The sequence below is a fragment of the Struthio camelus genome, chromosome 12, assembly GCF_040807025.1.
Source record: "Struthio camelus isolate bStrCam1 chromosome 12, bStrCam1.hap1, whole genome shotgun sequence".
In the NCBI taxonomy this organism is placed as follows: Eukaryota; Metazoa; Chordata; class Aves; order Struthioniformes; family Struthionidae; genus Struthio; species Struthio camelus.
The window spans coordinates 25,568,964-25,708,418 of NC_090953.1; the positions used below are offsets into that span (position 1 = coordinate 25,568,964).

At 53.5% G+C, this 139,455-nt stretch overlaps 2 protein-coding genes across 2 annotated transcripts; one reads left to right on the forward strand and one right to left on the reverse strand.

The window, feature by feature from the left end:
- Positions 1–3,197: 3,197 nt before the first annotated feature.
- ZNF609 (zinc finger protein 609) lies at positions 3,198–95,334 on the forward strand. Its single transcript, XM_068957957.1, has 10 exons — positions 3,198–3,320; positions 20,525–21,402; positions 70,082–70,307; positions 87,352–87,439; positions 88,038–90,390; positions 90,708–91,074; positions 91,474–91,649; positions 92,357–92,573; positions 92,924–93,002; positions 93,392–95,334. The coding sequence occupies exons 2-9, from the start codon at positions 20,656–20,658 to the stop codon at positions 92,995–92,997; spliced, it is 4,248 nt and encodes a 1,415-aa protein (XP_068814058.1). The 5' UTR covers positions 3,198–3,320; positions 20,525–20,655; the 3' UTR covers positions 92,998–93,002; positions 93,392–95,334.
- Positions 95,335–99,268: 3,934 nt separating this feature from the next.
- Positions 99,269–114,870, reverse strand: OAZ2 (ornithine decarboxylase antizyme 2). The gene is given in 6 exon segments (XM_068957976.1): positions 99,269–100,889; positions 102,743–102,828; positions 104,581–104,756; positions 110,933–111,013; positions 111,015–111,090; positions 114,749–114,870. Coding segments are annotated over 6 exon segments (573 nt in total). The 5' UTR covers positions 114,769–114,870; the 3' UTR covers positions 99,269–100,755.
- Between the last annotated feature and the right edge of the window lie 24,585 nt (positions 114,871–139,455).

Consider the following 139,455-nt stretch of genomic DNA (forward strand, 5'->3'; position numbering starts at 1 on the left):
TTGCACGTAATTTGCTTCTAGCTTGGTGAAACTGGCCCTTCTGCGGCAGCTGTACCGCTGGCGGGAGATATACTGCAGCCGTGCCTCACCCCGCTGGCCCGTAACGAATGTAGCCGAGCCGCTCGGACATCCTTGCGTTAGGCTGTCCTGCTGGTGCATAAAACTCCCTCCTGCCGCTATGGCACTTTCTGAGTTTGGGATTGCCATAGGTAATGTTGGCAGCTGGTGGGATACCCTGCTCCGGCACGGGCCGTGGGGCCTCGGGGGCAGCGTTCCCCGCCAGGCTGTCCGTCCTGCCCCAGGACAGCCGGTCCCCCGGGGTAGCTCTTTCCCAGGTTTCTGCGATACACAAACATTGAATCTGTGCCGGCGCAGGAACGATTCCTCGTTTTCAGCGTGCTACGGGTGCGTCAGCCATTAACGAATTCCTTCTCTTTATCTCCTTTGGCGTCGTGATCAACTCTAGCGCTGACATCTTGGCCACGTGTTAAATGAATGTTTATGAATTCGTTCTTCTCACCCCTCCTTTTCCTACTGCTTTAAAATCCCTCTGGTCCCTTCTCACCTGCACCTGCCCCCCAAGGCAAAGAAATGGAGCAACGGCCCCCAAAACTGCACCTTTTTACCGCATCCCACTTACATAGCCAGCGCGTTGAGTCTCGCATCTTCCTTGCTTGGTTGCCAAAAAGCCTCTCAAGAAACCCGAGCTCACCTCGTTCAGTAACCTTCTGCAGCCAGCTGTGAGTGTGCACGGGGCACCATCAGGAGTGTTCACCTGCGCTACTGCTGGCTGATTTATGAGATCCTGCTTGCGAAACCTGTTTACGGTACCACGGCGGAGAGATGGCACCGTCCTGGGCTCTAACCCCTTCTTCCTCTGCTCAGGCCAGGAGCATGGACAGGGCACGTGGCTTCATGGGGATCTTCTTTATGGTGTATCTGAATGTCTCACAGGTCAGGCTGTGCAGGCCAGGCCCTTGCACCTCTCCTTTGACCACTTGAATATTAAGCCTCAGTGTTTTGTGGCTTCCAAGCTGAGAACATGACAATGATGGAAAACTCTCCCTGTAGAAAGGGGAGGAAAAAAAAGAAAAGAAAGCAGACGTTGCATGAATGAGCATCCAAAGCACACCGCAGTCGTGCCAGCGCGTTGTCCTTAGTTCTGCCCTCCTGTCCACGTGTGGCCGGTTGCAGCTGGGGATTACGGTGGTGTCCCTAAGCGCTACCTCCACGCTGGTGATGTACAACCACACTATGGCATCTAGCTGACCGGAGAGCACTCCTAGCCATGGAGCAGTGCTCCTCAGGCCACCTAACATCGCTGGCTACATCTCCTATCTAAGCTAACACACATGCTAACTAACCCCTCGAGAGATACCCCTGGACTGAAACCACCTGAGGGGCAGGTCCTGGGCCAGGAATGTCCCTGTGTCTGCCTGATGGTTGCAGTCCTGTGATTGCAGTGCAAAGACAAAGTCCTTGGCCATGCCATGCTCTGGGCCTGTTTGCACGCGCGGCCTGGTCCCTCCGCGGCCGCGGGGGCTCCCAAGTCCCGGCCTTCCGTTCCTTGCAGGTTTGGGTGATGCTTTCCGAGCGCAGAGACCCAACCTTGCTCTGGGGTGAGGATTTACAGGGCTGATCTCCAACGAGATTGTTCTGCCCAATTATACCATAAATAAAACTTCTTAATCCCAACAGGAGAGCTAACCCACAGCAGCGCGTTATCTTCAGAGCAACTTTATACCCAGGCGAGATTTATTGTGTTTCAAGAGCATCAGACTTGCATAAATTAGGCACTGCGCGGCTTACCCTGTCTGAAGGTTTCTGTGCCTCCTGCCCTGCTGTTTGGGTGATTTCTGCAGTGACTCTCAGCGGGGAAATGCTGCTGCACTCGAAGCGGAGTCTCTTTATGGCTGTACGGTTCTATTGTTGTATTCTTTTGGGCAAGCAACATGGCATTTCGGGCTGAGACCCTCTCCTTGCAAAACGCCACCGGCCAAACACTCCAGTACACATCTCAAAACACTCAAAACGCGCATCCTGGGGAGCACGTGGGCCTCGGGCAGATCCTAACGGGGCTGTGCCACCGGGGCGATGGCCAGAGAGGAGGAGCGCGGATGCGAAGGAAGAGAGGCGGATTTGTGGTGGTCCACGCCAGGACCATGCGGCAGGGCTGGGACAGCCCCGCTAGCATGAGCCCAACTCTCCTCCAGGACGGCACGGCTGCTTAGCCTGAGCCTGGACCCAACAGCCCGAGCTGGCGCGGGATGTTCCAGGGGGACTGCTGGCCGCCTGGCGCCGGGCTCTGGGGATGGGAATGGAGGGTGGAGAGGACATGCCACCCCCTGAGGAGGAAGAGGGGACAACCAAAGGGCCAGGGCTTGGGAGCGTTTTCAGGAAGGAGTCACCCAGGAGCCCCGCTCCCTCGGGGCGGCCCCGGCCGGCTCCCTAGGGCAACCGATCCACTTTCCGGGCTTTGCCCCCCACCCCGGGCAGGTCCTGGCGGCGCGGCGCCGTTGCCGGTCCCCCGGCCGCTCCGGCTCCGGCTCCGGCGCCGCTCTCCGCGTTTTGCCGCCGCCGTCGCGCCCCGGGCTTTGGCGCGCGCCCCCTTTGTGCGGCCGCGCCGCGCCCCCCCCGCACCGCACCGGGGCCGCCGCCGCCGCCGGATCCGGCCCGGCCCGTCTCGGCCCAGCCCGCCGCGCCTTTGTCTGCCGGCCCCTCCCGTCCCCTCCCCTCAGGTCATTTCCTCCCCGGCCAGGACCCCTCCACGTGCATATTCATGGCGGGGCGGGCTGGGGCGGGGCGCCGGGGCCCCGCGGGCAGCACGTGGCGCGGCGCCCGGTACCCCCGGCCCGGCGGCGCGCCCCGACCCGCGCCCGGCAGCCGCCGTGCCGCACCGGGCTCCGAGCCCCCGCCATGCGCGCCGCGCCGGCCCCGGCCCCCGGCCTGCCGCCGCCCCGCGCCGCGCCGGGTTTTCCGCCCTGCTGGCGGAGGGCGGCGCGCTCCGGGTTTTGGGCGCGCTCCGCGCTCCGGGTTTTCCGGCGCGCCCAGCGGCGGCTCCGGCTCCGGCTCGGGCTCCGCGCTCCGGGTGCGCCGCGTCCCCGCGGAGGCGAGGCGAGGCGAGGCGAGCCCGGAGCGCGGCGGCCGCGTCCCCCGCGAGGCGCACCCCGGCGCGGCCTGCGCGGAGCGCGGCCCAGCGGCGCGGCGCGGCGGCATGGCGGCCCCGGCGCCCGGCCCCTAGCTGGCGGCGGAGGCGGCGCTGCGAGCCGCGCGGCTCCATGGAGGAGACTTAGGGCAGCCCGGGACGGGAGCGGAGCCGGGTGAGTCTGAGCCCGGGCCGGCCCCGCCGCCGCCGCCGCCCCCCGGGCACCCGCCGCCTCTCGGGGGAGCCGCCCCGGCGGCGGGGGCCGGCGCCTTGCCCGCCCTCCTGCGGGCGGGGGCGCCGCTCGGCCGCGGCCGCGGGGGCGGGGGGCCCCCGCCTGCCGGGACAGCCCTGCGGGGCGGCCGGGGCCGGCGTGCCCCGCGCCCTTCTGCGGCCGTTGGGGCCGGGGCGCCCCCTCGTGCACCCCGCTGTGCGACCGCAGGGCTTGGGGGCCCCTCCGAGCCCCCCCCCGGGGTTAGGGGCAGCCTCTCTGCGACTGCTGGGAGCCGGGGGCCCTCCAGGGAGCCCCCCCTGGGCTTAAGGGCACCCCCTGTGCCACTGCTGGGGTCATCAGGGGACATCTCTGGCGTTTGGGGGCCCCCCCGTGTGATTGTTGGGTGCTGGGGGCCTCTGTGAGCCGCCCCTGGGGTTGAGGGACACCCCTCTGTGTGTCTCTTGGGGGTTGGGGTCCCCCGTGGGACACCCTTGGGGCTTAGGGAGACCCCCTGCCCGACTGTTGACAGTTGGGGGCCCCCACGGGACAGCCCTGGGGCTTAGGGACGCCCCCTGTGCGGCTGCTGGGAGTTGGGGGCCCCCGTGGGACGCCCCCTGTGCGGCTGCTGGGAGTTGGGGGCCCCCGTGGGACGCCCCTGGGGTTTGGATTCTCCGCTGTGACTGTTGGTGTTTGGGGGGGTCTTCTCACTTCCACTGTGGCTGTGGAGCCTGGGGACCCTCTGTGGCAGTTGGGCCTGGGGATCCCCCATGTTCTCCCCTGGAGGCTGTGTAAAAGGGGGATCCCCGAGCGGCCGCAGCACGCGTGGCCGGGGGTGTGCGTGTGTGGGGGGCTCCTGCCACGTCTCTGTGTGGATGGAGGTTGTCGCCTGGCGCGTGGGAGGTCACGGTCCCCTCCCGGTGGGGGCGCGTGGGCTTTCGCAGCCCCCTGGCGTGGCTCCCCTGTGTTGGCGGGGGGTAGGGATCCCCCGCGTTTGAGGGCTCAGAGCCTGGCCCCCCGCGTGAGCAGACCTTGGGGCTGCCCCCCGTGCCGGCGGTGGCCAGGCAGGGTTCGGGAAGGAGGCGTTGAGGGTCAGCGTGAGGGACGGGGCGTCCAGCCAGAGCGTGCGGGGTGCCGCACGTGCCGAGATGGGGAAGGTATAGGGCCAAAACGCCTGAGCTAGCGCCCTTATGTCCTGTCCTGGGGAGGTGGCACGTTGCTGAGGTTTGGGGATGTGGTTACCCGAGCCTGGGAGTGTGCCGCTTGGTCAGGAGCTCCCGCGCTTGGCGAGCGAGTCCTTGCTCCAGCCCTGACTCTCAGGTCCTCCTGGATGCACTTCTGCGCCTCAGGCACGGGTCTGTTTGCCTTGCGCAGGCAGGCTGTAAAGGACTTGGGGAGCCGGAGGAGCGCCTGGTGGGCGGCAGTGCTACCGCGCCATGCCTTTCCTCTGTTTGCAGTGCAGGTCTGAGCACAGCTTTCTGAAGAGACTGATTTCCTTCTCCCCCTTTGGGCCTGCCGAGGAGGAAGAACATCTGACCTGGGCGTACATGTGACACAGGCGGCAGCCCAGAGCAGTTTCGGGTTCCCAGCGCTGGGCGTGCGGGGGGGGGTGGTGGTGGGAGGACGCAGCCCCTTTAGGGGATTTTCTCAGCACAAATCACAGAGGATTAAACTCTCGTAAGAACATCTACCCAAACACAAGTTGTCTCTGTTGAGGGGGGGAAAAAAAATCCTGTCTGTGAGTGCAGTTCCTTGTGGATGCTGGAGGCGCTGGTGCGCGGAGGTCAGAGTCCTAGGCGAGCACTTGAGCTCTCCTTAACTGCCCTTAATTAGGGGCACTTTGGAGTGGGCCTGTTGGGCCTCTGTTGTGACGGCGAGACTGTTGATGAAGCAGAAATAGCTATCCTTGGAGCCTGCTTGGGAGGATGTGTTAGGCTGCCAGGACGGCTCGTGGATGCGAAAGGGGCAGGGGAATGCCGCGGGAGCGCCGCCGAGCAGCCGGAAGGTGTGTTTGACTGCAGTTGTATCCCCCTTGCGCACAGGAGTGGGGCAGGGCCCCGGGGTAGCCTGGCCCCCGGCCAGGGGAAGTGTTGAGATTGGACTGTAACTCGTGCAAGGCTTATCTCGGCAGCTCCCTGCTCCCGAGTGTGGCTTCTTCTCAGTCCTCGGCTGCAACAGGAAAGGCGAGCCTCTCCGGATGACACTAGTTTGGGCTGAAGTAAGTAACAAAGTGGCTGTGCTGGTAACGCGTCCAATAAATGCTCTGGTTTTATCTGAGTGAAACGGAGGGGTGAGAACTGCTGCTCCGGAGATAAAGCGGCTCTCTCTCCAGCCCATTGTGTACACAGGGAAGGTCACAGGTTCAAGTCTTGTCTGTGCGACTTGGCTCTCTTCCATCTCCCAGCAGGCCCTTTTTTTTTTCTTCCCCCTATTCTGGGTGGACCCTTTCCATTGGATGAGGTGTTATACAGATAGATTTTTTTTCTTTTTTTCTCTTTTCTTTTTTTTCTTTTTTTTTCTTTTTTTGGTGACGCACAATGAAGAGCTCATGGGCCCGTTTTTCCCTCCAGAAGAATAAGGATGCTGATGTCGGGGCTGACTTTCATACTCCAGCACAGCCTGTCTTCGTTCATCATGCCTTGCGAGAAGGGTGGAAGCGATGCTTGTGCTCGCAGCCTCTCTCGTCTGGACATCCTCAGGAAAACCTATTTCCCTGCTTTGTGTGATGACTCTGGCATAGGATTATGCTGCACATTTCTAGCTCTTTGTTGGCAGTACGTAGCCACGCACAGCACTCAAAAAAAATCCAGTCAGCTTTTTTATTGATTAGCTTTTTGAACAGAATAATTTATAATTTATTATTTTGAAGCCATTTTGGTCCTGAAACAAAAATCTTTGTCCTTTTATACCCTCTGTAATCCACCAACAGTGTCTCTGCTCCCTACATATCTGTGGGGTAGAGCTTGCTGAAGAAGACATGTACAAAACTGGGAGTTTGGCTGTCTCTGTGGTGCAAAAGGACAAGTATGTAATGTTTTATCTAAACTGGCCTTGCCGTTCAGGACAAGGGCTCTGAGCCAGTTAGAGCCACCAGAGGACATTAATCATCAAGCAAGTTGTAATGATCTGTAATTGAGTATGGCCAGGACACTGGGATTGTTTCGAGTTGGGCTCTCAGACTTCATTTGCACTGAAGGGTTTGTGTGTTGTGTGAGTCACTGTTAGGCTGCTTGTTACTTAGAGAGGGTGCATGTGTGTGTGTACACGTAGGTGTCTCTTGTTAGTACAAGCGTTATCCTATTTCTGTGGCCTTTGTGCATGTTGAATACAGCGAGTATTCTTTTTTGCAGAGTATGTCTTGGAGGGAGAAGCCGTTGTGAGTAAGCGATATTCATCCATTTGTAGCCCTGTGCCTTGGCCTGGGTGGTAATTGCAAATAATTTCTCCTTCTCTGCAGTTGCGAGGTGGCTAGTCCCCTCGCACTAACTGCAGCCTGACTTGTAGGGTGCCTGTGTGCACAGCATATGCTTCTGGGTCAGAACTCTGCCATCTCTAAAGCTTTTTCTTTTAAATCATTAGTCTATCTAAAAATGTATCTTTTCATGAAGAAATGTCACGCGACGTGTAAAAGCAGTTGAGGGACTCTCATGCTGTGCTGGAGCTACCTAACAGCTTGTATATCTTTATTATGTATGAATAAGAAGGAAGGGCCAGAGTTCAGTCAGTCTTGTTTATTCTTTTTGAGAACTGGGCCAAGCTGAATTTAAATTTGCCCCTAGATTATACTTACAGTGCTTTTTAATTCTTTGCATTTGGCATAAACGATAGTTGTTTTAGAGAAAACCAAAAGCTGCCTCCTGTTTCTAGTGCTTCCATGTGGGCATCCCTACAAAAACAAATCGACGTCGATGAGTTGTATCTGTGTAATTGTGGACTGTGGCAAAGGTTGGAGAGCTGAGACTGGGACTGTGTTCCCAGAGCTCAGCCATGTAATAAAGGCAGCTGAAGATCAGAGTTGTGTGTCGTGTCTGACACTGATTTATCTGGCATTTCCTGGGTGTACGCTGCCTAAAAAGGGATCTTTCTTTGCTTGCTCATCAAGGAAACAGGAAGAGCTGGGCTGTATCATGTTGCTCTTGACCTTGGGCTTGGAGGGGCTTGAACCAGGACTCGTGTGAAGCGTTCAGGGCAAGGAAGTGCCTCTTTGTGTTCACACTGCGCCCAGGACACCAGGTCCCTAATTCAGATTAGGGCCTCTGGGTATTGATGCAATAGTAGTCACACATGTAATGCAATAAGCCTCTTAGTCCCCTTTATCCTAAGTATTATGTAAATAAGATGGTATTTATGGTTCCAGGTATGTTGTTTTAGGGATGTGTGACACACTGTGTACGCAGCTATGCCCTTTGAGTGTTGACACTGCTCCTTCTGGCTTGGTTACCTGGCTTTAAGCAGGGAGCTGCTTCAGGAAGGTTGTGGGCAGATGTTCACACAGAGCAGATCACATGCCTGCTCCTAACAAAAGGAGGTGAGGCCGCAGGTGACCTTGCCAGAGGCTGGTGACAGTTTAACCACACTTTGTTGCTTGTACACAGTGAACTGATAGGCAGGCACAAGCCTTGGATAGAGTGCAGGAGATGAGGCAGTTTCCCACAGAGGGTTCAAGGTGAGCTCTCCGTTATCTTTGCAGGTTTGTTGAAGAATATGGACAAATGTTTCCCTAACCTTTGGGTTGTTAGTCACGCGAGTCTGTTCCCAAACTTGCCCCGTGTCCCCACCTGCCGCTTTCCTCAACTGTTGTTTCCCCAGGGTGATAGTTGTGGAGGGGAATGAAGCTGATGGCTATTTGTGGAAAGGGTTTCTGATAGGTTTGCAGGCAGCGACCTCTTAAAAGCCCCCAGAGATGGCACGGGCTGTGTTAGACTGGAATTCTTCAGCGAGGTCTTTTTTTTTTTTTTTTCTGACACTATATGGGCACGAGTCAAACGTTTCGTGCGCTCTACGAATGTGAGGAGAGCTAGTTCCTTCTCAGCAGAGTTTGGCTGCTAATTCAGGAAAGTCATGTAGTTTGGGCTCCTCTTGTGCGGTGGCGCTAACCAGAGAGGATAATGACGCTGTTACATGGGGGTATGTAACTCTAGCAGGGTTTTGGGGATGTGGAAGGGATCCACATCCCTGAGCCAGGTTTATTTGGATGAGGAAATGATGCAGCTTGGTTTCCGGGCTCCGTTTGCTTGGGGCAGCAAACAGCTTTGTGCTGAAGTGTGCTGAGGGCCAAGTCCTGAGCTGCTGATTGCTGGATGGTGGGAGGAATGTTAGGCAAAAGGTCCCTCTGCACCGGTCCAGTTTCTCACGTTGAAGCAGCTGTTGCTGCTGGATGTTGAGGCCGGTCCTGGGCTGGATAATCCTTCTTTGACCCAACGAGGTTTTTCTGATAGTCTGAGAGTGCTGATGTGGGGGGCCAGGACTTGAGGAGCCAGGACACTCAAATGGAAAGAACTAGATGTTTGTGGAGTAATTCACAATTCTCCTTTTGCCTTGCCTCCTCAGAAAAGCTCAGGAGTGTCCCTGGTTCTTCCCAGCCCTTGCCTTTGTTGCTGATATGCTACCGGGGTTCCTCATTGCCTCACTCTTTGATTTGGGTTTGGAAGGGTGAGCTAGTTCAGGAGCTGATCTGATGGGGAGCCGTTCATTTTCTTTTGTGGGGTGGTATCCAGCTGGATCACTTGGCTGAACCAACTCAGCCTGTGGCTGTAGCTTTGACACAAGGAAAGGAGAAGGATGTGACAGGGACATGGCTTCTTTTGGTGGTGGCTGGCAATGGCATCAAAAAAATGCCCTTTTCTACTAAAAGGGATCCATAAAATGACTTCAGATAAAAGGGGGGTAAGTTTTTGCTTGGACAGACTTGCAGTAAAGGAAATAGGGGATGGTTGCCTGCCTGTGTGAAACTTGCTCTGTAACTTCAGTTGCTTGTTTCATTTATCTTTTTAAACATGCACCTTTCTTTAAAGGAAGTGCTTATTCCACTTCTGGCTTTTGGTGAAAGATCTGTTTTCTAGATGAAACCAAGACCCTGGTGCTCAGCTCAGCTGAGTGTCCTTCATGCGAAGAACGTTACTGACTTACCTGCTAAACATCAACTCAGATACCTGGTGTGAGATACCCTCCCCCTGCCCCATCCATAGACACACTCATGTATGTTATGGGCCTATATGTTATGTGTATACGTGCATGTAAATATGTACAAGGATATGAGTATATGTTTGTGGACGAGTAAAGGTTCTTTAAGGAGAATCTTGATGTTTTGTATTTAAACATTAAACGCTCAGCTTTTGCTTTTCATTTCCTTGTTTATGGAACAAGAAAAGAAACAAAAAGGACAGGAAAAATAATGTTGTCCTTTTATGCCACTCCTTCCCTGAGCACATTGTGGGCACAAAAAGGTTTTGCAGCATCACGGATTTTCCCTTCGAGCTGTTTCTGGGCCTTCTTGGCCTCTCTGTTCTGACAGCTGAAAGGATGATATCTTTGTAGTGTTGCATCGTGTGTGTCGTCTTGTCTCTTTGCACAGATCCAGTGAAGTATTGATAACAAAACAAGGCAATTTTAGAATGGTTTAATAAGTTTGATTAGCCCATTTTTTTGATCAGATCATTTCTGGCTTGAGCAGGTCCAAAGGTTTGGTTCCTAGTTAGTGCTGAGTTCTTTGTCCTTCTCTGACAGGAGAAGGGGCAGTTCAGAAGTCTGTTTTGCAACTTTTAAACGAGTGAAAATGAGGTGTTTAATCACTTAACTAATGTTAACCACTGTGAAGTCAATTGAAGAGGTAGAGCTGTGCTAATCTCCAGGAGAATTAGTGGTCCATCCCTAAAGATTTGCTAGCAGATGCTATGGTGAAGTTTCTTGTCCTGGAGACTGACTCCCGTGCGCCCCCCCCCCTCCCCCCCCCCAGCATCTAATAGGTACCTTCTGTAATGTTTGACATACTGCCACAAGTAATTAAAACTGAACTTCAACTAACAGAATAAGCCAAGTATACTTTGATGCGTTATTCTTGCTTTTTTTATTGTATTCCTTTATGTGCTGGCTAATTTGCAGAATTCTGTAATTTGCAATGGGTCATTAGTGTGAATTAGCAAGTTTCTGATGTATATCGTAGCTTTGCAAATGTGCTTTATTAATCTATGAAATACACCTATTTATTATCCCTTCCTAAAAAAAATGCTGAAGGACTTTCTTGGCCTGGTATTCCCTGTGCTGGGATTTATCCCTGTCTGTGCGTATGCCTTCCCTTCTCCTTCACTTTGCAGTGTGTTTGGCTTCTCCCAAAGTGTTTCCAGGCTGATGGCTTGACAGCAAGAGCGATTACAGCTGCAGGTAGTCTATATTCTTCTGCTGCAAATGAAGCTGCAGCTAGTGCTAGCCAAGGTGCCCTAATTGGTTATTGAATGAGGGGGAATTAAAGGCATTAGTAGGTGAAGTGGCAGGTCCTTCATTTTTGGAGCAGTGATGTTCTTCCTCTTCTAAAGCCTGGGAAGCAGCCAAGGCTGCCTGTTTGCTCTCCTCCTGTTGAAGAGGAGGGGAAAAAAAAAAGGAGGGGGGGGAAAGAGCTAGAAATTAGCTGCTCTGTTCTCCTCAGTTGTTAGGAGCAGCCTAGGAGCGAGCGCGCAGCAGTTTGTGTCCTCTCCGAATGGGTCACCGCCGAGGCAGCGTGGAGTGCTTCGTGCTGCACTTCCCTGGCCCTTACCCTGGCGTGTGCTGTGTGTGGCTCTTTCATGTTGAGATCAAGGCAGAACTGCAGCTGGAAGCTGTTGCTTTGGTGGTCAGAGCGCTCATTTTGATCACTCCAGTTATCTTCCTTGAGACAGTGAAGACAGAAATCAGGAGTTAACTTCTGTGCTGATTCCCCGCTGCCCGAGTGGTCTCCCAGCGTGCACCCAAGTGCTCTGCCTGCTGACATCTGCTAACGTAATTTGTAGTTTTCCTTTCCGGCTGTACCTGTTCCGAGAAGGATCCTGTTTGGAAACATGCTAATGGCTGTAGCTGTTACAGCCCCTGCTCAAATCCTCTTCCCTGGCTCTTCTGGGTGAGGATGGGGGAGGGTACGATTACCTTGAGCTGGCGGAGCTGCTGGATGCTTTGTTATTATGAAAGCGTGGCCTCCGGCTGTAATTTGGCGTCACACCTTATCTAGCATAACTGGGCTGCTGCTGAAAGGGTTAGTCCCTCTCCCAGCCCTGCGCTCCTTGATCGGCGCTGGCTCGCCCTGTGGCTCCGAGACTGCCAGATCCCACGCTGGTGAAAGGCACGTAGCGTTGGGGGGGTGGCCTGGAGCGAGGCCTGGGGTCTTTGTGAGGAGCCTTTATAACCTTCTGCGTCCCACAAAGGAAGGGTACGAAGCTGGTTCAGACATGCCCGGTCTGTTCCCACCAACGCCCGGCGGCTCAGGGCCAAGCTGCAGGTGCGTTTTTGCAACCCTGCTGGTCGCTGTTGGATGAACAGAGGAAAAGTGGGAGCTCCTTTTTTCTGGGCATACACAACCGCTGGAGTAAGCGCCATTCGGTGTCTTTGGTCTTGCCTAGCACTTCTGACTGATGTTTTGGGGACCCCCTCCTGATCACGTTTATCTTACTGCTGCTTTTTGTTTGTTCCTGGCTTTCTCAGGTTGTTGGCATTCTTCCATCCTGCATGGAGCGTTATCTGAAACTTGTAAGCCTTTTGGATTATTTTAAAATGTTCTCTGGCCTGGTCCTTCTTAAAGGCTGTGCGTTGCAACAGGCCACTGATTCGGATATCGTTAAGCCAGTTTAAGCCTCTAATAAATCAGTTCATCTCTGCACTGGGGTTGGCAAGGGTGTAACTAGACTGGTTTTTAAATCTGCATAGCTGCATTGGTTCCAGTTTCCTAATGGAGCCCAGCTCTCAGTGTGAGGGAGAATCAAACCCCAGATTTGTCCCATGTGTCCCTGTGGGAAATGTCACAAATCATAGCGCAGTGCCAGTCATATGAATTGACTCAAATGTCCTGTTTTGAGTGTTAGTGTTATTTTGGCAACAGCCAGCCGCGGTATGACTGGCTGGGCTCACCAAGAACGGGCTTTATGGGGATGTGCGGGTTTCTGTTGCTGCTACTGGTAGTCTCCCATGAGCAATAGCGCGCTGGCTTGTCTAGTTTAGACTCATCTGAAGCATTTCCGAGTTAATTCTGGCCAGTTATTGCTCACAGGGTTGCTTCTTTGCTTTTGCCACCGTGCGTGCGTGGCTGCCAACGGTTTGTGTGTCGCCATTTGACAGCCAAACCTGTGCGGTGATCCCTCTCCGTGGCTGCAGCGTTGGAAGGTGTGTGCTTGTTGCAGCGTGGGGGTAACACTGTGACACCTGCAGTGGTGCAGGTGTGTAGGGTAGCACATGAGGATCACAAGATAAGCAAGAGGATACAGGTCTTGGGTGCAGACAGCGCTGTAATTCTAGGCCCAGCAAGTGTGTAGTGTTGTCTTCCAGTGTGCAGACACAATGGCTTAGGGGGTAAAACCCTGCTCAGAGTTCCCAGTTTAGGTTAGATCTAAAAACTGAGCATGTAGGAAGGAAGTTAGCTTAGTCATTTTACATACTGAACACTTTTTTTTTTTTTTTTTTTTTTCCTCCCATGGCATATGGGTTTTTCTATTCTTCTTCCCCAGTGAAGCCAAATGTTAAGAGCGCTGGGCACCAGCTGATGTTTATGGAAGTGGATCGGAGCGCTGGGTTTGCTGGTGAAGCTCTTGGCTGTTTTCAGCTGTCAGAGATTTTGAAGTCAGTGAAGTCACACCTGCGGGAGGAAGTCTAGCCCATTGCTTCCGGACAGGCAGCCTATAGCCAGCCACTGTCTAGAGGAACAGTCCTCTGAGCCTTGCTGCCACCTGCTTGAGACCCATTGTGGTATCGTTAGGGGACTCCTAACCCTCCTCAGGAAGAGGAGTGATGGCTCGTTTCCTCTGCACACCAGAAGGCAGATGCCTGGGAAAGGGAAGTGCCTTGCATACGATGTTGCTATGAGAGTCATAAGATGTGCTGGCCCTGCTTTCGTGTGCGCTCTTTGTGCTCAGTTTACCTCTAGTCCGTACTGCTACTTCATCACACCGCTGTGACCTTCCCTTCCTGCGAGCGTGGGTCCTTCCTGGCTAGAGATCCTCTGTGAGAGCGCTGAGAATCTGAGGGTCGTCTGCTGTCCCTCATAGGAACAAAATGAGATCGCATTTGGTGGTGCCTGAGGGATGGAGACTTTGTGCGGGTCTGTAGGTATTGGTGCGCCTTCTGTGTTAGCCAAGTACCGTGCACTTGAGTGAAGTTCCACTCGCTGTTGGTTTTCATGAAATAGGAGGTTCTGGACGTCTCTGTGTATTGGCAGAGGAAATCGGGGTTGCATTTTATTCAGTACGTAGGAAGGTGGCGTAAAAAGTGCAAGGGTTGAGAGGCATCAAAATCAACTAACTGTAAATCTGAAGAATTATAAGCTCTCAAGGTACACAAACAAAAAATTGTGGCTCTGCTGATGATGCTTCAAAGACTGATGGGAAGATTAAAGAAAAGCTTGTTCCAGTTTTTGGTATTTCATGAAATAAAGGAGGGCCTAAAATTTGTACTCCTTTTTGTTTCCCCCCTTCTTGTGTGCCTCACATCGGTGACGTCGCTGCTGGTTGTGTTTGGCTTGTTCGGAGTTCAGGGAAGCATGTGCAAGTTTAGGGGGGGTCTGCAGCGGGTGGGTTTGCTCTCTTGAATCTCATTCAAAAGCACTGGGTTTTTTCAGCCATTGACTGAGTTTCTCTGAAATGTCTGTTTGGCATTGGAGTTAAGTAAGCGTCAACAGAAACAAACGCTGAGTTTCAGTTAATCACGCCAAGCTTTTTCTTCAAACACAGCCTGGTTCAGATCTAAGGCTCTGTGCCCTTATCTTGGATTTAATATTTTGCTGGACATCTTTGGTTGTAAGAGTCTAATTGAATGTTGCTGTAAAGGTCATGTTTTAAGGTTATGAGCAGACAGAGGTGGACGTGAGGGTGAATTCTGATCCTAACTGCATTTTTTGACTGATGATGAATGTTGTGCTGATACTTGTGCGTGTAAAAATGCTGGTTGGTACTAGGTGGGTGTTGTGACTTGATAGCTCCCCTGAGCTTTGCTCCAGGCAGGGCTGGGGTGCGCTGGCAAAATTGTCCAGCCATCCATACGCTAAAGAGATATTTGCTCGTTTCTCCCATCTTTCTCCATCTCCAGCCTCTTCCAGTGACCTCGTCTGTCCTGCTTCTGTAATGCCTGTATTTGAAAATTTCAGGCTTTTCTAAGGAATGCCAACAAATGACTCATGCCTTAAATGTTGCCCTGTGTCAGGTTCATTGCTAGTGTAAAGGGCCAGCCTATGGAAACTTTGAGTCCCGGCCTAAGTTTGTCTACTTGTAACCAAACAATCTGACTGCATTGCATGCTGGAAGATGTAGTCTTTGTGGGGTGCACCTCCATATTGAAAAAAAGAAGGGTGGCTCCATTTTATTCAAATTGGGTTGAGCCTGCTCGCCTCTGGCAGGGTGCCAGCGTGAGGCCGGATTAGCCCGGGAGCCCCCCGAAGCTTCCCCAGCGCCTTCTGCGAGCGACGAGGCAGCAGCGCTAGCTCCTCCATTCAAATCTTGGTTAATTCCCCATTTAACAGCTTGTTTTGAAGCCCTGCACTTGAGCTTGTTTTGCAACATCTCGGACTCCCACTGCGCGAGTGTGATTGAGGAACCCTGCCCCTGTTGGGTGGCAGTTCTGGAGGGTGTCGTGGCAAATCTCCTTTGTCTGCTACAGCTTGACTGATGTATGGGGGAGAGCAAACCCTCCTCCCCTGTGTGATTTCTTGAGCTGAAAGCAGCAAGTGAGTGAGGAAGCTCCTTTGTGCAGATTTCTCCGTCTCCTCTTGTGCATGCCAGCTGGCTCTCGTTCAACCTTTTTTTTTTTTCCCCCTCTCCTTTTTTCCCCCCCCACTAGAGAGAGGGGGTGGGGAGAAAGGGAACATCTTAAAAAGAGATCTACAGAAAAGACATGGGAGTTACTTAACAAAAATCCAACCCAAACAAGCCCAGCTGGGGGATTACAAACGTGGTGTTAGGAGCCGAGCAGAGAGCGAGCGCTGCAGCTCGGGAGAGGAAGGCGCGTCCCCTCCGAGTTTCTTTAGTCGTAAAAGGAAACAAAAAGGGATCTTGTGTGGAGGCAGCGTATGGGGAAAGCTGTAGGCTGGCTGCCAGCGATGGATGGCGAGAGAAAAGGCCTCGCAGCGCAGCGTCCCCTCCTGTTCCTACCGCGGCCTGTCTGCTGCAACGGCAGGGGCTTACTGGGGTAGCTGTGGTGGGCTGCGGGGCGTCATCTGGGGCCATGGTGCGGACCGAGCTTGTGCTTTTCTGACTGCGCTTTCCCCCAGCTGCTGATACCGCGTTTGCCTGCCCCACACATTTGTGGGGCTGCCTGGAAGCAGAGGGTGCTTTTGCAGTCACGGATTGGGCCCAGGCAGGGCAAGCAGTTAGCTGAAATACTCCGCTCCCTGCCTTTGCCCTCCTGGAGGACCTGCCTCGCACAGGAGATTTTTTCCGTCGTCTTGGCTGTTCCTTATTGCGGGCATTCCTGAAAGTTAATCAGGGTGAAAATTGCAGTCAGTCATGTCTGGAAGCCACCAGAGGCTGATCCTGGAGCGCCGCAGACTTGAGCACATGGGTATGAGACAGTCTTTCTACGTGTGGGCTGGTTGCATTGTTGCCAGGAGAGAAGCTTTCTCCTGCATCTTGCTGCCCTTGGGCGTTAAATCATTCCCTGATTTGGTTTCCTGGCCTCCGATTCCACTACAAAAAGTCAAAGCGATGCAGATTTCTTGGATTTGCTGAGGAGCATCCTGTGTATATTTTAGCACAAAGAGCTGGGGCTCATGCGGTTTCCTAGCTCTCTGCTTGGTGCTTTTTGAAGTGCTCCCTGGCTCTGTTTGAATAGCTTTCTCTAGGTGTGTTTGCAGTTGGCTGCTAGCTCCGAAAGTGAACTTTCAGGTTTGTCTCTAATATGCTGGCTCCTTCCCAGTGCGTAGATGTGGATTGTAGAGGTCTCGGCACCTAATGGAGCTGAATTATTCATGTCTGGTGCCGCATGTGCGCAGCATTCCCAAGCAGAAAGCTGTCTCCTTGTAGGATCTGAGCTCCAGGACTGCTCTTAAAATGCTTTGTTGGCAGGTCTCCAGGCCAACAAGTGAGCACATGCTTTTCATGTTGTGCAGGGATCAATCCTGCAATGGCAGGAGGTAAGGGGAAGGACAAAGTTTATAGCTGAATCAATCTCTTCACTCTATTTTGTGAGATACCGTGATTTGCGGTGGCATTACTCTCATGTTAGAAGAGCGCAGAGGATCTGAATAGCACCCAGCACCTGCAGTCCTTCAGGAATTGGAGGGTTGTGCAAAACGGATGGGGGGGAAGTGACCCCCTCCTGTCAGCTGCGGACTGTGGTAGCCAGAGATTCCTCTACGTGCTGCTCGCCCTGCGCAAAATGGGGATGGTGCTGCAGGTTGGGACCTGGGAGGTCTTGCTAGTGAGAGCATTGCCCTCCGGAGAGGGCTCTCATCCAGGGGCAGAGGTCGAGCATGTGAGGGTAGGTCTTTGGAGAACAGAAAGTGGGAATTAAGCCAGGAATTTGCAGCGGAGGGCTGGGGGGGAGTATTTGATGCTGAGCTGTGGGAAATGCTTTAGACCTATGTGCCCAGGATGACCCCAGAATTGCTTACGGGGTCATAGCCTTCTGCCCCAGGCTGGAAAGGGCTAATCTCTCACCTGGTCCCTCTTCCCATAGCAGCGGTGAGCAACACGTCCTGAGCTCCCTGCCGCTTGCCTCCTGCCTTGCTCTTAGCACCTCTCTGCCTTTCCTCCTCTCTTGCAAATGCAGCCTGTTCTTGTTTGTCCTGTTTGTGGTTCTCTTACTGTCTCCCTGCGTTAGCGGACCTCAGTCTCCCTTGACGTCTCCTCCGTAGGGTGAATGTAATTTCCTCTTGTTTTCTAAACCTTTGATTGCTCCAGTCTCTCCCATCTCTGGGGACCCAGTGGACTTCTGGGCTCCTTTTTTTTCTTTTGTTGTGGGAGGAATTGGCAAATGTTGATGGCTGCTGAGCCGTTTGCGTAGTTTCAGACCAAAGTCCTGCTCATCTACTCCCCTTATTTATTTATTTGTATATGTGTGTATGTATATATAGTGTGTGTGTGTGTATGTATCATATATATTTATGTACATAGACACTTCAAAAAAAAAAAAAAGAAAAAAGAGCTCCCCGATGTGAGCTGAGAGAAGGCCAAGCCCATGCTATCGGCAGTCACAGTGCAGGCGGAGGAGTTGCACAGTATGACTGATGCTGTTCCTGTTGCAATATAGCTATGTAGATTTTTATATAACATTCTTCAGACCATTAGGCCCTACCTTTACCTTCTTGTCCTTGTAATTTGAACCGGATGCGGCTCTTCATATGCTCCAGCCTTGGCAGGGAGAGTAGTCGTAGGCAGCTCCCCTACAGAGGGGAGCCTCATTGAGGTTGGGCTTCATCATCTTCCAGTAGTTCCTCTGTGTTGGCCGTACACAGCAAAACCATGCTACCGCGTCCTCTTTGCATGTGTCTTGCTAGGTCTGTTTTTAGCTTGCTGCAGCTGGATACCATGCCTCTGTCTTTGGGCTGATCCGTTCTCTGGGAGGGGACTATTACAGGCTAAAAATCTGGGCCATCCAACTCATTATCGGCTTTGCCCATCTGGACAAAGGAATCACTGAGGATCCGTGGCACAAAGGAAGCCCAGAGCGCTCTGGAGCTCCTGGCCGGGAGCTTGCCGCAGAAACACACGGCCGCTGGGGCAGTTTGCGTCGCGTCGGATGCAGCGCGTGGCCCTCGTTTCCCCGAGGAGCGGTGGGGAAAGTGGAACGAAGCGATCCTCGGGCACCTCTGTCCTTCCCCAGGCCTGCCCGTGCAGGGTGCAATCCGTCCACCTGATCTCGGGCTTTCTGCATTCGTTCCTTTAGCTGTTGGGAAAGGTCCCTCGAGGAAGGGGGCTCCGGAGAGGCAGGTAGATGGGAAGCAGCCGGTGGGATAGGGCTGGAAACACTGCCTGCTCTGTCTGCCTCAGGCTAGGAAGTGACCGCTCGAGGGAGCGGGTGCCCGGGCGAGAGGAACGTGCGGGGTGGCTTTGGGAAGCCGTTAGCGATTCCAGTGCACAGCGCGATCTCCTGATTCTGCACTTTCTCCGTCGCTGAAAAGAGAGGTCAGTGCTTTTCATTTCCAGCTTGCATGCTAGCCCCTGGCTCCTGGGGTTAAAAATCTCCGTAATGACCTGTCAGAGAGTGGATTATTAGCTGTACAGAGCTGGGGATGCTGTGGGGAGCAGATGGAAAATGGTCTGGCTGCTGCAGCCTGTCTGATGAAAGAATCCTTGGCATTTTTACAGTGTTTGCATCTCTGGAAACGCACCACGAAGCTGCTTTCCAGGCTCCTGCCTGCTGGGATTTGAAGAAATTTGTGTGTGTGTGTGTTTTTTTTTCTTTTCTTTTTTTTTCCCCCCCTTCCCCTTCTTTAAGCCACCTGTTTTTTGAAGTGTTGCTTGTAAATAGTAACAGGAATCATCAGGCCTTGAGCTCGGCAGGGTAGGGGAGGACAATGGTGCTTGAGAGGAGCTTCATCCAAATGGGTGGTCAAGGATTTCTTAAGAGAGCTGGAGAACGGGTGGCTGTGTGACTGGGGCTGAGTAGCTGGCCGGGTGGCTGCTGGGAAGAAGCTGTTTCATGTGTTAATTATGTCTCATAAATGTAATTGCCACTAGCTAATTTCCGTGAGTGACTTTGGCGCTTTTTCGGTTTGTGTGTGGGTTTCTTTTTTGTTTTCTTTATCCCGTGGCTGCCTCCAGGGAAGAGGCAGCGTACAATACATCTGAGAGCCTGCCCTGCTTTGTAGTGAGGGCGAGTGACCGGGAAGCCTAGAGAAGAAATTCTGGGCCGATTGGGGTCTGCTATGATGGGAGCAGGGTATGATCAGTCCCCCCCTCGTACCTACGATTCTGCCTGCTGTTTTAAGATCGGGTACCTGTGCAGTTTTGCTGCTGCCACTCATCCCGGCCTCGATTCCCCATCGTTTTAGCTTGCTGTTCATTCAGTTGTGTTGCAGCGGTTTAGTGCTGTGGCCAAATTGTCCTAAAGCGAGGGTCTGTGTTTTGTTCTTTCAGCGCAAGCCTGAGACGAGCGCTAGACTTGCGAGACTGGTGCCTTCCTCTCTGAATTGGCCTTCAGTGACTGCTCTGCCGCTTCCAAGTGCTGGTCATGTTGCAGACACTCTGAAGCTGGGATTTATTTCCCACCGAGGCACTAAACTTCCCTGGCAAGTGGCTCTAGTCCCTTCCAGCGAGGCTTACTAGGAGAGGAGGCCCCCCCCCCCCGCCCCAAGCCGCCCCTGGCTGTGGGTGGCATAAGCAGGAGAGGAATCAATCCTCCATCCCAGGGGCAGCGCTCAGGGAGCGCTCAATAATTCAGAGGGAAATGGCGAGCGGGGAATGTGTGAGTAATGTCTTGTTGGAGCTGAGAGCTGTGACCTGCCAGGGCCTGTATTGATTGAGGGACTCATGCCAGATGGCTTCTGCTGCAGGGACAGCCAAGGAGGTTGCTGAAGATCCCTGAGCTGGGATGCTGTGGGGACACAGGCACTTGGATTGCGAAGGCAGCAGGCTGAGCGAAGGCTGCAGTGCTGCCTTAGATGTAGAGGTCAGGCTGGGGTCTGGTGCAGGTTTTGGGAGATCTGGGGGTTTCATCCCGTCAGGGCAGTGGGATATTGCGCTTTGCTGAGAGCAGCAGGTCTCAGCATGTGCGAATTGACTTCAGTCTTGGAAATCTTGCAAGTTAATGTGATTGGTCCCTGTGGAGCAGGGGAAAAGTGGGAGCACAGTTTGAGGAAGGACCTGGCGCGTATCTGCCATGCAAGGACAACTGAATCTGGGTCCTCTCTTAGCGCGTGAGTGCAGGCCTCTTCTGCCTGCGTGTGTGTGTACTAACAAGGGCAGGTCAGCAGCAATGGTGGAAGCGCATTTGCCTCTCTAGAAAAGTTATCAGATGCGTCTGGGGCTGTTTGCGTGTAACACTCTTCTCTTTGCTCTCCCTTGCAGCAGCGATGCCGTCACCTGGGCAGATCCCGACCGCTGGAAGCCCGAGGACATAGGTGCAGCTGCTGCTGTGGACCCAAAGGGTGTGGAGGCAAGGAAGAGCCTTGAACCGTGAGGGGGCCGTTAACTCTAAGATGTCCTTGAGCAGCGGAGCTTCCGGAGGGAAAGGAATCGATGCGAACCCAGTTGAGACGTACGACAGTGGGGATGAATGGGACATTGGAGTAGGGAATCTCATCATTGACCTGGACGCTGATTTGGAGAAGGATCAGCAGAAATTGGAAATGTCGGGCTCCAAAGAGGTGGGGCTTCCAGCACCCAATGCGGTGGCTACCCTGCCTGATAACATCAAGTTTGTGAGCCCAGTGCCAGGCCCACAGGGCAAGGAGGGCAAGTCCAAGTCGAAAAGGAGCAAGAGTGGCAAGGACAGTGGCAAGCCAACCCCGGGGACCTCCTTGTTCACTCCCAGCGAGGGAGCGGGTGGCAAGAAGGAGGCTCAAGGACGCTCTGGGGACAGCGCGAACTCTGGTGGCTTGGTGCCTGCCGTCACCCCGAAGGGCTCGGAGAAATCGGCCAAGGCATCTCGCAGTGTGGCTGGCTCCAAGAAAGAGAAGGAGGGCAGTTCATCGAAAAGCAAGAAGGAAAGGAGTGAGGGTGCGGGGGCTCCATCGGAGAAGGAGCCCAATGTACTGCAGCCCCTCGCCCTGGCTGTGAGGGTGGGACAGTATGATGGGGGCCAGGGGACAGAGCCTGCTGCTGCCGAGCAGCTTGGGAGTATAGCTATTGACACAGGAGCTGCACTCAACCCCTTGGGAGTTAAGTCGGAACTGGAGGATGGGGAAAGTGAGTGCCGGCAGCTGAAAAAGGTCAAATCAGAGAAGGTAAGCGAGATGGCTGGGTTGTTGGCGGGTGGAGGCAGAGTGTTGCCACTTGGCTCTGGCAGCTGCTCCAGCTCCCTGCTTTGGGACGTGCTGCTCTGCACGGCAAGAGAGTGGGATGTTACGCTGGGATGGCATGTCTTTGGAAGTGGGAGGCAGTTTGCAGCACCCTTGGGTGCTAACAGTAATTTATGTGGCGGGTTCTTTCTGATGCTGACATGAAGATGACTTGGTAGTGCAACGTGCTGGGGTCTGGAAGTGGTGATGGGAAGGCTCTGTGTAAGCAGAGCGTGGCTTCTGGGAGACCCATACCAGCCAATTGAATTGTGTCATTGTTCTTCTAGGTACAATCCTATCGTAACCTAGCAGATACGGTTTCTTCAGTCCCTCGCTTCATGGCTGCTGAGTTGTGAGGGTTCAAGTGTTAGGAATCTCTGGCAGGAATGGAGCGTACCTGCAGAGCACCTGAAGCGATACCCAAGCCCGCTGGGAGCCACGGCACATGATAGTTTTGCATGGCACCCTTAGGAGGAAGGCAAAGTGGCACTGAGGGCTCTCAGGAGAGGCAGCGGAGGAAGGGGACCTGTATGTTGAGATGGTGAAAAGCTCTGAGCAGAGGGCTGGTGGCCTGGGCTCTGCTGCAGTTGTGCTGTGCGGGGTCTGTGCCTCTCCGATTTCTGCTGCCCTGCAGGAAGAGTCCAGGCTAGCAGTGAAGACAAGGTGCTGGCCCCAGGTAGACAGGGACCTGTTTCTGTGTTATCTCTAGCTCCTGGCAGAACAGGGCAAAGCAGGTCTCTGATTCATTGGCTACCACGCTCTGCTTCACGTTGGCCTCATCTTTTGCATCAGTGATCCCTGTAGCTCCCAGGGGAATTTATTTTTCTATAGTTGCATCCTTTGCAGAGAAGGAGACCTTAATGTGTTAGTAAATGTGGGATCTGCGTGGATGTACAAGCAAGTACAAGGTGCAGGGATGACAGAAGGTACTGCCTTGCTTCTTGGTCTGCTGTTGGTACGTGGGCTTTGTCCCACTTATACTGACAATCGGCCTTGGGCTATGGAGTTGCTGTGGGTGTTCTTGTGTTGCTCCTCTGTGAACTTAAGAGCAACGTGAGGCAGTGCTGATGGCTCGTGGTGAGCCTGTACTGCAGTTGGACAGGAGCGGCTTACAAATGCCCTCCTCTCCCCCAGGTCGCTGGGGGTGTGAAAAGTCTGGCCGCTCCCGCCGGTGGAGCGTGACTGGTCCTGCAGCCAGTTGTCTTAGCGCTGGACGGCAGATGAGGGTAAATGGCTGTCTTTCTCAGGAGCAGGTTGAGTGTTCCTGCACTGGGTGACTGTGGAGCAGAGCAGTGGAGCAGTTTCTTTCTGTGGCTGCTGGAGTGGCAGCTTGGTTGACTTCTCTCTCGTAATTGCAGTGGCTGACGTGAGTTTTTGCTAGTGAGTGTGGATGAGGGAACCCACAGTGCGCCTGAATCTGTTCAGACGTGGCTAGAGAAGCTCCTCCAACCCCCATGTTCCCCTTGCTGCCCTATGCCTTGGTGTGCATGTGTGGTGTTGCTGATGTGGGCCCGTGAATCTGAAGTGTCCAAGTGGTAACTATGTGCCCGTGGATCAGGGAAGAAGGGTGCATGGAGCAGGCTTGGCTTTCTATCTGGGTGTGTGGAAGTTGATGCATGCATGGTGAACACTGTGAGCATCCGGAATAGCTTCGCTCTATTGCTGCAGTATGGGGAGGAAGGACTGTGGGAACTGCAGGGATATCAGATGTGCGCTGGGGTGTTTGTCTAGCTGCAGCCAGTGGCTCCCCATCTGCATACCCCATCTTTGTTTCTGGCACCAGGATTTTGGCTGTTGGGAGCCAGGAAGGGATTAGCGTGGAGTGAGGATGGGCAGCACTCAGTGGATTTGGGACAGTTGCTGAGAGTCCAATGAGATGTTGGGAAGCAGGCTGCTTAGGGTGAAAATAACTTTGCTGCAGTCCATGAAGCTAGAACGAAGTTTGGCCTTTTGGTCATGGGAGTTGAGAGACAAGTAAATACAGAGAAAAATGCTGGGCTTGTGCCCTCTGCTTTGATAAGGCATCTAAAGCTTTTCTTCTCAACAGGCTTTCATAGCAGTGTTCACTAAGGATGCAGCCCTGGCATCCGCTTATAGAAGGTTATCCTGATGGGCAGCCATAAAAGCATGTCCCTTCCAGCAGCTGTATGCCTTTCCAAACTGGTAAAATGATGTTTCTATCTCCAAAAGGATAATGTAGAACATGAAAATATAGAGAGAAGGCTGATGAGGATGATCGCTTACGGAATGGCTCTGTGAGAGCTACTAAGTAGGACAGTGCTCTTCAGCTTGGGAAAAATACTCCTGGGGCAGTTGGTTGAAGCCTGTAAAATCAAGGAGTGCCGTGGAGAAGATGCGTTGTTTCGTTGCCCTTTCTAGCGGGAGAACAAGGGTGCATTGAATGAAACTGGGAAAAGGAGCAGATGCTTTTTTTGCATGATGAGTTTGTGGAATTCCCTGCTGCAAAGAGGTACGGATGCTGAAAGCTGTCCGCAGCTCCGGGGGCACCTGGATGGGTTCATAGAGGAGGAACCCATTGAGGACTCTTGCAGGGCAGCATCTGTGACTTTAGAAGATCTGTGAAGGGGGGGTGGAGCTCGGGAAGTAATTGGAGGAAATATCACAGCATGCTTGTCTGTATTGTACTTCTTCACTGCCATGAGCTGCTGGCCCCTGTCAGAGCCAGCATGTGAGCTGGCTGGACCTTTGGTTCTTGTTCAGTATGGCCTTTCCTGTATTTTAATGTTACAGACTTATTTCTTTCACCGATTCAGCTGCAGAAACCCTCTACAGCATCTGCTGGTTTACTGAAATGCCAAAATAAGATACAAATTATGAGGGGAAGGGGGAACAAATATTTCTGTACAGTTATCCCATGGGAACAAGTTCTGCCATTTCATTTATACTCATTCTGGTAAGATCACGTAGATGAAGGGCGCAACCTGAAGGGTTTGAGCCCTGTTTTTATAAGTGACTTAAGTGTCTGGATCTGAAGGGAAGCATGCAGGGTTTGGGCCCAGTCAGGAAATGTTGGTTGTATTTCCTTGGTCTACTGGCTGTATGGTTGCCCTGTGAAGCATTAAATAGCTTGATCCGAGCTGGCAAAGCCAAGGGTTGAGGAGAAGAAAGGTGCTTTTAGCAGCAGGCTGTTGCAAGACTGATGTCTGCATGGTGAAGTAGGGGGAAACCAGTTTTATTTCTTGGGAGGCTCAGAGGGCAGGGTGGAGGATGGAGGGGCCAGCTCCTGGTATGCAGAGTCTGGAGGAGAAAGCAAAGCGCGAAGGCGAAGCTACATGCTGGTTGTGGGCGGGCAGCTCCTCCAGGGAAGGCGGCAGGAGGATGAAGGCGGCAGCAGGTTCCTGCAGGCCTGGGGGCAAACCCTGCTGGGAAGCGAGCAGCTCGAGCAGCTCGCTCAGACTGAAACAGGAAGGGCCACAAAGTGACTCAGTCCCAACCTTTGCTCTCTCACAGCCTGTCCTCTGCTTAACCCTGTGTTGCTCCTGGTGATATTTTGCCCGCGGTGCCTTGGGCAGTGAAGCTAGTTTCTCTCTGGTGATGAAGAGAGGGAAAGACCCGCTCTTCCTCTGCTTCTTTCAGCTCCCAGTAAAGAACTTGCCTGGGCCATACTTGCGTGCTGAGCAGTCAGCTTCCAGCCAGGAGGTTTTGTTATACTGTCTTGGCTGGACTAAAGAGCCCTTTAGTATCTAGCACTTTTCCTTGACAAGGTACTTCTGTGCCGTAGTCGGATCACCTTTTGTCCCTCCTCCCTCTTGTGCTCTTTACGTCGCTCACTGTAGAGTTTTTGCAGCCCTCAAGTCCTTGTTGGGTGTAGACGAGAGCTTTTCTTCAGGCTATCAATGTCGTTTCACAACCGCAAATGCTGGAGCTGGTGCGCGCGCGCTGGCGCGCCGTATCTGCAGGTAGAATCACCCTCCCGCTTACTGCTGCGTTTGCATGATGCAGTGGTGCAGCCCGGGGCCGTGACTCGGTGGGAGCCTGCGCGGAGATGTTTCGCTGGTGCAGCCAGATGTCTCGTGTGGTTGCTGTGCTTCCCAGGGTACAGTCTCAACGCTCTACTGCGTGTCCCTCCCCAACAGCCCAAATGCTTTCTTTTTAAGGTGTGTAACTTGGTGCTTAGCTGCGTTCGCGCCTCCGTTGTGGAGTGTCCTGCGCCTGTTACGTACCCCTCCTCTGGCCTTGACGTTATCGTGAGTGATGACTTTGGCAGGGGGGATTGGGAATAACCCCTGCTGAGGGCATTGCCCTTTGCTTCCTGGGGTCTGCCGGCCGACACGAGGGCCGGGTGCTCTGCTGGCGTTTGTCCAGCGCTGTATTTTGTCCGGATGCAGTTCAGCATCGAGTAAATGCCCTGAGCAGCTTGCTGCTTGTGTGTAGCTGCTTCTGTCACCCCAAACCACCATGTCCTCCAAGGATACTTGTGGGGACAGGATTGGGGACTTGATACTTCTTGTAGCGGAGAGTGAAATAAGCCTGCACTGATTTGCCCGTGTCCAGTGTGTTAGTGCAGGCTAGCAATGGTGTCGGGCCTCGAATCCTCCCTCGTAGCAAGCCTCGGGCCTGCTGTGCTCAGTACTGCCTGGACAATTGCTGGGGCTCATGCTGGGCTAGCGTTTGGGAGAAAAAGGATGTTTTTTGGGGAGAGGCTGTGCTCAGCAAAATGGCTGTGCATGGGGACACGTTCCTGCCAGGCTCAAGGCTGGGGGGGGGGATAAGCCCGTTTTCTGCATGAGCTGGAGGATGCAGCCCGTTCTGCGAGTTGCTTCCGGCCGTGTTGCAGGGATGAGCCGCGACTGGGTTTCTGCGGGGCACCGAGGCGAGATTGCCCCCCGCCGCAGAGCGCCTTCCTTCCGCAGGGCGCCAGCAGCGGCTGTCAGGGTAGCAGAGGATGAGCCCGGCGTGTGCTTGTTGCTGCCCTTCTGGCTGGAAAGGGCAGGCCCTTGCGGGGCTCCTGCTAGCCCCGCTCCATTGGCGGCGGGCAGAGCTGCTCCTTGCCTGAGCTCGCCGCTCGGCCGGCCGGCCAAGTGGGAGGTGCATCCCCTGCACGGGGGGCCCGCTCCATTGGCGGCGCAGCCCACCGGCCCTGCGCCTCCCCTCTGGCAGCGTGCTGGGGCGGGCTGGGCCTGGCCGGGGGATGTTAAGCATTAAACAAAAGAGCCTCCGAGCTCTTGGCTGCTGCTCCGGCTTTGTTTTGATTGAGAGGTTGTTCAGCAGGAGGAGGGCGTTTTTCCTGACGAGCGTCCAGATGTGACGCTGCTGCAAACAAGGAAAAGGCAAACAGAAGCCGCTGGAGACTCGGCTCTTCAGAAAACCCGCTTTGTCATGTGCGCTGCAGTTTTAGGCAACGAGGAGGGTGGATTTGGTCGCGTCCGCTGCAGGAGTTGGGGCAGAAGCCTCTGATGCCTGTTTGCCCTGTGTTTCCCCTCCCAAAGACAGTGCAATTCTGTATTCTGGGTGCGCCAAGGCAGCTCCTTCGCAAAGATCCCTTGCTGTTGCTGCCCTGGTGGCAAGGGGACATGGTAAGCAGGCGGGATGCTGCAGCAGACAGGCCAGAAAGCTGGTGTGAAAATACAGTTGTGGCTCCATGGCGCGTGTGGGACGACAACGTGCTATGTTGGTGTTCGAGTTGTGCCTGGGAGGTGATGGTGGAGAGATGTTGGTCGAGGAAGTGGTGTGGCAAGCTACGCCGTGCTACTGGCAGCTGCAGCCTCCAGAGCCCTCCTCCACCTCTCCTGATCGTACTCCCGCAGCGGTTCATGCTAAGCAGGCATCTTGGAGCAGGTTTCCAAGCTGGGTGTGCTCTTATGCTGTTGCAATAGTAGGGCTTGTGGCTTCTTGACGTGGCTGCAATGCTTCACTCCATCTACCTGGAAGGATAGCCATTTGAAGAGATGGCAGTAGCTGAGCCTCTGATACAAGTATTCCTGAAAACGTTTCCTTGCGTTCTCTGCTGCCACTATCTTGTATGGCAAAGTTTCCAATGCAACTTTGGCCTCACCTGGAGGGGCAGACCTGTATGGTGCCTGTAGCATTGTTGCCACAATCTGGACTGTTGCAGTTTGAATGGGATAGCTCCCCAGTGCTGGGTGTCCCTGCATCCCGTGTCCCAAACACATCCAGTGTCTCAGTTGGAGTCAAGATCTGACCGTTTTTGGAAGTAATTAGGTTAGGTGATAGGGAGAAGGTTGTGAAGGAGGGTAGGGGTAAAAGGAGCCTTGTATAACTTCTTCCCATGGAGAAATGGGAGATCTGCCTGGCATGCAGTAGCTCTGTCGGGGTCCAAGCGCAATGGGAGATGGCTGTAGGCCCTCTTTGGGCGCCTGTTATGTTTCTGCACGGTTGCTTGGGATTTTGTGTGTCCTCTTAGCTTCGCATCTCAAGGAGAGATTCGCGGTCTGCATAGAGCCTGGAGACCGCCATGGGCTAGGTCCCTGACCTGCGGTGGTGACCGTAGGAAGTGGTGCACTGGACGTGACCGTGGAGGTGCCACTGTTAGTCCTGGGACGCTGCTGTGCTTCATCCTACTGGCAGATGTAAGTGACTCCATCTCTGCTGTGGCCTCTTCTGTCCTGGTATCCCACCCATCAACTGCTTGCTGTCCCTTAGTGCTTGTCCTCTTCTCCTTCACTAGCTGATGATGTAAAAAAACAGCACAGCAGATTCGTATTGCTCCTAGCCTTCTGCTAGGTTACTGTCCAACTCAGTTGTCCGTGTGTCAGTCTAAAGACTTTATTTTGCCATCTACAGCAACTGCTTGTGTCTAGCTTTGATACAGGAATGGTTAAAATGGCTTCACTGCCCTAATCTGCAGAGCTCCCTGAGGACCCAGAGCAGTCGGCAGCAAAAGCGGTGAGTCTGCGTGCCCATCTGTAGCCTGCTGAGCTCGAGGCAGGTGGAGGTGCACGGCTCCCCGCTGGGTTGGCAAGAGCGTGCGCTGTTTCCAGAGCGCTCTGCGTGCCAAAGGGAGAGCCCTTTTCGGCAGCTATAATAAGTGCATGTCCTGGTGGATATGGGAGCTGTTGTCCTGCTGCCTCGTTTCTGGGAGATCTTGGTGTTCAAAGCGTGTTTCTGAGAGCTGTCAGCGGAGATTTGGTCTCTTAGCATCTGTGTCACTCTGATGCGGCTCAGCAGCAGCATCACAGCATTTTCCAGAGTGACTTCTGTGCTTGTTGTTGTCTAGCAAAAAACCAAGACAACCTTCCCATCCCAACTGTCAGAAGTTTCCCTCTGCTTGCTAATGTGCCATATAAGGCAAGTGGCTTAGGCAACATCAAGGCTGTTCTGATTCAAGACGCCTCTCAAGCCAAACGAGATGAGGATGAAGAGGGGTCCTCCGTGTGCGCGAGAGAGTTTTTGGAAGTGTCTCTTCCTGGCTTGGAAGCAGAGCTGACTCATGTGAGGCAGAGCAGGGAAGCAAGTTTGCATGGTTGTCCCAGCCTCGTGCTTCAAATACGTGCTTTTAACTGTGACCAGGAGACTTGGAAAGCTATTGGCAGGAACAGCTTCTTTGTACGTGAGCGGCGTCCGTCATCACGGGTTTACTTGATCCCGGGGCTGGAGCGTGGGAGGAACGCTTTCAAACGGAGGCGTTTCTGTGATAAGGCTCCTTGCTTTAGCAGCCCCCTTGAAAGCTTTGTTGCGCAGATCTCTTCCCCTTTGCATGCAGGCAGAGGCTGGCAGCTGCTGTTACTCCCCTCTGCTAACTTGTTTTCCCCAGCGATTTTGCGGCAAGTTGAGCGCTGGAGGTTTGGCAGCCCTTGCCGTGCGTGTCGGGTAGGGGCTGCTCGTACGCCCCTGGGGCTTCGCCTGTGCTGCCGCCCTGAAAACTCAAACGGGAGCAGAGAAAACACACAAAAGCTGTTTTTTCCCCAAAGTTGGGCTTGCTACCGCCTTTTGAGATCTGCTTGGGGAGAGGTGTTCTGTTGCTGGGTGGGCAAGGGCCAAGACTTGGAGGCTTTCTGCCTTTTCCCACTCCTTGCTCCAGAGCAAGACTCAGCTCTTTCCAGGGAATGGCAGCTGGAGCGGCTTTCCTGACGCGAGCCAAGCTGGCCGAGCAGGCAGGGCTGAAGGCTTCCGGGAGGTGGAGGGGGAGCGCGCAGCAGCAGCAGCAGCTGCTGGCTCTTCCCAGCTCCTCTCGCTGTGGTTTCCTTTCTCTGGCCATGCTTGAGTAAGCTGCCTCCAGAGCTGCTGACAGGGCTGTGTTTGGAGGCCTTGGAAATTACACTGTTCATTTCCTTATCGTCCCCTGACCTGCAGTGCGGAGCCTTCTGGTGCAGGAACAAGGCAAGAAAGGGGCACGCAGCCAACATGTGTCAAGAGCTACAAAGGAGGAAATTGGACTTGTTCACTTAAAACCATGGGGTTAGTCTTTGAGTTTTGGCTCCTACTGAGAGGTTATTTATATATCTTTTTTTTTTTTAAACTGTTAGATGTAGCAGGCTTTGAGTTTCAGCTGATCCCACCACTGAAGATTTTAGAACCGAGGAAGGGGAAAATTGAATCGCTTCCCATTTTGTTTCCCAGTTGCGCAGTTGGGTATGGGCTGGCAGTGGTAGCATGAGGGAGGACTAGTGAAGGGGCAAGTTAGTTTTGATATATCGCTCGTTCACCTTGCTGGATCTGGTTTCATAGCCGCTCAGGTCTTCGCTTTGGCAACGCAGCCCTGTCTCCGCTGGAATGGAAGTTGCCAGCGCTCTGGAAATGGGGACCTGCGGCTCCCTGTCAAGGGCACAGCGGTACAAAACAGAGCTGCGCTAGAAGAGCTGAGAAAATAGCTCCGTGTTTGCAAAGCGCGAGAGCGGAATGACAATGCAGGGAAGAGGAGGATGAAAGAGGTGTAACAGCTCCTTGTTGACTGGGTTTACACTGGTCGCACGCTGCTTCCTTGGCTCAGGAAAGCTATAAATCTGCTCCATTGTGCGCTTTGCAGCTCCCCAGACACTTTGTGATTAGAGATTTTGATGAAAAGGCCAGCATGTGACCTATCCTGCTGACTCATGTGCCCAATTCCTCCTCCAAAGGAGACTTACTTAGCAGATGGTAACTGCTTGAGATGGGTCAGGTTTTGAGGCTAACTGGCTTTGGTAGATTCTCTTGTGTTTGTTGCTTTGCTTCCAGGCTGGCGGTGGCTGCTTATTAGCCTAATGACCCCTGTTACACAGGACCATTTATCTGGCTGAGTGAGATTTCTTTAAAGCAAGATTCTTGCATCTCTAGTGCTGTGCAACCCCGAAGGCTTCAAAACTGGCGAGCTGCTCTCACAGCCCTTCCGGGGAGCTGATGCAGGGGGAGTGTGCCAGGAATAATCCACTAATGAGCAAATCTGCTCCTCCACCTGGCAACCGAGGAGGCTACTGAAAAGGGCTGTGGAGCAAAGCAATGCCTGCTTTTTCCCTTCCTTTTGCTTTTTTAAGGCTGGCTTGCTTTTGAGGGCTTTCCACCTTTTTCAGGTTTCCTGCGAGCACGACGTCTTCTGTGCCACTAGCTTCCGAATGTTTGCCAGGCAAACGCAGCTCTGCATTCCTCTGTGGCTCCTCTGCTTTAGGATACTTCAGTCTTTGTGGTGAAGCTGTGAAATCAGTCTTATCTGTAAGTGTTTAGACCAGGTACAGCCAGCCTCGGAGATGGATTTGGCAAGAGGTGGCCCGAAAGGCCAGGGCAGCCCACGAGGGCTGGAGCCGCCCAGATATGAGCATTTGGGATGATTTGATGAGCAGATAGGAGGGAGCACCTCCCTCCACATCCCCACACATGGGATAAGGAGGAAAGGCAGCTGGTGGTTGCACTAGGCTCTCTGGGGTGCTTGTGCCAGGCTCCTCGCAGAACGGGAGGCCTCGGGCGGCATTGGCCCCTTGTGGTGGGCAATGCCTGGGAATGACTTTACAGGGAGAAAGGCCAGCCCGAAGAAGACTGTCGGTCGGCCTTGCTTTGATCACCACTGCGTGCAGGGTCCCCTGGAGGGAGAGAAGCCTCTGAGCCCAGTGTTGGCACTGTGGGCAGTGCAATTACCAGTCCTCAGCCAGCCCGTCTTTGTCTTGGTGGGTTTTTTGTTTGCCTCTTTTTTTTTTTTTTTTTTTTTTCCTGGCTGGGAGAGGTGCAGACCATCTCTTTGCGAATGAATTTGCTTTGTGCGCTTGTCCCTGCGTGTGAGTTTTGTCTCTTGGCTGGCTCTGCATTCCCATGTTCCTCAAAGCCCCTTCAAAGATGTTCCCAGCCACTGCTGAGCAGAGCACAAAGGCGCTCGGCCTCCTTCCGCTTCCTGCAGCACTTGGCTGCCGAGATGCCCGCGACTCCGGCGGCAGCTTTGCTTTCGAGGCCGGTGGGAACCCCGGTGCCACGGTTGAGCGTCTCCTCGGTGCCTGCCTGCTCGGGAGATCCTTGCTCTTCGGGACCTGAAGTCTTCCTTGGCTGGTTTCAAGGGAAAGCCAGGCCAGATCTTCTGGTTGTTGAGCCAGCAGCTGAAGTCAGAGGGCTGGAGACACGCAGCCTGAAGCGGGGCAGGGCTGGGAAGAGATCGCTGGGCTCTGAAATGATTTAAAGATATCGGTAGTCTGATGATACGTTGTATTTGGCGACAACATCTGCTCAAGATATTCCTGTCGCTGTTACTCATTCCTGCCTACGAACCAGATCAGGGAGCTGATCTGATGTAAATAAATGCGTTGAGGATTTTCTAGGGTTAGCTCAGGTTACGCGCTAGCCCCGTCAGCAGGCACGCCGGCACGTTTGAGTGGGTGGGCGCACCGCAGCGCCGAGACGGGAGGCATGATTTCGGCTTGCTGCTGCAGACGGGGGTGGGGGCTCGCCAAGGGCTGGCGTGGCGATGCTGTAACCGGTCAGGCAGCGCTCCCGTGCGCTGCCCTGCCAGCTCAGCCGCCGGCCCCCGGTGCTGTGTCCAGCTTCACAGGACCGCGCTGTAGGTGAGCGTAACCCAAGAAAAGTGACGGGCCGGCACGGAGTGGCGTGGGGCCGGGACCTGTTACCCCTGCTCACAGGGTATTCGTGATTCCTCCCCATGTCCGCGGGAGCCTCCGTCTTCGTTCGTAAGCTCTTAATTGGCTTCTCATCCTCTGAGCTGACTGTGGACAGCCCAGGGCACGCTCCCAGCACCTTGCAATCAGTTTTGCTCTCATTCTGCCATTCTCTCTTCCTTTTTTGCCCGGACCTTGCTTCCCACTCCTCCGCTCGAGCAGGAGTGTTGAGCACCGAGCGCCCTCGGTGCTGCGGATGAACCCTCCACGCGCCGGCTCCCGAAGCAGCGGGTGAGCACCCTGCTGCCGGCTGCGTTTCCTGCACTTGGAAACGCTCCGGCTTTGCGTTGTTTGGCTCGCGTCTGAGCAGCCCCGTGCCAGGGCTGATGGAAAGGACGGCTGTGCCGTGCCGCCAGTCACCCGCTAAGGTCTGTGCGAGGGCTGTGCCCTCCGGGAGCCAGGGCTGACTAAATGGTCACGGGTCCTTCCCAGCCCCTGGTGGCCTGGATGAGTCGTTCTGCAAGGAGAAGCTAACCACAGAGCTTTTAAGGTGTAGTAATGGTGCGTGCTCCGATGTGCTGATGTTTCCCCCGTGCTTGACAACAAAATTGGTTTAAAACTGTAAGCGGCTGGATTTATTTTAAAATATGATCCAGCCCTCGTCCGCTTGGGGTCTCCTGAAATGGGTTTTGCTTGGTACTGGCGGGGGGGGTGAGGAGTTTTCAGGCCTCTTGGCTCCCGCTCTCTGTTTTTTCATGCAAGTGCTGGAGCGAATGACTTCCTTTCCGTGCCTTGGTTTCTTCCTTCCAGACACGGATTTGACCCTTCTCTGGTACGTGCGAGCGCTGCTGTGCTGGCTTACGTGGGGAAACTGCCTTGAGCTCGTGGGCTGGCAGGTGCTCCAGGTGGAGAAGGCGCAATTATACCTACAAATGCTGTAGTTGGGTGGGTTTTTTTTTCCCCCCAAGCCAGAGAGTAATTTCATTCCAGGAAGCTCGCTCCCCCAATTAGCTATGTAAATGCAATGTTGTGATTTTTCCCAGGTGCTATGCAAATGAGAGCTGTTCCCAGGCTCCTCTCTCACCCTCCATCCACCCCCCCTGCAGTCATTCAGAGTCAGGTATGCTGCCTTCTGTGCTGGGAATGGCCCCTCTCAGATGTTTAACAGATGGATGTTGCTTGTTCTGGAATGAACCGCATGCCTTATGGTTGGCCTGCTTCCTTGGGCAAAGTCCTTAGAAGATGGCCCTGGTAACTGGGAAGCCGCAGCTCAGTCTCGGAGTGAAACCTGGCCCCTGCCGGGCTGGACAAGGGAGAGCTGCACTGATGGACCCTGGCCTGGGAGAGTCCTTGGGGGGAGCAGCTTCCCCAGCTGGGTGGCTCATCTGTGGAGAGTAGCAAGCAGAGGTTTTGGGTGTGTTGTTGGAAGTGCTGGGAAAAAGGCCTCATTCCCTGCGTGTGGAGTCCTGAAAATACTGGTCCTGCCAAAGCCATTGTAGATGAGGAGATGTTACAGGCTCCATCATAGGAGGAGTCTACACAGTGTGATGAAGGGGCCACGAGGCTCTTGCTGTCCTAAGCCGGGCATGGTGCAGCCGTGTGTGCCAAGAGACGTGGCTAACGTGACTATACCAGACCCAAGCTAGTATTTCCAGCTGGCCTGGCTTGTTTGGAGCTGGCTTGGGATCTCTACCCACCCTCCCCTGCATGATGTGCGTCCCTGGGTCTCCTTGGCCTGGCAGAGCTGCTGCTACATAGCTAAGATGGGCCCCCTCCAAGGAAAAGGGAACAAAGTGGTGGGAGAGAGGGTCGGCAGCAGGGCTGAGATACAGCAGTCGGACTGCAAGGTAGGCTTGGGAGGAGGGAAGGCCCAGGCTAGGCTGTGCATTTTTGGAGGCCGGGTAGATCATCTCATTTGAAGCCTGAAAAGGATCCTGTGAGGGGAGGATGGCCAGGTGCCAGAAAGCTCTTTGAGGTGGAAGCGAAGTCATCGAGAGCTGGCGCATGCTGAAGTCTCTCCTGGCCCAGCTTTGGGGAGACAAGCCTATCTATAGGATGCCTTGTAAGTAGAAAATAGAACCGTGTTTTGGTGTTTAAATTGCTATTTGCTGCTCTGTGGCTTGGAGGGAAGGAAGGCAACCTTGTATATATCACAGACCTGAGCAGTTTGCTAACAGGAAGGTTTTTTTTTTTTTTTTTTTTCCCTTTTTTGCTTAGCATTGACATTTCAAGGTACAGGAGCTCTTTAGGTATTTAGTGTTTTATGGTCTTCCAGGCTGGCTATTAATACTCCACTTTGTGTACAGGGTGAAGGGAGCTGGAGGGGCTGAGCCTTTGCAGAGGAGGGCTCTGAATGTTCCTTTGAAGGAAACCAACCTTTTCTCAGAAACCCTACGGCAAAGAGCAGAGCATTGCTTAGCAGCCCTGACTTGGTGGGGAGAGCTAAAGCCTCTGGCTAGCGGGGAGACGGGATGATTCAGCTCTTGAGCTGTGCTCTGCAGCTGTATGTTAAGAGCTTCCAGGACAGGATCTTGCATTAAAAGAGCGCGGGTTGCAGGTGAAATCACCCTCGAATATAAGGAGCAGCCAGAGCTGCCATGGCCATGGGCTGATGAGCTCTGAATACTGCCTGGATGGTTTGCAGAGGAGCCATTTCTCAGCAAAGAAGGGGGCTGCCGCTGAGCTGACCCCTCTCGGACTCGCAATCTTTGCTCCTCTCTGTTCCGTCCTGCGGTTGAGGAAAGCGAGAGTTGTTGGTTTGACTACAATGGGTAACTTTAGAGTTGCTAGTTGGAGCTCAGACCAGTGCATGTCCCATTGATGTGTTCAGGGGGCTGCACCTCTCTGGAGGTGGGTTCATTTTGGGATTTCTAGGCTCTGTACTCAGCGTTGCCATGGCTCCTGGCAGGAACATCTCCCTCTGTGGGGTCCTTGAGAGGTGAGGTGAAGTGGAAAGGGCAGTGGCAGATCCATGTCTGGCTTCTCTTACTGTTTGAATGAAGACTGTTTCAGGGTTCCCCGTTGCACCACTCCCATCTATACCTGACCTCTGCAGCATGCTTGAGCCCTTGGGTTGAGTGCGTCTGCCTTCCCTCAGGCAAGGGGCTTTCCTCCGCCTTTCTCAGGCAGGAGAAGAGAATGGGTAAGATGAACGTCATGGCGTCCTCACAGTCTCCAGTGTTTGACCACAAGAACAAGAGTGACCAGCCCTGCAGGTGCCTGTTTTTTCTGGGCGAGACACCAACTGCTTCATCCTTCAGGCCACCGAGGCAGTTAGACTTTCTGGACAAGGAGGGGGTCCGTTTTGGCACGGATCCCACATCAGTAGCGGGAAGTGCCGGTAATGAGAGTTCAGCCTGGCAGGGCTGCGGGCCAAGAGAGACATCTCAGTTTTTGAAGCCACAATCGCAAAGCAGAGTGTGTGGAGTCAGGGTGGCAGACTGGAGGGGGGAGGTGGTTTCGATAAACCGTGCCTTTTTGAGCTTTGTGTCCTATGTTCTGGTGCCATGAAGGCCTTGCTCGTTGCCTGCTCCTGCACGCTGCCCAATGACTTTTAGGATTTATCCTCTCCAGTTAACTCATTTCAAATGCAGCAGTAAAGTGGTATAGGGAGCGACGGTGCTGTTTGGCCCGTGCGACGTGCCTTGCTAAGGCACGTCGGCAAAGCGATTAGAGGATCGTACGAGCAGTGCCATTAAGAAGCCAGTCTCCTTGGGGAATTGATGGTCTGATACGGGAGATGGGAAGAAAATCTCTTTCAATTTCCCATTGATCCTAACGAGTCTGCGTGCGGGAGACTTGCACGGCCCGGTGGTGTCGGTGGCTATTAACTCTGCCACTCAGTGCTGATGTTGGGTCTGCTTTCCTTCTCGGTTCTAGGAAATGGAATAAAGGGAAAACCACTTAGGAGGATTTTAATCAGAACTTGGCAGAAGAATTTAAGGAAATCCAAGGAATCTTCCGACAGCTGCGCTTCACGTTGAGACTGCCAGTGAACGGAAGGTCAAAAATAGTGGTGTCTTCTGGGCTCCGAGTGCCTGCGTGGGTGGGGTTTCGGCTTCTGGCCTGTTTAACCTGATTGCCTGTTCCTGCCCTTGTGCTCTGTGTGAGAGAAGCAAGCAAATAAGCCTTCCTCAAAGCACTGGAGACTTGCTGTCAGCTGGAAGTGAGGCAGAGGCCACTGGGAGCAGTTGATGAAAGTCATCCCCTATCTGCAAGAGATGGCCTGCACAGGCTTGGGAGGGGAATATTGCTTAATTTACAGTAGTGTTTTCAGTGGCCTTGGAAACTGGGGAAATGGCGTGATACGGATGGATTTCTTCAAGAGGTTGCTGATAGCGATGTTAAACATTGTTGGGAATGGGAAGTCCTGGTGCGAGGTTCAAAGCATTCCTGAATAACAAATGGGCTCAAAATGAGCAGTGTGTCTAACTCTAGATTGCAGAGCCCACGACCGGAGAATCCTCAGAAGGGCTGTCCCTTCCTCAGAGGACCCTGGCTTGTGTTACTGTGATGTGGTGGTAATCTCAGCTCTCCACGCCCTTGTTTAGAGCTACTTGCGAGTTTCCCATGACATCTTCTCAGCTGAAGTTTCTCGTTTTTGGCTTTGGCTCAGTTGCAACTCTTCTTGTAAAATTGTATTTTGGGAAGTTTGATTTTAAAAATCCATTGAGCGATGTGACTTGCTTGACTGTTTAGGGGAAGGAGAGCTGCAGAAGCGTTTTTTGGATGCATGTCCCGCAGACGGGTAACCCAAACCAGCCTTTGTTTTTTCGATTCCAGGCAAGGTGAGCACGTGGTTTTTGGTATGAGTGCGAGCCTTGCGCTGCTGAGCTGCAACCGCCTGAAGTTGCAAGCGTTTGTAAACAGCTTCTCAAGGCTGAGTTGTGCTGTTGCTTTTTGTTTTATTGATATTCCAACATCTGGATTGTCTTTCTAAATGTGCTTTCATCCAAGAAAAGGTTAAGGGAGTGAGAACTGCTCTGATAAACCTGCCAAAAATAATCTTTGCTTGAGAGTAAGTACGGCTCTCGGTACTTTCTCTTGGAAAACGTTTTGTATGTTAGCATGGTGAAAAGCAGTAGGAAGCCCCCAAATGTTGTAACTAGTCCTTCCCACTGGAGGTTTTAAGACTGTAAACTCTCTGCAAGCGTGTGCGACTGTGTCACATGCTCTGTGCCATGATCTAATGGTGATCAGGGAAGTTTGAGGGAATTGTAGTTGAGGTGACTGAATCCTTGAAAGGAGGTATCTGAGCATCTGTGGTCAATTTGATAGGAACGGTCTGGAAGCTGTTAACAGAGGCATCCATCTCGCTCCGTCCGCACCATAAATTGCTTTTGTTGCTTCAAGATAACATCTGATCCTGTGACAAGCTGAAGTACTGAGTCCAATAGCTGGCATAGCTTTAGGTGTCGAGGAGGCAATAGCGACAGCATTGATACAGGTGATCTTTAAGGTATTGTATGAAAATCCATTTAAGAAGTAGGCTGATGCAGTATCAGACTTGTTTGGTTCTCAGTACCTGGGAAATGCAGAGCTAAGCTGAATACAGCAGTCTTAACTCTGCCCTCTTAGTTGTGTTCCTTACGGCAGTATTTTCACTAGAAATCACACGTCCGTATACTGTCACTTTGTTTGACAACTCCTGCGCACTGAAAAGGAGCTGCACTTCTTCCTTGATGAGACACGTAGGTATATGTGGCATGTGTTCTCCTCAGAAGTTGGGTGGCCATGAAGCAAAATATGTTTTTAATGCCATATGCTTTGCAGGGGGCAGAGTTAGAGATGCTGAGCAAAGCTTAACGCTCTCTCTTCTGACTTCAATGGGATTCAGTTCTGGCTTTGGGCTATACAGTTCCTCATCCGAAGGAAGCTGGCTATGTTGCGTCAGGGTCAGCCTTTTTTTTTTTTTTTTTTTTTTTTAAATTGACAGTTTGCTCCTGAATAGGGACATCTTCAGAGATGGTTGCTGTTAAGGTCCTGTTAAGAAAAGCTTGCTCGTAGGAGGACTTTCTTCTGAACCTCTTGGTTGGTGGCTCACGTATACTGTTAAGCCTTAGGGTTCGTGTTTTGTGTCTTACCGAACGGGACTTCCCTGTTAAGAAGGTCGGTGTCTGTTATGTCCTGCTGAGTAATATGCAAACCCAGGCCTCGAACGTGCTGCTGCTGGGGTTCCTTTAAAAAAGCCAGCAACTTTGGAGGGAACGGGAACAAAGTGGCGGTGTAAGCAGGGGGCATTGGAGGCTGCTGGTAACGCCACAGCTTGTGAGCCGGTGAGCAAAGGCAGGGCCTGTGCAGGGCCGCGGGGAGGCTCCAGGTCACCGTGGTGAGCGTTGTCCAGATGTCTTGCGTGGGCAAGCGCGTCCGCCGAGTGATGCGGCCACGGGGCTTGGGCAAGGGAGCCTTGGCAGGCTGTGCTGCCTTGGAAGTGGCAAGAGGCTGTGGGTTGCGCCGAGCCTATGAGTGTCATGCTGTGAGCCAAGGCCACCGGCTGCGGCACACGAGTGTTTGTGGCACGCCATAGCTCACCCTTATAATCGTGGTGGGATAGCGTGGCTTGCTCGTGGGACCTTCCAAAGCCCTGGCGTGCATCTGGGCAGCTTGAACGCATCCAAGCTGGGCCTGAACCAGCGCTCGCTAGAGGAGCTCACGATGTTCCCTTACACGACGGCCGGGAGCTGCTGCGCGCGGGGCCTGTGGCTCCCACGAGGCAGCCGTGGAGGGCAGAGGAAACTCGGGGCAGGACAGGGAGCCTGGCCTGACAGAGGCTCTCGGGGACCTCCGGCTGGCTTGTAACGCGGTGAGGTTGCTGTTTGATCCAGGCCAGGAAATTGTAGGAGCTAATTGATCTGTCCCGGAGTCGGGCTGTAACGCTGTTCTGATGTTAGATTTATTGCCGTTGGCAGGCGGTTGCTGGAGCGCCCGGCGGAGCTTCTGTAGTCGGTGCGTCCCTGACGGGGCAAGTGCCGTTTGTTTTTTCTGGAGTGAAATTCAAACCTCAATGTAGTGTTGTTCATGAGGTCTCCCCTCCCTTATGTTTTTTTTTTCCTTTTTAAGTTTTAAAAATAAAAGATTGCAGGTCTGGATGCTTCCTCTTGTTTCTTGTTGATGCTTCATCTTATTTCTTGCAGAGGGATGATTGTGCTGGGTGTATTTTTGAGTGAAGCGTGATCGGTTTGGTAAGACTTCATCTCTTTGTCTCTCTCGTTCAGCCCCTCCATGTGCGTGGGGGAGTAGTCCTTTTATCTATGTATTTTTTTCATTAACATATTAGCAGTACATGGCCCGTGTTTTCTGTGTGTCACTTTGATAGCCACTGGGCAGTGTGCAGCCTGGGGGTGTTTACTGTGAAGATAGCTGCTAGTGCAGAACTGCTCAGACTTTGCCTTGCAGAGGAGCCACTTTTTCTTCCTCTTGTGGACAGGGAAACTGCTTTCGGCTCACAGCTGGATCTAAGAGGTGACCTGTTTGAACTGCAATGGGATGCAGGATGCCGGAGCTTGGATGTCTGCGTGCGCTGCCCTGGAAATCGGCCTTCGCCTGTGAAAGTGCTTATTTCAGAATGGGGCTGTGTTACTTTGCAGGTCTCTTCCTCGTGTCTAAGCCTGCTGTGTTGTCTCTGACTGCTTCAATGTTTGCTGCTGTTTCCTCCTGCTAGCCCTGCAGAAGAAGCAATGAACTCTGGAGGAGCTAAATTTGATTCTACCTTTGGCCTCTGCGGTATCTTACTTGCAGAGTCCATCGGAAAGGTCGATCTAGCAGAGCTTCTGGTGCTTGGGTTGCTGCACAGCACAAAGATTCAGCAGGGGGCTTGAAGTGGGGAGGAGTTGGATTGGGATTCATTTGTAAAGCAGGCAGAGAAGCTAAGTAAAACGCTCCCTCTTCAAATGCCTCAGTGATCCCTTTCTGGAAGGGTCATCCACCAAAGCCAACTCAAACACCAAAATTGCAGTGTCGGGATGCAGGTGCCTGCTGAAGCCTGCTGGCATCTCAGAAATTGCTGCTGCTTAAGCCAGGTGTGAAGAACAGTGACCAATGGCCTGGATAAGCAAAGCTCTGTTTTGTGGCATTTGTTAAACCCAGCCTGTGCTGACCAGCCAGGTTGTCCTAAAATGAAAGATGGAGTTTTCTTAGTTCCTATGCAAATCTGACTTGACACCAGATGAAGGGGACTGTGCTTGCTCTGCGTAGCTCCTGGGCAGCTCTTTGCACCCTTAGCCTGAAGAGTCAGGTTGTGCCCAATTGAGCCACTGGGATGTGCAATCCTGACTCCCTGCTGCCCAGGAGAAAGCCAAAGCCACAGTTTCTTTTCTACTTGATGGCCCCTGCCTGGAGAAGCGAGCAGGGTAATTAAGGAGGGGAGGCAGTCTGAGATGCTTGTTCCACTTTGGCTCCAGTCTTGCCTGTTGTCCTGTTCACTTAACAGCTCTACAGCCAGGTTTCAGGAAACCGTTCTCTGGGCATAGCGGGTATTTGATTATGGCCTCTTGGAAGGTGGTCAATGTCACAGCAGGATTTAGGATAAAACTTTTTCCCAGCACAAAGCGCAGAGTGCGTGTTCAGCCTGACCTTGGGCATGTGAACTTTTTTTTATGTGCTAACCTGGTTGTCAGGACTTTGCTGCTATATGAGGAACTGGCCTGCCTGCTCCTGGCCGCTTCTTCCCATGCTGATGTTCAAGGGTTTGTGCAGCCATGTGGGGAACTAGGTCAGGGAAACGATCCAGTTAAAAGCTACACCTAGCAAAAGAAAACAAGCAGGTTTTAACCCAAGCAAGTTCCCAGGGCTGCACAAATGCATGTGCTGGCAAAAGAGGGATTTGATGGGCCGGGGTAGGAACGAGCTGCTGTGGATGGATGGTGATGGGGCAGTTTCTTCTGGTGGTGGTGCTGGTCCGTGAAGACTTGCCGAATGTGACTCCTGTTGGTAGTCAGCCTTGGGGAACAAGCCTGAGACTCCTGCCTGGGGTCCTGGCTGGTGAAGCTTCCTGTTTTCTTCCTGGAAGGCCTAGACTTGCTCCCCTAAGGATGGTTTGGGATTGCAGTGCTGCCATCACAGGCAGAAAGCCTCCTTTCCATGCTTTCTGTAGGCTCGTCCCTCGCAAGGGTGCAGTGCAAAGGACTGTGGGTGCAGGAGGGGAATGCCGAGCGCTGCACCGCACCCATGCCCATCCTTGCTGCCTGGGGCAAGGGGGGTTGCCTTCAGTAATCCTGAGTAATCCTTTAATCTGTATCAACACTGATAGGTATTAAAGCAGCAGATAAGATTCAGACCATGGCTTCAAGCTCAACGATATCCCCACCCTCTCCAGCTAAATCTGTGCTGATTGTGCTTTCTCTTAAGGGGACAGTGCTCATTTGCTGAGCAGTTGAAATGGGTTGAGTGGGAGGATTAGTTGCTCCCAGCTGGAGCATGCCCTTGTCACTGGACTCCGGCTTGCTGGACAAGGCCATTGATCCATCTGCATATGTTCCCAAGCCCATCATGCTGGCCGGTGACCAGTATCTTACGCTTCCTAGAACAAACCCATCCAGTTGTGCATTCCTCTGTGGGTAGCTGGTCTGGAGCAGGAGATCTGCCTTGTGCTGGGTCTTCTCTGTTAAGATTTCCTGGATATTAGTCTGATTTGGTTGTAAGTGGTTGGTGCAGCTGAGCTTTTGTTAGGGAACACATATGAAGCTTTCCTGGATCAGGCAGTGCTGCTGATCTGCAGTTACTTGCAGCCTGCTCTTCTGTAGCAGGATTTCCCTCTTACCCCGTACTGTCCCTCCAGACTAGGACTCCCACCACTGTGTTCTTCTCCTCCAGGCCTCTGCCACTCTGTTCTCCCACTGCTTTTGGGGACTGTACTTGTGACCAAGTGCTGTGATGCTCTTGCTTGTGCGGTATCTGGACACCTTCCATTTCCGAAGTGATCCAGGCAGTGTCCCAGGGCTCTGCCTTGGAGGTGAGACTCTAGAGCTGGCTGTCTCTAGACTGCCCCTGTATTTACTAGCTGACAAATGAAGGCTGCTGATTCCAGGTAGAAGAGCAGTTCCTGGTTGAGTTTACTGTCCAAAGCAGGCTGTCCCTGATGTTTTTGCTGTCTTAAGTTCTTCTCCCTTTCCATATCCTCCTCTTGTTTCTCCCTTTGTGCATGGGATTGCTCGCAGAGTTTGCCACTGGTTCTCTCATCAGCAAAGCCACAGTTAATCCTTCCCTTAAATCCTTTAAGCTGTGAGCAAACAACCCCCTTTTTAAACTTCTAGCACGCAAGCTCTGCCGGGACGGAGCTTGGCTCGCAAACATAAGGTTTTATTTTTGTTCCTGGATCTTCAGCTTCCAGTCCCATCTTCTGCCAGCCCTGGAGACTCTCCATGCCATCACTGCAGAATCAGGTGGAGTGGGTGGCTCGATTGCAGTGTGACCTGCAGTGATATATCCTGGATGTAAAAATTCAGGTTCCTAATTATCTAATGACAGGTTCCCTGGGTGCCAGGCTGTTTGAAGGAGCAAGTGAAGGAGATTAAGATTCATGATTTAGCTTCAAGGTGGCTGAGGCCTCACCCCTTTGAGGAGCCTTGTGTCCCGCACAGCATGGGGTAGTGCATCTAGCCTCACTTCTGGTTTGTGTGGGCTAGACAGCATGGCTTGGGGGAGCAACTAGGGCTGACACAGAGCTAACAGGGAGAACTGGAAACCTAAAAGAAAGCTTTGGCCATAGGACTAGGCACACTTGGGTCTCTGTAACTGAAATCCCAAATCTCGTCTAATTGTTTCTTTGCGATGATGATGTTGCCTTAAGAGTTTGGATCTTCTGGGCCTATTTATTCCTTCAGAACATAAGGTCACATTGTTTTGGTCCATATTTTCATTGGTGATTAGGTGCTTCAGTTACTTCATGTCTTATTTTTGAGGATCTTGGAGTATCCACCCTCTGAGAATCGGCTTCCTCGAAGGCATTCTGCAGAACCCAGGGGAACAAAAATCAATGACTGCTTCTGAAATTCCCAGCCTTTGTATCTTGAATTTTCCTTCCATGTAATTTAGGTTCTCTCTTAAAACCCAGGATGAAATAAGCTTTAGAAGTGATAAGATTTGCATTGTTCGACAGCCCTGGAGAGCAAGTACAAGCACCATAAACCTTTTTCCATCCTTGCTCTCAAGGGGAGGAAAGGCCCTGGCACTTCCTAAGGAACATAAAATGGCATCTTGCATGGAGCATTTGTGCCTGGGGATTACTCAGTAAAATAGAAGGAAGTTAAAAAGGTTGATATAATGTTGGCACCCAGCAACTTTGCAAGTCTGCGTCCTTCAAGTCCAGATGCTTTTGCTCAGCAGCTCTTGGCTGAATCGGGTGCAGGTAGCCTTTCAGCTCTCTGCTTATCAAGCTGGTCTGGCAGATTAAATTGCGTTTGAAGGAAATACCGCATTAAAATTGTGAAAATAGCAATATTGCTGTGCGTGCTGGTCCAGCGGGGTTTGCGAGAGCCAGAGAGAGAGCGCAAAGCAGGGTGAGTCAGAGGGAGGATGAGGGCTGCGAGTCCACCTGGCCGCTCAGCCTTTGCACAATACAGGGATGTTGAATAAAGCCTGGTGAACGTTCAAAGGCTCTTAAAGCAACGTTGGCCGATGACGCCGCTGGGAGCGGAGACTTGCTGCTAGTTGAGATTTCTGCTGCCTTTTAAAAAAAACCCCAGTGTGCTTGTTAGCACAGGCTGATTGTGAAAGACGGGTGGCTTGGGAGAGCTGAGCTGCAAACGCCCTCTTTGCGCGCGGGCTATATTGCTGCTTGCGTCTTGCCTGACAGCGCAGGAGAGGAACGCAGGCCCCGGCGGTTTAGCTCGGCGTTTAGGTGACGTTGCCCCAACGGCGTGCTTCACGGAGCAGTCAGCTTCACGTACGAAGCCGGGAAGGCAGCGAAGGCCCCGGGGCTGAATTTGGGGTGAGCCGAGGTGGGAGCCGCCCGCTCCCTGTGCTGCGGGAGCGTAGCAGGTGTCGGGCAGCTGCGGGGCTGCTCCCATTAGAAACGCTCTTGCCTGCTGGTTGCCATCACTCTTTCCAGGAGCGCGAGGGAGGATCAGCCTGCAGGCATTACATGTTTTAATGCAGGCTGATGTGCTCGCTCACCTACAGGCAAGTAAGGGCTTGAACAAAAGCTGGTTACTGCCTCTGAGTGTGTGTGGTGTGTGTGTGTGTGTGTTTGTGTGTGTGTGGTTTTTTTTTTTTTTTTGAACAAGCTGGGTGATCTTGGCTTGGCTGTTGGCACTGTCTCTTACAGCATATGACGGATAATCGGCCTGGCTTGCGGCCCGCCAAGGAGGCGAGGCTCCTATCGATATGTGACCTGGAATGGCACGTATTCTTTATAAATCACTGCCTGCTACTGCTGGTACCTCGCACTTCTCTCGCTTCAGAGGAATTGTGACGTCCGCAGCAAAGTTAGCCGAGCGCGATTGCTGGGCGAGCGTACCAGAGGCCTGGGGCGGTGAGCCACTTGCCTCCCGAGCCTGTCCGGGGTGAGGAGGCAGAGCAGGCTCCCCGTGCAGCCCCCTTCCCTGGTTTTATGCAGTTTTGGAGGAGAAGCCTGGGGAAAGCACTGCAGACGCATGATGTAGTTCATACCTCTGAGCTTCCTCGTGGAGGCTGCCTCATATGGACAAAGGGACTGTCCAAAGGCTCAACTTGAACCAGTGGCCTGAATCTTTAAAAGTCAAGGATTGCAAGCCCCTTATGGGGGTGGGCGAAGGATTATTTTTATGCCATTTTTGCCGTAGCAAAGATTTATTCCTAGTTGTTGCCTTGCGCTCAGCCTTGGGGTGCGTCAGGGGCCCAACCTGCAAGAGTTAAGCTACGCAAGGTCCCAGTTGTTCTGCTTTGATTGGTATCTAACTGTTTTGGGAGCAACCTGGTGCTGGAAGCGGGGTTTATTTGTGAACACTAAAAGCTGATCCTTTTTTTCCTCCACTGGAAATAGTGAAATCAATGAAGTGAAACGTTCTGGCATCTCCTTTAGGGGTGCCAGACAGGCTCTTCCCGCAGACTTCCCTGGAGAGAAATCTCTGCTCCTAGCTGAACCTTACTTGCTGGCTGGATGTTCAGGCCAAATCTTAACTGGCCGCTTTCCGATATGGAGCGAATCATTCCTTTCCCCTCAGCTTACCTGAATTTGAAGCGCAGCTTGTTGTGGGGAATTTTGAACCCGGCAAAAGGTTCGCTAATGAGCGCGGGAGGGCTTGGGATCCGACCGAGCGCGCGGGAAGGACTCCGCTTGCCTCGACGGGCTACAGGAGCTGAATTTTCAGGTGTCTCGGGCTTTTGTGCGTACTGCAGAGAGCAGGAGAGGAATCACTTGGCAGAGCAGGTGGAGTGTCAGCAATGTTGCATCCCATCTCTTGGTGCTGCTACGGGAGCGTAAATGCTTTTAGCGCTTTCCATCTAGCAGGGATGGCGCAGCTCTTGACTGCCCTTGATCTCGATAGGCTTGTTAATGAGCCGAAAGCCATTTTATGTTGCTGGATGAACTGCGGCAGGGTTTGCTCGGTGGGGCACAGCCGGGCCCTGAGCTTTGCAAGCACTGGCAGTTGCTGGCCCTCGCTGAACAGAGCAAAAATTGTCGTATCGCTTTATGCCAGCAGCGGGGCACAGGCGAGCAGAGCTGCCAGCCTGCCTGCGCTCGGCTGAGCACGAGGAGACGGCAGCCGAGAGACTTGGCCATCCTGGAGGGGGAAGTGGCAGCAAGCCGGATTGGGGAGCCAGTTACGATGAAGAGGAGGGTCAGGCGAGAACACTGCAAACCAGCTCATGGACAATTCCCACCGACGCTCTCCTCATCTGTGTCCGATTTCCTTCCGAGGCTGGCTTTTCCTGCTGGGGATCTGACGTGCAGCTGTTGTTTGATTCCCCTTCCTTTAAGGCTTTTGCTCCAGCTGTCAGTGCTGCTGAATTAAGGCTTTTCCTTAAGCATCTGCTCCTTGTGGCTATGCAGCAAGCCCATCGCTGTCCCTGTTATGGATGCTGGCACTGCACTGGTCTGCTCCTCTTTGGCAACGTCTAGAGCAAGTTCTGGCAAGCCGGCTCCTCTGGTTTTCAGGCTCCATTTGGGGAGCTGTTATCTCTGGAATCGAGCCACCGAGGCTTTGAAGAGCAGGATCTCCCAGGGACTAGCTTTTCTCCCCTGCTTTGGGGCCTCTTGGAAACTGCAGTCGATGTGAAAGGCAGCGGGTAACGACAGGGTTTGCAGCAGCTTTCCTCTGAGTGCTGTTGGTTGGCAGAAATTGTTCTTAAACTAGGATGCCCAAAACTAATGACCTGCTTTTTCTTTCTTTTTTTTTTTTTTTTTGAGGATCTGCGGCTTCCCTGTGCCACGGGTGAGCTGGCAGTAAGGGGTGGGGTGGGGGACACAACTGAACTGAGCTCCCTGAACTTCAGGATAATTACTCTTGTTGCTACCTCCCACCCCCAGGGGAAGTTTTAGACTGGTTCCTGCTTCATTGTGGACGTGGGCCCATGCAGCTGAAGGAGGTGGAGGCCAGAGCCAGCTGCCCGCTCTCTGCGCACCCTGGCGACTGGGCAGCGTTCTGGGTGGGAGCTGCGGAGCCAAAGACCTTCCCGGCTCCAGGTGCTGGATGTTGTTGCTGGCTTTGGCTTGTCACTGGCTCTGCTTTTCCCTTATATCCTGGTGGCAGGAGGCTTGGATTTTGGTCCCTGTTCATCCTTGGCGACGGGGCTTGCCCGACTAGGGTTTCTTTGCGACGGCTCACGCTTCTCGGGAAGCATGCGGGAGGATTTGTTGCTGGTGGCTGGGGTGAGGAGACCTCCGTTTGGGGCTGAGTGCCCGCTTTGGGAATGGGACTTCGGGGCTTAAGGCACAAAGCAAGCGAGACGTTTTAGCTACCCTGATTATAGCACAAGAGATGCTCTGGGAGTGGGGCGCAGTGGGTGAGGCTACCGCAGCAGCAGCTGTGGCTGTAAATAGTGCTGCTCTCCTTAGGGAAAGAGTAAATTGTTTCCTCTTGCTTGCTGTGTCCCTTTCTCTCTCCTAGTGCCCTGTTCCTCCTCCTTCTCTCTACCATTAATTGCTTAGTGATTGCTGATGCAATTAAAACAAGATGTGTCTGCAGCCTCTGTGCTCACGTCCCTCCTCTAGGGCCTTCCTCTGCCTGCTAGGGATGGCTGAGCATGTTCAGAGGAGGTGGGGAGCTGCTGCCTGAACGCTGTTTTAGCAGAGCAGCTCAAGTACCTGGACTCACTCGTGCTGCCCTGATCCCTGTGGCATTTGGCAGCAGCTGCTGTTGGGCACGGTAGCCATCTGCAGCGCAAGGCAGCGATTCTTTTGAACTGGGGGTGGGTGAGTGGGGCAAATGACTGACCTGGAGCTCGAGCAGGGACACGTCTCCTGGCCTGAGAAGGTGGCCTTTTGACTCTTAGCAGGAGGTGGGGAGCCCACCCTGTTCTTTCAGGAGGTCTGCTGTATTCCCAGACATCCTCCTGCTCTCCAGCCATGGCTCACGTGCTCCTCAGATGATGGCCTTGGTACCATGAAGCACCCAGGCTGGACCTGGCCCCCATGAGGGCTAATGACGGTTTGTCCCTTCGCAGCTGTATTTGGACTACAAAAAAGTCCAAATACAAAAAGTATTTGGTGTTGGATGGGCCAAGGCACAGTTCAGGCTATGTGAAAGCTGAGTCTGCTGCCCTGCTGTTTTGGAGGAGAGTAGGCAAGAGGCTGGGCAGGTTGGATGTAGGAAGGGTAAGATACTTCTGTTTGTGCTGTGATCACCCTGCAGGCTGGCAAAAATGCTCCTGACCCCACCATCGGGGCCCTCCGTGTCTTATGTTTAAGATCCTAAGTAGCTTTCTGTAGCCTTCCTGTTTAACAAGTGCCTGGGGTTTATGCAGGTCAGAGCCTCGCTAGCAGAGCTGGGGCTGGTGGCTCTTTTCCTTGTGCCTCTGCTCCTGTGTGTTGTGCAGCTGCCAAGACTGAGGTCGTGATGGCTGATAGACAGGACATCTTGTGGGGCTTGGGATCACTTGTACAGCAGCTAAAGCTAGACACCTGATGAGTCATGGTCTCCTGCTTTCAAAGGAAGAAGAGTGACAGCCACGTAGCACAGGAAACACTCGTCTGAAAAAAACAGGACCTTGGCTCAGTCATCTCTGAGGAAGGCAGCTGCTGAAGCTGCTGACACTGAGGCCAGCAAGGGCTGTGGTAGCACAGATGACGTTTGCCCCTCTCTGTGCGGGAAGAGAGGTTGCTAATATCTTGGAGAAAGTCTTTTCTCCTTTGCTAGTCTGCATCCCACATTCCTCCCCACTTGCATACTGCTGCCTGATGCTGCTTCCTCCAGCCTGACTCCATCTGGGAGGTCTGCTTTCTCTCCCAAACCTTCTGTGTCTTCTGGTCTCTTCTGGAAATGGCTGCTGCTTCTCCAGGGCTGTCAGTTGCCTTTGGTGCATCGCCTTTGTGTGTCACTTTGCTTTTTGCATCTTCCCTTTTGTATGTTCCTCAGTTACTATTATCTTCCACACGGATGTTTCTCAGGTCCCCTTCTCCATCGTGTCCATCTTGGTGGTGGTGTTGCTCCATGTGAAGTGAGTCATTCTTTGGTTTTTGCCTTCACCTGGCCTGGCTGCTTTTCAACAAATTTTTGCTCTTTAATCCCTTTAAATTCCTCCCGGCCCCTGTTCCTCTCCGAGTGTCCAGACAGCTCTACTGGGACTGTTTCATTTCTCTGTGCCTCAATTTCCTCTTCCAAACTCCCTGTCCAGAATTGTTCTATCTGTCAGCTGTCAACTTTTTTCTCTGAGGCAGCGTCCTTCAAATGCAGGCTTTTTATCTTTTGTCTCCAAAGCTGAGAAACCCATCTTGGATCTGACGCATCTGCTGTGTCCCTATCTTTTCCTGGCAGTCTCTAGTTCAATGTGTGTTTGATTCCTTATGGAGGTACCTCCCCCCCTTCCCAGTCTGGGGCAGCATGGCCTTTTCAAACCACTGTGCTTTGCCATGTAACTCTGCCCCTGTCCCTCTGCTTTATTGGTGGGAGTGGAGTTGGGCAGCCTGAGGACTGTGTCCTCGAGCTATGCCCCTGGGCCAGGTTGTGTTAAATGTCCGTGGCAAGCTCCCTGGGGCAAGTTCTCCCTGCACAAGCTGTATCATGTTCTTCAGGCTGCTGGTTGAGTTGTGGCCACAACTTCTGCTGCAGAGAGAAACTTTGTGATGCTCAAAGAGGTGATGGGGCCTCACCACCTGTGTCTGCTTGATGGACATCGCTATCAGGTGCAGATATTGGCAGAGAGACAGTGATGGGTGGCAAAGGCAAGGAGGGTAGTCGCTGCCTGATTCCTGCAACAGTCGTAGAGCGTGAGGATTGACCGTGGCAATCACCACGAACACCCGGTAGTCCATCGGCCTCTTGCTTTGGTGTGCAACCTTGTGTCTGCTCCCAGTGTGACCTACAGAGCAGTGTTGTGCACAAAGTCCCACTGCTCCTGGGCCAGTGCTTTGCTTCCCAGTCCCAAATCTGGAAAGGTCCTGCCCTCTGCAGACAAGGCAGCCCATTAGCACATCTCTCCTTGCATTTTTAACTGTCTGCTGTCGATATCTGGAGCTGATCCTGGCTCCGTTTTGATCTGCAGAGCTGTACTTCCAGCAACTATGCGTATTTCTGGAGCCATGGTGTGTGGGGAGTGGCAAGATTTGGCAAGGAACACGTTGACTGGCAGCGTTGCCCTTCTGGGCAAAGTGGCCCTGTGTCCTTCCTGGTCACGTCTGCAGTGAGACTCCTGCTGCCAGCAAGGGGTCTGCCTGCTGCCAGCATTAGAGCACTGCCTGCAGTGTATGCACAGGCTCTGCTGAAGCAGTAACTTGGTGTGGGCTGAGGAGCAGGGGATTTGTTGCTCATGATGATCATCTGTATGGGAGCAAAGTCCCCAGGGTGGATGAGCATGTCTGGAGCAGCTCACCCTCACTGCAGCGAGTGCCCTGGCATCCTGGAGCTGCTAGTCAGTGCTTTGGGGATCCTCTGCCTTCAGTCTAGACCATGCTTCGTGTGACTCTTCCCGGTAAAAGCTCATTTGTTTCCATCAAGCACAAGACAAGAGCAGATGAGTACATACAGACGCACTACCACCATGTTTTCAAGAGTGATGGTATGGTTGAAGGTCAGGTGGGTTTACTGCAGGGATCTGGAGGGCTGAAATGCATTTCTGCTCCTTTAGAGGTATCTAAAGCTGTTGACCAACCATTGCAATAGTTCTGTAGCTTCCAGCATAGGCTCTGTTGCAGCATTTCACTGAGCAATAGCTGTGGCAGTTCCTCTCTCCTGCAGTTTCAAGCACATCTAGAAGCGTCGTAGCAAAAACCATGCACGAGATGCTCTGCCATGCTGGCACGGCAGAGCAATCCAGGTGAAATGTTGGAGTAGCTTGGCTGGCTCAGTGGTTAGTGCTTCCTTTTGCAAAATTAGAGACTTGGTGCTTGTGTCTAGCCTAGAAACGAGCTGCTGACAGAGTATCTTGCCTCAGGCAGAAGCAGCTCATTTTTGCCAAAACTATCTCTTGTGCCTGAGGAGGAAGACTATCCCATTTGTAATGGGTCATGACACCAATCCAGGGCAGGCACATGGTAGTGGCGTTCTTCAGGGGTGTTTTGGTATCCTGCCTTGTCCCAGTTGCCTTCTTCCCCCCTCCCCCCCCTCGCCTCGAACCTGAGCTTGAAGGGTTTTGATGAATGTCTGTCTTCTCAAGTTTAGAAAGACAAATAGTCAATTCTCTAATTATCCTGTTGCATGTCTGAATAAAACCTCAAAGACCACAGTGCAGAGGAAGCCAAAGCAGTTCCAGCCAAATCACTAGTTAGGAATCAAAGGCTAATAAACGCTGTGGTGTAGAGCTACGTGGAGCTGGGCTCCCAAGGAGCTTGGGAACGTGATGATGTAGGGTAGTAGGGTCTCTATATAGTGGTATCTCTTTTACAGAGGTGATCAGAAGGACCGCTTGAACAGCCTGAGGTGCCTGACTGTGGCCTCCAAGTGAGGTTTGAACCCTTGGGGGAGGCCAGTGCTGAACCCTTGGCGTTTCTTGGGCAAGGTGACTTTTTTCTTGTCCATCAAAGCAGACTGTTAAGCTTGGAGGGCCCTGGGGAAGCGGAAAAGGCCTCCCTGATCCATCCTTCCACACCTCTCATTAAGGCAGCAAGATGACTGCGCATGCGGCAGGAGGGGAGGATGGAGGGGAAAACACGCAGGCAGCAGGTAATTAAACCAAGCGTTTGCTCCTTGTTGACTTTTTGCCTCTGAAAAGCTCTTAGCAGCTGTGAGCAGTGCCGACAGCCTCTGCAGGGGTGGCTTGCAGCGCGGCGGCGGGGTGCTTCAGCAGGTCGGGCTTCCCTCGCTGAGTTGCTTTCCCGGGCTGTGAGGGGTGGTAGGAGCGCGGAGCTGGCGCTCCCCGTTGGTGTCCTTCGTTTGTGCCCTCGGCACTGGGACTGGAGCGAGACGGTCCAAAGCAGATGCTCCTGGTTTGGCGCCAGGCCTGGGCTGGCGTGCTTCGTGGATGTAGTGCTCCGTTTGGCTCCTCCTGGCATCTGTGTGTGCGCTTGGATTCAACCTGAACGAAGCAGTGTGAGCTGAATGCAGCAGGTCTCTGGTAAGCAGCGCTTGGCAGAGAAACGAGGGCAGCGCAAACGTGATTTCTTTTCTTGGTAGCGAGGGGTTGACTTCATTCAGAAACTCTGGGCTTTGGCATATTACTGTGTTGTGACTTTCCAAACAGGACAAAGCTTTTTCCCTCAGAGGATCTCATGTTTTTCCTCTGCGGACGGCCTGCTTCAGCTGGCGGCACTGTGATCCCTCTTCAGCCCTGTGGGAGCGTTTGATTTTAATGACAGATGTCTGAACTCTGGGCTGTGTTCGCTAGCAAATGCTACTGTGTGGCAGGATGCCTTGAGCGTGGTGTCTTTGGTGCTAAAATGCCCGTCTCTTGCTATTATTCTGCTCTTCCTCATAACATTAGGATTGCTCTGCTTTAGCTGGAAGCAGAGGTAAATGTACTTTGTTAATTTGAAGACTCAACTAAGTTTAAGGGGTGAGGGGATAAAATCAGTGAAGATCTGGGCTGGCTTATGGTGGACTAACTAGCAGCGTCTCTACTAGCATCTCTGCTTTATTTTAGCCATGACGGCTAAAAATCCAGGAGGTTGCTTGCATGTAGCTGTACCGTGTTCCCCTTCTGGTTGGCACTCGGCTCTGATGATGCTCTGGCTTGCGTGCCTGCGTGGGCTGTTTTTGCGTGTATGCAGCCTGTAGGTGTCTTTCCAATAATGGGATACGAAGGTGGTTGTTCAGGGCCAGAGCTTGCACTGGCCTTCCTTCTTACTTGGTGGTATCTGCTATTCTGTTTCCTCTCGTGACAGAATAGTTGCACTGTTGCGGGTATTGCTGTCTGGGTATAAAGAGAAATACTGCTTGTCAGACACCTCTCCAGTGACAATTGGCATATGAAGTTTTTTTTATGGTGGTAGCCGTTTTCTGTCTTGTTGAAAATAAGTGTTGGGCTTTGTTTCATGGTAAAGGTGAAAGATTTCTCGTTAACTTAAATCCTGTGACCCCATGGGTATCCCAGTGGACAGACTGAGAAACGCAAGGTTAGAAGGTAAAACCTCGCTGATATGCAACTGGACTGGAAGAAAGCTTCAACTCTGGGTGGTGTCGGAGTCCCCTCATTGCAGTGTCCTGGTAGCTTTGCTTTGTCCTCCTTTGCTGGTGGGTGCTTGCTGCCAGGTTTCAGATGTAAGCTCTGTTTCCCTCTAGCCCGGGGAAGCTGATGAAGCAACCACTTGAAGGTATTTTTCCTTTTTTTTTGCATCCAGTGCTCTCAAGGAGAAGCACGGTTGCACGCGTAATAGTCCTGTGATTTGAACCACAAAGCTGCTTTTCTTTCTGAGATTTGTTCAAAACACGCAGCCCATCTCCCCTGCTCTCCACTGGCTGGCTGGCTGGGTAGGTAGCCTACAGGTGAGGCCCTGGATAGCATGAGTTATGGTCTGGTTTTGCTCTAGCTAATTCCCTCTTTTCCCCAGGTGCTCAGCTTCCCTGCGAGCGATCGATCCTCTGCCGTTGTGTAGCTCGACTGCTGGTGGCTGTCAGTTGTCAGCACAAAGCCCGCTGGGTGAGACCTTCAGGCGCTGAAGCACAGCTATGTCTGCTCTTAGACGCTATATACAGCATCTGGGACTTTGGCTCACGACGTGACTACTAGCGTGGGGTTTTTAAGCCACCGCGTGTTTGATGTAAGGGCGTTTTTGGTGAGGGGTGTAAAAGGAGAAACCTGACCCAGAATGAGTGCCCAGGGCCTGACTTGTATGCCTAGGGAAGTCGGGACCAGAGACATGGAAGGGAATTTGAGCTGAAGAGGGAAGGGGGGAGAGTTGGCTTTCATCTCAGAGGCTAGAATTAAAATCCAGGCTGATTAGGCGATACGAGCCTGTCGGTGCACTTGTTAAGCTCATTCCTTGTAACTCCAGCCTCTTGCAACTCAGCTGTACAAATTTCACGGTGATCCAGGACCCTCCTCCCTTCTAGCTGTGCAGCAGAGCTGTGGCAGCTAGTGAGGGGTTCAGGCAGAGGGTCTTCAAGCCAGGAGCGTGGTGCTGGAGGCAAAGGAGAAGCCAGGAGGTGGACAAGGCCCTGGTTCAAATACACCGAAGTGCTGAAATCCTCAGTTACTGACAGCTACTTGTGGTTTGTGTGTGAGGAGCACGTGCAGCTTGCGAGCACGTGCCATGTAGTAGGAGATGCTGTTGTGGGATCAGAAGGTGGGCTTGTGGGCTGCTCTGCTTTGGCTGGGGGGTAGGAAGACAGCAGCTTGATTTAAATTAATAAAACTGGAGCAACTGCCCTGAAAATCTTTGTCTGCATTGCTGTGTCCTGCAGGCAGTGAACCATGTGTGTTGCCATCAGGAGCTGAAGGCTACCTGTGCAGCAGTGGCCCTACCTGAAAGCCCTTGCTGGATGGGAAGTGGACTGGGGAAAGCACAGTGTGTACCAACCAGAATAGGATTATTTTTTGCGCCACTTTATTTAAGAAAAGAGTGTATTTGAAAAGAATTGCTGAAAAGCTGAAATTTGGGGAGAGGAAGAGGTACCAAAACCTAGAGAAAAAGCTGATATTTGTCACCTCCCTTCCTACTGTGAGATTTTCATCTTGCATATGAGAGACAGAGCCTCTTATTCAACAAGCTACACTAGGAGTCTGTTCCTCTGGCTGAGAGTCCCCAAATTGCAGCACAGTGCTTGTCCCTAAACCACAGCCACCTTTTAGTTACGCACGTAAGGCACGCTCGTGGGTGGCGTGCACAGTGTCGTCCTCTTGCCTGCCCCCGTCCTTGTATATCATGTGCTTTGGCTTATTTTGTGCTCGTTCTCCTCCTGTAATCTCCTGATCGCTCCGTCAGACAGAGCTGGCTTTGTGACTAGAAACCAAGAGACTCTCCTGGCAACTTGAGCAAAACCTCCAAAGAAGAGGAGATAAGAGCCAAGTGGGCAGCTTCCTGAACATGCAGCCTGCAAGGACTGGGACGTGAAAATCATACCAAAAGAGGTCTTTAATATTAAAATAGATGGAAGGAAGATGTCTCCTCTAGCCTGAGGGATAAATAGATCTGAAACTCCTTCTACACTTTGCCACTTATCGCATCTGAAATGCATCTCTCTCGCCCTGAAATTGAGCCTTTCCAAGTGTCTCGAAGACGCAGCTATGACATGTAAAACGCTGCTGGTTTTGTGAAGCACGTATGAAGTGTGCTGGGAAGTCTCTGTACACAGTACTTGGCAACCCCCCCCCCCCCGCCCCCCCACCCTGTTTGGGGCAGTGAGATGTGATGCTCTTTAGTGCACTCCGAACAGACAAGTCGAAGCTGGTTGTGATCTCCCAGTGCCCCTAAAGCTCCCATAGCAGTAAAGCTACTCCAGGGTCTGAGCCCTGGTGACTCAGGGGTTGCGTTGTACTTCACAGACACCTCATTTCACCTCCCTCCCCTTCCCCACACAGTTTTTCTTAGCTACAAGTGTTGAGCACGCAGCTTGGCTTCTCGTGCCTCTTCTTGAGACCTTAAATACCAAACATTGTTTGTAGCCACAAGCTATTGGATTTCTTGCACAGGATAGCTACTTAGAAAATACTCCAACTAGCCAGCTACTGCTTGTAGGAAGACTTGTGCTGGATGAAGGGTGGTTTTTTTTTTTTCCTTACCTCTGTGTCCTTGGGTCTGTAGTCTCCTGATCCAGTCGGAGAAGTGTATTTCTGTACTGAAACTGCTCTCTTATTGCAAGAAAGCTGTGTATCATGGTTAAAACATGAAAGAATCACAGGAGATGATAACCCTGCAAAAATACAGCAGCCTGAGGTTTTCTGGTGCTTCTTCCTTGCCTGAACTGGGGCAAGTCCCGTGTCTGCTGGATATTGGCTCTGTGTTGGTGAAAGGAGGAGAACCGTTCCCCGTGTCTCAGGAGTGCTGTGGATGTGGTTGTTGGCATTTCATTGCCTGGCACGGCAGGGGTCTGAGGTGTTGAGAGGACTTAGGTGCTGTGGGCGTCTGAGTAACGAGGGATGTGGGTGTCCTGTGGTAGCGAGGGAGGGATGTGGGGAGGAAGGAGGAGTGCAAGGAAAGGATGAAGGATTCCTTCCCTTATGACGAGCTGGCCTGTTACCACAGGTATTTTTGAGGTTCCCACTTGGAAATTACTTGCGTGCTTAGGAACAGTTTCACTGCCAGAAAGTTGTGGCCAACTTCTTTCTTAAATGTTCCCAATTCATCCCATTCTTCCTCGCTGTCCCGCTTTGCATCACACTCTGTAATTCTTGTCTCCCCTTTTGCTGTTTTCATCCTTCATGTATTGGTAGATTATGATCGTGTCCCCACTTAGCGGTTGCTGAACCAAGCTATGCATATTTAGCTCTTTTAATCTTCTCTTCCAAATCAATCCCTTTAGCCTCCTTGTTATTTTTGTTTCTCTTCTCTGAGCTTCCTCCAACTTGTCTGAGGTGTGCAGGACCACGTGCAGTCTCTGCTCTCCTGAGAGCCAGCAGGGCAAAACTCTTCCTCCGATACTGTGCTCAAACTGCTCTAGATGTTCCCTGCCAGCTCATGTCCCCCTGCTTTTCTTCCCCTGTTGTTCCCAGCGTCTCTGTGCTATCGTTCTGCTGGTTTCCTCTGTCTCTCTTGCCGCCCTAATTTTCCCTCAGACCAGTTTGTATTTTGCAGATGAAGAATCCTGTTTCTTTCCTGCCCTTGGGCTTGCGTGTTGAGATGCTGGTTTTTATTCCTGCCCCACGGTGTTTAGCCAAGGCTGAATCAGGGTTGACAGAGGTGAGGAGGGTTCAGTGTAAATGCAGTGAGCAGTACTATTTGCTCCTGACTGTGAGTCTGAGTCTCTTTTGCAAGCTGTTCCTGCTGCATCAGTAGCTGGTTGCCCGGTGGCTACAGAAGATAAGACAGGCCCAGCTGGGCCAGCTTCCTGACGCTGCTTTGTGCCATCTGAGGGCCTCTGCTTAGGACAACCTCTCGGCCACGTTGCCTGGAGCTCAGGATGCAATCAAGAGCGCATCTTGGAGGTGATCCCCTTCCAGATCACTAGAAGGACCGTTTTAGGGTAATGCTTGATTTGTCTATGTAGGACTGTAACTCTCTATCTCCACTTCTTCTCTTGCATGGTAACTCCAAGCATGACTAATGCTTCCTTTGGACCCATTTGCAGCCCCCTGGATGTTGGGAGATCCAAGCCAATGTTGTAGTTCTGGCTGCTGTGAAAAGTACAGACGTTAATGTGCCAGCAGACGCTTTACAACTTGATTGATGAAACCATCTGCAAGTCAAGCATATCTTTTTCACCCTTCCACCCTATCTGTTCTTCTGAGGCTCTTCTCTGAAAACAGGGAAGCCTTTTCACTCAGTACCTGTTGTACTTTACTAGATGTACAATTTAGCTTCTTAGCATGTGAGAGAACCACTTTCGGGCATGCAGTCGTGTCGTGCCTCATTGATTTTTTCCTTTAGCTCCGGCAGCAATTGCAGAACAACTGTGCTGGCTTGCAGGCTAGGCTTTATCCCCCTAATCTAGGGAGAGGCATTAGAAACGCAGTTGCTCTGGATACTCCGCTTGATGATGAGAAAGGTGGTCCCTTGGACTCCGTGCCCAGCAAGCAAAGAAGCCCAGAGTGGCTGTGCTCCCATACTAGATGAGGCAGGTCTGAGCCTGGCTTGTTTCTGGTACAAGTCTCAGACCCATCCCCTCCACTCTACAGTTACTAGAGTTCTGTCGTATACTGAATTTGTTAGCAAATCTTGTGAGCTGTGCATCTTCAGGTCGACTTGTATATACTGCAGCTTTCCAAGGATAAGGACTTTGAATGCGCAGGACTTCGTATCTGGATGGGCACAGACTTGGTTAACAGGGAATTTCACGTGTCCTCTTCCCTGGAGCACAAACCAAGGGAGCCGCTCCCTTTCAGGTGGAGCGGCTCTGGTCTGCCCTGGCCTGAGTTGCTTGGGGCTGAGCAGCTGTGCAGGGTCTTCATGCTGGGGAGTCTGTGTGTACACTTGTTCTTGTGAGACTGAGGTGGGAGAGTTAGGGGAAGAAAATGAAGAAAAAGATGAACAAGGAAAGTCGAAGCTGTGCTGTTTTCTATCTGACGGGAACCTGAGCTGCTGTGCCAGCTTCTCACGTGTGCCCCAGCTCAGCCCTGACCTAGTATGTGTCTGCCTTGGACTATTGTCCTTAGTTGCTAATCCCAATAAAGATTTACTGTTAAAATTTGGTCTCTCTTCATCTCTAAAGGACCCGTTTTTAGTCTCCTATCATTTGCTCTGGATTGTGAGTACCAAGTTTTTCTGAACTCTTTGAAGGTGAGAAATGAGTAGCGTATCCCCTGGGACCACTAAATGGGACAGAAACCTGCCCTCTGGGGCTGAACAGGCCTATGTTGGAGTTTACCTGGTGTGGGCATGGAAGCACTTGCAGTATGAGGAAATACGGCTTTAACTTTCAGTTCAAGCATAATATCCTTCTCCTTAAAAACAGAGATTAACTGCTTCCTTTATAGTCCACTGGGAGTTACAGGATTACCCACACTTATGTCTGACTGGTTGATCTGCCTAAAAGGAGATACTGAGCTCTGTAATATGTACTTTGTCCCTACAAATAATAACGCTCCAGGAGCTCCTGGGGTGGTGGGTTGTACCAGGATGACCATGTGGCTGCCTGTGGTCTTTATGGGGGGGACTGGGTTCAGCACGGCGCTCTTGGGATCCTAGCTGGAGCGAGACCTGCTGTTGTGGGTGCTGTGCTCCCGTGGCACAGAGGCAGAGCCCATCAGATCTCAGTCTTACTGCCCTTGAGGGAATTTTCAGGGTTTCAGCCACGTAGATACTGGTGGTTGGTGGTTTTTTTTTTTGTTTATTTTTTTTTTAATCCGATTGCCCCTGCCTGTTTTGTGGACGTGAGGATTTGGATTCCAGGGTTGTCTCTAGCTTGGCTGTTCGTAACCTTTGAATCCTTAGTCCAGTTTTTATACAGCTGGTGGTTAGCATCATGCTTTTTTAAAGGCTGCTCTAGCTGCATCACAACGAGGCAAGTGGCTCATGAAAGGCTTGCTGGATTTATATCCTCTTTCCGGGAGACTGATGCACCCAGGTGCTTGCAAAACCATTTACGTTACTCCTTCGCCTGCTCTAATGTACTGGTCAAAGAGTGCTAGTGTGAACACCAGCCGTTTGGGCACTGCTTGGATTTCCACACGAGTTTCATGTGGTTGAAGGTAGAAAAGTGTCTGCCTTGCTGTGGACATGGCTTTGGCCCTATCGCTACTGGTTTTCCTATGTGACCGCATCGTAGCGGGAGAAGAACAGAAAACACGCGTGGGAGTGGTTGGGGGAGAGTGGCCGGGAATGGCAATCTGTCGGAGTTTGGTGTGGATGTGTGTAACAAGATGTGGGGGTTTTCAGGGACTAGAAGATCTCTTCTCTGCAAGAAGACTGGACGCAGGGGAGGGACCTTGTTTGGGGACCTGCTTCCCAAGGAACAAATATTGGCTCCCAGCCCAGAAAGAAAAGAGAAGGCAATACGCACATCTCTGAATGGGGCACACTGGAGATTAGGGCTTCACTGGTGGTTGAGAAGGCCCCCGAGAAAGAAGTCTGCTGTCTCTCATGGTGGGAAGGGTCCTTTTTTGTTTGGGTAGAGTTGCCTGCTTGTTTTGTTGGTTTGGAAATAAAAGATAAAGCAAGACTTCACATCATGGTCATTCTCTCTCTTAGTGTCGTAGCTTGAAGGATGCATGGCTGGCCTCCACTGTGTGATAGGGGGCAGGGCAGAGCAGGCAGCAGCGTGAGAAACCAAACACGTAGGTGATGTTGGCAGTGCTGGTAGGAAGGTAGGCACAGGCTATGGGATGTGGGGTTTAATGCGAGAACTGGATTTCTGGTGGGAAGCCAGGCGAACGCCCTCAGGAGGGTGCTGAGGACCTAAGAAGGGGTGATCTTAGTTGCACTGTGGGTAGCTGGGTGGTCAGACGGAGCAGACCACGATTCAAGCCTTGCTGCTGATTCAGGTTTCAAGCATCACTCGGGTCAGTGAAGAGCTACCTGATAGGAGTTGGGGTCACAAGGCAGGAGACCCTGTTATTTTTGTTAAAGGTGAGCACCCGCATCCCCAGTCAGTGAAAGGCCCTCAGCGCATCCCCGCGTTGGGACAGAAGCCAAGCCCCATACTCGCAAGCCTGAAGTGGAAGACGTTACTTGCGGCAGGGGTCCTGAGCTTTACTTGGGGTGCCGCTTCCTGGTGCGCTACGGGGAGCGTGCAGGGGCCAGGCACTTGCTCTCTTAAAAGCTCTTCCGCTTGGGTAGTGCTGCTGAACCTGAGGACGTCTCCGGCGACGGCAAGAGCAGCCTCTGGATGGTAGCAGCAGTGCAGTAGTGGAGAGAGGGCCGAAGGCCAGGTCCTTCAACGCGAAGGACGCTTGCAGCCATCTGCGGTCAGGCTCTGTGTTTTCAGCCAGCCCTGTCCTCTCTTGACCCGGACCCATCCCTGTTTGGCGAGCGCCTTTACAGCGAGGGCTCTTACCACCTTTTCACCGCAGACCTAGCCGTGTTAGAGTGGGCAGCTTTGTGTTTTAATTTGGGAAATGAGGGGAGGCTGTTGCAGCATCTCCACGAGAGTGCAGAGGAATATCGGGAGTTAGCATAGATGACCTGAGACCCAAATAATACGTCGTCAATCAGCTTGTTGGACTGATTCTTGCCTCACAGAGATCCTAGCCTCAATTTTTTTTTTTCCCCCTTTCCTGTTTTGCTTGCTTTGTATTGACTGTTCCCTCTTGTCTCTGCTGTTTGCTGCCTCTCACCTACAGGAGACACCTTCCTTTTCTAGAGCAGATCCGATAGTCTTGTAAATGGTTGGAGCAGGTGACTTGGTGCCAGCACGTCTGTCTCGGATACTATTCCTGGCTTTATTGAAGGCGTGGTAATACGCAAGGCCGTGTCTCTGCGGTGTCTGCCTCCTCTTGATCTCGAAGTGCTGGAAGCAGCAAGATAAGACTGCTTGAATGCAACTAGGGATTTTTACCTGGCTCTCCGGAGGAGAACACTAGGCCTGTGTAGATAGGGGGTTAGAACTGGCCTTTTGAATATCAGGTCACGTTAAAACAGCTTAGCCAGCTTGTTAGTCCGGAGAAGGCCGATGAGTCAGCGGAGAGCCTGCAATAGCACGTAAGCTTTAGGCGCTCACCACGAGCCTGTCCAGCCTCTCTGGTGTGGAGCTCCTTGTGGATCCCATAGCAGGGCAAGCAGAGGGCTGAGGCTCATCCCTGTTGGAACATGTCTTTGAGTCAGGACCCGGGGAGTTGAAACCAAAAAGTGGGAGTAGACAGTGGTCCCTGGCGATTCACCTCCTCTTCCTAGAGATCAGTACTTAGATGAAAAAGGCCAGGTCACAGTGTTAGACAGTGGAGCACTGTCTCAACCGAATCGGGTGCTAATGAAGAAACTGGATCTAACAGGCATTGAAGTCCGCAGTGTTTTTCACCAATTCCAGTGGATTTGGGGTTGCTCATCGCTGGCAGAGGAGGAGGTTGCACCACCAGTGTGATCTGATGGGCTGTCGCACCCCAATGTCCATTTTACCACGACCGGGTGGGTCTCTGTTTTCAACAGTGCCAGCAGAGAAGCTGTCCCGCAGGGCCGGTAGCCTGCTCTAGAGCACCACCAAGCAAAGCTAGCGTGTGGGCTGTGTGCATCTTATCTTGGGGTGGAAGTGCTAGTCCAGGCTTTGGCTTTTGTGGTGTACTCATGTGCTGCTGAGGCAGGCTTCCCCAGATGCATCTGCCCCGAAACACCTTGCCAAACATGAGTCTAAGTTTAAGATGTGCCTGTTGACCACAGCTGGCGTGCTGCATTGCCTGCTGTCTGGAGCTGGGGATCTTGGCAGACGGGTGATGCCTTGCTTTATTTGGTAGGACACCTTGCAAGAGGCACTGTGAGTCTGCAGTGGGGGAAGCGAAGCAGTTCGGTGAGGGATCAGAGGATGTTTCCCTGAGAGAGCAGCTTCCCAGCTGCATTGAGAAGAGCTGACGGGCTGCATCTGCATAGCGGGGCTAGAAAGCCAGCAGCATTTTTAGCAAAAGGCTGTACCGTGTCCTGCTGCATGCAGCAGCAGGAGTTGTGTTGATCATAGCTGTGAGGGGCCGGATAGTGGAGCTCAGCCTCCCAGCTGGGCTGTGCTCTGCCCCTGGCTTCCCATATAACCCACCCAAATCATTTAGCTTCCCACCGCCTGCAGACCCTCTCCGTCTTTGTAGCTTGGCCTGTCCATCCCGAAGTGCTCTGGGGCCTGAGGACAGGAGATTTCCGTGGTGCTGCACGCTCTGTTCTTTACGTTACAGCCGTTGTGTGCGTGGCGGTCGGGCTGTGATCTCTCCTGCTGCCGCTCATCGCTTTGTGAGGACTCGCCGGCTGGGAAGGTGTTTGCACAGATGGAGGCAAATCCGGCTTCTGGCAGGGGACGGCTATCTGTCGTAAGCTAGGACGTGGGGATCCGTCCTAGGGGAACTGGCAGAGCTGCCAGCGGGAGAACACACATCGATCCCCTAGGATGGTGGGAGCTGATCCCCTCCTTGCTAACTGTCGTCCCCGTAAGGAAACGGGGAAGGCAGAACCGTCTTCGCAGGCTGGTTTTGGGGCGGTGTGCCGCACAGGGTGTGAATGTGGCTGGCCTGGCTACTTTTGCAGGGTCTCCAGCGCAGTTGGCTGGCCTTTTCCAGTTTGGGGCAGAGAGCACAGATACGTTGAACTCTGTTTTTGTGCACTAAGGAGCAAGTATAGAAGGGCGAAAGCTGCCTGGCGCATCAGCATACAGCTGGGCAGGACCCTGCAAAACCCCCAGGTGATGGCCTGTGATGGGAGACGCTGCGAACCTCAAGCGGGCGAAGGTGTCTGGGGCGAGAGCTGACGGTGAGGGATGCTGAGGACGTGCCGCTCTCAGCAAAGGCTGTGCTACAGGAAGCCTCTGAGGAGCGTGGGGCTTAGCAGCGGGACCTGCTGGGAAGAGGTTTTTCTTTCCTGGTCTGTTTTTGGGGGAGACGGTGAGAGTCCCAGGTGGCAGAGCGAGTCTGAACCATCTGGGGCTGTGTGCTGGCGGTCTCCCTTCCCGCCTGCCGTGCAGGCTAGAGCTGGTGCCAGCTCTGCCTGTGCTTCACCTGCCAGCCCCGAAGGGCAAGCTGCCTTGTCCTCGGAAGGAAATCAGGACTGCTGCTCCTTCCCAGGAGAGGATTTCTGCCTGTTCAGAGTATACTTAGCATTAGGGGCTAGAAAAATCCTTAGTTCCCAACCAAGGGGCTTGGGCTATCCTGGCAGTGGTGCTAGCCAGCCCTGGGAGCATTAGATCGCATGATCCGTTTTGCTATCTGCAGAGTGAATTTGGGGAGCGTGACGCTCGGTGTGCTCCACCTCCCGTGGCCTCTCGGAAACACTTCATCCTTCCTCATTGTGGCATTTACCACCTCTTGCTAGTGGCAACTGTCAGAAATGTTGATGCTCCTTTTTAGGGGGGCGAGGGGGAGGACCTATTTCCCTGACGCCTGCAGCTCTGGCCTCTTTGGGCAGCGGGTGTTGCTGCTGCTTGGTCCCATTTCCGAAGGGTGCGCCGGGGCTCTTGCACCGCTCCCGAGCGGAGGAAGGACGTACCTTGCGGGCTCAGGTTTGCCTCCTAAGAAACCCAACGTCCTCCCTAAGCGCGTGCTCCTGGCCCATAGCAACAACCAGTTTAGTTTGTTTAAATGTAGTTAAGTTTTGGTGGTGTCCTTTGGCAGCACGTTCGGGGAGAGAATTGCATTTTTGAGTGGGCTCATAAAAAAGAGAGAAAAGAATTCCTTTCACCTCTGTCATCACCGTTCCTGTTATGGGGATAAACAAGAGGAAAAGCCTGATGCGGCCTTCCTTGTGCTACCCGTCATTTTATCCATCTTCCCTGTCGTTTTGTCTTGTGCTCGGCTCCCCTCCAGGCTGAGATGACTTACCTGTTTCAGTCTTTACTTGCAGGGAAGCTTTGCTGGCTCTCTAACCTGGAAATAACGTCAGTAATTTGTAGCCTTGCAGTCAGCTGCAGCTCCTTCATTCGAATAGGGTCAGTTAATGGTAAATTCTCCAAGTGCTGATAATTATATATAAAGCATCGAACTTCAGGCTTTCAGCTGGCATCTTTCCAGGGAGACGCTTGACAGAGAAGGGGAACTTTATTCTGAAACGACAGATTTTTCATCTTGATGTCAACAAGCTCAGTTCCCAGCTAATCGGCCCCCTTTTGCGGGAGATTGCCGGCAGCGCAGGAGGAGCGGCACCCAGGACAACGCTCCCCGCTGCTGCCGTCTCGGGTGGTCTCCTGGCGCTCATGCCGCTATTTCACCCCACGTGGGGTTGCAATGACGGCATTCGGCGACGCTGGGATCCGTGATGCTGAGCCCAGCTTCCACCAAAGCATGCGGCGGGGAAAACGGTGGCAGTTCTGGTTAGCAGCAGGAGCTCCGTGCGGTGAAGATGAGCAGCTCCTCCTGTCCCCGAGGAGCTCCGTGAGACGCGGTGTCCTTCTCTGCGAAGGTGGCACCGGCAGAGCTTGTATGGACGCCAAGTGTGGTCGGCCTCGCTGAGTCAGGCCATTTAACAAGGGAGCTGTTTAACGGCCTTGCAGACTCAGCTTCCCTGGACTGGGGAGCATTTCGTGATGAGCTAGCGTGGAGTCTTGGCCCCGTAGTGAGAAGCAACGCGTGCGTGATGGAAAAGGCCGCCTTGCCGGCGTCATGTCGTGCTCGTAAGCTTTTGTTGGCTACTGTTGTGCCGGGGTCTGATGCAGAAAAATGCAGCCAGCAAACACTAAGGGTTTATTGCTTGTTGTGCTATTTAGGGCGAGTGTTCTTGGAGCCTCCTCCAGAAGAGGAAAACTGGGCGAATCTATTGGAGCTTTTTCTGCAATGCTTGCAGTAGGATAGAGGGTCAGTATTGAATCGTGTGCTTGTGGTGGACACTGGTGCAAATAAAGGAATTTTGTTGCCAGGCTTGGCATACTCAACTTGGGGACTGAGATCTGAGAAGGCTTCAATTCCTCTTTGAAATCTTTGCTGAGGTCGCCGGCGGGGAGGGGAGACGCATGTCTAGCAGAAGGCCGCGGCGCTCGGAGGCTGCGACTTTGAGGTTGGGAGGTGCTTTCCAGCTGGGCGCATCTGCTCTCTGCTTAGCCTGCTTGAGGAAGTCTAAACCTCTTGTTCCCAGGTCATGGGACGTGGTGACCAAGCGGGATGAGAGCGCCAGCATCGGAGCTCCCGAATGCTGCGTCGAGCTGTGTGCTGGCCTGGTGAGCCTTGCCTGCAGCCTTGAGCACTGCTCTCGAGGTGCGATGTGGAGAGATTTTGACGTCCATTTTGTCCTTATCAGCCAACTGCCATACTGTAGCTAAGCAGTTAAGACCAGTAATTAGGATCTCCCTTGGCTTCATATTGTCTTTTGGTTTTTTTTTTTTTTTTTTTGGTAGGAGTGAGGGATCTTTCTAGACTAGAAAGACAGGCCACTGTGCTAGGTAGCTTCTTGACCTGGGGATATGGTGAAGCTTGACACGGTGTCATATACGTTAGAGGGTCTTGTGCCGACCACTGCAAAATCCTCCCTCACAAGTGTAGTGTGGTGTAGTTCGGTTAGCGCATTCATCCTCCATGGTTGGTAGCACCGTCTCTCTCCTTGTAGATGCAGCACAAATATATCTGCTGATTGATCTTTTCCGGTGTGGGGCGTTTTCTTTTTTTTTGGCCATACCCATGGGCTCTTATTGTTCAAAAATGCAGTTTTCTTGCTTGGATTGCTTTGACCATCAGGAGCAAATCAAAACACTGGTAAACACCAATCCTGCTTTTGCCCACCTGAACCAAGCCCGTACGGCTCCAAGATGGTGAAGTAGCTTTGCGCGTGGCTCGCCTTGGCGCCTCTCCGGGCCGGGACCCGAAGCCGCGTGGGCTATTGGGCAAGTGGGACGAGGGGCAGCTTTTATTTACCTTTTGCCTGGGACCGGCAGTGTGTCGTTACGTCGGTAGCACCCTGAGCTCTTGGCAAGTCGCTTTTTTCCCTGGTGAGCGGCGCCTGTGCTGGCTGCCACTGCTTTTTGGGCTTGGCTCCGTTCCACTTCTGTCCCCGCTGGTGGTGAAAGTGCGTCCATCGTGATTGGGGTGTGGGAGGGGGGGAAGCCTCTGCGCTGAGCACAAAGTGCTTCCCTTAGGGAGGCTTTGGAGAGGCAGGTGGTCCCGGACCACTAACACTAGCACGGGAAACTTGGTTCTGCCTAACACATGCCTAAACTGTAGGCTCCCGCCAGCAGCAAACATGTAGCTGCTGCTTTTGCACTCGCTGCCATTTAACCATAAAACCTACCCAGCAAGGGAAGAGAAATACATCCCCTTCTGCGAAGGGGTTTTAGGGCCTTAAGAAACACTAAATGATTTGCCCGAGGGGGTTTGGGTCAGAGCTGCAAGCCAGAACCGTGCAGCAGAGCTTGCCTTCAGGAGCCCGAAACCTCCACTAGCTGCATCCTCGCTTAGACTGCTGTGGAGCTGGAGGAAGCTTGAAAGCCGCCACTTAAGGGTATGAGTGATACCTCACGGCCCCATTTCTCTAATGCGAGCGTCTGTGGTGCTTGGCTTTTGGCCCGGGAACGGCCCAGTGGAGGAGTTTAGCTTGTACCCAAGGTGAGAGTGGCTGGCAGCCTGGCTGCGGGCAGCTCACGAGCCTGCAGGACCCTGCTAGCCGGTGCCACCGCTCCGCGCGGGGGGAGGCTTCACACCGGGAGCCAAACGAGTCCCTGCCTCTCTCCTTTCCCGCGTCCGTCCTCGTTCACGGGCTGGCTGCCTCAAGCCTATGCTGTGACTGGCGGGCAAATCTCCTAACCTTGTGCTGGGCTCGATAAAGGCAGAGGATGAAAAGCCGTGCTGCTGCGAGATAAGACACCTTCATGGAGCGGGGCGAATTTGGGGATTGATCTGCCTGTCTCTACCTCTGGCCCGTTGGGTGGCTTTGTTGTGAGCCTGCCTGGGACTTGCCGCAGCGCCAGGCTACCTGCTGGCTGAGTGCTGAGCTGGAGGCTTTGTCCTTGTCCCAGCCGCTGGATGGTCTCTCTGGGCCCTTTTTTTGCTCTTGAGCTCCAGGCGAGAGAGCCACCTCTTTCACTGATGGTTGCTAAATGAGACTCTGTTTGTTCCAGTGCAGAGTGAAATATGAAATCCCATAAAGCCTCCTCGCTTATTAGAGAGAGCTCAGCGAGCTGCTTATTATGCGCCGTGGCGTAATGCAGATTACAAATGTGACCAAGCGATAATTAGCAGAGCTGGAACTGTAATTAAACGCTCCTGGGCTGCGCTGCGGTTTCTGTTGCAAAGTGGAAGGAAGCCGAACGGTTTCAAAACCCACAGGTGCCCTTCCTTTCCTCTGCACGTACAAACAAGCAGCCAGCCGCTGGCAGCTCCCCTCCAGCTGCTTGGGGGGGCGAGCACTCCCTGGCACAACCTGAGCTCCCTTCTGGGCTTGCTGCTGTCAACCAAAGCCAGCCGGCCGGGCCTGGTTGCTCTCCAGATGTTTCACTGCCGGGAAGGACTTGCCCTGGTTTGTAGCCGGGTTGTCGTGGGAGGCAGCCTCCTCGGCTGGGGCTAGCTGGGGAAGAGGGTCTCCAGGAGTAGGAGCTTCCCCAAAGGAGTCTGACGCTTCCTTAGGGCATCCTCCTTTCCTGGGGTTCCCTGGGAGGCGCAGGATGGGGCTGCTGTGCTGGGGCTGCTTTGCCTTTGGCCTCGCTTTGATGCCAAAAACCTTTGCAAATGCTATGGGACCGCCTGGCTCCTGGGGCTGGCATAGTCGGATCACCATGCATGGGGCTGTCTCCGAGTCCGTGCTCTTTCTTGGGGATGAGAGCCAAGGACAGGCTTCCGAGCGAGCTGATCTTGCTGGTGGGAAGTCAGGCCTGGTGCGTGGGGGAAAAGAGCTGCAGAACGAGACAGCAGGCGAAAGCACGAGCTGTGCTGCTGACGGAGGGAAGCTTGCAGTCCAGCTGCTGCTGCTTGAAACCTCTAGGCTGTCTTTAATGCTTATTGGACTGGATGCGCTCTGATGAGCTGTCCGGACGGAGGACATAGGCAGGAGGACAAGGAGCCGGCTGCAGGCACGTGGGCAGAAGGCGCTTTGTATTCTCCTGCATTACCACGGCTGGAGCAGCCAATCCATCTGCCCCGGCCAAGCCAGAAGACCTCTGGGTTCTCCGAGGGGGTTTGCATGCGTTTTCCCTGCCAGCAGACGAACTCATGTTTCATATGCAGCTTCCCTTGTGGGAGTAGGTAGCATCCACTGTGCGAATGCGATCTCCTGCTCCTCCTCTGCGCGGTTACTGCAGAGTAGGGATTTGCGCCTCTCCTACCATCTCGGCCTGTGGATGACTTCTTGTATTGCTGAGGGTTCGGAGAGGCTTTGCAGGCGCTAATTGCTCAGGGAGTTGTGACCATCCTTGCTTGGGGAGATGGGGGGCTCCAGCCACACGGTGCGGTTGCGTGTGGGAGTGTGCGTGTGCCTTATTGCATGGGGCGGGCAAGGTTTAATGCGCAAGCTTCTGCTCCTGTTAATTGCCTTGTAAAGGGCAGGCTTGAAAGATGTACGTATGTGAGCAAGAGGACAAGCAGATAATTTTGGCAGCCGTTCAGGACCAGGATGCCACCTCAGCACAGGAGGCTGACCGTTTTGTGGCTGTCAGCAATGTCAGTCCACAAGAGCCAGCGATGAGGTTGGAAGTGGCCATGGGCTGGTGTCAGTGTGCCCGCTCGGTGACCAGCTTGGAGGCCTCTGCTTCCTGGTGCTGGCTCTAGCAAGCTTGGCTTCTCTGGGGTTATCATCAGTCAGGCCTCTGCAGAGGCTTACGAAATCATCTCTTGGCGTAGCACTAGGTGCTGTGGGGGGGTCTCCTCTGACTGAAACTGAAACACAGGTCAGCGCTCGCTGATGAATTTCCTCAGTCTGCTTCTGTTCTGAGGTTGCTCAGTATCTTATCAAGACCATAAACTTTCCTGCGAGAGAGGAGATCTGAGCAGAGGATGAGCAGCTAGCCCGAAAACAGCTGCAAATCCCCTTTGGCAAGCTAAGGCAAGGGAACTGATTTACTACAGATGGGTTGGCTGATGAACCCTGAAGGACAGGAAGGTCTCCACCCTTCACCTTCCCTTGGCCAGCAGCAAAATCAGCCTGTCAGCCGTCCTTCTCCATACAGCGTTGTGTTCTGCTGGTGTGGCAGAGTGGCTGAGGACCTGCCTTGTCAGCGGCAGAGTGACTGGACTGTCACTCGTGTTGGGTTGTTGGCTTTCCAAGGCCAGCTCTGGCAGAGAGATGTGGTTTCCATGTGCAAGGAGAGCAAGATGGCTGGCACTCATTCAGCCTGCAGCTCTTCTCCTCCAGTATGAAGCATCTGCTGGATCACTCTCTGAAGCTGATACTTTACACTTGCTTGCATAGAAAAGGGTTGTAATCTGAATGCATATGTCTTCAGATGGTCATGGGGTAGCTCTGGGAGGAGAACCTTGGTTTTCATTGGCACCAAAGGGAGGCTGCTCCTTGTTTGTCCTGTCCTGCCAGTTGAGCAGAAGCCTCTTTTTTTTTTTTTTTTTTTTTCCTAATGAGCCATCATGTCCAAAGTCATTGACTACATTAACATCTGAGCAATAGCCAAAAGGCATCCTGACCAGGGATGATTACACCAGCAAAAGTAGTCTGTGAAGGAACTTGGCCCAAGCACCTTCAACAGCAGAGCAGATACCTCTTGTGGAAGGACGTTGGGTGTGATCTAAGCAACTACAAAGTGCTGGCTTTTCAGCGTTGTGTGGGTACGGGCACGCCGGGGTGGAAAAGGCCTACTAGATCCTCGTCCTCTGACAATGCGTGGGACTTGAACCACCTCCTAGCAAGCAGGCCAAAGGCAATTTTGGCATAGGAATTAAGAAGGTGGTAGCCCTGGGCTTGGGGTTCTCCGGAAATATAGATGCCTGTTGATACTTGCTCTCCTTCGTGTGTTCCTGACAGTGACTGGTGTGTTTCTCCTTCCCCACAGATGGAGTCTCCGGTCTCGACGCCTGCAGTGTTGCCCTTGCACCTCCTCGTCCCTGTTGTCAACAACGACATCTCGTCGCCTTGTGAGCAGATCATGGTGCGCACCCGTTCTGTGGGAGTGAATACGTGTGATGTGGCACTGGCCACCGAGCCGGAGTGTCTGGGCCCTTGTGAACCTGGGACCAGCGTGAACCTGGAGGGCATTGTCTGGCAAGAGACAGAGGATGGTAAGTGTTGTTGGAGAGTTCCTTTGCTCTCCAGCGATTACATTTTTGAGTTACAATAGTCCCCTTCTTTCTCTTCCCCTACTGTGTTGCTTGCTGGTATGTCCCAGGCTTCCTCTCCACCCCAATCTGGGTGGTCAGGACAGAGTAGCTGTGTGGGAGCAGCTCTTAGAGGTGGGTGTTTAATCTGTACAGCAAATGAAGTAACCAGCCAAAACCTGCATCAGCCCACTGTGTTGTGTTATCCTGTTGCCCAGACAGCGGGTGAAAATCTAAACTGCTATTTCTCTGCCTTTATGTAAGAGCTAACTTGTTACTGGAGGTGCCAGAGAAAAGACCATGCCAACCTGAATGGGAACTCGACAGAGTTGACTTCGTTTCTAGTTGGCAACCTGCAGGTCTATCACAAAAGCGCGCAAGCCCTAGGAGGCAGCAGAAGTCTCCTGCTGGATAAATAACCCCAGCAGAGCTTTCAGAATAGACTTGACGGGAGATGAGGGCTCTCGTCTCTCTTGCCAAGCCAGTTGAACCTTTTTCCACTGGAACTTCCCAACTGCGCAGAGTTTGGTTTGCTTTCCCAGGTGCCTTGCTTTGATGGGTTTTAGTTGCTGCTGGGGCTCTGCCAAATAACATTGGGATGAATAGGTGCTTCAGTGTACCACGGTTAGCACAGGAACCCGGCCGTCCCTCCAACCTCTTCAGGAGGTTGCAGACTCAGGCTGGAGGCCTGAGGTGAACTCCTCATATCTGTCTGGCTCCAGCTGGAGTCTGGAAGCAGAAATAGAAAAGCAGAAGCACAAATGTGAGAAAGAGCAGAGGTGACAGAGGCCGGCTGAATGGGATACCTCATATGGGCCAGGTTGGAGCTCATCTTGGACATCTGCTTCTGCTTTTTCTTTGCCATTATGTGCAGGGAATGAAGGTGCTGGCCTTAATCCTCGCTCTCTCTGGCAGTGCTCCCCTGGCTGCACTTCACTGTGACTGTCTTTGTTATCTTAGAAAATAATTGAAGCTGAGCTTAAACCTGCTTTTCCATAAACAGGCCAGTGCTGCTACTATTTAGCCACAGGTTAGTGTAAAACTTCCAGTGTTGCCAGCATAGATTAAGCTGAAGCTGTGAGTGAGTTTTGTGGCCTCCTGGCTGAAGTCGTTGCTGTGTGTCCACTGCAATTAAACACGGTCACTCCCTTCTTGTTAGCCCCCAGTGCTGTGGGGGAAGATCAGGATGGGACCCGATTCCTCTTTCCTCTCCCCTCTTGAAAACTGTTTTTGAAAGTGCAACTGGTGCAGGACTGAGTGGTGCACTGGCCCCGGATGTGGAGATTAGCACTGAAATTGTTCCCACATGGGAAAGTGTCATGACCTGAGGTATTTGGGAAGGGAGGAGTACCCAGACCGCGCTGGGGGAGACTACCTTGAACAACTGGTAATTGCAAGCTTGAGATGGGCACCTCCAGCTTCCTCATACGCCTCTGCCTCCTCTGTTTTACCTTCCGCTCAGTTGCATGTATGGAAAGATGCAGCCGAATGAAAAGGGCAGGGAGCTGTAAGTGCTGTTTTTCTGCTGCTCCTGAGGCAGGAGGAAGCCACAATGCTGGGAAATTGTACCCGGGGGATTCTTCTTCTCTGAGCTAGACTTGCTAGTAGGAAAAAGAAAACGCACAGCAGCATATGAGAGCCCTGAATGCGGAAGTTGGCATGTGCTGCCAGGCGTCCCCGCTCGCGGCCGGCAGTGCATGGGACTCGGCTGTGCTCTGAGCTGCCCTTCGCGTTCCAGGCGTGTGGGATCTGCTTGGGGATATGGAGGGACAGAGCTGCTAACTGTTTGGAGGATTGCTCGAAGCCTGCAGTCGGTTGCATGCTGTATCCACCCATGCGAAGCAGAGTTAGTGGCTCCTGCTTCCTGTTGCTGCCCTTCGCTCGGTGCTGGAGCCTGGTTACCGCCAGGCTTGTGGGTGACAGGGAGAAAGGGATGGTTTGTGCCATGTTCCCACCTCATCTGCACCATGCCCCAAGAGTCTAGGAGAAACCTTGCGTAAGATCTACTTGCTCTAGCTATCAGCCTGTCCCCGTAGTGCTTTTCTGGCCTCGACAAAGGGTCTGATCACCTTAAAAATTGTAATGAGCTTGGCCCTGAGCCAGGGAAACTGAGGCACGGGCAGGCTGAGTGACTTGTCTGGAGTGGCACCAAAGTAGCTCGTAGTGCAGAGAAGTGTCAGCTCCTCCCAGGTTTTAGGACTGTGCACGAAGCACCAAACCATCTCTCCTTTCCTATGAGTGTGTTTTTCTTGTGCGGTTTTCCTCAGCCTGGTGTCCAGAAAGCCCTGGAGCTGTGGAGTTTGAGACGTGTGGGTATTAGTGCCTCCAGAGCTAGTGTGTCACTGTTTTTACTTTAGATCAGTGTCGAGCAGGACATGAGAAATCCAGGCACTGAAGAGGCGAGGATTAAACCTCTTAGAGGAAGGGTAGAGAGGCAGGGCCCAGCCTCTCCGCAGGACACGTGCTTGAATTCAAGAGTACTGCAAAATCCCCAGCTCTGTTGTTTCCAAAGGTGTGCCTGCAGCTCCGCAAAGCTTTTCTAAAGCTGTCGTGGCATGAAACTCCTTGGAGGCTGATTTCAGTGCTGCTGTTGGAGACTCTCACGGGCAGTGGTGAAGCTGATGAGAGCTTGGACCTCTTGGTCTCTCTGGGGGAAGTCATGAGACGAGGTGCACGGTGGGCAGAGGAGCACAGCCGCTCAAGGAGGAACAAATGGGGGAACCTTGACGTCACAGGAGACAGAGCGCAACGGTCCTTTCCCTGTTCCCCCCAAATCCCTTGACTACTTGAGAGGCATTGAAATGAGAGTGTGAGACGGAGCAGAATTCATCCAGTCTTGCAGGGCTTCGGGTTTTATGAGATGCACGTCGGCTAGCTGGAGGCCTCAGGCAGCAGCTGGGAGTTGTGTGCAAGTGCTAAGTGTCTCCCTGTGCCAATGCTGCTCTGTGTTGAGCTGCGCTGCGCTTTCATAGCAGCTCTGGATAGCTTGTAAAATTTTCAAGTCCTGATTGCCGTGTGGTGCTCTCTGATCTTTCAAAGGAGGCGGCTGTGGCAGGCCTCCTGCTTCTCGCCAGAATTAGCAAGGAAGCCGCTGCTTTGACTGCGCTGCTGATTTCCAAGCCCCTTTCCTCTCGGGCTATGGTTTCTCCTGTAACGTCAGTGCTTGGTGTTTCTTTTTACCCTCCTTTTTCTCCTGGGCCTCGCCAATCTGTGAAGCTCTGCAGCCTGTCTGCCTGTCCTTCCGCATTATCCCTTTCTTTTGCAGCTATCGTTTCAGACCATGCCTCGGAGGCATTCTGTGATTCCTGCAGCTTGGCTATTTTTAGTCTGCAGTAATTCAATGAACTTGTGCAAAGATCCTTCTCTGCCTGGCTCTGCTGGCTGCTGCTTGGTTCCTGCTGTCAGGAACGATGGCTTTTACAGCGAGCCCTGCACTCCTGTCATGCAGAATACAAATCCTGCTGTTTCCTTTGGTCGTTTCCAGTCTGTTGCGTATGTCAGCTCCCAGAGTAGAAGCATCTCTCATACTCAGTTGTATAAGACTAAAAACTTGGGGTGAAGCCATCTCTCTTCCCTGATCCCCTGCCATCTCTCCTGCCTTCCCATCATTGCTGATGGGGCTTACGGGCAAGGCTTGGCTTTGCCAGGGGAGTGTCCCGGACCTGCATATGTGATGTCCAGAGCTAGAGCTTGTGAAATGTATAGGGTGCAACAAGCATCTCTCCTTGCCCTGGAGATTCAGGAGGGATGCAAGGGAGGAGAACCACATGCCTATACGTAGGGCACGTCTACAAAGCAAAACGAGGTGTTTTTCAGCATGGATGAGTGTGCCCGTGTGACTGGAGTCCAGTCCTGAGATCCCCAAAGGGGCCGCTAAAATGCCATTACTGCTTGTACTCATGCAAACTCTAATTTAGCCACAGGACACGCCAGCCTGGGCCAGTCTCCATTCCTCTGTGATCGGGCCAGTCTGTTTCCTCCTGGGTTGACACCCCCTTTTCTGGTGGGTTGAGCAGCATCTCCCATCCTTTCCACCTCACCACACTTGGTGTCTCCCCGAGTCCTTGTGGTGCTGCTGCCACTCCAGGTCAGCCTCAGCAGAGCCACTATGAGCTTCAGCCTCGCCGAACTGCTTGGAAGGGCCCTGTGCTGCAGGAGCAGTGCTGCCGGTATCGATCCTTACCTCCCAGGAGCTCTGGGGGATGGCGCTTTCTGCATGCCGAACTGTCTGAAGCTAAAGTTCATTTCTTAAAATATCAGCCGCTCGGTTGAGTGCAGGAAGCACGTGGTGTCTGCTGGGTGGCTCTGACAGAAGAGTATGTCGCAACGTGTGAACTGGTGTTAAAGCTTCGCTGCACTGTTACCTGAGCAGGGCTGATGGATCCGGATGTTTGCGTGCTGCTTGTGTACAGGTCTGGCCTGCTCCTACTGGATTAATAATAGCAGGTGCAGGGAATGGAAGGGCTTAATTGCAACCGATTTTTTTGCTAAGCAGTTTGTTCAGAAAGCTTTTTTTCCCCCCTCTCGCTGGCTGTGAGCAGTACTTGGCTCGTGTCAGGCATGTCAACATCGGAGATGGAGAGGAGGTTGCTAGCCTGCAACAGCCACTTTCTCCCCAGGGGTGACAGTCCCGTCTCCCCTGGAGCAATTGGCATGTGGAGGTGCAGAATTATGTTTGCTTCCAGTTAATTCCTGGCTTCCTGAACGTGCTGCTGTGAGCACTTCTCGTTTGGCGCTTCTGGGTCTTTGCATGCTTCCCCCACTGGGTTTGTAATGTAACAGCGTAGCAAGGAGCAAGGAGAGACCACTGACACTGGTCAGGGTCGTGAAAGCTCCCACTGGCTCTGCGAGGGGAAGTGCAGCTCTTCTCCGTTGCATGATGTGTCCTTGAAAATTGGATTTGTGTAGGATGTGCCCCCTAGACTCCCGTGGTAATTGCTCTGACGTGGACCTTTTTCCTTTTTTTTTTTTTTTTTTTTTTTTCTTTTTTTTCTGCGAGCTGAAATGATTAGCATTGCTCTGTGCACGCCAGCAAAGGTATATTTGGGCTCATCCAGTTGCATAACTTCCTCCTTCCCTTCATGTGGGTTTGTCTCACAGCTGACCCGCTGAGCTATCTTTGTTTGCTGGAGGCATGAACTCTTGGTTGGAAGGATGCTTTTTTTGTTTGTTTTTTAGTGTGTGCATGTGTGTGCATTTTATAGGCACGTTCATCCCAAAGGATCCCATAGCTCATAGGGGATGAGATCTACCTGCCTCAAACACCTCTGGGAGGGGGGTTGTACAACAGAGGGCCATGTGGATGGTTTACCAGAGCTCCCTTTTTGTAGAAAATGCCTTTTTGAATTGTCTTTGTGGCTGTGAAGTCAGGCAGAAGGGCCCCTAAAGCCTGGCAATGCTGCTGCCGCTTTAGAAAGACAGGCCGGAGAGGACTCTTTTGATATGGTGGAGCGAAGCTCCAAGGAGCTGGAATCTCCAGGCTTGTTGTCCATGCTAGCTCAGCCAGCCTGCCTCGCTGCCGTGGCCGGCTGCTTCTTCTGCCCCCTCTAGACGAGTTGCTGTCAGTAGTCATGTAAAAGCTGTGAGGCTGCGATTGCCAGCAAAGGAAACTTTGGGGCTCCAACCCCCAAAACATCTGTCGCTTGCTGCCCACAGCAACCGCCTGCGGACTTTCAGTTCATCTGCGTTGCTGTGGCTTTGGGCTTGGGTCAGGGTAGGATCTGGGTTGCGTTTTTCTTACCCGCTGGACGTCAGTGGTTGGGCTGCGCAGGACGCTAGCTTGGCCGCGGCGAATGGCCTGTCATATCAGCTCTCCCACCGCCGTGACGGTAATGCCTCTGTGCGCCGCTGCACCTTCTCCGTGCCCATCTTGCGCAGGAAATGTGTTTTGTTAAATGCCTTTCACGGGAGCAGCTGTCTTGGCAGTTTCCCTAATTCTGTTAGGTGCGATTCCGATCTGCAGGAACTATTAACTGATCTAATTATACCGGAAAGCATCACTCCACTCGCTGCCTCGTTAGCTCCTGGGTCTCCTTCTTCCCCCTCGCTGGGATTGGTGTCACCTGGCATGAAGTGCGTTGCCAGGCATGATGGCACCTCCTCGCTCCACTCGTGTGGATGTCGGAGCAGTGACTGGACTGGGTCCTGACACCGCTCATGCCGTGAAACCATCCTGGACCATAGCGGTGGTGTTTGCAGCCAAAACAAGCCGTTGCCTGACATACAAACCTTCATAGCAACGAGGATCACAGCATGGCAACAGCAATTACACAAAGGAAATAGGAGAAAATGTAGCCCTCCAAAGCCCTTTGTCTCTGTTGGGGTGGAAGGCCAGGGCAGGTTGCCCACAGCTGACCTCCATGAGCTTTGTGCTCTCTGGGGGCTTGGATTGCACTTCTGCAGGCCCTCTTTGAGCCTTTCTGTTTTTGCAGAACCTACAAAGTCCCAGAGGTCTGGGAGATGCGTTGTTTGAGTCGAGGGAAGAGCAGGAGACCCACGTTACTTTGGGAGACAATAGGAAAGGGCTGGGCTGGAGTGTGAGGGCAGATTGGACGATCTTACCTCAACCACAAGGAAGCTCTGCCCCAAAGAGATGGCTTTGCACATTGAATGTGCTGCCTCACTGTCACCGGTCCCCTTAGATTGTGACTCTTGTAGCTGGGAATATCTCTGCCTCTCAGGATGCCTAGTAATATTGGGGATGCTTCAGTAGTGGAGATGGGCCAAGATTGCATCACCCTGAGGAGAGTTACAGCACTGCTGATGTCTGGGTCTTGGGGCTTCAAAGGGGGATACACAGTCCCCTAGAAACAAAATCCAGCGTTCGTAGCCCTGTGAACTCAAATCCAGAAATAGGAGGTGAATTCTCAAGGCTTTTACAGCAACGGAGAGGAGCACAGGAACATGGGTATCTCTCTTGCCTTGATAGCATTTCAAAAGTAACGAGCGATTGTAAATCCTCTCCGAGATTGCTGAGCCATTCAGCAGAGTCTGAAAGGGCTCGACGCAGTCCTTTGAAACCTCCTGCAGCCATTACTAACGTGGCTGTGTCTGCTGTGATCTCCGGATTAGCAATAACAGCGGCTTGCTTTGGGCCAGGGAGGCTGGAGCGCGGTCTGGTGCCGTTTGGTGAAGGGGATCCTCTTCTCTGGTGTGGTGAGGGTTGCTGGCGTTTGACGCCGTCGGGCTGCAAACTCCTCCTGTTTCCCTGATAGATGGGGAGGCATCAACCCTCGAAGCGAGGTGGCTGCTTGCATGTCTTCTTAGAGAAGCAGAGCTTTATTATGCATAATTTCCTGGTACTCCCACAGTGCGACCGCTTCATATCTAATATTTGCTGGCAGAATGCTTGACAGTACTGGGAGGCAGGGAACTCAAGTAGAGCTAATGCACTGCTTATCACTCTCAAAGCACTGTTTATTTCAGCATCTGTCAGCTTTGTATGAAGGCTGTTTTATCAACAGGTGAGCAATATTCTGCTCCAGACAGGACTATTGCTCCTGTCGAACTCCCTGAGGCACGTGTGCGGCTGCCCTGGGTAATACCAGCTGGGGCTCCTGTTTTAACCGCCAAGCACTGGATGAAAGGGCTTGTTTACAAGGGGGCTCTTGAGCTCCAATCTGCTGTGCCACGCTTTTATGGGAGTTAAATTGGTTTCGATGCCTCTACCTTCCTTCTCTGGGGGAGCAAGGATGCATGTCCAGGCTGCTTGCAAATGGTGTGTGGCCTGATGCGGCTATTGGGAGCCCGCTGGACCTTGGTGCTGTGGCTGTGCTCTGCCTGGCTCGCCAAGCTCGAGAAGCACCGTCGTGTGCCAGCCGGCTGGGTCTGCGGTGCCAGGGCATCTGTCACCTCCCTCCCAATGTGATAAACCTCCCTCCTCAGCACGGAGCTGGCCAGCCTTACTGCCAGCAGGTGAAATTATCTTGGTGCTTGGTAGTGCTCCATCCTGGGCCTGTCTCCCTGGGTAGGGTGAGGGGCAGTCGGGGAGAAAGCTGCGGCCCAGATCCCTTGCTGGTGCTGCCTGGTGCAGCAGTTTTCACCACTGGTCTAGCTGGCCCTTGCAATCATCCAGGCACGTTTCCCCGAGGAAGAGGATCGGGGCAGTGGGTGGGAGAACAGAGTGCAGGTAGTGCCCAGCACAAGCTGACACCCAAACACTTGGGCTGCTGGATGGGGTACCGGGCCCTGGTTTTGCTGTGGAAGACAAAGTGATTTTCCTCTGTTGTTTGTTGGGCTGTGGCAGATTGGTCCTTCCAGGAAGGTGTCAGGATCTCCCTGCTATGGTGCACCAGTCCTTTCCCTCAGACACTGAGATGTCTGCTGACCAAACTGAAAGATGTGATGGTAGGTAGAAAGGAGGTAGGTGAGTTGCTGGCACTCATAATGATGTCCGCCAGAGCTCTCCTCAGAGCTCTCCTGGCTCTGAGGCTGGCAGGGCCTGTTCACATGCTCAGGGTTAAACTCTTCCTCAGACTTGCAGTTGGGAAGTCCCTTCCGGCAGCTCTCAGTGGTGGAGGTCGGATGTGTGTGCACTGTTGTTGGTTTTTTGTTTTTGTTTTTCCTTTCTTATTCCTCTGCAGCGTGGATCCTCTGGCAATTTTGTGCAGCCCCCTCCCTCACTGGTGTGGTGATGCAGGGTGCTGGTAGGGCCTGGGATCTCTCTGCTCTCCTGCTGTCACATCGTGGCTGTCATTTGTGGTTTGTTACTGAAGGTTGATGCTTGTTATGGGCTTTGGGTAGGAGTGTGACAGCAGGAGCTGTGCCTGTTTGATGGACAGTTAGTTCTCAAGGACCCACTACATGGGATTGGTGACAAGTGACTGGTGTACTTATAATGGCATGTCCTACGGTCACTTTAGTCACTCACAGGACACCCTTGCTGACTCTTTTGCCTTGAGTAGAAGCTGGTATGGCCCCAGCCCTAGGTATCTCTGCTGTTTTCCCTGCCCCAGCATGAGGCCCCTCTCTCCACATCGCCTTCCTGTCCCTTCAAAAGCTGTGCCTTAGATGGCTGGTGACAAAGATCTAGCTCCAGTAACCCACCTTGGCTCTTGCCTGGACGTCTCTGAGATCTGAGCATTGATCTTTGCATGCATTTAATGGGAAGATCGTATCTTTGTCTGGCCCTGCCTGGGAGACTCTGCAGGAGGCCAGAGAATATTCTGGGAAGTACGAGTGCAACTTACGGCAAAGCTGGGGCATCCCAGAGGTGTGTGCTTTACTACTTGGGCTTTGTGCGTCATCAAGCATAGAGCTTTCCCTGGGAAGTCCCAGGCAGAAGTGGAGTCATCCCAGTGGGGTGGAAGAAATACCGTCAAGGCTTGTTACTCTTTACCTTCTGATGATGGCTGGATGTGCTAGCTGTACCTGGGCAATGCCCATGTCCTCGGGACTGCCCTGTCCTGCTGCATACACCAAGCAGGCAGCAGGAGAGCTTGGTCCACTTCATAGCACGGGACCTTGGCTCAGGGAGGCTGGGACCAGCTAAGGGTCATGCCAGAGCATGGATTCCCCCAAGTCACTGTTGTCCGTGAACTGTCTCTCAACATGAGAGGGGGAAAAAAGCAGCACCCCTTCCAGCTGAGGCTGGAGCATCTTTAAACAAGGAAGGAGGAGCTGAGAGGCCATAGGCTGGGCCCCTGCTGGGTAGGGGTTAATGCAGGAGGCAGCAGTGGAGGTGAGAACCCCTCCTTGGGTGCAGTTAAGCTGAGAGAAGGACTAGCAGCTGGAGAAAGTCATGGAAGAAGGGTATTAAACGCACTAAACTTGCCACAGAGCTCGAGGCTTGGAAGAGTCCTGGAGCAGGATTGCTGCATGTTCAATCTCTGCTCCTGACCACTGTTGCAAATGGGATACTGGGCTAGATGGACCCTGGATCTGAGCTGCTTCATGGACCTGTGGGCAAATCACAACTCCTCATGGTAGGAAATGCCCGCCAGCTGTTGTCCTGTCAAGTTTCAGAGGCTCCTCGCACCCAAAAGTCAGCAAAAATTTAGCAGAGCTCTCCTTGCCAACAGCTCCACTGCTGTTAGACAGCCTCAGTGGCAGTGGAGATGTCTTGGGCAGCTGCCGGCCTGCTGGAGCATGGCAACCTGCAGAGGAGGAGGAGGAGGAGGTGGAGGTGGTAGAGCTGGCCCTACTTGGTAGCTTTCTCTCCTAGGGAGCAAACTGATTTCTCCATCTGGGCACTGAGCTCAGACCACCATGCTCTGCTGCAGGGTGCTGGGGGTCTCTGCCTGCTCATACCTTCTCTTGTACCATCCTGGTTTTGGTGGTCAGGCTTGTGAGCCTAAAGCAAGGAAGAGAAACTTCATGTGGAGTTGCTCCAGTATGGAGTTGCTCCTGGACTGCCACGAGTGCTGCTCACAGATCATACGTGATTTGGGAGTGGGGCCTCCACCTCCAGTGCGGCTCTTGGCTTGGAGGGGTGCTCATGAGGCAGGTTGTTCCCTGCGGCACAGCATGGACCGTGGCTCTTTGTCTCTCTTTTCCCCTCTCCTGCCCTGAGATCCCGAGCCCTCTTGGCCCTGAGCAATGTGAAGGCAGATGTGGTACTGCCTAAAGCCCCTTGTGCTGAGCACGGGTTCAGCCAGCCACCCTGCGAGCCTCCTAATGAGGGGGCTGTTCAGGCACTTGCTCTTCCGAGCTGCAGAATGAGGTCTTCGCTAAGTGAGAATCGACCCCTCGGGGCTGATCTATCAATGTCGCCTCGCTCCCAGAAAGCTGCAACCCCAGGCAGAGGGGGCAGCCAGCACAAGGGACTCGGACGACCAGGAGATCGATGCAGCTCTCCAAAGATCATTGGAGGCAAATGGAGCAATTCTCCAGGCGGGGCGTTGAGGTTGCTTAAGCTGTCAGCACTCATATCTGAGAGCCAGCAGGGCTCAGTGCCTGAGCACAGCTCTAATTAGTGAACTAAAGGCCGGGATGAAGGTGCTCGGCTGGCTGTGATGACCTCCTCCTGCCGTGTGTCCTCCAGGCATGTAAATAAAACCTCCCTCCTCTGCTGCCAGCCGGGCTGGGAGGAGGGTTTGCAGCTGCGTAGGCAAATATAGGACACAAATATGGGTCCCTGCATACCTCGGGAAGGGCCAGCGCTGCCAGCTTCCACCTGGCCAGTCTGGCAGCGGCCGCAAGCTGTCGCCTCTTTTTTCCGCACCGTGTTTGCCTTGCTGTCTCCCTCTCCGTCTGCCTTTCTCCCTGGCTCCTGCCCCATCTTGCCCTTTGTTCTCGGCTCTATCTCCCCCGCTCCTCTTTCGTGCACCCGAAGCAAAGGATAAAGCGTGAGCAGCCTCAGCTGAGTCCGTTTTCACCTTCCTAAGTCTGGCTGTGCCGTGGGTCTCTAGCTGTCTCTGCGAACAGCCCGAAGCGGTGGCGTGGCTACAGGCCGTTCGGCACTCGTGCACGTCCTGGAGTGTGGCCTCAGCCTGGATCTGTCCCGGGAGCCAGTCCTGCCATTGTGGTGCCCTGCTCCAGCACATGCCGAGGGCCCTGCTGGTCCCCAGCTTCATGCTCCGGCTCTCCCCACATGGGGAAACCATGTGCAGGGCTGGTCCTCCACGCTGTAATGGCTCTGTTTGCGGAGCAAACTGGCAGAGATGCTGAAAGCAGGGTCTTTCCAGTGGAAATGCATGGTCTCATCTCATCTAGCGCTGGGCATTGCCTTCCCCCAGGGCTTTGGAAGGTGGATTTAATGCAACGCTGTCCTCGATAGCCTTGTGTCTCCCCAGGCTTTGCCTCTTTCTCTCTTTGACCCACTGGCTTATCTCCTGTTAGGTCTGTGCCCTCTCCAGCCCTACTCCGGGACGCTTCCCTTTCCTGAATGTCCTACAGCTGCACCTGGCGAGTCCCAGATCTGTTGCTAAGGTGCACCCATGCAGGGACCGAGCATGGACTGGGCCCTGGTAGCTCCCAGTCCACCAGCTGTGGGGTGGATGGGTGCCCAGGTGATGCGTGGAGCAGGACTTGCCTCTGCACCCCCTCCTGCGAGAGGTCTGGATTTAGGGTGGGAGAGGCTAAGGCAGGCTCTTTCCCAGCCCTGTAGAGCTAGGAAAGTGTCAGTGCTTCACAGCTAAGTTGTTTGATGCTTCAGAGCAGACAGTAGCTGAATTTAGGCACCCTCACTGCCCGGGGAGAGGATAATCTGCTTTGGAGCAGGGCACGTGGTGTACTTGAGCTTGGCTTTGCTGGCCGGGCTGGTTTGCAGCTGGAACGACGATGGGGCGAGCCAGCACTGGGAAGCCTTCACCTCCTCGCTGTGTGTTCGCCTTTCTCCGTCCTACGCCTTCCCAATCACGCTGCTAGGAAGCTGCTTTAGCAAGAGGGGTCTCCCCCGGCAGGGAGGTAAAGAGAAGACCCCCAGCCAGCACTGGGGATGAGTAATCCTGCCTTTCTCGCCGACTCTTTGCACGAACACCAGCAAATCGTGTCCCTGGCCTTTGCCTTGGGTCTGCAAATCCAAATAAACTCTTCACTCGCCTTTTCTTGGTCCCTGCAAAAAGGGGGTTATAAAAATGAGGGCTCAGGCACCGCACTTGCCTCATTCGCTGCTGCAAGGAGAAACTCTGGATTGCCGTTTGTCCTCCTTTGCGTCCTCTGCTGTGACCACGAGCTAGCCCTTTGCTGCCTTCGTTTCCCACCCCCCTTTTCCCTTTTGCTCTCTCTTCTCTGTTTGCACTTTTATAGACTTATCTCGTGTTGCTGCCTGTGTCTCCCCAGAGGCAGGCAATGGCTCGCTCCCAAATCAATGCCACGTTCCTAGACAGCAACCCGGCGGTGTCAGTCCACCTTCAGTGCGGCATTTCATTTTCCTGCTGGGCGTAACTCTGCCCTGCTGCAGTGACATGAGCACTTAGCAGCCAGGACCTCGGCCTTTGGAAGCGCTGAGTGGTTTTCAGCCAGGCTTGGATGGTATCGATTGCTTGAGAGCTTTGGCGGTGTCGCCTTTCCCCGAAACCAGGTGCGTCTGGAGTTGTTCGAGCAGGTTTCCTCCTTCCTGAGATCCGTCAGGGCTGCGCGGTGGCGGCCTCCTTGTACGTTTGAGCACCTCCAGCCTTCCTAGGAGGGGCCGGGTCGGCAGGAGAGCTCCTGCGCCCTGTGCCATGACGTCGTCGGGGGTGGCCAGGCAGCCGCAGGGCCTGGCTTCGTTTAGGGGCAGCCTTCTCGTCTTTGCGAGGCGTCGAAGGCCAAGGATGGGTCCTTCTTGATGCCCTGCTCCTCCTCGGGCTGCTTCTGCTCTGGGTGTGGAGTCTTCCTCCAGCAGCTCCGTGCTCTGCTCAGGCCCCTTCAGCTCTGACTTTTCTAAATGGGAAGCCCGAATTTTGAACCCCAGAACGGGTCAGAGCCTCCAGGCTCCAGGCCTCCTGTTTCCTCCAGGCCCCGCTGCGTTTCGACCCTTTTCTTGGCAGAGGCCCCTCGCGGCAGCCTGGCCGTAGCCGCGATGCCCTTTCCCGGACCTCGGCGCTTCGCTCTCCCCTAGCCCCGCGTCTCTCCGAAGCAGAGCCTGCCAACTCCCCGGCCTTTTCCGCGAGGGGGTGCTGCTGGAGGCAGAGCAGGCCACCTCGGCGCCGCGTTGCCCTCCGCCGCCGCCGAGCGAGCCCGGGGCGCTGCCTGCTTGCCGCCGGCCTCGGGCCGCCCTTGCCCTGCCTGCGCCTGCTCCTCCGCGAGCTCCTGCCGCGGGGGACGGCGGGTTCAAAAGCTTCTTAGGCTCTGTCCCCGCGGTTTAAATTGTCCTGTGTTATTGTTGGGGGATTAGGAGGGGATTTTGTACGATTGGTTGCAGCGGGTTAAATATAGGCTGGTGCGTGCTGGAGGGTTTGCACTTAGCCCTGCGCCAGGCTGTCGCGGCGGAGGGGAGGGAAAGGATGGCCGCTCTGCGGCCGGGGCCGCTGCTGAGCGCGCTGGCTCGCTCCAGCTCTTCATCTTTCATCGCTCGCCTGTGATCACGGCGGCGGGAGAAATGCCAGCACGTCCTTTCTAATATCACACGCCAGCCCTGGGACGCGCAGAGCCTCTGGTGGCTTGTCACACAATTAACTTCTAACAGCGCGCGGGAAGGCGGAGGGGGACTCGCCGCTTAGGTCTCTAACTGCAGGTTGCCTTCAAAGAGCTATTGAACTGGCGCTGGCTGTGCGGCTGCTCCGGGGGAAGGCAGGCGAGAGCTGCTCCTCCGAGACTGTCAGCCGGGAAGGACGAGCTGGTCGTGACGGGTGGCTGGAGCGAGAGGGAGCTGAGAGCAGTCCCTCGGCCCCAGGCTGGCAAGAAGGGGTCTGTCCTAGGGCTGCTGGGCTGGAGTCGGTCTCCCGGCGGCTGCTTTGCCCTCCTCCGTCTCCCAGGGGCATCCCCGAGGTGCAGAGCGGCCGCGGCTCGGCGGAGGTCCCCAGGGGTCTGCGTGTTTGGGCTGGGTAGCAGCACACGGCCGTCGGCTTCCCTATGCAGATATGTTTTAAGGAAGGAGGGCTGGAGTGCTCCTGCCTGCTAAAAAAAAAAAAAAAAAAAAAAAGGCTATGTTTGGAGGCACCAGGGCAGACAAGGCATCGCGGACCGCCCTCCGCGCCTCCTCCTCGCACCACTTGGGATCAGCATTGCCCTTCGCTCACCTCTCTCCCTTCCGTCTTCCCCGCAGCATGGCGCTGCGAGCTCAAAGCGGTTGGTTTCACTGCTCTTTTCCAACCCGCTTGGTTCGCTGAGTTGCATCCTTCCTATCTTTCCTGACCTCTTGCAGCCTCTCCTAGCTGCCCAGGGCTAGGTTACCTGCTTTGTGGAGCAAAACCAGCTGTGCAGGTGCTGCAACCCTCAGCCGGGACGTGCAGGCCATGCCGTGGTGCTCCAGCACTGTGGTGGGTGGGCTGTAACCTTTCCTTTAGCCCTAGTCTTGAGCACTTCCGCTGCCTCCACATTAATGCAGGTCTTTTTGGAGCTCTTCTCTAAAGGCAGGACGAGTCTCCTCCATCCTGCTCGCAACATGGATGGGGATGGAGCAGCCTGCCCACTCATACAGGGATCAGAGCCAGCTGCAGGTCTCAGATGTGCACTATGACCATATCTTCCCATGATCTGCTCCTGCTGGAACGGCCAATATTTTACAAGAGGAGAAAGAGAGAAAGGGTTTGAAACACCAACAGTTTTCCCCGTTGTGCTTTCTTCGTGGAGCCTTTTCTGTTCTATTCCTCTTTTAAAATGAAACCTGTATTTTGGGCCTCGGCTCCACGAGCGTCTCTTGATTTCATATATAATCTCTGTGAAGCCTGCAGCTGGCTGCTGGCACGTTACAACCGGGGATACAGACCAAGATTTACAAATGTGCTTCAGGCACAGCTGTTCTGGGCTCCCTCGGCTCCATCCATCTTCTGGGTCTGCGCGGCTGTATATCTAGCTGCACTCATCTGCCCTTGTAAATGAGATTTCTATCTCCCAAGTTTTACCTTGTTCAGATAAATGCACTCAGTGCAATGGACTCTGCTCCTGGTCGAATTAGTTATGCAGTAATCAGAGCAGTCCATCGCTGGGAGGAAATATCCACTTGAGTTCACTCGGCTAATGGCCTGAGATTATTTAGTGTAATTGCTTTCTTATGGAAGCACTTGCAGCCTGCTGGCCACGAGAGACCTGGGAAGGTGCTAGCGCTGGGCAGGCTCGCCAAGCAGGAGCAAGCTGGGTCTTCCCCTGCACTTGCACGTGGTCCGGAGGAAAGCTGAGAGATGCCGTGCAAGAGTCACCTGGCCCAGGAGAAAGATTGCCTGGGTTTGTGTCCTTGGCAGGGATCTCCTCCGGCTTTCTGCTATCTCTTCCCAGCCTAAAGTTGTTTGCAGAAACTGATGCTTCCAGTTCCCCGACAGCTTTCTGAGATTGGCATTGCCCAGGGCTTGCCCGATGCTGGGGCCTGGCCTTGCACGGCTGTAGTGCGGAACAGGAGGAGATGTGTCTGCTGCTGCTGGTTTCTCCAGGCAGAGGGAGGTGGCAACATGGAGATGGTGCCTCGTGGTGGGTCTTGGTAGGTGTCCTGTGCATGCAGGACCAAAATGAGCTGCAGACAAGGGTTTTCCCAAAGGTTGGGATCTCCTGCAAGGATGCTCTGGACCCCTGTGCTGGGCTTGAGGTGGTCCATGGAGGCCAAGCGACAGTTGGGCTGTGCGGGGATGCTGGGCAGAGCTTGCCATCTAGTGGGCAAAATCATCTCCTCCATTGGCCTCCAAGAGGACTCTGGGGTTTGCAGCCCCGCTGTGGGGGTCTGCAGCCTTGCTGTGGGGGTCTGCAGCCTTGCTGTGGGGTTCACAGCCTTACATTGCCGTTTGCAGCTCTCCTGTGGGTTTCACAGCCTTGCTGGGGGGTTCACAGCCCTTGGCCCCCGGAGATCACCCCCCCCCCCCGGGAGAGTCACATACAGCCAACGTGGATCTTCAGGCCCCTCAAATTAAGCAGCCCCTTGGGGCTCATGGTTTTTAGCATCTCTGTGAAAATGCAGGCAAGCAAAATGCTGAGCAGCTCAAGGAGCAGAGGTTAAGCAGGCACTAGGCAGAGCCCTGCCAAGAGAGGGGACGAGCAGGGTGGTTTCCCATTGTCCGCGCTGCTCCAGCCTGGAGCCTAGTCTCTCACATATCTGCTGAGATGTGGTGAGAGCTGGCAATGCCACGTGGCCCTCCAGGGCTTCTGGAGACCCAGGACAAGGTCATCCCATCAGGTGTGAGGATGCCTGAACGTGTCCGCATCCTCACTTGCAGGAGAGGAATTGTTTAAGGCAGTGATTGGTGTCCTTTATCTCCACATTACACTAAACAAATCACTCCCCGCATTGTGGAGAGGCTTGCCCAAGGCCCAGCCTCCTTCTCTGTTTCTCTCTGACCCTAGAGCTGAGCCCATCTCTGTGCGTGCTGTTGTTCCTCCTGTCCGTCTCGAAGGGGGAGAGCCCCCTTTTCCTGTAGCCTGATGCCCATGGAAGGGCAAGACACCCATGGAGCCGTGGGGAGGCCTGCCTGGCCGCGTGTGACCCTGTCTCCTTGCCTTACAGGTATGCTGGTAGTCAACGTGACCTGGAGGAACAAGACATACGTGGGGACGCTGCTTGACTGTACGCAGCACGACTGGGCACCTCCCCGGTAAGTGCATGGAGGGGCCTGGCAGGACCTCATGCTCCCTCAGCCGACAAGCACCCTGCTCGGTTGGGTTGTGCCCACATCATTCCCTGCTTTGCCTAGATGCAGAGGGGAAACCCAGCTGCGTTCTGGCCTCGCGTCACCCAGCACGCTCTACCCATTGCCCTTGGAGCTGCCGTGGCAGGCAGTGTCTCCTCCAGCCAGCTCGTGCTTGTCCACGGCGCCCTGCCAAGTTGCTAAAGCAGAGCTTGCGCTGTACCATTGCCATGTGCCCAGCCCAGGGCTGCTGCCATGTGCCTGCTGCCAACCCCCGTTCCTGACATCTCCTTGCTGCACCCGCAGCTCTTTACTCCTCTGATCTCAGGCTCCTTTTCCCTGGGGACTGAAGCTAGCTGGGCATTTGCTGTCTGAGCTCTCTTAACGCTTTCTTTGGTAGTCCTGGGGGTGACGGGGGCCAGTTCTCAGGACTGGCAGCGCTTAGCCCCGTTCACAGCTCCCTGCAGAGCTCAGACCATCCCGGGGAAGAAGGGGTCCCCTCCGAGCAGTGGGGATGGTGTAGCTTGGCCCAGCCATCGCTGGACAAGCTCCTTGTTCTCTGCAGGTTCTGCGACTCTCCTACCAGCGACCTCGAGATGCGCAACGGCCGGGGCAGGGGCAAGCGCATGCGCCCCAACAGCAACACGCCTGTGAACGAGACCGCCACGGCTTCAGACAGCAAAGGGACCAGCAACAGCAGCAAGACCCGGGCGGGAGCCAACAGCAAAGGGCGCCGGGGAAGCCAGAACTCCTCAGACCACCGCACGCCACCCAGCGGCACCACAGAGGACGTAAAGGCCAGCCCCTCCTCCGTGACCAAGCGGAAAAGTAAGCCCCTCTCAGATATGGAGCTGAACTCCAGCTCGGAGGACTCGAAGGGCAGCAAACGCATCCGCACTAATTCGATGGGCTCGGCAGCGGTGCCCCCAGCCACGGTCAAGGTGGAGCCAGCTGTCCTGGATCGAAATTGCCCCTCTCCCATCCTCATTGACTGTCCCCACCCAAACTGTAACAAGAAGTACAAGCACATCAATGGGCTCAAGTACCACCAGGCCCACGCACACACAGATGATGACAGCAAGCTGGAGGCGGACGTGGACAGCGAGTACGGCGAGGAGCCCTCCTTGCACTCGGACATTGGGAGCTGCAATGGTGCTGCCGTCTCTCAGAAGGGCTCGCTCTCGCCAGCTCGCTCAGCCACCCCAAAGGTCCGCTTGATGGAGCCCCACAGTCCCTCCCCATCTAGTAAGTTCAGCACCAAGGTCCCTTGCAAGAAGAAGCTGGGTGGGGAAGGAGACACTGACCCCGGTGCCCTGTCCAACGACGGCTCTGAGGATGGTCCCTCGGTGGCCGATGAGACGAGTAACGACGGCTTTGACTCACTGGAGAAGAGGTGCGTTGATAAGGACAAGTCCAAGAAGGCATCTGCTGCTAAGCCGGAGAAGATCTCTTCCAAAAGCTTGAAGTCTGCCAGACCCATTGCCCCAGCCATCCCCCCACAGCCAATTTACACCTTCCAGACAGCCACCTTCACTGCAGCCAGCCCTGGTTCTTCCACAGGCCTCACCACCACTGTGGTCCAGACCATGCCCAATAGCCCTCAGCTCAAGCCCATTCAGCCAAAGCCTACAGTGATGGGAGAGCCCTTCACAGTCAACCCTGCCCTGACCCCTTCCAAGGAGAAAAAGAAAAAGGACAAGAAGAAGAAGGAGCCCAAGGAAGTAGAAAACCCTCTGACTCCTGGGAAAGTCTGCAGAGCGGAAGAAGGCAAGAGCCCTTTCCGGGGGGAATCCAGCGACCTTGGGACAAAAGGCGAGGGACTGCTGAACGGTTCATCTGACCCTCACCAGAGCCGGCTCGCCAGCATCAAGGCTGAGGCGGATAAAATCTACAGCTTCACAGACAACGCTCCGAGCCCCTCCATCGGTGGTGCCAGCAGGCTGGAAAACACCAACCCAACCCAGCCCATGACCCCACTGCACGTCGTGACCCAGAACGGAGCAGAAGCGAGCTCGGTGAAAACCAACAGCCCAGCCTACTCGGACATCTCTGACGCAGGTGAGGATGGGGAGGGCAAGCTGGAAAGTATGAAGGCAAAGGATCCTGAGCAGCTGGTCAAGGAAGGTGCAAAGAAAGCTCTCTTCCCCCCACAATCCCAGAGCAAAGAGTCCCCTTACTACCAAGGCTTTGAAACCTACTATTCCCCTGGCTACCCCCAGGCAAGCCCGGGGCCCTTGAACCCTGGCAGCCAGGCTGCGGCCGAGACGCAGGCCTTGAAGCTAAAGAAAGACGAGGAGCAAGAGAGCCCGGAGGTGAAAGTGAAGAGCGAGGGCTGTGAAGAGAAGAAGGCAGAGCTTGGCAGCTCCAGCCAGCAGCCCTCGGTCATCCAGCAGCGTCCCAACATGTACATGCAGTCCCTCTACTACAACCAATACGCCTACGTGCCCCCCTATGGCTACAATGAGCAAGGCTACCATGCTCACCTGCTGAGCACCAACCCTGCCTACCGCCAGCAGTATGAGGAGCAACAGAAGCAGCGACAGAGCCTGGAGCAGCAGCAGCAGCGAGGACTGGAGAAGAAGGCGGAGCTGGGCCTGAAGGAGAGGGAGGCAGCTCTCAAAGAGGAGTGGAAGCAAAAGCCACCCATGCCCCCGACGCTTACCAAGGCCCCAAGCCTCACGGACCTTGTCAAGTCAGGGCTGAGCAAGGCCAAGGAGCAAGGAGGTGCTGATATGGCTAAGTCTGTGATCATCCCCAAGCTGGAGGACTCGTCGAAGCTGTCTGGCAGCCAGGTAGCCGAGGGACTTAAGGTGAAGCTGAGTGAGGCCAGTCACCTTGGGAAAGAGAGCACCGAGACGAAGACTGGCTCTGAGTGTGGCCGGCAAGCAGAGGTGGACCCTGTCCTCTGGTACAGACAGGTAATGCCCGCACACTGCCCGCCAGCCCAGGTGCTGGGCCCTCTCCTGTCACGTCTTGTAGGAAGCCCCATGCTGGGGGGTTCATTCCTGTCAGGATGTGACCCCATGAGGTTGCCAGTTGGGCCGGGAGCGATGGGGCTGCGAAGGACTGGGGATGATGGGCTGCTCCAGGAGAACAAGGAGAGCCTGGTGCCCTGGGAAGGGGGGGGGGGGGGGGGGGGGGCTGCACTGGTCTCTTCCAAGTTCTAGTTCTGGGTTTTTGGGGCATGTGGGGTTGGGGGGAGGCAACTGCTCTGACAGTTCACTGGTTCTTGCAGGAAGCAGAGCCCCGGATGTGGACCTATGTTTACCCTGCAAAGTACTCGGACATCAAGACGGAGGATGAGCGGTGGAAAGAGGAGAGGGATCGGAAGTTGAAGGAAGAAAGAAGTCGAAGCAAAGAAGCTGTGTCCAAGGAAGACGGGAAGGAGAGCGCCAGCTCTGAGTGCAAACTGACCCCCACCGAGGAGGCTCGCATGGTGGGGAAGGACCCCAGGCCGAGTGTCCATGTCCCCGTATCTTCACCCCTCACGCAGCACCAGTCCTACATCCCCTACATGCACGGCTACTCCTACAGCCAGTCGTATGACCCCAACCACCCCAGCTACCGGGCCATGCCCACGGTCATGATGCAGAATTACCCAGGTAGGAGAGCCACGGCCTTCTCAAGAACTGCTGTCTAGCCCGGGGATGTCCCTTCCTAGGCTGTGCCTGTGCCCTGCCCATCCTCCTGGAGTGGGGGATGGCTGTGGGCCAGAGCTACCATCGTCTTCGTGGCTTGGGGCTGGGCAGGGGAGCTGCTGCCACGGACTTTGTGCCGTTGGTCCCAAAGGGACCAGAGGGTCCCAAAGGGAGAGTGACTTTCATTACTGGGTTGTGTCTGTGACTTGTTGTCTGCTGGCTTATGTGGCTGGCGGCACACGCCTTTGCCACCTCCCCATGGGGTGGCAGAGCTGTGTGCTCCTGTTGTGCAGCCCGAAGCAGCAGTGGGTGACAAATCTGCTTGCTCCTCTTGCTCTGACTGCCATCTTTCCCCCCGACCAGGATCGTACCTCCCCTCCAGCTACTCCTTCTCCCCGTACGGGAGCAAGGCGTCCGGGAGCGATGACAGCGACAAGTCCCGAGCCAGTCCCAGTGTGAGCTGTAAATCCAGCTCGGAGTCTAAGGCCCTGGACATCCTGCAGCAGCACGCCAGCCACTACAAGAGCAAATCGCCTACGGTGAGGGTCAGGCCAGCTCCATGCACTGGCTTCAGGAAGGTCCTTGGGTCCTATGGCCAGCCCAGAGCAACTCTGCCTAGGTTGGGTTGACATTCCTGCTGTAGGAGACCAGAGGCCCTAAACAAATCCCACAGCACGACTCCTTTTGGAGTGATGAGCCAAACTTGTGGGCGTGACCGGCCCAGAGAAGCCCTGAGACTCCTCTAGGCCCTGCAGGGACTAGGCAACACTTGTCCTCGTCCCTGGAGCTTGTCTGCTGATGGGTGGGAGGCCAGGACACAGGGCCTGGATCCATCCCAGGGCAACATAGGGTTGCAAGCTCCTTTTAGACCAAGCTGAGAGAAGGAGCTCTGACATCTGCTTTTGGACAGGAAGGAGCTGCCCTGAATGGGACCCTGCTAAACAGGTTTGCACCCTTCTGTTCACTTTTGGGATGGTCACCAGCCATCCTGTCATCTCTGTGCTGTGTCAGCAGTGTCACGGGGAGCCTGTAGACAATGGTGCCATGGGGCAGCCTCAAGGGCCTGCGTGGATCAGACAGCTGGTGGGCTCTGCTGGCTGGACTGGCTGTTCTGAGGGCCCTGCACCCTGGGGTGCCCATGCCAAGCCACCCCACTGGGTAGCTGGGACAGAGCCAGCCCCTCTCCCTGCAAGCTGCTTTGAGGCCACCAGCTTCGCTCAATGTGCACCTGTTTTCTCCTCCCTAGATAAGCGAGAAGACGTCTCAGGAGAGGGACCGCAGTGGCTGCGGGGTGGTGGGGGGCGGCGGGAGCTGTAGCAGTGTTGGCGGAGCAGGAGGTGGGGAAAGGAGTGCAGACCGGCCCCGGACCTCGCCATCTCAACGCCTGCTCTCGACGCATCACCACCACCACCACCTCGGGTACTCGCTGCTGCCAGCGCAGTACAACCTGCCCTATGCAACAGGTGAGAGCCAAATCTTGCCCTTGACTGGGGACTGGATGCTGGGGACAGAACGCACAGCCAGAGGGGCTCCTGGAGCATGGCTGCTTCTGAGAGGGCCCCAAGCAGGGCTGAGCTGAGCCACCAGGACTCGGGAGGGTGTTCGCAGGGTTTTGTAGCCTCTTTGGGCAGCATGAGCCCCTGCGCTGGGCACTACTTTGGCCATATCCAGTGCCTTTCAGCTCTGCCGGCTTGGAGCTTGGGACAGGTGTGATCCAGATGTGCGGGTGCTGTGGGCCCAGCCAGGACGGTTGCCAGGCTGAACTCAGTGCCTGTCTCCTGCTGCCAGCTCCTGATGCTGCTTCTCTCCGCAGGTCTCTCCTCCACCGCCATCGTTGCCAGCCAGCAGGGCTCCGCTCCCTCCCTATACCCACCTCCCAGGAGGTGAGAATGGTAAGGCTCTCCTGCAGTACCGGCATGGGCAGGCTTCCACCCTGCTTAGCCTGTTGGGCAACCACACATCTCCACTCCCCATGGCCAGGATGAGGGCACAGGCTCTGTCAGGGCAGAAGCGGTTGGATAGGCATGCGTGGCCTAACATGGGGTGGTACAGGGCCATCTTGAGGCGGAAGAGCAGCCCTGAGAGCAGAGGCTGGGCTCACCCCCTCCGCTCGCTCCTCATGTCCCCCCCAGTCACCTCTGGAGCCCCCAGTGAGCACGTCCCCAAGCAGCAGGTGCTGGCTTTCCCCTCTGACCTCCTGCCGATTGCCCCGGTCGCAGCCCTGGGGCTCATGGGGGCTGCTGGATGTCGGAGCTGACTTTTTGCCTTTGGTTCTCTGCAGGACGTGATGCGCTGGGATGCCTGGGCTGTACGAGACATGTGACTGGCTCACATGAGGAAGCGCTGGAGACTCCTTTAGACATCAGTTGAATGGTGTTAATTGTTCTGCTTGACGTTCCTGCCGTAATCGAGGCAGACTCTGTCTTCTCCCCCGTCGGACACACACTGAATCCCCCCCTCTACACCCTTCCCTTTGGTGAGTGGGCGAGCTGGTACCTATGGAAATATTTATTCTAGTGGGCACTGGCGCTCGGGATGGAAGTGAATCGCCTGCCTGGTGCATATGAAGAGGAAACGGAAGCACTGAGGTTTCTCGATGGATTTGAGACCCTGCTGTGTCTCTGGGAGTCACTGCTTCATGATGGGTCTGAGCATCACAGGACTTGGGGTGGGCAAGTGGCATGGGCTGGGGTGCTGCCTCCTGCATCCCTTGTGCCGTGTGTTCCTCGCTAGGGTTGAACCACAAGTCAGAGCTGGAAGTGGAGTTGCAGTCTCAGGAAAGAGAGTTCTGGCTACTCTTATTAGTGCTGTGGAGTCAAGGTGGGTGTTGGAGACGCTTGTGCGGATGGAGACGGTCAGCCCTGTGGGATGCGTCGATAGGCAAAAATGTTCGTGCTTGTGCGGCACAGATATGTCAGCAGGTCAAGCAGTGCCTGCAAGTTTGAGTAGGGTTGTAGCCATCCAAAATCCTCAGTCAGTCCACCTGCACCAGGTCTGAGGGGCCCACTGCCATGGCGCTGCTGCAAACAGGCAGCTGGGCATTGCGGCGCTACGCACCTCTGTGCCCTGCTACTCTCCTCCATCTCCTGCTCTGGGCTCTCCCTGCTTTTCTGCTCCGGCCCAGCAGCAGTGGTTGGTACTCCTGTGCCCCATGGCGAGGACCAGGTGCAAAGCAGCTCACGCTGCTCTGCTCTGCTCTGACCATGCCTGCGTGGGAAGGAGCCGCCTGGGTGGCTGGCTCTGCTCCTGGCACCCTGCACAGGGCAGGCGTTATTGGCCTCATTGCAACTGGAGCATCCCACAATGTGCTGGCCAGTGGGTTTGGGGGGGGGGGGGCTGGGGGGGGGGGGGCACTGCTCTTGGCCCAGCTGAAGCCTGGATGGCTCCAGGAAGCTGTTTGGAGGTGGTATCAGTTGGGGGGGGGGGGGTGTCACAGAGCTGGGGAGCAGCTGTGTGCTGTGCCCATCACCCAGCCCGCTGCCAGGATTTCTCCCCAGTGCCTTGTAGGGTCCAGACCTGACTGAAACTCATTTCCAAGGCTTTTGAGTTGGTTTCTGAGCTGTGACTCTGCACCCCCCCCCCCCAAAAAAAAAAAAAACCCAGCCTGCCCTCTGCCCCTCCCTGCAGCAAGCACTTCCCCCCAGGTAGGGCAATCCTGCTCGGAGGCAGGGCTGGGGGCTCCCCTTCACAGCCACCCTCTGCTTTTAAGTTGAGGTCCCCTGGCCATGGGCAGAGCTCAGCAAGGAACAAGCACACTTAGGCTCTGTCAGAGGCACTTCTCTGAGCCACACAGGCACCCCCCCCCCCAAAAAAAAAAAAAAAAAAAAAGAAAAACACCCTGCTCTGGCCCTGTGCCAGGGCTCAGGGCACCAGGTCCTTGAAGCTGGTCCTCTGGGCAGTGCATGCCCTGCTGCTGGCTGCTCCCCGTGTCCCCAGTCCCTGAGGACAGGGGCTTTCTGGTCCTCTGCTCCCCCAGCCGTGGAGCGGCTTTTCCCGGGCCGGCTCTCTACCTCGGCCTGGAGCAGCCGGGCCGCCCAGGCTCTCCCTGCCGGTCCCCGGCTGGGCAAGCGGTGCTGTCCCTCCCAGGCTGGGGGAGCGCGGGGTTACCGTCGGTCCGCAGCGGTCTCTGTTGTTTGTGTGTCGCACCCGGCCCCGAGGGGCTGCTGTACCGGGATGCTCTGCCCGCTGGGCTCTGTACATACTGTAAAAAGCAATTGTTTGAAAGCTGTTGTTTTGGGTTTTGTTTTCTTTTCCCTGTTCCCCACTTTATCCAGTTCGAAAGGAGACACTGACTGGGCTCAGCCCTGTTTCTGATGAAGGTAGCGTGTTGGTCCCAGCCTGTGCTCCTCGATGCCTCTTAGTTTGACTCATCGTTCTTCCTCTTCTCATTCTGTCTTTGCAAGGAGATGGGTCTGGACAGGCACAGCTGCTCCTTGTACTGCATGGGGGACAGGCTGGCTCCCAGCTCCCTTTGCTCCTCCAGGAAGGGGTAGGAGACGCTGAGCAGTGGCTCTACCCTGTACCCTCCCAGCCAGATACACCTGCAGCCACCAGGCTGGAGACTGCCCAGCTGGGGCTGCTGATCCTGGTGCAGGCAGGACGTGCAGCTGGAGCCTGACGCGGGGAGGCCGCTTGGCTGGAGGGGTCGGGGCGATGCAGGGGAGGGGGAGCCTGTGTCCTGAACGCAGCCCCTTGCTCAGTTCGGCCTGCAGAGGAGCATGTCTAAGGCTGCCCCTACCTCCATCCTTGGTCGGGGCCTTGCTCTGCATCTCCATGAGCACAGTGGGCATGGAGGAGGTCTTGGCTGGGGCAGGATTGGATCGGTGCAGGATCCCCCTCCCAGGGCTGGGACAGCCAGAGGGGCTGCAGGGGACTGGGGCAGGGGGACTGGGGCTTTGCTGGCCATCAAAGAGGGGCCCAACTGAGTCTCCCTTTAAGTGAAACAACAGTTAAGCCAAATAGGTTTGAAGCGTGACGTTTTCAGATTTCCTGTTCAGCACTTGCGTGTGGGGCAGAGGCCTTGTGCTGAGCTGGGTTTGTCATCCCCCCCGGCCCCTCCACCAGGCCCTGCGGTCCCAACCCCCTGCCCGCTGGATTCCCCCAGTCCCAGCCTCTGCTCACAGGGCCCTGGTGTCCCCAAACAGCAGCCCACCGAGCCCCGATGGGCTCGGCCCCTGCCCGTGGGGCCCCCTCAGCCCGACCCCCTGCCAGCCAGGCCCTGCCACCCCCGAGCCCCTGCCTGGCCCCGCCAGCGGGAGGCCTGCCAGGGCATTGAAGCGTTGATGTTTATAGCTCTTGTTTCCATTGGAGTTGCTGTGTTGGGTTTCATTTCAGTCTTCCTGATTCTGCCCTTCTGTAAAGTGTACATTATTACCAAGTTCCTTGTTTTTTATATATATATATAAATATATATATATATATATATATACAAACTGTACTCTTCTTGCCTTTGTACATTTGGGCAAGGAGAGAGAATAAATCTTTTTAAGAGACAATCACAAACCTGTGAGGGTGGCGTTTTCTTCCTGTCACTGCTCTCCCTGAATGCTGGGCCTCTGCCCCCGCCCCCCCCCAAAAAAATACGGCCACTGATCTCAGAGGGCTTGAGGGAGGCAGCCAAGGGGCCTTAAATAGACCTGCGGGCTGCTCTTTGAACTGAGCCCTTTGGTGAGGCAGCTGGGCTTTCACCAGTTGGGCATTTATCCTCACTGTCCCATTAGGAGCCTGGGGAGCCGGCGTTGGCATCCTTGTCGTGGCGTGCAGGCAGCCGGGATGCACGGCCCCAGCTAACTGGGTTTTCTCTGATGAGCCAGCCGCTGCACTGGCCTCTCCCCGCAGGGCTGTTCCGTTCCCGGGCCACCCCCGGGGATGGAAACCCTCCCTGAGCTGACGTCCCCTTGCCATTTAAAGCCCTGGAAATGCAGTTAAAGGGATAACTGATTAAGGGACTTGTCAGAAAGGTCAGCTGCTGAGAGGTAACTGGAGTAATTAAGGTTTTAATGGGCACCAATTATATAATGGGACAGGCTGGGGCAGGGGGAGGTGGCACATAGCAGCTCCGAATGTGGAGCTGGGCCCACTGGCACCCCAGGCCCAAGTTGTCCCCTTGCAATCTGGTGTCAGCAGTCAGGTCCCCAAAATGCCAGGCAGGGGCTTTTCCCACCCATCTCCCTGACAGCACCCACTGGGCCCTGCACCTCCTCCCCACCCACTGCTGAGATTCCAGCAGCCAGGGAGTGCCCAGCTTTGGTGCCCACCTGCATCCCCTGCAAATACACATGCCCCAGCTGCCCTCACCCAGGACCCAAGCTGCAGCCCTCCCCCCCCCCCCCCCAAAATCTCCCTCCCCTTCCCCACGCCAGGCCCCAGCATCAGTGGGGCCAAGCAGCAGGGCCAAGTTGCAGGAACCGCACTGTCCCAGCAGGGCCCAGCTTCCCCCAATTTTGTGCCAGGAGCCAAACCCAAGCCAACAGTAACTCCCAGCCCTCTGCCTGTGATGGGTCCCTGGAAGCCTGGCCCTGCTGGGCTGTTGCAACCTCAGCCCTTTGCCAAGCATCCAGTTTTGCTGGCTGGGCTGAAGCCACACCCCAAGTGCCCCAAACCCTACTGAGGACCATTGCGTACACCCTGTTTTGGCATCTGATTTGGAGCAGGCATGTTCCTGCTCCCAGCACCTTCCCCAGGGAGCCTGCTGATGGCAGGGGCTGGAGCTGCAGCATCATTCATGCCACCCCATGGCAGCACCCACCTCCACCCCTCGCTCCCATCTGCTCGCTCACACACACCATCCAACTCCAGGCCCATGCACAGCAGCAGGCCTGGAGCAGGCTGGTCTGTTATTCAGCACAGGCAAACATCCCAACCCCGAGGAAGTCCCAAGGTGGGTGCCTGTCCCACAGCCTACAAGGATCCTGCCACATGGGATACAGAGCCAAAGGCGGCTGTAGAAATTTGCTTTTCCTTGTCAAGCCTCACTTTCACAAGCCTAGGGAGGGTACCAAGCCACTTTTTCTTTGAGTATGAGCACCACGCGGCAGCCAAAACACACAGGAGATGTCAGCTGGAGGCTGGTTCATGCTCAGTGACAGTTTCAGCCTACTGCAGGCTCTGCCACAGGGGTGCTAGATGCAGCAGGTAACACTCAGACCACAGTGTTTCTAAAGAAATTAAGGGATCTAAGACCTTTGTGTTTGTCCACAGCTGCAGGCAGGAACATGACCTGTGATCTTGTGAAGGTACCTGTTGCTATTGAATTAACAAGGGGTCGGTGACAGTATGTGGTAGCTATCAGAGGATCACACATGCCAGCCCAGACTGCAGCTTATTAATCAGCTCTAGGGACTGTCCCAGCTCCCAAGTACCCAACGTGCAGGACCTTGGAATCAGACAGTAGGCTGATTAATGCAAGGAAGGAGCAAAGCGATTCCCATCCCCTCAGGTTAGAGAGAAGAGCGGGAAGCACAGCTCGGTGCATTCCCCCCAGAAAAACCATCTGCAGACCCTGCGTTATGCACAGAACAAATTCATAACGGGTAAGTCCAGAAACGAGAGCCGTGGGGCAGGATGAGGGCCCTAGAGCATGCAAAAACTCCCTGGGAGTTACGAGCAAGCCTGCAAAAGGGGTCCTCATGGATCTGGCTGGGAATGGGGCAGGAACAGGCCTAAAGCTTCTGCCTTCCAACCCATTGATAGTATGAACCCCAGAATGAGAAACACACATTCTCTAACAAGGGAGTAAGTACAGGGTTTCTGCTGTTTTTCAGTGCTCTTACAGCAAGGATAGGAAGTAAAAGGTATCGTTGCTGAGCCAGGACCAGTACTACCATAGACCATGGAGCCACAGTAAAGCTAGTGCAGACCCTTCCCAGCAGTACAGCTCAGTCTTCAATTTTAAACCAGCCCCAGCTCGTTAGCCTAGTTCACAGCTTCAGCCCTGAAAGGCACCGAGGCAGCAGGAGCAGAGAAGCTGCATTTAATGCCCTCTTTGATAAGATTGGGGCATTGGATTGGACTAGAGCCACTGGCCATTCAGCTCAGCCTGGAAAGGCAGGGGAGAACAGCCCTGCCCTTGTCCAAATGGGCTAGCCACACACTTCCCTGCCGTATTCGCGTTTGTCCTACTTTCATGCTGTTGGAGGGGAAGGAGGGAAGAGAGACATAAACTTTAAGATGATTTATTCACACAAACTTATATCCCGGCCCCCACCTCTCTCCCCCAAACAAAACACACTGACCATGACGTTTATGGAATGGCTTGGCTTCAGCTTTTAACAAAATCCTCCACAGAAAAGTGAGAGCATAACAAAGCACACAAGGACAATTCCACACGCAAGCAGCCAGGCCAGGAAGAGAGCTCACAACATGTCTCCAGGGCACAGTTTATAAATACACCCTTCTCATGTGGCATTCAAAGAAAGCCAGCCAGGTTACATCCAAATGGCATGAAGACAAGAGCACAACCTCATTCTCCAGCATTAGAAGTGGCAGGATTGAAACGTGAGCTACAGCTAGCAGTGCCACCACAGACACCCCTCCAGCCTCCTCTGGGAGATCCCCAGGATGGGAGAACTGTCCCACCATCTGCACAAGGGCATGTTACTAGCAGAGCTGCCTTCCACACCTGTCCCTGCACACGATTCCCTTTGGTTTGGATACAGCCATTATCTCAGTGTCTTGAGATCTCTTTGGAAAGGTCAGGAGGAAGAAAAGAGGTGTGACAACAGCCAAGGGCCTGCTCCTTACCGGTCCTTGGGAAGAGACTAAAGGTGTGAGCTTTTTAGGCTCTTTGGACCATCAAAACCATCACACCTCAGGTAGGTAAGGAAACGTTCCCCAAGACTAGAGATATTGCTCTGAACACTCACTTGACCCTATATAAGCAGAGTACCATTGCAGCATTAAGGGAGGCCTACAAAAAGGCTCTTTTCCTTTTAAATAAGCAGCCCCAGCTGTGTGAAGTTAATCTGAATGCCCCTTTTATTGAATGCTGTGATAGTGCAGTGGTAACATTGAACAGAGTAAGACTGCTTAAACAAAAGCTGGAAGAGCAAGAAGTTTAAAAAAAAAGTTAAACCAGTTAAACAGCATCAGTTACCCCAGAGCAGAGACGCACAGGGGTTTTAATGTAGTGTTAAAAGTTAACTCAAGCACATCTCTTCCATGTGTCTAACACTCAAAAAACATGCCTTATTCTTAAGAGTCTGAGTGAAAATAAACAGGTAGTCCGTCAGATGAGCACACGCCACACATCAGGTGATCAGGAAAGAACCAACACTGATTTAGAAAAGTCAAGGAGTTGATACTGCATCTACCACTGTGCTTCCCTACACTGCCAGGCTCCCACGCACGGCCTGGGCACGAGGTGCCTCTAGGCTAACACACCACACAGCTGTATGTAAAGAGCTCCTATGCCAGTTCATAAACATCTTCCATTTACTATTTGGTGATTACATGTGTGTATATATAGTTCTCTAGGCAACACATTTCAATGAGATAGTCAACTCTGAGGATACACAGGCCAATCTAACAATGAGAAATGCAGTTTCAGTCCAACAGAAGCTTGTTTTCCCTTTCCTCAAGAAAGGAGATTTAACCCTCTCTCCCCTCAAAAGCATTTTCAGATCGAACTGAAGTCCCCTGCTGCAGCTATTCTTCATCAGAGGAAGAGTTCTGATCCAGGGGGTACACCATGAACATCACGTCCGGTCGCGATGGGACAGAGGGGTGACCAGGCCTCACGATTTCAAAGCCCAAAAAGCTGAATGTCTTCAGGAGCGGAGCTACCAAAGAGAAGGAAATGGTTACCACCAGGAACGTTGATCTTTACCCTAAAAGTCATTGGCATCAAAGTACAAGGGCATTAAACATGCCTGTGAGCTAGCAGCACATCCAGAACTTCCTACACAAAAAGAAACTATTTAACACAACAGTCCTCTTCAGTAAGAGATCTTGTCTCTTCCTGTATTCAATGCAGTTGCTCCTAGGTGTAAAGGAAATTTTAAGCCTCTACAGAGGACTAGATTGCTCTGCATTTATTCTGCGACATCTGTTCCATCCCCTCTGAGTAAGGGCTACACTTGTCATCTACTTGCACCAGCTGCCCAACTGCACTTAGCCAGGATGCCTGTAGCCACCTCACAGCATATCAAATGCTGTTTCGTTTCATACTCAGTGGCCCGCCCCCAGCACCCTTTGAGCCCAGAAGCAGCAAACAAGGAATCAACTTATGCAGGGACTGGACAGAGCTTTCCTGTCTTTGCAAGAAGGACCTGGAGATCAGACTGGAAACCTCAGACATCTCAGCACAGCTCGGTGCATCCCCCCAGAAAAACCATCTGCAGACCCTGCGTTTTGCACAGAACAAATTCATAACGGGGTAAGTCCAGAAGCTCCACCTCATCTGACTGAGACAAGATATATTACAGATTAACCGCATGCACGTCCCCTTGTTGCTAAGGGATCGCATCCCTGTGACCTGTGTAAGTTACCCTGCTACAATATCTAATCTCTGCAGCACCCACTGATGATTAATTTCAAACTACTGAACAGTCATGCAGATGAGGTCCTATATACTTTCAGGGTAACAGTGAATTTTAACTGTATAGACAAGTACCCAGAATATGGAACACTCCAGAACTCATACAAACAAGGCAGTTTCATTATCAATACATGCCCTTTTGTAAAAGGGCAGTATCAGATTCTTGGACATCTTCTGTAAACAGCCATTATGGAGGTCACCTGTGCAACTAGCACTGGTGATATACTTTTCCTCCATTTGAAGATGATTCTTGATGGATGATACATGGAATGGTATCTTCCCAGGTTCAGTGCAATTTAGCTCTAGCAGCACTGCTCCATCTGAGAAAAGACAGTGCAGCTTGTGAAGTGGCAGAGTAAAATTAGAATTAAGAAGAGGTTTGAATTACTCCTACCATGGCAATTGCTTGGTTACTAGCCTGCATCTAGTAAAATTTAAAATGACGCATCCATAGCTTGGTACCTTGCCACAAATCTCCTCAAACTTCCGTGCTCTAATCACTCATCCAATACATCTATCTTTAGATACTAAGGCAGCCCCCTTAAGCCATAAGCATTTATAGTCAGAGTCAGGATTACCTGTAGGTCTAGGAAGGGCAAAAGTGCTGGAGGATCTTTAAAAAGCAGATAAGCATCAGAGCAACAAGCTGAAAGTGTTTAGTTCTCACGTCATAACCTGTTCCTAGTCTCTCCTTCCAAATCACATAAGCCTGATGCCAGAAGGATACCTTCACTCCTTATCCAAGAAGGAATATTAACTGATTTCTGGCCAAGAAAATATCCCAAATTACTCAAGAGCAGCTTTCCCCATGACAACTCTAGTAACAACTTAACTGCAGGACAGCAAAGCAAGCCCAGCTGGAGAAAATGAATATTCCCTTTCCCTTAGTCCCAAGAAAGGACTTAGGCAGATAAGTTATTTCTTCTATGAGAAACATTTTCCAATGTGTAGGAAAAACATGAAAATTATGCATGCCACACAATTACCACAATAGGAAGCTTACGGAAGCCCTGCCTTGGGATTACCAGATTTTTGTACAGATTTAGTAGTGTCATTTTAGTTCTAGGGAGAAAATCTCCCAGTGGGAGTTCTCACCTCTATCTTCTCTGCTTTTTCTGAAGCAAATAAAGACGTAGTTTACTTTCATTTTTTCTTCAGCAAATTCCAACAGTGCTGATAACCTGCCAAGGAGGAAGACAAAAGAACATCAGCTATAGGAAGTCCTGTCCTGAGGAAGCCACTGGGCACTATCAACTGTTTGGATGTTTTAAGACAGAAAGATCACTTGTTTACAGACACAAACCCCATGTTACAGAAACAATGGACGCTGAAACAATGGACTTCCTGCTTCACTATCCAGCCCTGCGAAACTAAGCTATCCTCACACAAAGTCACAGAGCAAGTGCGTGTCCTTGGTTGTCTGCATGCCAGCATACACAAACATCCATCCCTCTTGAGCCAGCGATTTCGTACAGAAGTCTTCATACGTGAGAAGCTGAAGACTGCAACTCTTCTGGAGCTAGACTACAAGCCTTCCACCAGCAACAAACACCAAGGGATCTGTAAGCTTTGTACTTTATGAAAAAGAAGGCTAGTGCAAGGCAGAAGAGAAGAGAAAAACATCACTGAAGGAGCACGTGCACAGGCAGAGCTGTTTGGGGACACATCATCTGCATGGCACAGCTAAAAACGACGCTGTGAATCCAAGCTCCCTTTCCAGCAAAAGGATTTCTGCCACCTCTTGATGGAAGCAGAGCTGCATTAGCCTCTGTCCAAGCCCTCAGAATTAGCATGGCGTAGCTGTATCTGTCACTGCTGACCTGTGCATTTAGGATGCACACTGCTACAGCAGTGACAAACGGGACTTCAATCGAGATCTAATTAAACAGCAGTCAGTGAGACTGGAGCGCACCAAGGGAGATTAAATTTGCAATGATTTTGTTAATATGATAATGAACTATTTTAATTATAGCCTCTACTAGACTGTTTTACCTAGCTAAAAATAATCTTACGAAATTATGCTTTAAGCCATGATGACACGGGTGGCAAATACCCTCACAGGACAATCTGCTCCTATGAAAGCAGGCACTCGGACAGCTAGAGGACAGCAGAAAGAATACAACACGTTTATGGATTCAGACCAAACGAGACAAGGGTGAGACAGCAGGAATACTGGCACTCAGTGAAGGTGTCCAATGAGATTTTTTCCCCAATTTGCTTGTGTCATTTACTCGTGAAGTTTATTTCAACATTTAGAAGGACTTCAGAGAGTTCTGCACAGGACTCCACTAAAGCCACATCTATACTACTGCGCTCCCTGCCAGTGGAGATCTCTTGGCAAAGCACTTGGCAGGAAGTAGCTGCTCTGGAAGCTGCATTTACACAAACTTCTCAGAGCAGAGCTGTCTGGACAAAACACTACCATCTTCTGCCAACAGAGAAAAATCAGACTCTGGCACAGCCAAAAGCCTGCATGGCAGTGGTTCAAGAGCTGATCCACCTACAGATGCGAAATAGCACATCAATATAATGGAGTCTTTCCCTGAAAGAGAGAGAAAATACTTGCCAAAATAACTTTGCCAAGTGGTCAGTAGAACAAAACTGGAGAAAGATTTGTACATTTCGCACATCACCGCATGCAAAGGATCACTCCACTCATTCATCACTTATTTCTCATTAGCATAAGAAAACAGTAGCCTGCCTTAAATGATCACCTAGGGGAAAAGATATATGGAGAACCAAAAGAAGGAGGATACTTCTTTGAAAAGGAGGGAGTAAAGAAATATTTTAGATATGCAAAGCAGGAACAGAGGTGCCACGCATACAGCCTGCCCGTTTCCCCCCACCACACACAGACAACGCAGCATCACCAGCATAAGCAAAACATCGCTCCCTGAGGAGCTGTGGACGTAGCTCTGGCATCCTGGACTTACCCTTCTTTGCTTCCATCAGCTAATAATCCATCGGGGATTTCCACAAAGAGGCTCTGATTAGAGAGCACTGCATCCCAGGAAGAGGTCTTCACCTCTGTGACCTTGTACTGGAAGTGGACAATATGAGGCTTCCCTTCATGCACTGGGACATCTTGGTTAACAGTGATCTTCTCGTCCTGCACGTTGTGGAAGGGCAGCGGGAAGAGAAAAGCTCATGAAATATGCTATAGCGTTTCAGCGCCCTTCAACACCAACCAGGTAACACCAGCCCTATGAGTGCAAGCCTGGTACAAAAAAGATTTTACAGCAGTATGTTAATAGATGTGAACTTCAAAATGGACCTTAAATGCACTAGGTGTAAAGCACATGTTGAACCGGATTCTTCCCACTGCACTATTATTGGGTCTTTTTTATATATATATATGTATATATAAATTATTTTTTAAATAATCAAAGAACAGATTTAGGATTCCCAGCTCCTCCCTGACCAGCTTTTAACCCCACTACTCACACTTTTGTTTAGAAGCAAGTGACCTAAAGCATTAGCCAGCCAATTCTAAAAACTGTACCTTATTAAGATTTGTTGGGTTAAGTGCCAGAAGCTGGGAGGATTCAAGAGAACTATCCCATGAAATTATAGACCAAAATTTTTTAAGTGACTGTGCTTAAATGCGCATGCAAAGAGATTTTCAAAAGCATTTTCAATGGAAATCCCCTGCTGAAAAGCTGCGGTCAGCCTTACAGCCTGAACTGTATCCAAAATTTCAGTTTTAATCACTAAAATTCATCAGCATTGGACCTGCCATAGCTCAAGAAGGTATGCACAACCAGATGCTAGATCTCACCTTAGTCTGAACACCCTGGATGCTTGTAAGGGGTTAAGAGCCACTGTTCTAAACTATTTGCATTTTCCAGAATACCTTGCTTTTATTCTGGCCTAACACATCCAAAGAAAGAGTGAAAAAGTAATATCTTAACAGCTAGGGGACCGTAAAGAGATCCAAATGCAAACTAAAATGGTATTATAAACTTACTGAGAAGAACATTATACTTTTCCCTTTCCCCTTTATTGGCTCAGGGGCACACTACAATGAGTGCTCAGATCTCAGAGTGATTTTTAGTCATGTTTTCCAGTTCAAGTGAACGCAGTTTTGCATATTTACATTTTATTACATTTTGGGTCGCAAAAGTCCATTTCATTCACCACAAGTTCCAGCCACATCTTTGAAGAGCAGTTCACGAACTACTCTTCAAAGAATACCACTCCAATCAACGAGCTGGAATAGTATCTGCTGCTGTAGTCCAACCAGTTTCGTTGCATTTCCCTTCCTTCTCCCTACAGTCTTTGAGATGACCACAAATTGCTTTCCCAGATTTTACAACCAACTAGTAGTACGGCAAGTGTTTTGTCTCCTGATATAGGAGAGGAAAATATGTAGCACAGAGAATTCCAAAGTAGACAGAAGTTACACACATTTGAAGACTGTGACTAGGTCTCTTCCAGAGACCACAGGCATACATGTCCCTCTCTAATACTGCTCTAACTAGAATGGCAAGCATGCCATTCTGCTTTGAATTCTGCTTAGCGGTTCCTAGAAAACAATTTAATGGTTAAGTCCCATTCCTTCTCCCGGCAATTTGCATAGGCAGTTGGCTTCCCCAGTAATGATTTCCATATTTCACTGCAAAAAGCACCAATGAAATAAAGAAACTCCTTAGGTTCCCAAGTTAACATATCAACTGCAGTGGACACTACATTATTCCCCCTCTGCTTGGTTACAGGCTCACACATACTGAATCTGTCACATTTATGAAGTTACCTGCACTACCTGAAGGACAGAAGTCAGTCAGATATTAGAGCTAATACCAGTTTTGATCCTGCATCGTAGGGCTACAAAGATTATTAGAGGGCTGGAGCACCTCTCCTAGGAAGAAAGACTGCGAGAGCTGGGCCTGTTCAGCCTGGAGAAGAGAAGACTGAGAGGGGATCTCATCAACGTGTACAAGTATCTGAAGGGAGGGGGTGTCAAGAGAATGAGGCCAGCCTCTTCTCCGTGGTGCCCAGCAACAGGACAAGAGGCAACGGGCAGAAACTGAACCACAGGAAGTTCCACCTGAACCTGAGAAAAAACTTCTTCGCTGTGAGGGTGACAGAGCATTGGAACAGGTTGCCCAGAGAGGTAGTGGAGTCTCCTTCGCTGGAGATATTCAAAACCCGGCTGGATGTGATCCTAGGCAATATGCTCTAGGTGACCCTGCTTGAGCAGGGAGGTTGGACTAGATGATCTCCAGAGGTCCCTTCCAACCTAAACGATTCTGTGTGATTCTGTGAAGAGACGGCCTGGGGAAACTGCACGCCCCTCTCTCCTTAACAGCGTCAACAGGTGAAGAGGGAAGTGTTATATCCCACCCAGGTCATTAGATGAGTGGCATCTAATGGGCGTTTTATGCCAGAATCTATTTTATCAGGGCGCTTAATTCAGCAACTCATTATGAACTTTGATCTGCTGATGCTCACCGTATATATAGCTGGCATGACAACACAAGCAGCAGTGACACTGCTGCAGAACAATTCCATCACATCAGAATAGCTTTAAATGCATTGTAATCAGGCGGCTATATACATTTCTTTAGCAATAAAGCACATAGGCAGCAAGTATAGCAGGGAAAGCTTAGTCCAGTTTGGACCTGTCATGAAGAAGTATTTCTCCTCACAACCATAAGATGTGGGGTATAAATACAGTAGCAGCCAATGGCACCCATTAACGGAGAGAGATTCCTCAGCATTGTTGCCCTTTCAAGCAGACATTTGCTTTTAGGCGTTTTAAACTATTAAGGCATAAGCATCACTGAAAGACCAACAGTTCAGCCAAAACACACTTCTGAACACTTCTAGGCTCCTCAAGTTCACGGTCCCAGTGTTTTAATTCCTATTATCACGTGTATTAAAATAGGCCCCTCTTGGCTTAACCATGGTGATAAGAAAGAAGCCACTGAATATGTTAATGTTAGAGACAAAGTAACTCTTCATGTAAATCAGAAACTGCCTGACTTTGGTAACTTGAGCAGGAGAAGCTGGGTTTAAAGCCCACAAAGCTTAGCATAGCCCCGCTGAAAAACAGGTTTACGCTTCATCAGAATAAATATCCTGTGGGAAATAAGTTTGCTCACCAAGTTTGACAGAAGTTTTCATGGCTGTGCCTGCCACCTGGATTTATTACAGCTTTAAGCCAACTGCACTAAGAAACTGCTGCTGCTCAAGTAGAGGTTAAATCAGACTGTCGCCAATACGGCCAGCACTGAGCCAGTGGCAAGAGTCATACCTGAGCACAGGGAACGCTCTGCGCTACAGGGATATATTCAAAAAAACAAACAAAAGAAATCCCCCACACAGAAGGGGGCTATGCACATCTCTCACCAGTGACTTTATAGGACCCTTTTAACATTTGTTTTTACTTTGCATAAGAGTGCCTCCATTTCAGAGATCTTCCTCTCAAGTAAGAAAAGCTCACAGATGTTTCTTTTCTTACACTTCACAAAAACATGGCTAGGAAGCTGAGAAGAACAGGCTGGGATTGACACATTGGAGGGGGAGGCACACATGCATTTGTGTAGAAAGACTGTCAGAAGCCTGCAATAGGAGGGGAAAAGCTTTCTGTATCTTCTCGCTTAGCCCTTCTGTCACCAGCAGTTACACACTTTCAAAGACTTTCTCACGCACCCAAAGCTAGCAAGGTTTTTCACTTAAAAAAACCTAATGCAACAGCCTACTGTTCCAAAGGCAACATAACTGCATGGATTAACAGAACCAGTTCTCCCGGTTCTTTGGGAATTAAGTTTACACAGCCTATCTTGGGCAGCTGATTTTACTTTTTATTTCTGTGCATTAAAATAGAGTTAGTGAGATCCTGAGAAAAGAAGCTGTTCCTGTGAATCAGCAGCCCAGAATTCTTTGGAACATGCTCAAAGCAAAATCCTATTTATGCAACAAATGTTCAGTTTTACTTCACCCCTGCACAATCCCCCAGCCATGCTATCAGAGCCAAAAAACTCACCAGGCTGTCTTTTACACCTAACTGCCTAAATCATCAGCTCTCAAGCCTTGGGCTCCGTTTCAGTCAATTTTAGCCTCAAGGACCAGCTTCCACTCAGTAACAATTCACTGTGCACAAGATTTTCCAATTCAGTTATGCTGCTCAAGTGTCCTGAGGAGGACAGGAGGGAGGCCTCTACATATTGGCAGTGGAAGGAGAAAGGATGTTATGATCTATTCTAGCCAAGCGACTCTAGAAACTCATGTATGCAGCCTAGCGTTGGCATGCGCTACACCTGCAGACTCCTGCCAAGTTTGCTAGCCAGAGCACGTACTTCAGTTCAAAGCTCATGCTGGCTGCACAGCACCAACTCTGACCGCTATTTCATTCCCAGTTCTACAATAAAGCCCCCTGGATAAAGAGCTGAACATTAGTTTTTGTTATTTTGTGTGTTATGAGACTTAGAGGGAGCCTCAACTGCTTAATTTATAATGCTGTAATATACAAGTACTGTGCTGCATATTCTGAAGGAGGCAGACTCGTACAGAAAGGTCATCTCTAACTAGAGCAGCTCATATAGTTGGAAAAAGTACTTAAGCTTTTGGGTCCAGGTGCCTTTCCAGGTCATACTGAAGCACGCTGGCTGAAAAGCCCAGCCTGCTGCAACTGCAGCACCACTAACGTGAGAGGGGGTCCCCTCAGTAGCCCGCTCAGTAGCCTCAGAGGGAGTCTCAAGACTCAGAGAAAGTCCCAGCAACGCATGCCTGAGGCTACAGTTTTAAATACAGGGCACCACAATCTTCACAACGAAATGAACTATGTTAAGGAAGAGGCTGATTCTCTGACAGGTTCTGGTAGCAAACTAGATCCTGCCAGCAATAAACTCTGCAAAGAATTACATTCCTACTTCTGGGATGCATCTATCTAGACACCTCCTCCACAGGCTGCAACCCCTGCCTGTACACCACTGCCAACAGCTTCTGTGCTAATGGAAGGCCATACTGAAGTCAAATGCTTCAAAGCCTCGAAACTGTGATCCTCTCCAACAGCATCTTCTCCACGCTGAGTCTATTTTCTGCTTTTGATCTTGTCCAGTGTGTACACAGTGCTTGATAAAGACTAGCCTGCAAGAGTTAAAGTTGGCTCCATTTCATACCCCTTTAATATCTGTGACAATTCAGCTCAACAGCATTAAGATGATGTTACAGTATTCTGAAAATGTTAAGAGGCTACACACGGTACAGAGACTGACATTTATATAACTACTTATTGTAGTCACAAGGTAAGCAGGTGAAGCACATGCTAAAAATTCACTAAGCTGGCGCTAAAGAAAACCTCTGTCAACAGACAAAAGCGACACTGGTCTCCAATTCTCTCAAGCATATTTCAGGAGGAGACTTTCATAACTGTGACCTGAAAAGGCCTGCATCTTTTCATCATATAAAGTCTGGATGCCTCCCACAGTATAATTAAAAGCAAGTCTAACACCTATGACAACACTTCTGTCTGAACAGCCAAATTTGCAAGCTTAGCAATGAATTTAGGCTACCTCCTCTGACAGCACTCCATTCCCTAGCTTGCAGAAAGCAGCCTCTATCCCAGAAGGGAGATAGATGCGTGCCACTAGAATATAACACAGAAAAGTTGTGCGAGCACCGATTACTCTGGAGAAAGGAATGGTCAATTCTCCTCATCTGAAAGCTAAAAGACTCCTTAAAATAAGGAAGGCCACAAAATGACGGGTTTAGATATATTTACTCCTAAAGTAGTCTGCCGATGCAAACATTTTATTAGCTTCTCTCATCCTGTGCATATTCTAAAAATATTCCAATTCTCTCAATGGATGGCAGCCTCCCCCTTTTTTGAAGTCAGGAGAGTTATTCTGTGCATCTATTCAGGCAGTTCCTAGGCGCTGACGGCTTTGCCTTCCGGACTAGGGCACAGGAAGAAGCTTATCAACCATTTACTCCTCAGAATTTCACCTTTCTGCTTCCCACTTCCTCCTTCTGCAACACACTTCGGTTGCTTCACGCGTTGATAACGTTGGCTCTGCACACAACAGCAGAAGCAGACCTCCAGGAATGAGATGAGTCAATTTTTGTTGCAGACCTATGAGAAAAGGTCTTTTCTTTCTTAGGAAGCAGGTGATATTTAGACAAAAGAGCTGCGTGCAGTTCAGTGATATGCCAACAAGATCACTGAAATTTCCCCATTTATTACTTTGGACTAGTTTGTATTTATCCCCCACCACCTGCAAAAAACAAACATGGCTGTAACACAACTACAGGTCATTATTCCAGGTATTAGATCATTCTCACCTTATATATCAGAGCTGAAAGAGAAGGATCCCTGCTACCCCCTCGCCCACCGGGGATCTTCGACAGTGGGTGAGGGGCATCAGGAGCACCACAGAGGCCCTGGAACAATGTGCCTGCAGCACTGCAGCTGGGGACAGTTACTCAAAGGTAAGATACTACTGCAAGAAGAGAGAGAACACAAGGTTACATTAGCAGGATCAAGTTTCTGATGCTACAACTTCTCATGACAACTCGAAGACATTTGTATTCCTGCTCCTCCACTGCACATCAGAGGCAGCTATCAAGCCTTTTAGTGCCTGGACTTCTATATTAAAAACACTTACAGCCCAAGCTTTGTTGCATCAGAAAATGGTAGTGTTTTGTTTGAAACAGAGAAGGGGATTTGTAGTGAAGAACTGAGAGAGTGCTGAGCAACCTCATGCTAATAAGGGACACCTGGAAGACTGCCAGCAGCAGATGGCTGGAAACGCATGACCAGATGAGCACACATTTTCTATAGACAAATATCTACAAATAGATCAACAGGATCCAGAAGGAGGAGGTTTAAGTTTCACGTTTTCAAAGTGAGGAGGAGTGAAAGGGCTAGTTTTTTCAGATATCTTGAACATATTGTACAACATCTGAACTGACATTTTCAAAGACAAATGAAACATCATACAAGCGTCCTTCAGCCCAACCCCGCCCGCATCTTACAAGTTCACCCCACAGACTTTGCCTCAAGATCTACTTTTAAGAACTTGACACAAGAAAAAAAGTTTCCCTCAGTTTGTAAGTTTTCTTGGATCTCCTGCACATGGTTGATTAGGATCACTTTGAAAGTAGGCTTTAATACATACTCCAGCTTTTAGGAAGCCCATGAAAGCAAATTATTTTACTTCCGGAGCATTGCTTCCTTTTATCAGGACCACAAAAACTCTTTGCTGAGGCACAGCATAGCAGCAGTATTCCTCTAACAAAGCCTGCAAAAGCAAGGCAAAAAAACCCAGTCTTTCTTCAGTGTTCCTGTTATGAACTACACCAGCACAAAGCTAGGTAAACACCACTTTTTCCACAACTTCCCTGAAAAATCAAGGCAAATGCAAAGGTTTTCAATAAGCACAGCGAGTGAGGAACAAGACTGTAAGTGACAGCCTCCATATAAGTATCCACAACTCACTCTCTGTCCTAAAACTTTCCACGCGAGTTGTTTCCAAGGCAATGCTTGCTCCAGTCCTCCCCTCTTCCTGCCCCTTCCATGAACTAGACAGTCTTAATTATCAAAAGGTTAAGTACTGAGTCACACTATCAAAAATCACTTGAACCTCCTCTGCAGTATGCCAGAACATATACCAATAGTCTGCAAATGAACTACTGAAACATTTATGAATGCCAAAAAATAACTTCAAAATGCAGTTAAAAACAGAACACTTAAATGCTAAGATCTTGGCTATCCATCTCATACTGAAATAATCTTTCTACAGGAAGCACAAATATTCTTCCTCCACATATTTCCTCCTCCTCCAGGTTTGCTAGACAGTGTTCTTCAGTGGTGTTCCCATGTGGCCATGGCCTACGGCAGGCTCTGCTTGTAGAAAGGACTGTTTTAAACACACTAGGAAAAGATATTAAGCAGTTGTATTGAAGATGTCTCAGGGCAAAATCCTTTATACACATGCTCAGTTGTGTTTTGTATTAATATAGTCCTTCCTCACGACATCACTGGGGCTATCAATGGACTAGTGTGCATTCAGTAGTAGTGGATGTGGAGAGGCATGACAAAGCACTTTGCTGTGCAATTCCCCACCCCCAGAAAGCTGTTGGCAGCTTTGTTATTCCCTTCCCTCCTCCCTCACCCCACAGTCAACAATGTACTATTGATAGCTCTCTCCAACTTGTGGCCAATGCATCAAGAAGCTGGATAATGAAGTGTAGTTGTGGGAAAAAAAAGAGGCAGTAGTTTTCATGCAAAGCAGTTCAAGACACTTCCCAGTTTTCCTTCCTCCGGCACATGCACAAGTCAAAACACAAGACCCCTTCAACCGCAAGCTGAACCCTCCTTGCAACACTGGGGCTTTGCTAGTCTCCAAAGCCTAGCCCAGACCTGCACACTACCTCTATCCTCCCAAAACTGCAGGGCTACAGCCAGCCAGGGGCCTAAAAGCAGCACACTGCCAGCTTAGGCAGGGGCAGTACCACCAGAAGGTAACACAAAGAAGGTAAACTGGAAAAGGTTTTGCTTCTTCCAGATGCATATTAGCAGCAGTCCTGGAAAAAACTTCACACAAGTGTCAAACTCCAACCATCTGAAGAAGTCTCATCCCTTGCTGCCTCTGCTACACACATGCAAGCAGTCCATCATGATTCTGGTCTGGAAGATCCATGTATAGCTTAAAATTAGGATTACCCTCCCATCTGCTCTAGTCTCTCCCCTCTTCTAAGAGGCTGCTTTCCTTCAGCCAGGCAGCTTAGTTTAAAATAAAATTAATTTAGACCACTAAGGTCCTTTCACTAAAGGATTTCCCAAGTAAAAGCTTCCCGACCAACTCCCACCTGAAATGAGCGCTGTTACCAAGCATACATTTTTAGCCACTTTGTATAATTTCAACCTGTCAAGCTTTCAGCAATTTTAACTCTGTGCCTCCCCCTAGGAAGCACAAAGTCAATAGTTTTGAGCCTAGTCCCAACTGCTCTTCAGTATGCCTACGGATCCTTCACACATGAAGCTCCTGGCCAGGGCTGCTTTCAACCCATGACAACAATGGGTTGAACAACTTTGGGTCTGGAAAGCTACGGTTGTTCAGAGGAGAGGAGAAAGAAAAAAACCAAAAAACAGCACTTGTGCCAGATGGAGAGACCTGCAAGCTCCCATGGCACTACAGAAATAATTTTTTTTTTCTAAACAGGCTCTTAAGAAGCAGCTGAACATAGCCCAGAACAAGAAGTTACTATGCAGTTTACCACTGCAAGCCATATAGTAAGGAATCTTATTTGATGAGTAGCTAGTATGCAATAATCTTAAGAATACAGCACAGCTCAAGTATCTGCTCTACATGCAACAGCCAAGAAACAAGGCCGTCTTAGACACGTTCTCCAGGCTCTTATCTACACAGTTTGATAGAGACTCAGGAAATGACACTTTCTAGACTGTAAACTAGGAACAGACAGACATAATTTGGTCAGTTGGGGGGGGGGGGGAAGGGAAGAGAAAAAACACACAACTTGAAAACACCAGCAAGCAAGTTCATGACTGCTGAAAATCAACCCGCCAGGAAAAATACTGGATCTTTTCATTACAGATGCTGGGAAATTGCTTCCCTTCCGAGGACAAAAACCCCTTCTCGGTGTAAATACTTACTAGCAAGAGGTGCTCAGCCACTCTCTCCCGAGGAGGCACTCCCCAGGCAAGGCACGGTGCCCCCCTCCCCCGAGGGATGCCGCCCCTGGACGCAGCCCCCCCAGCCCGGGGCTACCTGCAACAGTGCTGCGCTCCAGCCGGTTTCCCCCATCCGACCTAATTCAGGGGCGCCAGCAGGCTCGCAGAAAGCACCCCAAACCCGCGGGGGTGTGTGTGTGTGGTGGCTTACGGAGGTCTCAGGTAGCAGGGAGCGAAGCGACGCCGCCCCCCCGTGAGGCGGGAGAGGCAGCCGCCCTTCTGCCGCCGCTGCCCGCAAGCATCGCCCCCAGAAACGCCTGGCCGGGCCCAACGGCCGCCCCCAACGGCCGCCCGCGCGCCGCCGCTCCGAGGGCCCCGGCGGGAAGCCGGGGCGGCCCCGCCGCACGGCGGGCGGGCCGGCCGGGGCTGCGCGTGGGGGGGAAGCCGGCCTCGCCGCCCCGCACCTGTCCTGGGTGTTTATCATCCTCGGCTCCGCTCGGCTCGGTCCGGCTCCGCTCAGGCCCCTCAGCACCTCCTCCCTCGCTCGGCGCCGCGCTCCGACTGACCCCGCGGGCCCGCGCCGCCCGGCCCCGCCCCCCGCACCGCCCCCCCCCCGCGCGCCGCCCGGCCCCGCCCCCGCGCGCCCGCGCGCCGGGCAGCCTGGGAAACCGCCGCCCCAAACAAAGGCGCGCGCCGCGCCACGCCCACTGCCCGCGCAGGCGCGCCGCGCCGTGCTCCCCTTCCCCCCTCCCCCCTCCCTTAGTGACGCCACCGCTGCGCGTGAATGGGGTGGTGGTGCGCGCGCGCGCGCGCTCGTGCGCGGTTGGGGCACGCGCTGCCCGCCGCTGGCCCCTCGGCGCCGACCGTTGAGGGCGGTTGGGCGCGGGCGGCCCCGCTGAGGGGGCCGAAGCCGGCCTGCGCCCCAGGCGGCCGTCCGGGTGGGCAGCCCCACAGGGCTGCCTCACTGCCCTCCTCTCGTGGGGCTGCCGGCTCCACCTGCGTGACCGTATGCGTGGGTGCGGTGGGTCCTCGAGGCCTGAGGCACCTGCCGTGCCTCGCAGCTATGTGGAAAGCCGGGGAGGCAGGCTCCAGGAGCAACGTCCAGCAGGCCCGACAGCTAAAAATAAAGCCTTTTGCAAGCATGTTGCGAGCGAGGAGCGTGCCATTCTCTGTCTCCGTGCGGACAGAGGCCCCAAGAAAGGACAAACGATGGCACTGTGGCAGGCAAATGAAGCGCTGCTACATCCCTCTTCACCGTGGAAGAGCCGGAGGGGTTCTTACATGGAAGGCTTTTGGGGGGGCTTTTTGGAGGATTTGTCTCCTGTTGAAATGGTGGGAGAAGAGGTTAGGGACCAAAGTGACTAAGTGAATGGCAATGAACTGTTGGGCACAGGTGGCGTCACTTCCGGCAACGTCACCAAACCGCTGGCTGTGGTGTGAAACGTCCTACTTAAAATATGGTGCTGATGTTTAAAAGGTGGTCCGAGGAACTGCAGGCTAGTAACCCAGATGTGCAAGCGAGTAGGAGGTAGAATAAGGAAGAGAATTAATGAACGCGTGGATAACGGCAAAGTTCTGCAGGGTCTTACGCTGAGCAGCGTGTTCCCAGAGCCGTTTGGGGTGGTAGAGATGAGGCCGGAGAGCTGGGCAGCCTGATTAAGCTGCAGGGTTCTGTGCTGCAGAGCATGGTGGATGCTGAGCATTGACGTGGCCGCAGAAAGCGAACGACTTGCTGGAAGAGAAGTCCCTGAGGGCTCTTAGGCACAAAGACTCCACGGGTGGCTCAGCGAGGTGGAGTACTGGAGATGTCTCATACCTGCTCGCCTGGTTTCATACTGCCCATATGCATCTGCTGGTGTTCACAGGACACCAGAGCATATGGGCCTGGGCTGACCTGGCGTGAGCGCTCCGATGTGAGGTAGCAGCCTGAAGGGGAGCAGGCGAGCATGGCAGACCAAGGCACACAACACCTGGCGGGCTCGTGGACTCCAGGGTCTGACAGGCAGTGCTCAGGCTGGGCCTCCTGGTTCCCAGCGTAGCGACACTCACTGTAGAAAGCTGGAATCCTGCCAAAGTCCAAGTTCAAACAGAGCCCATTAAATGGCCTTTCCCCCTTCCTCCGCGTTGAAAGTCCTGCTTGCAGCCGTAATTCTATTTATATTACCCAGGAAAAGCGAGCTGAGACTTTCCCACAGTGCCTGCTTCTCAGGCGATTGTTGTTCGGGAAGCTGGAATGTACGCGATATTATTTTTGTATGCCCCTGGGAAGCGTTTTATTGCGTGTCACTCCATGTCCCCATCTATGCCAAGGAAAAGTTTGCTAAGCACAAGTTCTCTGACTACTACTTGCAGCTCTCAAATGCTTTGCTGAGATGCCTCTGGTTTGGGTGGCTCTGCCTGTGCATGCCTGTTGGAAAGGGGTGTTGGTGGGGGTGGTGGGTGCTCTAAAAGAGTAGCAGTGCAGCTGTGTGGTGGGAAGACCTAATAGTGAAAAGGCTCCTAAGCTTGGTCTCATCTGGGCCTTGAAGCCAGGAATGAAATGTTGCTGATCTCCCTTGTCTCATTACTGAACTCTGAGAGCAGCTGTCATGTTGCTTAATTGCTCTGTACCTCGGCGTTGCCATGTGTAGAAGAGAGAAGGCAATTATCCTGCTCAGAGAAGCAGGGGCTGATACTTACTTTCATCCTCGTTTTGCCAATGAAAAGTGCTGTTGCATTGCAAGTTGTGGGGGGCACAGAGATGCCACGTGAGGCTGGGAATGGCAGTTGAGTCTTACAGGGTCAGTGTTAGAGCTCTGTATTACTGCTAGTGGAGTTCAGCTAGCAGTTTTTTCCTTTCTTCTGCAGACCCCATCAGGACAGGCTCTGGGCGGGGGTGACAGCTCTGAAGAGGATGCCTATCTCTTGATGGGCAGATGAGGAACCCAGAAAACAAGACACAGAAGCTAAACGGGTACGGCAGCTCTGCTCTGACTCCTGCCATCTGCGAGATCCTGGCAAGCACGCACAAGTCTGTAATCCCCAGCACCTCTAGGACAGCCAGGTATTTTGCAGAACAATGAATTATGCTGCTTGGACTCCTTATTATGGCAGAGAGAAAGCCATGCCTGTTCGCTTCTTAGGCACTTGTCACCTGGCAACGGTATTTGTAGCACTTGTAGCGTTGAAGGCTTTTTCTTTTACCTTCTCTCCAAGGCCGTGCGCTGATTTAGTTCTCCCATTTACGGGCGTGAATTTCTGCCGCCCGTTGTTGCCTGCTGTGTATTTGCTGCCCATACTGTACAGCAGTGAGGATCTGCCAGGCATCGTCACAGTTTCCCCCCCCCCGCCCCCCGCTTTCAAAAGCCCCAAAGTTGCGCTTCTACTTGGATTCTGTCTCCGAGGGAGAGTGCACGGGGCAGGCCTGCTGTTAGCAATTGCAGTCTGTCCAGAGAGATGCCTAAAAAGGGGCTTCAGTTCAAAATCAGGCTATGCCTTGTTTCATCACAAGTAAAAGCAGTTTGCGGGCAGTTTCCGACCTCCGAGAGCTGTATGTATTAGTTCAGTGTGGGACCCTCTGCGGAAATCCGACAGAACTCTCGCTACAGTTCTGCCATGTCCACTCCTGGCCTGGAAATGCTATTTATGCTACAACGAGTCTGAGGTAGCTTTAGTGTCTCTGCTAATGAATGACTTTGTGTGCCGTGACGGTTGTTGGATTAGTTATTCCAAATTGCAGACATGGAATGGATGATGTCTACAACCTTTGTATTTTAAAGGCTTGCGAGCACTAGCTGTGCATCTCCTAAATTACTCTTATCAATTGTTACGATCAATAACAGACTGCATAGCTCTTAAACAATACTTTGCATCAGTAGATCCTACAGAGAAAGGTGATATCATTTTCCCCAGCTGAGAAATGCAGAACTAGAGCTTGTCTGCACGTGGCACCGGTGACCACTCATGGAACTGGGTTCCTGCTGTGCTGGGGCTGGGCAGACACAAATTCAAAGGTAGTCCCAGCCTCAAGGAGCTGCCTGACTGTGAGACAAAAGACACTAAACGGAGACAGGAGAGGACAAGATGACAGGAGGGCAACCCCTTGGTCAAAGCCTTCTTGCACGTGGGACTGACGGCAGAAACATCTGGATGTTTGGAGCCGAGGAGCAAAGCGGGATTCCTGCGGGACAGGCTATCTCTTGAACATTTGCTCTGTGCTCTTCCTTGGCTGCAGTCCTGGCCATGCTGTCTTTGCAGTTGTGTGAGAAACGGCCAGAAGCGAGTTCACCCTCTCTGACCGGCTCCATGGCAATGCAGTCACAGGGTCTCTTGCTGACCTTGCAGAGATGCAGCAGCTCAAGTAAGAAAAACATCTCTAATGCAGAGGCGGATGTACCATAGAAGAGGGGGGCTGTAGCTTTTCCCTTCCCATCTAGTATGGTTTGCGCTTCTGTCAGCTGTGCACTCCTCCTCCTCGCAGCTGGAGCAAAGCTGCAGCCGGCTCTGGGATGTGTAATGGGTGCCACGTCCAGCTGGAGCTGGTGGACTCAGTACCTGTAACAGCATTGTATTTCTGGCTGTATTCGAAAGGTGTTGCCTAAAGGAAACCACTTCCAAACAGAAGTTTCAAAATAAAGATAGGAAAAGGTTGGTAGCTTTACAAGTAATTAATACCGCGTAGCTATTTAAAAACCTCTTTACAAATGTATCATTCGGAACTTTTTCGGGTAGAACCTGCATACAGGACTATAATGATGTTTTCAACAGCAACCTTTTCATCCCTGATTCTGCGATTCCTCTTTTTTCTAAGTTAGGATCTTGTTTTGCTACAAAAGAACAGAAAACAAAAAGCCCATTGCCAAGGAATTTTGTTTTCATACCTCAGTCTTCTCAGCACAGCCGCCAGGTTGATCTTCTTGTGCTGACATGTCTGTATCGTGTTACAACTGTAGGAGCACCATGAGCGTTCCTGACACCTGATTTCGGCTTCCTGTGTTTCTGAAAGAGCCATGGATAACTTCACTAAAGCCCGTCAATTCATATGGCTGTGAGGCTGGAATCATATCTCAAGGTTTTCATGTGGGTGTCCATCTGAGAGGTGGATTTTTACTGTTTAATTTGTTGAATTTAGCTACACTAAGCTTTGTCTCCTGTCTGCTTCATGTCCATAACAAAAAGAATGTGTTCATCCCAAGCCGTACTGATGCAGTTTTCTGCTGGCCTCTGTATTTCCAAGACAAGTTGATTCCCTGGCAGACCTGCCTTGGAGTTGAGGGTCAGATTCAAGGCACATTACTGTCATCCATGTCTTTTTTTTTAAAATGAGCTTTGTCAGAATTTATTATTTAGCCATTAAGCGCTGCCACTGCAGAGCTCATGCATGAGCTAAGTTGAAAATCTGCTAGTGGTGAATTAGTGATGAGAGAAAAGCAGGTCAAGGAATGTATTGTTTCAGAGCGTGCTGAGCTTTAAGCTTAACAGAGGCGATACTGGTGCATCTGAAGAGGTGATACTGGTGCCTTGAACCAGGATGTAGGCAGAAGAAAGAACATAGAAATCATGGTCAGGGATGACTTCCCTCTGCTGTGTAGTGAAGAGGCACGGTCCTCTTCATGCCAGTGAGAATGTGCATCAGCACCAAGTGAAGGGGTTCCGTGTAGCACAAATTTTGGGTGTGCGCAGATGGAATGAGCTGGATGGTGTCAGGGGATGAGAGAAGGCGATGCGATATGGTGGCCCACCATGAGATGGGTCCGTGTGCTTTGTTATCAGGGTCTCATATGTCACTGATTAGTCCCACGCTCCAGGAAGATGCTCTGGGCCAGCTCTAACAGCTTTGTGGACACTGGAGAGGGCTCCACTTGAACTGATAGGATGGTCCTGGGGTGAGGCGGTACCGAAAAAGATGTGCCAGAGTGAGTCCCTAACAAATCTGCCGCCTCTCCAGGCACAGAGTGTAGGGATGGGTTGCCTTGGAAAGGCAGGATTTTGCCAGCTAATACTGGAAAAAGATGGTCCCTCCGCCCATGATCTCCTGGCATAACAAAACCTGGGAATGGGGTGTAATGGAAAAAGTAAGCCATGAAATGCAAACCCTACAGCAAGGACAAGAACAAGTAGGTGCGAAGTTCAGGAATGCGGCTCCCAGCTTGAGACTGCGTCAGCGGAGAGCTGGCAGCTGGCAAGCCTAACTCTGGGGAGCAGCACCTCTCCGAATGGGAGTTAGCTCAGGAGGTCACTTCTCGGTAATTAATCAAAATAAATACTTCTATGTGTTTCCCTGCCTCTCTTTCCTCTACAGGAAAAGGCACAAGGAGGCCCAGCCTGCCTGTAGCTTCTGCTTGGTGTTGTCTCTGCATCCCCACTCCTCTGTGCCCAGAGCGCCCATTCCTTGGCTGCTTTTGAAGTCAGTCGTGCTCCAGGCTATGGCCAAAGCCTCCTGGTGCAGGGTCTGCTGGGTGGCATGGAGAAATCAAAAGGAACCTCAGGTAAAAGTCTGAGGAAAAACTGATAACGAAGAGAGAGGAGTGCTTTGAAGCCTTAGCAGAGGCCTGCTTGGGAAAAGGCGGCATTTGGAAAGCTAAATATTGTGTTTAAAATGTAAACCCAGGAACATGTTTCTCCACATACAGAACTGCGCACGTGCCTTCTAAGATCATGCAAGTTGCCTATTTTTATTTCACGCTCATTGGCATGAAGCAAATATCATTGTTTCTGTTAGAAGGCAAAAAGGCTGGTGGTCGCAACACGGGCAGTAACAGCGTACACAGACTGTAAGGAGGTGTCTTGCTGCTGACACATTGCCCATCTGAATCCAGCTAGGTCTTTGTATTGATTTTTGTAAAAGCGCTTTCAATTGTTTTTAAAATGAGCTCATCCTTTCTGGCATCTCTCTGCTCCCTCGTTTCTTTGAACACAGGCACGGCAGGCTTCATTGCACCGCACTTTAGTCATCTGCATATGAGTTGGTAACAAGCTGCTCCCCTTGTTGTCCTGGAGAAGAATAGGTACCTTGAGGGTGTCGCTGTCCAGACTCTGTTTAGACGCTGCATGAAAATGGGATGAACGGAGCCAGAGGTGTTTCTAACAGGGCCGTCAAAACTTGGGCGCGGTCAGGCACATCTGCCGCGTGCGCTTCCTGCACATCGGCGCAGCAGGACGGACTGAAGCTGATTTTACTTTAACGTGCGTATTCTGGGGTTCAGCCTATGTTCCCAGTGCGTGAGAATGGGCTCGTGTGAAAGGATGTCTGAGCTGTGTGTTGTAGCGAGGGCATCGTGATGATGGGAACCTATGCTGGTCCAGCCAGAAGCCATCTCAGAGGTGTTTTTTTAAGGCCACAGGCTGACTGACCATTACAAGCACAATATAAAAATTGAAACATAGCCTTGCATCTGCACGCTGGATTTCTCAGTATTCAAGAGAGACTTCTTCAGGGGTCTTAGAAATCCCAGATGATGAGAATTTAGAAATATGCCTTGTGGGAGCTTGTTTTGTTTCATTGGTGTTAGCCTATGGTTATGCTATAAACTAAGAAATCTCAGATAGGAAGGGAAATGTGGAGTCCCTGCAAATCTATAATCCTTAAATGTAACAAGCATCATCTCAAAACTCTCTAAGCAGAGGGTGTGCAGTGGTTATGTGGCGCTGGCAGAGTGGTGTCGGCATGGGAAACCTTGCTCTCCTGTTGGGTTAGCAACACAGCACCCAGGCTCAACCCCGAGAATGTAATTTGGGACTCAAATGCCAGATATCCAAAATGCCAGATTACTAGATTAACGCAGGCAGCTGCACAGTGGTTGTCTTCTTCAGGGCCATGGTGGGATGCATGCAGTGAAGCAGAAGCATGTGCAATATAATATGTCTCTCGCTTATATAGGTATAAGCAGGCTTACTCTGCTCATGGCTGCAAAGTGCCTGTTTGCTGACACCTCTTGAGCTGGAGGTGAAGCGGTTGGAAGTAAAGAGCCAAGGAGCTAAAGACCTGTCTAGGCAAAACACCTACCCTATTTGCTCTAATAATTTTGTTTTTCTCAGTTCTACACCCCCATAACAATGTGCCTGGGCCTGTTCTAATGACCTGGATCATTCAGAGGCCTCAATGGAGGTCTGGTATCCAGGTAATTCTAAAATCTAGTCCTGTCTCTGTCCCATCCTGTGGGCTGCTCTGGAAAAGGTAACGCTGTTCCTCCCTTTCTGTGCTGTGCATGCAAACACAGACTTTGCCGTGAGGACTCAGAGATGCAATCTCTGCAAAACTCCAAACCTGCGTGCTTGGAATTGGCTCTCCTGTGGCTCTGCGTGTGCAAAGCTTCTGTTTCGTGTGCTTCTGTTCCTGTGCGCTTGGACTCATAAAGCTCATGTTTTTGCGGCCCTGCAGGAATTTGCAGGCTCAGTGAAATTGCTTGGGGCTCCCTGCTGACCCTGGCTGGGTGTTATCCCTCCAGACCATTTGTGAGAGGAGGCAAAGAGCTGATGGAAGAAAATTATTCTGCAAATCTGCATGCTTTGCTCGCAGTCTGAGTGTCAAAACATGACTTCTGACTCCCTGTCTGCGGTCACAGTATGCTAACCTCAAGCCAAGAGCTCTGATAACCCTAAAGTTGCTGATTTTCTGGAGATGGGCTCTCTAGTATTTTCCAGTTACTGCTACAAACCATACCCTGCCTGGATTTTTTTAGTTTGACTGAGTATAGGTGCTTGTCTCCTAGAAGTTTGTGCTTCTTTATGTTTTAATTGATATTTTTCCAAGTGCTCCAGGTAAATTGTTTATTCAAGGTACGGATAGCTAAATTGCTTCGTACGATATAAACTTAGGAAATCTCTTATTTTTATTTGCTATTTCAAAGCCACCCAAATATGCCTTTCCCTAGTGTTTCAAAGTTGTGTTATATGTTAGCTGCAATTTAAATTGCTTTCATAAAATTACATTCTTTATTTGAAACAACCCCAGAAATTGCTGCTGAGGCATGCAGGGAGGGAGATATGTCTTGTATTCTGCATGAGTTGAAAGTTTAACTTTGCAGTGTCTGATAAGAATGAGAAAAATGCCGTGAACTCTTTTACAACCAAGGCCTGCACTATCTTCCAAAGACTCAAAAATGCCTAGCCTTAGTGAAAAGTTAGATCACCTGTAGGTGATAGAAAGGAAGTAAAATCTGTGGTTCTCATGTACTTTCCTTTTATGATAGATACGTGGCTGTTTTTTTCCTTGCCAATGCAACTGCACTCCCTTTTGGGGGTTATTACTGCGTGGAGGTAGCAAGTGGGGTGGGATGTGTGCACGTGGAAGAGACAGAAATACAGATGGAAAGGCTTTGCGTGCCCATGAAGGGGGAGAGGCTGATCTCCAGCGCGTTGCCTCTGTTTGAAGAGCGCCCACGAATATTCGTGGGCGTCTGAAGTGACGTTCGTGTGTGCCTCTGCCTGCATCCGTCCAACGCGCAGCGCCGGCCCTGTCTCGTGTGAGCGCTCTCGCTCACAGGTTCTCTGCAGGGGTGTGTGCTGCACATTGTTTTCTAGCATTGTTGTAATAGGAATGGAAAACTGGTGAGGATTTTTCAGCCCAGAACATGTTCAGATGCCAAAACTTTCATAGTGATTACCTTGCAGTTCTCCTTGCTCCAGGGAAATGCTGTTTGAACAAAGCTTTGCACAATGAATGGAGAGAGGAAAGAAGTGAGGAAGAAACAGGAAAAGGGCCTCTCTGGGCTCTGACCAGCTTTGCTCAGGATTTGGGGCAGAAACACCTTTGTTTTGCAGGTGATTCTGGCTGGATTCATCCTGGGGCCTCAGCCACTTAGAAGAGTCTTGAGAAACCAAATACCTTTTCTTCAAGAGCCCACAGCTAGACAATATTTCCAAAGACTTCTTTCCTTCAGAGGGGTGACCCAAATCAGGCGCAGGGCCATTGTCTTCTTTTATGGCGGCAACCTGCAGTCCTTGGGGCTCTCTCTCTAGCTGCCAAGAAAACCTGAGCTCGGGAAAGATGGAGTGTAAATGTTGTGTGACAGATGCAAGAAGGAGCTTGAGAACATGCCCATTGAATGGGTAAGTAATGATTCATGACCAGCTCATCTGTAATCCCTGAAAATGCTGATGAAGAGCTACACAAGATACCTACATGGAGGATGTGCTGAGAGGGACATTCCCAAATACTGTACTAAAAGCTACATGCCACCATGTACTCATGGCACTACTCCTGGCTGGAGCTCACATGTGTCCTTAGTGTATGGATAAAGGAATTACACCCCCTGGAAACAGCTTAATAGCCTCAGGACAGACAATACTAGCTGGTAGAAGAGCATGCCATACTACGGAAGGGACTGATGAAGTCTGTCCAAGGGGAAGCTGCAGCTTGGATCCTTTGGATTTGAGTTTCAGGTGGCTATACCTTGCTGTATGTTGCCTCAGCAGCAGCAAGGAACATTTCTAAGACAGTTGCCAAGAGCAGCTAATCTGCTGCGTGCAAATAGACCTCTGCTACAGGGTCTGAGCCTGACCTGGGAAAGCTTTCCTGCTCCCTATCTCCTCCTGCACGTCCCTGGAAGTAAGGATGGGAACGGCTGACGTGTTTGTGCAAGACCAGCGGCACCAGCATCCGCCTCCTGGAGTGCCCCCTTCAGCCTGTGCTTCAGGAGCGAGAGGAAGCGGGTTTGGGCTGGAGCCAGCGCTGGAAACCTTGCACACAGCACACACCACGCAGGGCGCCTGCTCGGCGGCCTTGCTCCATCGCAGGCGGTGCAGGGGCTGTTAGCCCCTGCGAAACGCAGCAAACCTGCAGTTTTGCAAAATGTCATGTAGCAGCTCTGCTTGGAGATCAGCTCTGCTCTGGATGCCCAAGAGAAACTACCTGAGGTCAGAGCAGCCTCGAGTCTTCTTTGTCCTAATCCATGCTCCTAGCGGGTGCAGTCCCGCGTCCCTGCTCTCCCAGGGCACCCGCAGGCAAGTTGGGTAGGAGACGGATCAATTCAGGGTCGTGAGCAGATCCTGCCCCAGGTGTGCCGGCCGGTGGTGGCAGCCCTGGGGGGAACTCCGCACAGAGGCCGTTCCCAGGCTGGGGCCGGCTCTTGGCTGCCCTTGGCGCTCGTTCCACATGGATCGCAGCTCTTCCGCCATCGCGTCCACTGGCCGTGAGTCGCAGGAAGTGCAGCAGGTCGTGGGAACCGGCCTGAGGACAGGAGGCTGAGCGGTGGCGGGAGCCAAAAGCAGCGCCCTGGCCCGCTCCCTCTGCTCCGCGGGGCGAGGAAGTGCGAAACAATGCGAGGAGCCGCGGGAAGTCACGCTCTGCAACGCACGGGACTCGTACGCCGCCACCTTGGGCGCATGGCCTCACGCGGGCCAGCGTCGTGCAGGAACAGACCCACGCTCACTCCTCACGCGTCTCTCACCCGAGCGCTGCCGAGGGGGCGTCCCGCAAGCCCCTCACCGAAGCGCGGCTTACGCCAGTGGCTGGGGTCAGCGAGGAAAACGTATTGCTGCTTGAGCTACTGCCAGCACATCTGCCACCCTGCTAGGCTCAGCCAGCACCCTCCAGGCGGGTGCTCAGCAGCCCTCTTTGCCCCGTTCCCCGCTCAGCTGGCCCTCACACCAGCCATTCCCCCTGGGCGAGCTGGCGTTGGTTGGTGCATGAAGCCAGGTGAAGGGGCAGGTTATTATGGACCAGCTGAAATGTTTCTTGTGGCTGTCAGTATTTTCCTCATTTTTATTAAGTGAAGAGCCTCTTCTGAGCTCTAAAACCTCCAAGTACTTGGGAAATGTCAAAGTGCAACTTTTGACTCTTCCAGCATTTTTTTTTTTAAGGGAAGCTGTTTGCCAGATTCTGTTTTCAGTTGCTCTAAAATGCTTTGTTTTGGAGTTACTCATCCCCCAGATCTCTCCCAGGAATTCCTGTGGCCATAAGAGCCATAAGAGCCCCAGGACTGAGGGCGCAGTGGTGGCCCATGCTTGTCCCCGTGCACGGCCCCGTTGGGCACGCTTCACCCGACATCCCTGTATTTTGGGGGGAATATTCAGCTCAGCACCATCTGAGCTATTTTGCTTTGTGCGTTTCCATCTCACTTTTCTCACACCAGTCCAGATGCCGGGGCTTGATTTGTGCATGGGGGGGGGGGCTACTTGGGAAGGGGGGCACATTACTTGGAAAAGGGCTGGGGGGGGAAGGGGAAGCCAAAGGGAACTGTAAAGGGGGTGAAGTGAAGGCAAACTGCAAATAGGGAATTTTCAAGTAGGAATTGCTGTTGGAGACAGGGTGAAAAACGGGGGCTTTCTGGCCTGCAGCTGAATTTGCCCCCCTCTGCGAGGTAGGGGGCCCTGGGGTGCTGGGGGCCCTTGGGGTGCTGGGGTGGCAGGCACCCTGGCCAGGAGCTGTGGGGCCCTGTGCGGGGCCAGCACAGCCACGGGATGGCGGTGTGCTCTCACACGTACGGCACCGTCCAGCTCCGCGGCAGCCGGGTTATATCGACTCTTGCATGATCTTCCTGTGGCTGCATGGGGCACAGATGGCAGGAATGGGCCAGGAGGGCTCCCGGCCCCGCAGAAGTGCCAGCAAGTCCTCTTATTATTACAAGTCCTCTGTGTCTCACCGCTGCTGCCAGCAGAAGTGGGGAGAGAGAGAGAGAGCAACACGGCCACATATATAAAACCCCAACTGCTAACACCTGAAATTTGGGGGGGGGGTTCGAAAATATCTTAATGCGGTATTTTTGAACGTTTCAATGCAAAAAGAGACTCCTCTCACCGCTGCCCTGCAGCCCTTGCTGAACCGGCCTCCGTCCCCCCCGCCGAGCTCCTGCCAGAGCAGCTCGCGGGGCTGCGTTGCCTGACCTGCCAGATGCTGAGCAGGCACCGGCTGCAGGTCGCCGGGAAGAGGGATAAAGCGTTCCTGCTTTACAGTACCCTGTAACTTTTGTTCCTGTCTCGCGTCTCCCCGCAGCGGTTTTGTGACGTCTCACTTTGCCCTGGGATTACGGGCTCGGGTTGTCCCGCGTCGCACGGGCTGATGGTTGAGACGCGGAGGGAGAGGTTTCCTTCCAGCGAGACGGTTGGGGTCACTCTTTCACAGCGAGCGTTTTTCTCCCGAGCGTGAGTTGGGCTTTCCAGCGTGATGAACGGTCGCGCTCGGCACCTCATCCCTTTAACATCTCACCGGCCAGGGTCTCAGGCTCTTGGGACTACGTTCTCTGGGCAAAGGCGGGGTCAGCAATATCTTTTATTTTAAATAGAGAGACCAGGCAGGAATAAGCCTTTTATATGGCTCCAGAAGTTTGCTAAAATAATGGACAAGCTCTCTAGATCTGGATGCAGTGAGCGACGCGGAGGAGGTCTCCCCCCGGCTTGCTCCCTGCTGCCTTCCCTCACCCTGGCGGGTCGCAGCCCCTTCCCTGGCCACTTCTCTTTTCACCCAAGAGCTTCTTGGCATGAGCAGGGCACAAGCCCAATTAACCCATCGCTGGCCTGCCAGCAAATGCCCCCCCCCACCAGCATCCCGGCCGGCTGATGAGAGGAACCAGCACCACCGCAGCCCGTGGGTCCGGCTGGCGGCCGGCACAGCAAGGCAGCCCGGGGCCGCGAGCAGGCTGCGGCCGCGGCCTCTTCCCCGGCGGCGAGGGGAAGGAGGCGGCAAGGCAGGGCCGGCTGGTGGCCAGGCGGGCCTCGGCGTCCTCTGGGGGGGTCCGATCACGCTGCCGTCCCGTGTGAAAGCGTCCGCTCCCAGCCCGTCCGGGGCACGCGAGTCCACGTGGGAACTTCCTGTCCCCTCGGAGGAGGCGGAGGAGAAGGCAGGGGGTGAAGCGAGGGGGTGGGAGAGAGGGATCGCCCAGTGATGGGAACTGATAACACCAAGGAGGGGGTCTTTCGGTCTAAATTTAGTGACGGCGAAAGAGCCCAGCTGGCTCTGACCAGCCGAGCGTGCCGGGAGCGTGCATGGCTCCTGCCATCGCTGGGGGAGCAAAGCTGTTGTCTCCAGCAGCCTGCTGGAAAGCCCTGAACCCCCCGTCTCGGCAGGAGTGCCTGGAAGATGGGATGGGAAGGGGTTAGCGCAACCCCACACAGTCCCATCCAGCCGGGCCCCGTCTCCCATCCTTCTTCTTCCCAGCTTAGCTATTGCTTGAGCGAGAGGAGCTTGGGGAAGGAGCGCTGCGGTTGATCCGGGAAACGAATCCCCAGACCACACTGTTGCAGGAGAAGTGTAGCCTGCCTGGCACGAACTGAAACGATGGCCCTGCGCGGCTGTACGCTGCGGCGGTTTGGGCCCGTTTCACGCGTGCGGGACGAGGGCTTCGTGGTGTCGGGCCAAGGCCTGGCCACGCTGCTCCTTGGAAGCCGTGCCCGGCGCCTGGGAGCCAGCCCGAGCCCGGCGCCGCGAGGAGGCGACGGGAAGGCAATTCGCTTTATTAGCGGTGCCGCGGGAGGTCCCATCTGCCGAGCCCGGGCACAGGCCAGGCCCGGCGGCGGCGGCCCGGCCCTGCCGGCGGCGTGCGCCAGCTGGGCAGCGGAGAGGAACCTGCCCTGTCCCGGGGCTGCGGGAGGGGACGCGCTGCCAGCGATGTCCCAGGGCTCGGTGCGTGGCCAGCGCGCGCTGCGTCTGCCGTCCGCTCGCCCCGGTCCCGCGGTGCGGCAGGAACACGCCAAGCGCTGGGTTCGCTCGGGCGAAGACCGTGTTTCCCCATCCGGATTGTTTTCCCTCAAAAACGCGGAGGCAGCTCTGAACGGCGCTCCCTCGGGAGCCGGCGCCGGGGGCCGGCAGGGAGTTTTTTGTGCTGCTCTGCATGTATTTCCCTGGGCTCCGCGTCAAGCCGATCCCGGAAATCCCATCTGCCGTCCTTTCCTTTGGCGTTGACGCTGCTGGGCCGGGTTAGGTGACGGGCCACCCTACTCTGTAGCGCTTACGCCATCCCCGCGCTCCGCCGTCCCTCCATCCCACGCGGGTGCGCAGGTGCTCACCCGGACACACCGCCCTTTGGCACCGCGGCGAGCGGAGACGGGCTCGGGTGCCGGGGTGCCGCCCTCGCCTCGTGCCCTGCGCGCGAGTCCGCCCGTGGGGAAAGGAGCTTCGTCCGCCGGCGCTGGCTGCGGCGGGCGCCGCTCCTTGCTCGCCCCGGGTGCTGCCGCGTGGGGCTTTCGCAGGTGCCTTTCCGCCGCCCTCTTTGTGCTGACCAAAATCATTTTGTGCTGCTTTCCCACGTCGGGCAAACCCTGCGCCGTATTATTCATTAACCCGCTTAGTCACGTAACCATAGCGCTGGACGAAATATTGTTCAAGCCGGTGAACCCGAGCCCTGATTGCCCCGCTCCTTGCAGCTCGGCGCTAGCGCGCCTCCGCGGAGGGCCAGGTTTGCCCCGTCGGCGGAGCCGCCCCGCAGAGGTTGCCCGAGGACTTGCACGAGGCGAGCGAGCCCCAGCGTAAGGGTCTCGGCAGCTGGAGCCCGGCGGTTGTTCCCGGGGCCTGGCCTCGCCTCGGGCTCGAGCGCAGCCGGCTGCGGCGGGTGCCCGGGAGCGCAGCTGTGCACCGGGGCTGCCCAGCCCTTCCCGCCGCCGGCCGCCCGAGCGCCCGGCGGGTGCCTCCCTCGTGCCCTTCGCAGCAGCGGGCGCCAGCCCTGCCCAGCGCCGGCCGAGCTGCCGCTCCTTCCGCCTGGCCGCGCGGCAGCCGGCCCGAGCCGGAGCCTGTTCCGTTCAGCGAGTCATGAATTCACAATGATTATTTACCGCGCGGGGCCATGAATATTTGATAGCGGCCAGCAGTGGGCTGCAGCGCCGGGGTCGGGGGGGTTGGCGGTGGCGGTGGTCCTGGCGATGGGGCTGGCACGGAGCCGGGCTGCCCGGGCTAGCGCGGCCCCGCGGAAACGGGGACGGAGCAGCGCCGCCTCCTCCCTGGGCCCTGCAAACCTGCCGCGGCGAGGCGGAGGGACGCGCGCGGGGGCCGGGGCCGGCAGCTGAGTGCTGTCAGGTCGCGGGAGGAACGAAGTGGGGGAGGCGGGCGCGGGGGGGGGGGAACCACAGGCAGGAGCCGGAGAGCGCTGAAGAGAGGGCGCAAATCTGGAGACCTCGGAGGGACCTGGCCGTCCTCTGCCGGGACGCGCGGGACCTCGATGCCGGCCCTGCTCGGCAGCAGCGCGGCGGTTAGCACCGTGAACTTGGGAAGCGGTGCAAAGATAATATTTTGCAATTCGCTCCGAAGGGCCTCTTCCTGCTCCCGCATCCAAAGCGTTTTGCCGCATCCTAAGCGGAAGCCGCTCAGCCCCGTGCAGCCGCTGCGCGCCGCTTTGCCCGTCAGCCAGCCCGGTGGGGAAAGCAGCCGGGTGTCGAGCCCCCGCTCCGAGCCGGCGGCGCGCAGCCTTGCGTTCCCCGCTCTCTCGCCGGGAGCTGCCCTTTCCCGTCTTCCCCCATCTCCTCGTCCCCCGGCTCTTTTCATCGCCCCGGCGAAACGCAGCCTCTCGCTCGGCGGCGCGAGGGCAGGGGAGCAGGGGGCTAAGTGCTTCGCGGCCGCCTGAGCCTGATGGGAGGTGACGGCTGCGGCCAGGCGTGCGGCCGGAGGGCTGGCTTCGGGCCTCTCTGGGCTCTGCCCGGCTGCCGCGAGCCCCGGCGGCGGCGGGCCACCTTTCGCCCGGCCTCGGCGCCCTCCTGCCCGCCGCCGGGGACGGGGCGGCCGACGCCGCTCGGAGAGAGAGGGACGTGGCGGCAGCGGCTCCGCTCGCGGGGACCGGCGACGGCAGGCGACGCGCGGCGCTTCCCCTCCTCGCCTGCCCGGCCGAGCATCTCGCTCCCCCTCCACCCCCGGCAGGCCGATAAGGTGGCCCGGGGCTGCGGTGGCACCCGCTCGCCGAGCGATTCGCAGCTCTTCCCGCCGCGCTGAGACAAGCCAGGCCGGCCAGAGTGACAGGCCTCCCCTTTTACGGTAGCGAGGACCCCGGCCGGCGCTTTTATGCGGCCCCGGCGGCCAGGAGGGATCGCACCTCCCGCTGGGCTCGGCGAACCTCTTCGGCGACGGCGGAGCAAGGCGCGAGCGGGACCGTGGCAGCACTGAAAACCGCTTGCCGGCGCGCGGTGGCGGTGCCGCACCGGGGCTGGGTTCGCGGGGAGCGCAGTGGGCACCCCGGCGGTCCCCGCGCGACAGGGGACAGCGGCATGCCCGCGGGACCGCCGGGTGCGGCAGCCTGGCCCGCGCCCCGGAGGCTCCCCCCTGCTCGGGCCTGAACTTTTCACCGGCGACGTGACGCTGCGCACTCCCCTGGACATTGCAACGCAGGCGCCGGCGGGGCTGCTATCGGGGCTGCGGCTTAGGGGATTTGGGAGCACGGCAGACTTGGGCGGCTCTGTTATAATTTATGGCTGCAAACGTTTACGGGCCTCATGCTAAAGCCCATCCTTCATCCGTCTCTGCCATCAGCTTCCTCCCGTTGCAGCCTAGAAAGGACTGGATCGCCGCGGGCTGGTGCTCAGCGCGGGGTTTGCTGGGACGGGGTGTGTGTCCTCCCTACCCAGCGCCTACCCATCCTCTCCCGTAGACCGGGGCAGTGATCCCACTTATTCCCAGCCACCTCAAAAATGTGGCATGACAGTGTAAGAGCAGAAGGACCGAGCCGCCCAGAGGGGACCAAGCCGTGGAGAAGATCTGCTGGTGGAAAACATCTCTGTTCTCCAAATCCAGGCTCCGACCAGCCCCTGAGCTTGAGCTCAAGAGTCTTTGCTTTGCGGGTACAAACACTGGTGGCCCTGGGATGGCGAACGAGTCCTCCAACAGGGGGAAAGCCACCCCCTACATGGGCAGGATGAGGTCCAGGAGGAAGTGTTTGGAGATGGGTGATGACCCCGGCTGGCGGATGCCCTGAGCCCGGGGGATTTCAAAGCTTCCCATGCAAAATTAATTGATGTGCATTCAAATCAGACTGTGTGAATAGTAATGGGGGTCTTGGGGGCAACACACAGCAGGTCTGGTCTTCCCCTGCACCTTGCTTCCAAGCAACGTGGGACAGCTAATGTCCCCCTGTATGTCTCCTTATGTGGCTCTGGTGACTCCAGCCACTGCAGCACGGCCCGGGAGGACCCTGCGGCGCAGGACGGTGGCTGTTGCCTTGGGACCGGAGCAGGGACGAGCCAGAGCTCTGCTGCACCAGGCACCTCTGGTGGCTTGGCCTGGTGCCCCCGGTTGTCCCCCAGCAGCATCGCTGCCGGGGCGCACCGCGGCCAGCGGAGTTACGGGGTGGCTGTTCGGCAAAGTGCTCAGCTGGCTCCTGGCCTCCTTTGGGTGGCCGTTCCCCTGAAATATTCATCAGCGAGCTCCGCGGGAGACATGGAATTGCTCTAAACGTCCCTGAATATTTCATCCCGGGCCCTGCGAGTGAGGCGGGCGGCGTGCCGCTGCGAACTGGGGCCGTCCTGCGGCTCCGATCCTGCCGAGGCTTCGCTGGATAAACTGCCAAGAAAAGGAAAGCCGGGGTGCCACAAACCTGCCTACCGGCAGGACCACGCCACCAGCCTGCCCCATCACGCAGCCCCGTCGCTGGGGCTGCTCTCTCCCCGCTGTATCCCCTCCGTCCTCCTCTCCCCCCAGCCCCTTTGTCCAAAACACCTCCCAAAAAAGATTTCTTGCCCTTCCCATGAGTCGCTGTTGGCATTTGAAGCACAGGACGCGGCGGACGGGCCAGCTGCCCGGACGGGGACGTGGGGAGCGGTGGCAGCGGGCGGGGGGAGATGGCTGTGGCTGCTCTGCTGGGCGCTGGCGGCCCAGTGTGGGACTGCAGCGGTTTTGGGTGCAGCCGGGTGGTGGGGTACCCTGGGGTGCAGCGATCAGCAGGGAGGCAGGGCGCAGGGATTAGCAGGACATGCATCAACTAGCAGGAGCTGCAGGGATCAGCAAGGTTGCGGGGATTAGCAAAGCAGCAAGGTTTAGAGGATGGTGCAGGGATTAGGGGATGACACTGGGATTAATGGGTGATGCATGCATTACCAGCGGGTGCAGGATTTAGCAGGGGGCAGGGATTAGCAGGAGGCGCAGGGATTTTTGGCGTGGGCATTAGCAACGATGCGGGCATTAGCAAAGGGTGCACGGCTGTCGCCCGCCGCCTTGCCTTCAACCGTTCGACCGTTGCGGCGGAGTGCTTCAAGGCACCCACGTTACTCATTATTCTGAGGAACTCATCAGCAGTTTTGACCAAATAAGTCAAGAAAGTGGAAAAAGATCTGAATAGCTCCTTGCCCCTCTCTGTCCTGCCCGGAGCAGGGTTGGAAGCCGTCCCCGCAGCGCCCAGGCCGGTCGCTGGCCCCTCTGCTCGGCCCCGAGCGGCCGAAGGGTTTCGTTGGGCTCAGGGACGCCGGAGGGAGGGGGCGCAGAGAAACGCGTCCAGCCCCATCCCAGGGCCTTGCTCCACTCCTTCGGGGGCTCTTCCCCGACCGCCCTGCTCCAGGAGTTAAAACCTTCCTTCCAGGCTGGCGTTGCTCATGGAAAGTTTATATATAGCCTTTTGTTTTCGCCAGCGTCACCCTCGAGTTTAAATAGCTCTTCCCCATCCCTGGTATTGACCCCCGGATGTATTTATAGAGAGCAAGCAGATCTGTGCTCAGCGCTGGGTGAACGAAGCTCGTGTGGTGCCCCCACGGGACGCTGTCACGTCAGCGCTGCTCCACCTTTAGCCGTGCCCCTAATGAGAAGGCCTGCGTTTCTTGAGGGCTAGAGAAGGGGCAGCTGGTCACTTTTTTGGTGTTTTATAGTTGGGGCCATGTGGGGTTGCAGCTTTCTCTGGGACAGAGGTGTTAGCATGAAGTGGGCAGCTCTGATTCTGTCCGTACAGCAGCTTTTTAAATGTCCATCATTAGGGTTCAGAGTGAACAGTGGCTTGCATGGCCCAGCTGCCTGCCATTTCTCCTTGGACTGCTGTTTCATGTGTTTCATATACATCAGCCGTTCCATGCTTTCAAATCATGCAGGTGAAAGACGTCTCCAGTGCCAATGGCCAACACAAAGCCAGGGCTGTAAGCGGTCCTGAGCCAAGCTCTGGGGCAGGGGGCAGGGAAATGGGCTGCAGCACAGCAGGGACTGGGGCAGGCAAAGGGGCATCTTCCCCTGCAGACCCTGCCATGGTCTTCTTCCGGACCGGCTTCTTCGAGCGGCAGCCGGGCTGAGGCCTGAACAGTTTGTGGCATAGCGAGGAAGAGGCCGGTGACCTCCTCCAGCCCCGGCCCCGGCCGACGGAGGCAGCGGCCCCGTCCGCAGAGCAGGGAGCTCCCAAGGGTTAATCGGGAGGACTCCTGCCACCTCCCCTGCAGCGAGCCAGCTCCCCCCGCGGGTGCCCGACTCCGGCTCCCACCCTGGAGGTCTGGGCTGCTGCGCGGCCTCCCCTCCAATCTCTGCTCTTGACTATTTAAGGCAAATCTCCTCGCCGGACTTTAAACAAAACCCAGCTCCTCTCGCTCTCCTCGTTTTAAATAACTTGCCTGGCGTAAACATAACGAGGCATAAGCCTATAAATCAGGCATTCCCGGGACCTGCCTGGCAGGGTGCACGCGGGGGGCTCGCCAGACCCCCGGGCTTCACAAAATCGGGAGCTCTTTTGGGTGGCTTTGGGAGCAGGCATACGAGAAGGGATAACGGGGCGAGCGGGGGCTCGGGGGCCAGGCGTTCCCAAAGGCACAAGAGGAGCTAATGGGACAACGGGGCTACAGGCACTGCCCGGGCTGCCAGCGTTGGGGTAAAATAATTCAAGTTGCAAAACAGTTTCCATTACAGTCCCTGCTTTCGCTTGTTGTTCCTGCCGAGGCTGGAATTTTCCAGGCTGTAATTCCCTTCCTGAAAATGAATTATTCCTGGGAAGTTCGCGCGTAAACACTGCGGCCCGTTCGGGCTAGGAGAGAGGGGAAACGTTGTCGGCGAAGCAGCCGGGGGGGCTTGCACCAGCAGGGCCCCGACGGCCCGCAGAAACTCATGCGGCCGCAGCCTGCAAGCCGGCTCGGCTTGCGCTTCGTTCCCTTTCCTTTCCCAAAAGCAGCAGTGGGGAACGAAATGCCCCAAACGGCTCCGGCACAAAGTCCAAGCTGCAGATCTCCCTCCTGAAAAATCAGGGCGTTGATGGAGTTAAACCTTCCCATTCGGCTTGCTCTTGCTTCCCTAATCCTAGGTTTTTCTTGGAAAATAGTTTGCGGGAAAATGGTTAAAAATAAAGCTCAGTCCTGGAAGCGCTGGCGATATTCAGAGCGTTGATGGTCAGCGATGCAATTGTGTGTTTTGTAGGAATTTGGGATTTGGGGGAAAAGCCTGCATTGTAGATATGCCTGGACTGCATTGGTCTCATCACAGCTAAGGGCTGGTGGGGACATGGGCACGTTTGCTCCCATCACATCAGCCGAAATGATCGGTAACAGCCACCTTTGGAAAACTGGTGCTTACTGCTGTTGGTACTTGTGTTTACAGGTTGTGGTTGAAGCAGAGCAGAATTATTAGAGCTCATCTCAAGCACCAATGCTTCCCATGATAAAACTCTTTGTTTTCTGTGGTTTTATAGCATTGCCAAACTTTAATCGTGAGCTGCAATTTTTCATGCTGGGTGTCCAACATACCAACATAAGCAAATTCTTCTAAACAGTCCAGTTGAAACAATTCTGGCATTTCTGAGCTTAAGAATTGCAAAGATACTTTGCTTTGGCTTGCTGCCAAGACTTGAAGTTCAGTGGGGTGAGGCTTGGGGTGCTCCTTTACGGGCCGGCACCCTCCTCCCGCGGGTTTCAACGAGCCCTCGAAAACCCCGCAGGTTGTGCAAACTCATTGCTTTTGCCCCGACGAGCTGCGGCGAGCGTTGCCCGCGTGGGGCTGGCACCGGCCCCCGCTGCGGCCGCCAGCAGCTGCAGGCAGGGTGCTGCTTTAGCCCCGCGCTGGCTTTGTCGCCCCGTGTTGCAGGAGGGCCAGCGCCGCTGGTGAGGACAGGAGCGACACCGGAGCCTTGCCTTGCTGCTGGCGTTGCCCTCCCCTCTCCCGTCTGGGTCCCAAGGCAAACGCAGGATGGATAGAGCCGCCTCTTCCAAGACGATGCTTCATTTAGCTCTCGTTCCCCCCCGATTTGCTAATCCTCCTTGTTATCCACATGACCGAGGAGCTGCCTTCGACGTTCACGCGGAGACGGTGCGGCTACAGAGCAGATGTGATGTCCCGGGCTGCCCTCAGCAGCGCTGAGCGCCTGCCAGCCTGGCAGGGCATCACGCTCGGCTCGGGCAGGGGAGCAAGGGGACCGCTTCCCCTGCCCTTGAGGCCACCCGTGGACACGTGTCCCCTGAGGCCGAAGGGAGCCCCGACGGCCCTGGGGAAGGTGGCAATAAAAAGAAAGGAGCTAATAAAGGCCTTTTCCAGGCTTTTGGCTGTCAAGGAGAAAGCGCTGCTGCCAGGCTGCAGGGCCAGCCCGCAGCCTGCACATCCCTGTCGAGCCGCTCACCGAGTCGCTTCCTCGGGCTCTGCAGACCGCGGTGCATCACGGCCCCTCACAGGCAACCGAGGCTGCCTGGGCACCGGGGGGAGGCGAGCGACGCCGAGTGCAGTGGGATTGCTTGCTCGGGTTTTTGCCCATCTTGTTTTGCAAGTCGGAAGGTCGTGTGTATGTTGGCCATGCTGCCAAGGATTTATCTGCAAGTCCTTTTGTTTTATTTTACAAGGTCTCCAGTGTGTTGCAGGGCTAGACATGAATAATCTTCGTGAAAACGGGCCTTCTTTTATCTTGGAAGAGCTCTGGTCATTTTTTCTATGATGACTGGGGAATGTATCACACGGCAGGCGTCAGAGCCGCCCGCCTCCTCCTTTATAAAAGGTGGCCCGTTTTGGCTTTTAATGCTTAAGCATGCAAGGGACCTTAATGGCAAAGTTTGGAAGCGTTGTTGCTTTCCATATGTTCCATAATACCTGTTAATTAGGTATTAAAATGGTTTAGAAGAGGACCTGCTCTGGAAAGGCCATGTTGACGGTCAGAGGAAGACATGCTGGGCAGGATCGGACACGGTGTCCGGGTGCCCCCCTACCGGCGGGATGTGCTGTGGGAAGGGAAACAAGTCCCTTGTCTGGACCTGCTGTCCCCATGCCTGGCAGTGCCTGTGGGGTAAGACGGCACACGAAGGACGGCTCGGGACACTGGCAGCGCCGATCCTCTCTCAAAGTGCTGGGTCAAGCCACTTCCCATCCCTACTGCCGCAGCGGCCCGCGTGGGCTGGAGGTGGGGGGCGAAGCACATCTTCCTGCTGACCACCCTGCCCAAACTGCAGCCAAAGCACCGCAGAGGGTAGGCAGGAGCAGGATGTGGCCCCGCCACCGTGCGACGTGCCTTTCTCCTACAGCCGGCAGCCCAGCGGGGAGGATCTGGAGACCATCAGAGGCACTTTGTCGGCGCCGCGGGCCAGAGGCTGAAGTGGAGCCTGCGTTACCTGACGGATGCAGAGATAGTGGGGCCGGGGGAGCGGGCTGCAGCCCGGCGCGGTCTCTGCTTTCCCGTCCTGAAGCTGAGAGCACGGCCCTCTGCAAGCAGGGCAGGTCCTGCGACAGCCCGAAAGAGGAGAGACGGAGGCTAGAGTGGAAATCTCTCCGTTGTGGCCCTGCCATGGGGCGGCACAAGGGCCGGCTGCAGTGGTGCCATACCCTGAGGGACTCTGCGAGCAAGGTGCACTGCAGGACTGAGCTAGCTGTCACCCCACGCTCAACAACGCCAGCTTTGTGCCTCCGTTAAGGGCTGGTGAGCGATGCCCCTTGGGCAGCATTTCAGCGCTTGCAGCCAACAACAGAGGTCCTGGCCCTGGAGTCAGGACTGCAACCAGCCCGTGCGTACATGGAAGGCTGGCTCTGGTGATTTTAATAAATGCATATGTAAAAGATCCTCACTCTTTGATTTGCCCTGTAATTAATACGCCTGGACATTGCAAACAACACATCCGTTATGAAACTAAGGGGGTAACAGCGCATCGTTTAGGCGCTGCACCAGCAAAGAGGATCAGTGCCTTTCTTTTTTTTTTTTTTCCACAAAAGGAGATTTCGTCTTCAAGGCAAAACATGAAAAGTTTCAGGGGAGACCAAAGCACTGTCTTCATTTCAGAGGTGAACAAACCCGCAAAAACCCGCCTTGCAGCAGCGCAGCTTCCACTGGGGGATTGCAGGCACGCTGCATCTGCAACCCATCAGAGGAAAGCATTTGGGCTTATTGTTCACGCTCCTGGCTCAAAGCAGGCATTTCTGTTTGGCGCATTTTTTTAATTTAAATTTCGTAAATATGAGCTCTTCTCACCCCTTTTTGGTCCAAAGCCCGTTCAGCCGCGGATTTGAACAGTCAGGGGCGCGGCGAGCAGAGAACGCCTTCAGCTCCAGCGAGCCAGGAGCGGCTCTGAAATGCCCATAAAAGCAGCTTCGCAGCGATCTGATGCGTCTGAACAAACATTTGCGCACACCGCCGAGCCCCTGTCTTTCTCGGTTAGCTTCAGCTCATCCTCCTGGGGGAAGGCAGAGCCGGATGGAGCAAACTGACTGTGACGTACAGAAAGCAATGCAAGTTTGCAAGCGCTCACCGCCATCCTCGGAGTAGCTACTCCAGGCACGTTACGTCGGACAAGCCGTGCTGTCTCTGCCCAGCACCCGTTTGGCTTGATGGACCACCCGAAATCCCAGGGGGCTGCACAGCCCTGGGCCGCCGCTCGGGCTGTTTGGTTAAAGCTGAGAACTGACGTTTGGGTCTCTGGAGGAGACCTGGCAGCACGCCACTTGCAGGCGTCCCACAGGAACTGGCTCCCACTCGCTTTCCAGGATCGGCAAGTGCGGCCCGGCACCCGGGCTCACAGCAGGACGGGAGCAGAGCGTCGGGAAGAGAAACTTCTCACCTGCTGTGGCTGTTCTCCAGAGGGTTTTGGGGAGCTGAGGGTGCGAGCAGGGGTGGCGAAGGTGATTTCACTCCCTCCTGGAATGGCTCCAGAGAGGAAGCGTGCTGCATTTTAGCTACATGCCTGTTTTTCTGTCCTGGTCTTGAAACCACTTAAGCAAAAAGTTTTGCAGCAAGAGGGGAGGTATTTTGCACTGCCCGTGGTATTGAACATCCTTAATGAGGCCAAGTCCAGAGCCCTTGTTATGCCCCTGGCAGTTCCACTTACCTGCCTGGTGATGCTGGACACTATGGGCCTCAGTTTACCCATCTGTAAAATGGGGATCATGATGCTAAATTGATAAAAAAAAAAAACCTGCGAGCCA

Bases quoted from the DNA above. Each gene is read 5' to 3' on its own strand.
- ZNF609 (XM_068957957.1), top strand. From the start codon at position 20,656: ATGTCCTTGAGCAGCGGAGCTTCCGGAGGGAAAGGAATCGATGCGAAC. The intron at 70,308-87,351 runs GTAAGTGTTGTT...CTTGCCTTACAG, and splicing joins CTGGCAAGAGACAGAGGATG to GTATGCTGGTAGTCAACGTG. The intron at 90,391-90,707 runs GTAATGCCCGCA...TGGTTCTTGCAG, and splicing joins CTGTCCTCTGGTACAGACAG to GAAGCAGAGCCCCGGATGTG.